This window comes from Zootoca vivipara, chromosome 2, assembly GCF_963506605.1.
Source record: "Zootoca vivipara chromosome 2, rZooViv1.1, whole genome shotgun sequence".
NCBI classification, from domain to species: Eukaryota; Metazoa; Chordata; class Lepidosauria; order Squamata; family Lacertidae; genus Zootoca; species Zootoca vivipara.
Window position 1 is genome coordinate 68372792 of NC_083277.1, and position 143560 is coordinate 68516351.

At 41.8% G+C, this 143560-nt stretch overlaps 5 protein-coding genes and 1 long non-coding RNA gene across 20 annotated transcripts in view; 3 read left to right on the top strand and 3 right to left on the bottom strand.

Moving 5' to 3' along the window:
* Positions 1-436: 436 nt before the first annotated feature.
* Positions 437-1945, bottom strand: LOC132591629 (uncharacterized). 2 transcript variants are annotated; one of them, XR_009557065.1, is made up of 2 exons: positions 1837-1945; positions 437-693 (listed from the first exon to the last, which is right to left on the bottom strand). It is a non-coding gene; the product is annotated as an uncharacterized LOC132591629 (long non-coding RNA). The 2 variants fall into 2 exon arrangements; XR_009557064.1 differs by having other exon boundaries at positions 437-696; positions 1837-1905.
* Positions 1946-18865: 16920 nt separating this feature from the next.
* On the top strand, positions 18866-22967 carry CDKN2AIPNL (CDKN2A interacting protein N-terminal like). Of its 2 annotated transcripts, XM_035105457.2 has the most exons (4): positions 18868-19133; positions 20267-20366; positions 20721-20774; positions 21735-22967. In XM_035105457.2, the coding sequence occupies exons 1-3, from the start codon at positions 18934-18936 to the stop codon at positions 20730-20732; spliced, it is 312 nt and encodes a 103-aa protein (XP_034961348.1). In that variant the 5' UTR covers positions 18868-18933; the 3' UTR covers positions 20733-20774; positions 21735-22967. The 2 variants fall into 2 exon arrangements, with proteins under 2 accessions (XP_034961349.1, XP_034961348.1); XM_035105458.2 differs by lacking the exon at positions 20721-20774 and having other exon boundaries at positions 18866-19133.
* Positions 22968-34057: 11090 nt separating this feature from the next.
* On the bottom strand, positions 34058-46032 carry UBE2B (ubiquitin conjugating enzyme E2 B). The gene is made up of 6 exons (XM_035105456.2): positions 45814-46032; positions 40544-40624; positions 39766-39791; positions 36352-36441; positions 34897-34985; positions 34058-34529 (listed from the first exon to the last, which is right to left on the bottom strand). Exons 1-6 carry the CDS (start codon positions 45855-45857, stop codon positions 34401-34403), a joined length of 459 nt encoding a protein of 152 aa, XP_034961347.1. The 5' UTR covers positions 45858-46032; the 3' UTR covers positions 34058-34400.
* A 4997-nt stretch (positions 46033-51029) lies between these two features.
* On the top strand, positions 51030-116287 carry PPP2CA (protein phosphatase 2 catalytic subunit alpha). 6 transcript variants are annotated; one of them, XM_035105442.2, is made up of 18 exons: positions 51642-51771; positions 53557-53738; positions 54517-54711; positions 55782-55960; positions 57158-57270; positions 59089-59228; positions 64179-64267; positions 68129-68270; positions 69465-69790; positions 70069-70162; positions 73499-73658; positions 75314-75411; positions 110826-111035; positions 112087-112260; positions 112437-112526; positions 113111-113272; positions 113973-114091; positions 115262-116287. In XM_035105442.2, exons 1-18 carry the CDS (start codon positions 51705-51707, stop codon positions 115332-115334), a joined length of 2613 nt encoding a protein of 870 aa, XP_034961333.1. In that variant the 5' UTR covers positions 51642-51704; the 3' UTR covers positions 115335-116287. The 6 variants fall into 6 exon arrangements, with proteins under 6 accessions (XP_034961330.1, XP_060127656.1, XP_060127657.1 ...); XM_035105439.2 differs by lacking the exons at positions 110826-111035; positions 112087-112260; positions 112437-112526; ... (1 more) ...; positions 113973-114091; positions 115262-116287 and adding an exon at positions 75869-76058 and having other exon boundaries at positions 51030-51771; XM_060271673.1 differs by lacking the exons at positions 75314-75411; positions 110826-111035; positions 112087-112260; ... (2 more) ...; positions 113973-114091; positions 115262-116287 and adding an exon at positions 75869-76058 and having other exon boundaries at positions 51030-51771.
* A 4022-nt stretch (positions 116288-120309) lies between these two features.
* SKP1 (S-phase kinase associated protein 1) lies at positions 120310-135087 on the top strand. Of its 2 annotated transcripts, none has more exons than XM_035105454.2 (6): positions 120310-120433; positions 123452-123548; positions 129540-129613; positions 130430-130573; positions 134164-134304; positions 134811-135087. In XM_035105454.2, the coding sequence occupies exons 2-6, from the start codon at positions 123452-123454 to the stop codon at positions 134844-134846; spliced, it is 492 nt and encodes a 163-aa protein (XP_034961345.1). In that variant the 5' UTR covers positions 120310-120433; the 3' UTR covers positions 134847-135087. The 2 variants fall into 2 exon arrangements, with proteins under 2 accessions (XP_034961345.1, XP_034961346.1); XM_035105455.2 differs by lacking the exon at positions 120310-120433 and adding an exon at positions 120529-120704.
* Positions 135088-140615: 5528 nt separating this feature from the next.
* The window catches only part of TCF7 (transcription factor 7), a 122726-nt gene continuing 119781 nt past the window's right edge, over positions 140616-143560 (bottom strand). For 3 of the 7 annotated variants that reach the window (XM_035105451.2, XM_035105448.2, XM_035105444.2), the window contains one exon: positions 142819-143037. In XM_035105451.2, coding sequence (XP_034961342.1) covers positions 142958-143037 — 80 coding nt within the window. In that variant the 3' untranslated portion in view covers positions 142819-142957. The other 4 variants (XM_035105449.2, XM_035105445.2, XM_060271676.1 and 1 more) reach the window with 3 other exon arrangements.

Here is a 143560-nt window from a genome sequence, read left to right on the forward strand (position 1 = left end):
ATAAACTACAACAATTGGGGATTTTTAGCTTAGAAAAAAGTGAGTAAGTGGGATATGACAGAAGTTAAATTATGTATAATGTAGAGAAAGTAGATGGAGAGCCTTCCTTACTTCCTTTCTCATTATACCAAAACTTTGAATTGTACAATGAAATTGATTAGCAGAAGGTTCAAGACAGACAAAGGGAAGGACTTTGTCACACAAAATATAGTTAACATTGAACAAATTCACAGAGGATAAAGCTATCAGTGGCTCCCAGTCAATATACCTTTAGGTCACCAAATACTCATTCATTGAGTTAGTAATGCCTAACTTGATGCCATTGATCTCAGCTGGTCTGCTCTGATCAACACATTCACCAACCCTGATGAAGCACGCATATGCCATCCCAACATTCCCGCAAAGCAAGCAAGTCTCACAAGTGAACATGCCATACCTCATCTTTAAAAGCTTGGCAGATGCAGCATGGAAACTTGTTGGGACATCTGCATTGATTCTGTCCAGTTCCAAACTTCTTGCCCTGCTCCTGAAGTCCTAAATCATGACCCCTGAGCACTCTGTCTGCTGCTGAGCCTGTACAGTTCATTGCATGAGTAAAGATCTCTTTCTTTCTTACAGGTAAGAGCCTCTGCTTGCTTGCTTTTGTAGCAGGAGGCAAGACAGTGACTCCCCAGACCCAAAATGGGCACAGCACTGCTGAAAGAAATAGAAGGATTTATTGATTAATATCACATGGCGGTTCACAATATAAAAATACAAAATGAGAATACAAAATACATAATAAAAACAAAAATAAAACCAATAACACCCCTCTCCCACAAACACATTTAAAATGACATAGAAGGTTAAAGGGAAATGTTTTTTCCCTGGTGCCAAAGGACGCAATTTGCTAGATTTTCTTGCTGCTCAGAAAGTGTACAGTGGCCCAAGGGCTTGAGGAAACTCCCCAGGAATCATGGTAGTGGTGGAAGATAGCAATGTAGAATGGTAAGGATTATCAAATATATACTGTCATTACAAGTGCTAGTTGTTGGGCTTTTTGTTCATCTATGTTTTTATGTAGTGGACCCAAGGTAAAACACAGTTTTAGTGGCTACAGTAGGTCCTATCTGATTGTTTAGAGTCAGACAATGACAATTTTACTTTCAAACACATTACAAATTTGGTACTGCCAATGCGTCTATATTAGCAATGCTTTCTAAAAACCACTTGGCACTATACCATTGGGAAACACCAAAAATATTTATAAAACACTGTTTAAATATGTGTATAGAATTTTAAAAAACCAATTTTAGTCCTACCCAAAAAAATCACCATGAGAATGTGAATAAAATTACTGGAATACAATGATAAAGATATCATCTGTCCAGAATGATGCATTTGCATCAAACTGATGTGACAGACAATTCCTAGAGACCAAACATGCACAATCCTCCTCCACCCCAACAAATCTGGCCAACAAATGTTTCAGATGGAAGAGTTTCCTTTGACCAGCTATTGTTTTAGGAGCTTACAGGGATACAAGGGGCATTGCCAGATCAGGCGCTGGAGAGACCAATGGAAAGGATGGGACAGAGTAGAGCAGGCTTCCTCAACCTCGACCCTCCAGATATTTTTGGCGTACAACTCCTATGATCCCTAGCTAGCAGGAACAGTGGTCAGGGGTGATGGGAATTGTAGTCTCAGAACATCTGGAGGGCTGAGGTTGAGGAAGCCTGGAGTAGAGCAATGAAAAGGGAGTAACAAATGCAAACAAAGCAGGCAGGTTTAAGGATACAGGTAAACTCCACTTATAAACTGCTGAGGAGCCTAAAGGTAGTAACAAATACCTCCTACCTTTTACAACGGCTCCTGAGAGACTGGGACCAGTGAAACAAATTAGCCCCCAGTGAGCTTTGTAGCCGAAAAGGCTTGGGGGCAGGACTGAGGAGGAGTGATTCCTGACTTCCTGTTTCTAGAAAACACTGTGACTCACCCTCCTCCCCAGATATCAATACTCCATTCTCCTACTTGCACTGCTGGCTGCCCACCTACAGGGATTTGGCAGCTTGATGCCTACATTCTCAGGATGTGACACATTGTTTTCTTTAGCAATCACTGATTAAACTACTGTTTTGTTGTTGCAGTGGCTTTGGTGAAATTCTGAGGAATAGAAAGTGGAGTTACAGTTCAAGGCACAACCTCAGGTTAGCACATTTGTATTTTTATCAGAAGCAGATAACTACAATTTATTCCTGGAACTGCTATTGGTGTGTTCTGCATAAATCCAGAACATCATTAGCATAGCCTCCCTGCTTTTTAGGAATCAGGGTAAACTGGATAAAAATTGGGTAACCCATTCAAGATGTATAAAAAAATAGTATATATCTGAATTAGTTACCCAAACTCAGACTTCTACTCAGTGGTAGTATGCCAACGCCTAGGGGTTGAGGTCCTTTCAGCCCCCCCCCCCCGTAAAATATTTGAGGGGCCCACACACTCCACAGTTAATGGACATTGCCATTTAAATGGGATGCATCATGTGATCAATTATGTGGGGTGGGGCTTACCTCCCCCCATATTTTATTCCAAGTTGGCACCCATGGTGCACTTTAATTTCTGGCCACTGCTTATTGGGAGAGAGTTTAATGTGTGGGTCAGGGTCCATTATGTCTTTACTGGCCACTGGAAGAAGAGAACATGCCCATCAGAACAACTGCACATCAGACTCAGATCTGACTGTGTAAAGGAGCGACGGGACACAACAGGAATGGGTGAAGCAGCCCCATCTCAGTCTCACCAATGTAGCTCTTGGAACATATGTCACAGATACATGAACACCTCTCCATACCTTTATCCTGATTATAGGAAAAATAGCATCATTACTCTTAATATTAGGTTCAGGTACAATTTTCTTCATCACAAGACCCTATTTTACCATTGAAAGATAACTTTGCACATGCACAAGGGCCTATAGCAGACTCCATATTCCTCTTTCCTCCCTGGTGGGTGGGATCCAAAATGGTGGTTTGGAATACGGAAAGGGTCCACTCGCACAACAGAACTTTTTCGTCTTCCCCCTCCTGTGGCCCTTAAATATGCTCTCAAGGGATGGGGGAACCCATGGACAGGTTCAGCGAGTGCACATGATGGGAGGGAGTCTCCTTGTGTGAACAGACCTCCTTCCCTGCATGCAAACCCCACTTAGCATTGCATTGAATTCTACCCAGTGGGGACAGCCAGGAATTCCAAGGCATACAGCCACATTGGCGGCTGCGTCTGCGGCATCAGGGCCAGCTCAAGACATATTGCTGCCTGAGGATAAAATGGCACCCCACCACCACCACTCTATGTACAAAAGCCAACTGGACTGGCAGCTGAATCATATTTCTGTACTGGCAATGAGATGGTATAGTTGTGCGCCACCCCAGTCTCTGAACAGTGCAAGATTCCAGGGGTTCCAGGCGCTTACCCAGGGTTTGTGTTTCCTTTGAAAATGAGGCACAGAAGAGATTGCGGTGTCTTTATGATATATGGTTTACATGTACAACCTGAGCCTACGATGGAGGAGTTTGCAGCATTAACACCCCAAAATGGCCTTATTTTCCCCATAGCTACGGTAGAATCTTGGATTCAAACAGAAATCAAACATGGCTCCCACACTCTCCAGCTTGCCGCTTTTCCCTCTGGCTCACATCACTGCCAAGCTCTGCTCTCAACTCTGGCTGCTCTTTCCAACTATCAAGCATCCCACCTTTGCTCATGTCAGATTGAGATTAACTCTAAAGGTGATCAGGAGTGTGTTGCCTTGAAATCATGGCAACTCTTCAAAGTGAAAAACATCCCTCCTTTTGCCATCATTCAGTTCAAAGAACTACCCAGAATTAAATATGCTCATTTCCTAATGAGAGGTAATGCATACATATTAGAAATCTGCTCCTCTCAGCGGGAGAGGGAGAGGGGAATGCCTGTGCCACATTTAAAATATGGCTAAAACATACCATCCTGCAATCTAATTTTTACTTAGTATCTTAATAATAATAATAATAATAATAATAATAATAATAATAAACTTAGTATTTCTTCTCCACATCCACACCCATCTCTAATAGAGTAAATGGGTGGGTTTTTTTTTACTGCTTGCACCCTGGATAAATTAATGTTTCAGACTAATTTGCTTACATGGAAGCTTTGCTTTTTGCCTTTTCCATGATCATAGAATCATAACATAGTAGAGTTGGAAGGGACATGAAGGATCATCTAGTCCAACCCCCTGCAATGCAGGAATCTCAACTAAAGGATGAACCCAGGAAGCAGCACCTATATGTAAGGTTCTGTTTGGTCTACTCCCTGAGGAACTGAGAGCCAGAATACAAGAGACCGCTGTAGATATTACAGCTGGATAGCCCGTTTGCCCTGTATTTCTTCTGCACAGAAATACAACTTGAACCCCAGCCCAAACATTCAGTTGGAGAGGACAGACAAAAGAAAATGTAAATAAAACCACCCTCTTTGGGTATCCCTAATTTTGAAATTATTAAAGGAAAATAAATACGTGCCTCAGGCCTAGAATTGCTGTACTGGAGAGATTAGCAAACCAAATTGCTTTAAGAAAGAGAGGGGAAACCCTCTGGGCAAAACTTAAATCTGAAATCCTTTAGATTCTCTTTGAACACCTGTGTAGTGGTAATTGGCAGCTGCTGTGCAGACGAGAGATGGGAAAGCAGAGATATTTTGGGTCTTCATTGCCTTAAAACACTGAATGAGATAAATGATGCCAATGACCTAAAGACAGCTTGTCAACCAGCCAGTGCTTTACCAATCAAACCACTAAAATCATGTCATGCTGGGTAACAGCAATAAGGCCTTAAAAGCCAGCATGTTTCTAATTAATGGCTGTGCTTCATGGTACTGAACAAACATAGCCCATGAAGAGAGGCAATATTGAGCAGGGGGCAGTCATCACCTCCCTTCAGGTCACCTAAGGTTTACTCAGAGCAGACCTATTGAAATCAATGGACCAAACTTAGCCATGTTTATTAATTGCAAGGAATCTGCTCTGGATACAACCACCCATAGAATTGTCCCTCAGGAGCATCTATGTCTCTGGCAAGCACAGTGATTGTCTGTGATGTGTGATTACTATTATAAACAATATTCGATACCTCCATACGCTAGTCCCAAGAGACAAATCCCTTGGTGCTTGATTCTTCTCAAGAAAGAGGTAAAGAATAACTATCTTATGCTGATAACATTCCCATAGGTACTGTGAGATATACGAAAAAAACAAAATCACAATAAATATTTGCAATTCAACTGGCATAAGAATATGACAGCTGTTCTCGTTAGATCAGACCAAAGGTCCATCTGGTTCAACATCAGTGGTGGACACTGAGCTCTCAAATTTCAGCGGTGCTAAAATTCGGCGCCCTCTGCCTTCCGTGCTCTGTTCTACACCATTGTTTTGGCACCCTCTGCAGCACGGTGCTCAGAGCGACTGCACTGGTTGTGCCACCCTAAAACTGCCTCTGCCCGCACCCTCCTTTCCACAGAGGCAGCCACCCAGATGCCTCTAGGAAACCCACATCCCATTGGATTTCAGTCCCTTCCTGAAATCTGGACATGGCATGGTATTGCTGGCTTTGCCTATCATATCCATGTCTAGGGTGTGCTGGTAACTATCCCAGTGTGTTTCCCTGAAGATAATAGGTTTAAAATAAAATAAAAAACCAGAGAGAGAGAGAGAGAAGCAAGGTCCCACACTGAAGAAGTTAACCAGATGTCTTTTTGGGTTCCTTCTAAATTTTTAACGGTTGGAATAACATGCAGCACTTCACATATTTTTTGGCTGAGCAGCATGCACTCTGGAGTCTGTATTAGTGGCTCTCTGATTGCCTTTGCTGCACAATGACACGGTTTTGCTCTTAACTGCTCACAAGCAGCTCAAGTAAACAGGGCCTTAATTCCCCATTGCTTTTGCTCTCGGTGGCATGGTGAGGCTTTGTTCATTAATGCTTAGGATGCTCTCGGGTCTTCAGTCAAGGCAGAAAGTAGCATCATTAGGGGTGTACAAGTCAGTGTTTACCTGCCACCTCCTGCTTCATTACAGAGCCAGCAGAACAGCCAAGAAGAAGGGGTGGGATGCCACCAGAGCTCGAAAACAGTGAGGTGCTGCCAACCTGATTTGCCACACCTGAAGGGAAGGTGTAGAAGAATGCAAAGGACTGCTCTATCAAAGCAGCACAGCAGAGAGCCCGTCCCCTGGGATAAGCAGCAAATGTAGGAGTGCTCAGAAATAATTATATTGGAGAATAAGCAACTGCGTTACCGGGCTGCTTTAGTCATTAGCTAGCACAGATGAAAAACTGACGTACCAGTGAAAGTGCTGGTAGCAGCAGTATTGCACACAACACAAAGGTTATCAACCAGGTTGGGAGCAAGGCTGCAAAACACTTCCAAATTGCCATTGCCTCAGCAGAAATTTGGGGAGAAATCCAACCAATTCTCTTTTTAAGCAATTGTTTCCAATTCTTCCCTCTACTCGCCAGCTCTAGCCAGCGCTTTCTTCCAGCTGAATAGAAGAAGCTTTTTGCTGATTCCAAACACGTCTTTCCCCGTTCATTCTCAGCACAATGCACAGAGAATGAGGTACACAATTCCCGTTAACAAGAATGGGAGATTGCTCCCGTCTCCTGCCTTCCTGCACATCATGGGATAAATGAGGGTAAAGTGTTCGGCACAGAATGCTGGACACACAACTAGGCTTGGTTAATGGGAGTTGACAACTCTGCTTTTTTGTTAAAAAAAATAGATAATAAAAATCTTCCAGCAGGGGCAGTAATCCCAAGCATGGCCACGACTCTTACCTGGCATTTCCAAGGCTAGGAAACAGCCTCGATAAGCGAGAAATGGAAAACATTTCAGTTTACTAGCTGCATGTTGGTAATACAGTATATGCAATTGTTTAAATCTACGTAACTGTTTTATGTAAGTTACATCATAAATCATTTTGGGGTGCCTTGTGGCAAATGATTTATAAATGAATTGATTAGATGAATAAATAAGAGGAAATGGTAATGACAATCTTCCTTGGTATATTTTTCAAGAGGTTTCCAATTGTGTGGCCTGCTTTGATGCTTATGGCCTCACCATTTACATTGTTACTGTCTCTACTCCAATCTATTTCTCATAGAGGCCCTGCGGCAACCACACTCTACAATATCTCTTAGTTCATATTCATTCTCATGGCCTCAGCTGCAGCCTTTACCTTGGTGACATTCAAAACTGTGTTTCTGCCCTTTAACCACCACCACCCCTTATTTCAACCCCTGTATCTTTGCCATCCTCTTTCCTTCTGGATGACACCAACATCTCAAAGTGAACTTGGAGAAGTGAACATTCTCGCCACAGAATCATAGAACTGTAGAGTTAGATGGGACCCAAGGGTCATCTAGTCCAACCAACCCCCTGCAATGCACAAATTCTGCTCACAGCCATCTCTGGGTGGGCTCAAACCACCAAGAAATCACTCACATAATTTTGAGATTATAAAACTGATTTCAGTATGGAGGATGACCTAAGCCTGTAATCTATTTTGCCATCTTATTTTCAAGTGCCAGGTATCTAAATCCACAAGGACCGTTTTAAATAGGAAGGTTGAGGTTTTCTGTTATCTGTTGAGGTCCTGGAGGCTGCACAAAACTGCTGCAAGTAGCGTATTGTTTCTCACCCCTACTACATTATTACATATTGCATGCTTGCTCTTCAGAAATTGTCATAGGAACTGTATGACCAAATTTAATTTCAACGAGATTTATGAAACAGTATGATGTCTAGCCCCCCAAACGTAGAGGATACACAACTTCTACTGAAAGCTTTCTTATCCTTTCTCTAAATGGAGTGAAGCCATCAATGGCATATTAGCATCACACCTAGCTGTAGTTTATGTGATGAGTCTGAACTCTTCAGCAATCTAGGGCAATCAATATTTCAAATACACTGTAAGCATTAAGCATATATTTGATTTCATTTGCATCAGCAGAAGGAAACACCTTCCCTACACACCATTTTATTTTCCTTACAAGGGGAGGGAAATGTTTTCCCCACTACAAAATGTAACTCAAGAATGTCTTCTGTTGGGGATGATGTTTGTTGGTACAGAGTTCGTTCCTCATGCTGTTGGTTGGTCCTTTAGTTCGCTGCCAAAGTTTCTGAAAGAACAGTGTAGATCAGGCATCCCCAAACTTCGGCCCTCCAGATGTTTTGGACTACAATTCCCATCTTCCCCGGCCACTGGTCCTGTTAGCTAGGGATCATGGGAGTTGTAGGCAAAAACATCTGGAGGGCCACAGTTTGGGGATGCCTGGTGTAGATTATAGCCAACTACTTCCCAAGAACTGCACATGACAGTTCTGCACAACACTGTAGAACGAGAGGTTTTCTTCTGTCTACTTTTCCCAGAAAACAGTAGGAGGTACTTTTTTTTTATTCCCATAAATTTAAAGTTCAAAAGCTTTTGTTTCTCCCACTAACTATAACAATGCTCACTTCCTCCAGCACCTCTTCATCAAAACACAGAAACATTGCATAACAGCTGAACACAGGAAATGAATGATCACAACCAATTCTGGCTAACAGAATGTAATCACAGAAGGCCATATTCCTAAACCACTTGGAGGGCTTCCAAGCCTGTCGCCTGGATGGTGAAAATGCAGCAGCAGCAGAAGCCACAGAACTTCTTAAAGTTGTTTCAGCTCCACCCTATCACAGAAACATGTGAACTCTGTCTTATTCCAAGTCAGATGATGGCTTGTCTAGCCTAGTACTGTCTTGCTTGAGCTGCCAGCAAATCTCAGCCAGAGGTAGTTGTACTTATAACTCTCAGGGTTCAAAATGCAGCAAACCAACTTTTATTAACTACATAATGAAGGATTAATAGAAAAATTATAGTCACTGCTGCCACCAGATCATTTCCTACTGAAGGGGAAACCCAGCCAGATGGGCGGGGTATAAATAATAAATTATTATTATTATTATTATTATTATTATTATTATTATTATTATTATTATTATCACCACACAAGCAATACATTTAAGCACAATCCTCCTAAAGTGATAGTGTCTCCCTCACAGAGGTCTCTCCCTAGTGCAGCTATGCAAGATATTTTGAGGAACGTAAGAGCCCCATTGGATCAAATGATGTAGTCCAGCATCCTGTTCTCACAGTGGCCAACCAGATGCCTATGGGAAGCGCATAAGCAGACAATGAGCACAACACCACTCTTCACTGGTATTCCCCAACAACTCACAGTCATGGGTATAGTGTCCCTAGCCATAACGATGAAGCAGACTGTAGTCTTTGGAAGCTTATGCCACAATAAATGTGTAAGTCTTTAAGGTGACACAAGATTCTATGTTGTTTAGACCATGGGTGTTTCCCTGTAGCCGTATCTTTGTCTAATACAGTATACCACTGAATCATCAAAAACCTCTAAGTGGTTTATGTAGAAGAAGATTAGAGCGTTGGACAAGGAGCATGGATCAAGTCTCCACTGAGTCACGAAGCTCAGGATGTGACCATTGGCTAGCTACAATCTCTCAGCCTACAACGTTGTTGTGAGGATACAATGGAGGCAGAGAGAACCACCTATGCTGCCCTGAGCTCCTTGGAGTAAAAGGTGTGATATAAATGTAATTAAATAAATATCACCAGGAGCTGGAACGGGTCACCTATGCAACTTGCTCATACCCAATCCTGGAAACCTGAAAAGATCCAGGAACCCAAGCTCAGCTGTCCAGCCAGGCTAAGATGCAATACTTCAATAAGATGTTATTTGTAGCAGGGGAGAAGAAGGAGATGAAGGACTGATGAAGCCATTCCTCCATCTATAGGTTGCTCACTGCAAATCATTCCCCTACCTAAGCAGCTTTTCCTCCTATAAGGTTCAAGTCCAAGGTTCTATCCCCAACCTGCCAACTCCAGGTAGTATTTGGAAAGGCTCCTGGCTGAAATCCTGGAGAGCCACTACCCTAGCTGGTATTTAGAGGATGCTGAGCTAGATGAAACAGCATCCCAGGTTACTAGAAACAGAGGCGTACCTAGGCTCCTTTGTGCCCCTGGCACGGAGATGTATCTGCGCACCTCACCCTGGTATCTTGCACCCCTGGCAAGGAGATGTATCGACACACACCCATCACCAGGTGGAGAAATGACTCTTAAACTGGGTGTTTAACAGCACGATCCTATAAATGTCTAGTCAAAAGTAAATCCCACCAAGTTCAATGGTGCTTACTCTCCGAAAACCTGGTACACAGGACTGCAGCTTATGGTAAACCTGGTAAGCCAGAGGCAGAAACCTCTGACAGTACTGTACCTTGCTTGCCTTTTATTACTTCTGACAATGCGCCAACTTGGAGGTTGTGCTCCAGTGCACACTTTTCTCAGACGTAAACCCCACTTAAGTCAATGGCTGTTGCTCTCTGGTGTAAACATGCAGCAGTGTGCATGTTGGAAATTGGTCAAGGCGGCAAAGAAACCAAGGAAAAGCGACTCGGCTGTGGTAAAAATAAGAGCCTAGCCTGATGTTTCTCAGTCACAACATCATCTGAAAGGCCATTCTTGGGGCAAGCAGGAGGAGCGGGGGGTGGGGAGCAGGACCACATGAGAATGGAGGGCCAAACAGTGGTGTCCCCACTGGGAGCCCAATTGTGCAAACTAACCACCAGTGCTGCTGGTGGACTGGGGAGGGGACTCTGCAGGGTTGCTGTGATGCCTGTAGCAGCACCTGGATTCCCCAGTCAAAGCAAAAAGAGAAGCACAATTTTTGCACTCTCTCCCCTGACCTGCACCCTTGGCAGGGGCCAACCTAACCAACCACTAGGTACGTCCCTGACTAGAAAAGCCAGAGAACTAGACCAAGAATTGCTCCACCTCCATCTAAGAGCCTTTTGTGCAGCATAACCCTAAGCATATTTACTCATAAATTCACCGTGTTGCTCTTAATCCCAGCAGAGTGTGCAGGTTTGCAGCCCAACACCACAAGCCTATGCACATTTGCTTAGTTCTAAATTCTGCTCTTTTCAAAGGGATTTACCCCCCTTTATGTGTGCATTAGGATTCCATCCTTTAATATTGTTTGCCTTCAGTAAAATTCATTTCCAAGTTTCAAATGTTTAAACTACATGAAAAAGGCATCCCATTTTTTAATTTTTTTAAAAAATGATTTATCTGGCCTACAAAAAGTATTAATCAGCTAGCAGTTTGGTTAAACTACTAGAAACCCCTGAGAGAAATATATGAAGACACATAGATAATCATCATTTTTGTCAGTCTTCTGCTGCTTATGTTACAAGTGCTTTGTATCAACCCAGAGATGCCATTTTAACAGACATATAGATAACGAGATGAAGGACCAGAATATTAATTTTCATTCAACAGCCAACAAAATATACTGCTTTAAAAATGCAATGGGGTGGGGGAGAGACAAGAATGACGGGGAATCTCTGGGGCATATGATTGTTTCTACAGTCTTATGATGTTAATTACAGCTCTTATCTTTAAAAGTTTTTTCCTTGTGTATATTCTTTGCTCATGGTTAAGTGTGATACGAGAGACGCAATACAGCAAAAGAAACTGCTGGCAAACTAACAGCCCCGAACGTACATATTATCTTGAATACATGTCAAAACTGACAGTGGTTTTCAGGACTAGACAACACCCAGTTTGAAGAGGCCAAGGTGGAAGAAGAAGAAGAAGAAGAAGGAGGAGGAGGAGGAGGAGGAGGAGGAGGAGGAGGAGGAGGAGGAGGAGGAGGAGGAGGAGGAGGAGGAAAGAATCATAGAATCATAGAATCATAGAATCATAGAGTTGGAAGAGACCACAAGGGCCATCCAGTCCAACCCCCTGCCAAGCAGGAAACACCATCAAAGCATTCCTGACAGATGGCTGTCAAGCTTCTGCTTAAAGACCTCCAAAGAAGGAGACTCCACCACACTCCTTGGCAGCAAATTCCACTGCCGAACAGCTCTTACTGTCAGGAAGTTCTTCCTAATGTTTAGGTGGAATCTTCTTTCTTGTAGTTTGAATCCGTTGCTCCGTGTCCGCTTCTCTGGAGCAGCAGAAAACAACCTTTCTCCCTCCTTTATATGACATCCTTTTATATATTTGAACATGGTTATCATATCACCCCTTAACCTTCTCTTCTCCAGGCTAAACATACCCAGCTCCCTAAGCCGTTCCTCATAAGGCATCGTTTCCAGGCCTTTGACCATTTTGGTTGCCCTCTTCTGGACACGTTCCAGCTTATCAGTATCCTTCTTGAACTGTGGTGCCCAGAACTGGACACAATACTCCAGGTGAGGTCTGACCAGAGCAGAATACAGTGGTACTATTACTTCCCTTGATCTAGATGCTATACTCCTATTGATGCAGCCCAGAATTGCATTGGCTTTTTTAGCTGCTGCATCACACTGCTGACTCATGTCAAGTTTGTGGTCAACCAAAACTCCTAGATCCTTTTCACATGTACTGCTCTCAAGCCAGGTGTCTCCCATCCTGTATTTGTGCCTTTCATTTTTTTTGCCCAAATGTAGTACTTTACATTTCTCCTTGTTAAAATTCATCTTGTTTGCTTTGGCCCAGTTGTCTAATCTGTTAAGGTCATTCTGAAGTGTGATCCTGTCCTCTGGGGTGTTAGCCACCCCTCCCAACTTGGTGTCATCTGCAAACTTGCTCAGGATTCCCTCAAGCCCATCATCCAAGTCATTGATAAAGATGTTGAACAAGACTGGGCCCAAGACAGAACCCTGTGGCACCCCACTAGTCACTACTCTCCAGGATGAGGAGGAGCCATTGATGAGCACCCTTTGGGTTCGGTCAGTAATCCAGCTACAAATCCACTGAATGGTAGCATTGTCTAGCCCACATTTTACCAGCTTCTTTACAAGAATATCATGGGGCACCTTGTCAAAGGCCTTGCTGAAATCAAGATAGGCTACATCCACAGCGTTCCCTTCATCTACCAGGCTTGTAATTCTGTCAAAAAATGAGATCAGATTAGTCTGACATGACTTATTTTTCAGGAACCCATGCTGACTTTTAGTGATCACAGAGTTTCTTTCTAGGTGCTCACAGACTGTTTGCTTAATGATCTGCTCTAGAATCTTTCCTGGTATTGATGTCAGGCTGACTGGGCGGTAATTGTTTGGGTCCTCTCTTTTCCCCTTTTTGAAAATAGGGACAACATTTGCCCTCCTCCAGTCTGCTGGAACTTCGCCTGTTCTCCAGGAATTTTCAAAGATTATTGCCAGTGGTTCTGAAATCACCTCTGCCAGTTCTTTTAATACTCTTGGATGTAGTTCATCTGGCCCTGGAGACTTGAATACATCTAAACTAGCCAAGTAATCTTGTACTACCTCCTTACTTATTCTGGGCTGTGTTTCCCCTGCTGAATCATCTGCTCCATATTCTTCAGGTCGGGCGTTGTTTTCTTTCTTGGAGAAGACAGAGGCAAAGAAGGCATTGAGGAGTTCTGCCCTTTCTCTGTCCCCTGTTTGCATTTCACCATCTTCTCCTCTGAGTGACCCCACTGTTTCCTTGTTTTTCCTTTTGCTACGGACATACCCATAAAAGCCCTTTTTGTTGCTTTTAACCTCTCTGGCGAGCCTGAGTTCATTCTGTGCTTTAGCTTTTCTGACTTTGTCTCTACACGTGCTGGCTATATGTTTGAATTCCTCTCTGGAGATTTCCCCCCTTTTCCATTTTTTGTACATATCCCTTTTAAATCTTAACTCAGTCAAAAGTTCTTTAGATAGCCAGCCTGGCTTCTTTAGGCACCTTCCATGTTTCCGTCTCATTGGTATTGCCTGAAGTTGTGCTTTTAATATCTCCCTTTTAACAAACTCCCAACCATCATGAACTCCCTTCCCTTTTAGTATTACTGTCCATGGGATTCCACCCAGCGTTTCCCTAAGTTTTCTGAAGTCGGCTTTCTTAAAGTCTAGAATTTGGACCTTAGTATGCTTGGTTGCTCCTTTCCGCTGGATAATAAACTCCAGAAGAGCATGGTCACTCCCACCTAATGATCCTGCCACTTCTACCCCACTAACCAAGTCATCACTATTGGTTAGGACCAGATCTAAAATGGCTGATCCTCTTGTTGCTTCTCCCACTTTCTGGACAATGAAGTTGTCTGCAAGGCCAGTGAGGAATCTGTTCGACCTTATGCTCTTGGCTGAGTTTGACATCCAACAAATATCAGGATAGTTGAAATCCCCCATTACTACTATCTCACTTCCTTTGGAATGCTTGGCCATCTGTTCCAGGAAGGCATCATCTGTGTCCTCAGTTTGGCTTGGGGATCTATAGTAAACTCCCACAATGAGATCACTGTTGTTTTTCTCTCCCTTAATTTTGACCCAGATACTCTCAATTTGGCTTTGAAGTTTTAAATCCTGGATCTCTTCACAGGTATACATATCCCTAACAGAAAGAACTGGAGGGATGATACAGTGCTGTGCCAGACAGCCACAGTAGAGAAAGCATTGCAGATTGCCTATATAGCTTGAAAACACACTCTTCCTTCTTTTATAGCTACAGTTATACGTTCAGCAGACATGAATTTAGGAATAAAGTCTTCTCCAATCTGTCAGATTGCTCAATACAACTGATCTCTTGGCTGTAAAGCTGTGGGATCCTACCTACACAAATTATTTAGAACACATTTTTACCCTAACACAACACATGCTTTGTCTCTCTCTCTCCCCCCACCATTATCCCTAATCAAGCTATTTGCTGTAGTAGTTTGTGCTACAAAAAAACTACAAGCCATGTCACCCGACTTTCTTGATGTTTATGGGCTTGTCACCTTTTAACCTTACAGTGCTCCTCCTTTGTATCACAAACTGCAATCCTATTCCTACTTAATTGGGGTCATGTCCCGATGAACTCAATGGGGCTTCCTTCTGAGCAGACATGCATAGGACTGTGTTGTACAAGGATTAAGATTTTTACCTTTTCGTTTCAGTTCATTTTCATTTTTTCAGGGGAAAACACCTGCTACATTTCCATGGGTCAGGCAGAAAAGCAACCCTAGGAAATGGCATTCACGGCTAATACAACATTTCTTCCCACTCCCCATTCCTCTAAAGTCCCAAGTATGCCCCCACCAAGTGTATTTTGCCACTTCCTTTTCCCCTCCTAGGTTTCATCCTGTCTCTAGTACTCTCCGGCTAATGCAATTGGCACTCAATGAAAGCAAGAGCATGGAAACTGCATCATAGGCTTCCACATCAATATAGGTCATTCTGCTGGTTATTTGCCCTGAAACAGGAAGTTCCTGTACACTTAGGCACTATCCCAAGTATGCTAGAGGGAATGGGAATATTCCTAGCACACATATTCTTCTTGGCCAAGATTGGGCCACATAAGCAAACAAGAAGAGAAAACCGGGAGCTGAGCTGGATAGTGTTTGGAAGTGAACTGCTGCAATGTAGGCTGAGGGCTTAGCCAGATTTCCTCTTACCTTTACCTCTCATTTGGAGCAAACAGCATTTTGGGGTTTCTCCGGATTGACATTTTGTTCCAATTTAGAGTTAAAGAGCGGATTTTCCCTGGGAAAGGAGTGGGACCAATGGAAAGCCACTCGGACCCATGCTTTGTAGGCATGGGACAAGTGCAAGTGTGGACTAGCCCATAATGTACTAAGGCTAGGCGGATGGCTATGAATAAGGTTAAAAATGGGAGCAGGCCAATAGAAGGCTGTCCTAGCAGAATACAATGTCTGAATGTGTGTGTTTTTGTAATTTGGGAGAAACAGAACTTGGAGTAGAAACAGGCAGGCTTAACAATAGGAATTGCAAGGTATGCACACAGGCAACCAAAATGGCAGTATCTGCAACCAAACACCATCTATTGTTAGGATGCTGTCAGCTGGTCCTGAGAAAGGTTCCAACATTTATTTGTTTTTGCAATTGTAACCCTCATTCCTATATATGTCTACTTGGAAGTAAGTCCCAGGTGAGAGCATGCATACAATTTCAGCCTTATGCCAATCTATAGTAAATAATAAAGATGCATGCAAACCCGAGAATCTGCCTTCTTAAAGGTCAGTTTTTTCATAGATAGGCTTAAAACACAGACTGGCTTAAATCACATTTTGAAAAATATGACACCCTCGCTTATGTACTGCATCTCTGACAGACAGCACAGGAATCAAAGTGCCCCACATGGAAGACAGTGGTAAAGAATTGAATCCAAAGAGGCAAAGCAGAAAGGGAATGCTGCATGAAGCTGCTCTTTTTAAACTGAAGCAGATTATAGAAATTCACCCCCTCACCCCGACTGCTTAGAAAATGAAACCCACATCCATTTCACTGTTGTTGTTTTCTAAAGACCTCTGGAAGATGCCTGTGATTATTGTGCCTGGGTTGCTCCAGTACTAAGGGAAGCCTGCTGAACATTCTGCAACCGTCAAATACTATATAAATATTCAACTCCAGACATAGCTACCGTAACTTGTATATACATGCTGTGTGAGGATTTATTTTTATTGAGCACAGGCAACAGGAAAGCAATAATTTGGCCAACTCCTATGATGCAGTAGCTCAACCTCAGCTCATCTGAAGAATGACATTCCTTGCAAGCTGCTGAAGTTTGTGCAGCCTACTTCCAAGCATTGTTATTCAGAAAGAAATCCCACTGAATTCAATAGGACTTATGCCCTAGTGTTTAGGATTGCTGTCTTATAGCACAATCCCAGACATGTCTACTCAGAAGTAAGCCCCACTGAGCTGGATGGGACATACTTTCATGTAATTGCAGCCTTAATTAGCTAAAGGGTGGAAGGTGGGACTTTTATAGGAAATAAGACACAAGTGGGAAAGCCTATCAGCATAATACAAGGCTGTATAGAGGACTACACAGCTTAAATAGGGGGGAAATGTCATCATACTAATTGGGGATGTGGAGGTTGCATCATGTTGATAGAGATTGGTGCAAAGTAGCATGTTTTCAATATAAAAGGACTAGTAAATGGGGTAGCCAGTCTAAACTGCAGCTCCTGCTGCACCTTAGGGGAGATCAACAGAGAACCAGAAAGTGCCCGTACTCCCCCTTGATTCGTCCCTTGATGTATTAGCTGGAATGTGCTATAAGGAAATCTATTGGCTTTGCAGAGCTAATTACACTATAGAACATGGCACAGCCTTGTAGTGGCCCCAAGTGTCTTCTTCTCTTCTCAGATATTTCTGTTAAATTAGGCCTTGGGGATTTAGGGGACAGTGGAATGATAGTGGAAATCAACGAGGAGTTATTTTTACCTGAACAAATAGGGTTGCTGCAATAGGAGAGATCTGGTGAGGCTCTGGAATTAGTTTAGTTTCAGGGATTTAGGATACACTTTGCAATAATGGGCTTTGTGTGCACATTAGCCTCTGTAATGTGTGTGCAATAGCCTCTCTAAGTACAGCTAAGAAGAAGGGGAAATAATTAAAGGCCATGTTCTGACTATGTCATTTTAGATTATTAAGGATAGGGAACCTGTGTCCTTCCAGATGTTGTTGAACTCTTAACTTCCATCAGCCTCAGCCAGCATGGCTAATGGTCAGGGATGATGGGAACTGCAGACCAACATCTGGAGGGCCAGAGGTTCCCCATCCTTGCCTTAAAAATTAAAGATGTGGGCAGGAAGATAAATGGCTGCCATCCAATGCACACTTACACCTGAGTAAACATGCATAGCTTTGTGCTATGAAATAAGGCTTGTCCATGCATAATCTAATCCCCAAACCACATCATATGGTTTAATTCCCATTCAGAGATGGTCATCTAATGTTGTATGAAGTACACCAGAGGAAACTAAAATGTCATTCTTGAATCTTGTGGAGCATTTTATCTTTACCTGCCTAGCTAGGCTTCCATAGGATGGCCTGACTACTCTGTCAGAACTGTGGTTTTAATTAACGTGATGATGATTTGCAGTGCTTTTTTTTTAAAAAAAAGGTGCCAGTACTCGCCATGGAAGCTGTTACAGTTACAGTATTAACATTTTGGAAAGAAAGGTGCCGGTACTGTGTATCCTTGAATACCCCCCGGGGGGGGGAAGTACTGGTCAGCTGACATTTAGGAGGGTAGACTGAGTCTGAAGCAAAGATCCACATCGGGATACTGGGTTCAGGGGAGGATTATAATCCCTGTGGGGGCAGATTCAGGAGTGTGAGCACAAGCGCGGTCATCTCCTTTGTTTTGTAGTTAGAATTTGCTCTCTGCATCAAGGTTTACGCATAACGTGTGTAGGCACGTCATGGGCTCACGTTTCCCCAGAAGCTAAGCCCCTCAGAGATCAGTGAGTGAAGTGCTTTGGCAGAATCTGAGGCTTTAGTGCCGGGGGTGTTAAAACACGTAATCTGCACATTCCTTTGCGTGGATCTGGCGCAGTCAAACGCAGCCCCTCTCCTCCTCCTGTGAGGCGACGCAGAGGGCGGGAAAGGGACGCAGCGCAGCTGGCATCCCGATGACGTCAGGCGGGGCTATGGAATCACCAGCGTAGGAAAAGGAAGCCGGGGACGTAGGAAAACACATCAAAACACAGGATGGGTGGGGGCAGTTTCATGCTGACATCAGTGGGCGTGAAGAGATGTAAACGACGTCCATTTGAGACGCCTCAACTGAACTCGCGATCCCATAGCCTCAAGCGAGCTGGGAAACGGAAGATGATCCCATACGGCCCCACAGCGCATGCGCAACCTGACTAGAGAGCGGGCGTGGTGGGGGTTGCGGGGCGCATCCAGCAGCCGGAGGTGCACCGGAGGAGTAGAGAGGGCAGGCCAGAGCGGCAATGTTATTTTTCCTGTTTCCTTCCCCGCCCTAGCTTTCGAACGGGTGCGTCATATCCGCTTCCCCGCAGTCCCCCCCTTTTTATTTTCTGGCGGGGTGTAGAGGACGGAAGAGCGAAAGGGATGGTGAGCGAGGACTGTGAGGCCGAGTTCCCCGAGCGGTTCCGTTCCTACTCGGAAAACGACAAGCACTGGGAGGCGCGGCGTGCCTTCATCGTGCGCAATTATCCGCCGGGAGATGGGGAGGCGCTCTCTCCGCTCCGCGTGGACCAGCTGCTCTCGCTCTCCATGGTTTGGGCCAATCACATCTTCATGGGATGCAGGTACCGCCCCCCCCTCTCCCTCCTTCCAGAGGACTAGCGGCATGTGGCGGCAGAATCTAACTTCCGCTCTCTTGTATACCGTCTTTAATCCAAAGACCACAGGGCGGTTTGCAACATAAATAACAAAGTACATTATATAATAATAGTGAAAAAAGGGAATACCCACCCCACGTGCTTTTGCAGGCACGCACACATGGTTCCCTTCCATATTTGCCTCCCTGCGAGCTTTTTAACAGTTGCTGATGCTGAGAGTTGCAGCTAACGTGTCTGTTTCTGTCCGTGGAAATTCCCTTGCTTCTGTGGCCATATTGTAGGTTTTCAGTATAAAAATAATTATGTGACTCAGGTTTTGAAAGGCTCTGATGCAGCAGCAGCAGCATCCTGTACTTGTTTACAGTACTTAGAAGTTACAGCAAGCCTCAGTCTTGCTGTGTTTAAAGTATGGTTACCAGATTTTCCCCCCCCACACTGAATCCGGGGACACTTCTTTTCTTTTCGAAGCTGAGCAGCAACAGGGAGTCAGTAGTGGGGATGGTGAGGCAAAAGACCCAGGGCCCAAGCACACATGCATGTTGTATAAAGGTGCAAATCCCTTCTTTCGCACCCTGTGAAACTTAAATGTGCAGAGTTTTTAAAAACTGGGCAACGGCGCGCTGCCCACTCTGACTTCTGAGCCTTCCCCAATCTCCTGCCCCCTTTCCCCTTTGTTTTGACAGATCAGGAGAGGCCCAGGAGTCATGGGCGGGCTGGCGTTGCCCAGGAGGGGCGCAAGGTGTGTGGTTTCTCTGCCAGGCAGGGTGCAAAGCCCTTCTTTCGCACCTTGTGAAACACAGAGTTTTTTAAAAATGACAACAGCCACCTGCCCACAACTCCCGAGCCTCCCCGATCAGTCAAAACAAAGGGGGAATTGCAATGCAATTGAAATCCAAGAAGAAGATTGAGTTGGTCTAGAACCCAGTTTTCCTCACTCACCCTTTCAGCCTTTTCTACCTTTAATGTATGCTGCAGTTTCAGCTGCTAAAATTACAAGGGCTAAACTTTTTTAAAATCATACATGGATTGTGAGTATTGAGAACTGAGATGGAACAGCAAAATATTGGACAAATATTCAATTTACTCTTCTTTTTATTCAGCTACAACAAAGATCTCTTGGAGAAGGTAACTGAAATGGCTGAGGGAATTGAAGTTGAAGATGCACCACATTTCACAACCCGCGATGAGTTAATGAAAAAGGTGAATATTCAGGATTTGAGAACTCTTAGGGTGGGAAACCTGAAATGCTGAAGGGACCTACTTTTGAAAATATTGAAACTGGTTAGGATCAGAATAGGATTTCTTAATACACAGAATTAATTCAATTGGAAAGAGAATGTTGTTTTTGAGTATTTTATTATAGCTCCCCAAAAGTAACCTGGTTCTCTCTTGATCTTAGTGTTTTAGTACTTTGGAAAAACTGCTTTCATGCAGCACATTACATTGCAAAGCCGCCATTGGATAGAACCCTTTGACTTTATTTCATTAAGAGCTGTTAATTTATGTAACCTGGTACCGTTATAAATTAAACATTTTCTGTCTTTATGGTTGCAGGGGAAAGTGTGAATACATGCATGCAGCTTTAGGGAAAGCTGAAAAAACCTAGAGGTAGGTTAAAGACTACCAACATCCCTAGTTCCCTTTTACCTAATAGTTCTTTGACTTCCTTTACCCAAATCCTAGTTGTCCTTATTTTCCAAAGCTCTATTCCAATAGATCAATTTTTAACTATTCACAAAATGTGCAATTTTGAGCAAATGTTGCACCTAATTGCATTTTGATAATTGCATGACACTACTGCCTACTATAATACTATGGAAAATTGTCCCTGTAGACAATACATAGTAGGAGGTGAAAGCCAGTTTGATCTGTTGTGATTTAAGTGTCAGGAAAAGAATCAAAACTATGTAATGTGACAGGTATGTGCTGATCAGACTGTCGGCTCAGTTGCATTAAAAAAGTCATTAAAAATCTGTTTTGGTAATGCTAACACATGATAACGCTGTGTCCCATGGCTCACTTACAATCATTTTAATATATAGTAGCCATAGGGGAAAGTTAATGCTGACTTCAGCAACTCAAGTCATGGCAAGGTTTATGATTTATACTAAGCATAGTTATGTGCACATGCCACTTCACACCCACAGCTGGCCTCACACAACTGTAATACAGTAGTAACTAGTGTTGATGTTGATGGCTTATCTTACCATCAGCCATGCAGGTTGGAGCTGATGTGTGTTGGAGAACCACAGCATCTGGTAGGCAGGCCAGCTGCCAAGGGCTGAAGTGGCCGTGTGAATTAGTCTGGACTTATTTACTTGTTAATGACTTTATTTTAGAATCGCTTACAAGTGAGTAAACTGGGAGTACAGCTTTCGTTCAACCTGCAGGAGGTACATAATAAATTACAAACTTCGAGAACAATCATGCCCTGCTGCAGGATTTCTTGCAGCTTATTAAATGCATGACTAAACAAAACATTTTTAATAATAATTTCATTATTTCAGATAGATACGATTGTGATTGACTTAACTGCCCTCTACTGCACACTTTTCTTTTTTCTTTTAGAATCAACACTAGTGTCCAAAAGAAGAGATGTCAGGCTTTCATTATGCCACACCTTCGGCTTAACATGGAAGACTGCAATCCTGATACTGCAAGAAGGATCACTTCCAAGATGCATTTTAAATAAGGCTATATTTACACTGGATACTGATTTTAATGGGGTTGTTTTTTTTAATTAAAAAAATGTATATCTTGATTCAGATTTTTAATTTTTAAAGGTACTGAAGACTCTTATTCTTCCCCTTATGATCACCTGGCACAGAAAAGCCCTTCCAGAAATTGGTATGGTATGGAGGCCTGGTTCAAAGGTCTTCCCCCCAGATTATAACATGTTCAGCAGATTGTCTTCTCTGTGTACTGGTTTGCTAAAGATGAGAAGGAGCAGCTGCTCAGAGCAGAGAGGCAAATATTGTATCTAGAGCAGCCAAAGTGCAAATTTGCCTGTCTGTCTCTGCCTTGTAGTGGCAAAGAGAGTAGGCACTAGGATACAAGTGGTGCCTGCTCCATGCCCAGGTTCTTGACAAGATCAATATGCCTGCTCACTTATTGGAGACCAGTAGTTATGTGGTGGAGAGATGGCTAGGTGGGGAAGTAGGTGTCACCAGAGGCTTAATTTGACAGAAGGCATCAGCAGTAGGAAGAAGGTGGTGAAGGATGGTGTCTTTGTGGTTATCTTGCCAAGGTGGCACAGGAGGATGGTCATAGGATCGGGAGAGTACTGAGCATGAAACAGTGGCTTACTATGTCCTAGGTGCTTTAGGCTTTTAAAGGGATGCCATCAAGGGATTGATGAGGAGGTCATCAACAGGATAGAATACCTTGAAGGCATAGGGGAATAGAGTGTAGAGCAGAGCTTTCCAAACTTTTCATGTTGGTGACATACTTTTTAGACATGCATCATTTCGCGACACAGTAATCCAGCTTTACAGTACTAATAAACCAGAGGTCAAACTGACTCCTTTCCAGCCCTGCGAGGAGTGTGGGGAGCATTCGTGTGACACACCTACACGCTGCAGCCGACACACAAATCTGTCGCGACATAGAGTTTGGAAAGCTCTGATGTAGAGCATTGCGACCTGCTATCTGGCTAACCTCATTAAGCAGTGCCTTTGACTTGCTGGGTACACAAGGTGCATATCTGACTAGATATAGCTATAATGCTTAAGGGTTCTGTGATTAGGATGAGAAGGAGCGGGCTGCAATCACTCTCACATCAAGGAACTACTTACTTGTCATAACCGCACACACAACCAGGAAACGAAAATTACAATAATTCATGAACAATTAAAACACCCAACTGCAAACCCTCTGCTGGTTATTTCGCAACAGTGAATCTCTTGAGTAAATGAATTGTATTGTCAGCTAACTGATTTTATTTAAGTGACAGTTTCTGCCTTTGGTCTTTCAGAGTTCACTTTTCTGTGTGTTCTCTCTCTTCTCTTCCTTTTTCTGTATCCTTTCTTCATTAGGTCCCTTTTTCTACCTTCTTCATAACTTTCCTGCTTCCCCTTGTATCTTCTCTATGGCCTCTTACTTTGCCCTGCCCCAATTGTACTTCCTTCACTGAGACTCGCTTCTACCACCACTATTCCACGCCCCTCCCAATCGCATTGCTTGTTTTTCTAAGGTCCTTCGGAGCTGGCCTTGCGTACTTTGCCCTGCTCTAATGATACCTGTCCTCATGTATCCCGCATGACTGTGTTTGTCCCTTTAAGCTATTCAGAGCCACAACTTATCACACCCCCTGTCGTGAACAAGAGGTTCCACCACTCATGAATTCCGGAGGGAATGTCTCTTTGGGGCTTCTTGGAGTGCCTAAGACTCTTGTCTCGAAGTCAAAATCAGCGGAGCTAACCCATTGCCCCCCATTTGTAGGCATCCCAAACCCTTGCTTTGTGGGAATTTCACTTAAGGTCACCTTGACAGCATTACAATTCTCATAAGAACATAATAATACCCCTGCTGAATCGGTGGCCCACCTAGTTCAGCATTCTGTTCTCACAGAGGCCACTCAGATGCCCATGGGAAATCAGGAAGCAGGACCTGAGTACAAGCGCGCTCTCTCCTCCTGTGGCTTCCAGAACCTGGTATTTAGAAGCATACTGCCTCCAACTGGGGAGGTTGTTGTTGTTGTTTAGTCGTTTAGTCGTGTCCGACTCTTCGTGACCCCATGGACCATAGCACGCCAGGCACTCCTGTCTTGCACTGCCTCCCGCAGTTTGGTCAAACTCATGTTCGTAGCTTCGAGAACACTGTCCAACCATCTTGTCCTCTGTCGTCCCCTTCTCCTAGTGCCCTCAGTCTTTCCCAACATCAGGGTCTTTTCCAAGGATTCTTCTCATGAGGTGGCCAAAGTATTGGAGCCTCAGCTTCACGATCTGTCCTTCCAGGGAGCACTCAGGGCTGATTTCCTTAAGAATGGATAGGTTTGATCTTCTTGCAGTCCATGGGACTCTCAAGAGTCTCCTCCAGCACCATAATTCAAAAGCATCAATTCTTCGGCGATCAGCCTTCTTTATGGTCCAGCTCTCTGGGGTCCAGCTCAACTGGGGAGGTGGAAGATAGCAATTGGCGTTGGTAGCCATTGATGAACTTGCCTTCCGTAAAATTCTGGTCCTCTCTTAAAAAGTCATAAAGCTGATGGCCATCACTGCCTCTCATGGCAGTGAATTCTTTAGTTCGTGCGTTGTGTAAAGAAGTAGCTTTATTTGTCCTGAATCTTTCGATATTCAGCTTCATTGGATCTCCATGAGTTCTAGCTTTATGCGAGGGGGAAAAGCTTTTACCTTCAATTTTCTCCATGTTATGCAACTGTTATGTTGCCATTTACTTGCCTCATCTCTAAACTAAAAAGCCCCAAATACTGTGATCCTTTACTCATATGGGAGTTTATCTATTCCCTCAGTCATTTTGGTTCCCGTTTTCTGAACCTTTGCCAATTCTATGACACCCTTTTAGAGGTGAAGCAACCCAAACTGAGGCAGCCACTTGCAGTGCCACACCTTTTTGCTTCTCAGTACATTGCACCTGCTTGCTGGGGACTTTATTTACCTTTGTTCTAGCATCCAGCTGTTCTTCCAGTTGTACTGTCCTTACTTCCAGAACAGTGATGGAAGACTTGTATTTAAACTTTGGAGCATTCTCCATTTCCTGCAGCTTGGCCTTAAACTCCTTGTTCTGGATGCTGAAGCTGCCGGTGAGCATTTTCATTCTTTATGGGCTTTACTATCTATGTCTAGGTCTGCATTTATCTGGTCAATCTGAAGATCTGCTTCCTTTAGATACAGCTCAGTATTGAATTGTTCTTCCTCCAGTTCTTCCTCAAGCAGAGCTATCCAAGCCTTCAGGCACTGCAATCTCATCCCTCTCTTGCTGTGCCTGACATTTAGCATGTTCAACAGCCGCAAGTTCCTCCTTCAAACCGAATAACCTCTGCTTCCATGAAAAGGAGTGTGCCAAATGTCAGACGCAGCAAGAGAGAGGGAGGTCTTCTCATCCTCAGTGGCCTGTGTTAACATTTCATATAAGTATCATTCAGCTGTGCATTTAATCTTTCATTTCGGCCTGCAATTTTCAGGGCTGTTTGATGGCTGCCTCATGATACTTGCTAGCAAAGTCCCTTTGGGCCTTCAGATCCATTATTACATCTGTTTCCAGCCTCCTGGCACCCACAGCCATGGAGTGCTGTTTCCTTTCCTCTTCCCACTCCACTTCCATGTCTTGCACCTGTCTCATCAGCTGCTCCAGAGCTCTGTTCGACTTCTCCAACTAATGAACACACTTGCCAGCATCATTTTCCTCCACTGGCAATGTGCCCTGCTTTACCACGTCTTTGGCAGATAGGCCTGCCATTTTCATCAACTTTATCCTGTAACCCACAGTCCCTTCTGCTGTGTCATGGCTCTGTTCTTCAGCCTCGTAAATGCTGTGCGTCAGATCTGCTTTCAACTTTTGCATCTCCCTCTGTATCTTTTCCAACATCCTCTTCCTGCTTTCAGTTGCTTCAGCTCCTTCCATCTTGCCTCTTCCTCCTCTCCATCTGTGCACAATCAACATCACTGGACTCAAAAGCCCTGCAAGATTCTCTACAAAAGCCTTGTTTTGTTTTCAGTAAAGCTGAGAAATAATTCTCCTAAAAAATCCCAGAAGGATGTTTCCCCATTTGCCAAAAGAGCCATTTTAGTTTAATAATGCTATGTGTAACATAAACCCCTTCCAGAAATCTCTCAACCATTTGTTGTGCCTTGGGTTTAAATTCCCCAGACACTGTCCTGTTCCCTTGCATATTTTCCCATTAAAAACTGAGGGTACCCTAAAAGAAACAAAGGAAGGTTAATGGAGTTTGTTCCCTGGATCACTGAGCTGTTTGTGCTGAGATTATTGTGCTCTCTCTTTTTTTAGACTCCTAAATCCTGTTGATGCCAAATTTAATGCCTTGAATTTCTGTGATCAGGACCAGGCTGCAATTACTCTGAAGTTACAGATCATGCACACATTTCTTTCAAAATAAAATAAAAACTCAACACAGCCTACACTTAACAGGAATTTAAAACACTCCATTCCCCCACTTACTTGATAACAGTAAATTTATTGAATAAATGAGTCAATAATGTTAGTTAACTAATGCCATTCAGGTGACAGTTCTTGCCTGTGGTCTTCCAGTTATCAATTTGCTTTGCTTTGAACTCTTTCGTCCCTCAACTTCCTTCTTTTTTTTCCCTTTTGAGAAAACTGAAGGTGAAGAAGTTAGTTTTCTCATTCTGCACCCCTCCTCAGGTGCCAGTGTAATGGTTAGTGCTGGGCTAGGACCTGGTAAACCTGGGTTCAAATCCTCACTCAGTCATCAAGCTCACTGAGTGACCTTGGGTCAGTCACAGTCTCGCAGCCTATCCTTCCTCACAGGGTTGTTGTGAGGATACATGGGGGGGGGGAGAACCATGTGTGCCACCTCGAGCTCCTTGGAGGAAAGGTGGAACAGAAGTATAATAAATACAGATGTACAGCTCATGTTCTGAATTCCTTAGGAGCAGGCATAGCCATTGTAGCATTAGAGTTAGTATCCTGCCCACCAACCAAGCAGGTCTTCTTCAGGACCAGGAGCAGTTTCCCACACATATTCAAAGTTGGCACACTCTCTTATAGTATTTTGTGAGGAATGTTTGGCTAGTTTTGCATAACAGGAAAAGGTCGATACGAGATGATATGAGGCCAATGTTGTGTTTTAGGGTCAGATTCTCTCTTGCTAACCCTGTACACAATTCAGAGTTGCACATTTGGCAATCATTTTCCAGGAGTCAAATAAACAGACCATTTCCCACTAATGTTCTATAAATATAAAATATTTACTGACTACTTTTTTCACAAAGCTAAGAGATGAAAGAAGAGAAATGCTAGTCAGCTTTTTCATTAAAGCATTTTTCATGTCAAAATTTAACTCAAGAAAAAGAGAGGGGAATTTAATACCAGTGTCACACCATCAGTTTTTAAAGTGTGTATCCAAAAATTTACAAAGCATCCCCATCTGTCTGTAAAAAGTTGCCATACATTTTCTTTACTTGCTTTCATCACTTTTGAGATGGAGACTCTATATTAGAGACGGTGAAGCATAGATCAAAATAATCACATAAACATCCTAAGAATACACACATTGTAATGGGGAATGGAGCCAGGTTCTTTTTGTAGTTTGTCCTCATGTTACAAAATTCTTTTTGCCAGCTGATCCCCACAAGAATACAGGTTCACAGGCCTTTAAGCTGTTGTGTAAAGTGTTCTTTTTGAAACAAACTTGTAAAAATATTTTGTGAGCAGCTGTCTCCATACTGAACTGAATTTTGTGTGTGTTTTATAATAAAACTCTAGCATTTTTAATTGTGGTGTTTGCAACTGTGTTTTAATATGATAGCTGTCTTCAAACCTAAAAGGTCTCTTTCTTGTGTTGCTGCCCTCTGGACCTCTCATGGAGGGGGCACCCAAAGAAGGACTCGGAGGATGATCACAGAGTCTGGGGTGGAGAGGTGGTCCTTGGGGTATTGTGGTCGTGAACCATTTAAGGCTTTATAGCACTTTGAAATGGCCCTGTAAACTACTTGGCAGCCAGTGCAGTTGAACCAAGATTGGGATTGTATGCTCAAAGCATCTTTCTCTGGTCAGCAACTTGGCTTCTGAATTCTGCACCAGCTGAAGTTTCGAAACTGTCTTCAGATGCAGCCCCATGTATAACACATTGTAGTAATTTAACCTAGAGGTTACCAGAGCATAGAGGACAGAAATTAGGTTTATCGATGCAGTGGGGCCACCAGCTGAAAATGATAGAAGGCACTCCCCACCACTGAGGCCACCTGAGCCTCAAGTGACTGTAATGGATCCAGAAGTACGCTCAAGCTGCGTACCTGCTCCTTCAGAGGGAGTGTAACCCCATCAAGAGCAGGCAGTATCCCATCCATCCAGTCTAGGGAACCACCCACTAACAGTGCCTCACTCTTATCTGGATTGAGCTTCCGTTTATTGGCTCTTATTCAGTCCATTACCAAGGCAAGACAACAGTCCAATACGTACACGGTCACACCTGCAAATGTAAAAGAGAAGTAGAGCTGTGTGTCATCAGCATATTGCTGACAACTTACTCCAAAACTCTGGATGATCCCACTCAGCAGTTTCATGTAGATGTAAAACAGCATGGGGGATAAAATCAAACCCTGGAGAACCCCACATTGAAGGGTCCAGAGGGCCGAAAAGCACTCCCCAAGCATCACCCTCTGGAAATGACCATCCAGGTAGGACCAGAACCACCACAAAGTGGTGCAACCCACCCACTCTGAAGGATACAATAGTTGATTATATTGAATGTTGCTGAGAGGTTGAGGAGAATTAACACTTTCCCCATCTCTCTCCTGACAGAGGTCACCATACAGGGTGACTAAAGCAGTTTCTGTGCCAAAACCTCGATTGAAATGGATCTAGAAAATCAGTTTCCTCCAAGAGCACCTGGATCTGGATTTAGCCATTGTGGCTAATGCCCATTGATAAATCTCTTTTTAATGAATTTGTCTTACAACTACATCTTGTGGCAGTGAATTCAATGAATTACCAGTTTTCATGCTTTGTTTCACAATGCAAGTTCGGACCCTGTCCCTTTCTGGCCTATATCAATGGCTAGCCCATATAGTTTTGATCAGACTCCTACCTATAGTAGACCACAGGCTTAACATGAGTCAACAGTGTGGTGCAGCAGCAGAAAAAGCTAATGCTATTCTAGGCACATCAACAGAAGTATAGTGTCCAGGTCAAGGGAAGTAATAGTCCTGTTCTATTCTGCCTTGGTAAGACCGCATCTAGCATACTGTGGTGTAGAGTTCTGGGGGATGCAATTTTAAAAGGATATTGACAAGCTGGATTGTGTACAGAGGAGGGCGACCAAGATGATCAAGAGTCTGGAAACCAAGCCTTATGAGGAACAGTTGAGAGAGTTGGGGATGTTTAGCCTGGAAAAGAGGAGAGTGAGAGGAGATAGGATAGCCATCTTCAAATATCTAAAGGGCTGTCATATGGAAGATGGAGTTAGCTTGTTTTCTTCTGCTCTGGAGGGTAGGGCCCAAACCAATGGCTTCAAGTTACAAGGAAGGAAATTTTGCCTAGCAGCGTCAGAAGTTTCTAATGGTAAGAGCTGTTCGTCCATGGAACGGACGTTCTTGGAAGGTGGTGGACTCTCCTTTGGACATTTTAAAGCTGTGTTTGGATGGCCACCTGTCATGGCTGCTTTAGTTGAAATTTCTACATTGCAGAGGGTTGGATTAGATGCCCCTCAGTCTCTTCCAACTCTACAATTCTGAGATTCTATGAAGCTCACTGCATTGTGTAGGAAAGAAAATGGCAGCACTGGCAGGTCTAGCTGCTCAGGCTCAACTTCTAGAACTGTTGCTGTTGGGGTTTTTTTTTGTGGCTCATTGCCAGACAGCCTATAAGGAGTATTGAAAGGAGCCCTAGGCCTGCATGGCTGGACTCTATACGTACAGCATTGCAGGAAAATAAAAATGTTAGTGCTACTGCCATACCAAAATAAAAAGAAAGGCGGGAGCACAAGGCAGGTTCTGTGTCAGTTACTCATACCTATTTTCCCATGGTAAATCATGTGCTAGCAATGAGCCTGTTATCTACAGTGGTTCCAGTTCTTAGAGTTCTTCATATATTACATCCCTGTTGTTGTTGTTGTTGTTGTTGTTGTTGTTGTTGTTGTTGTTGTTGTTGTTGTAGTAACTTGTTAATGGTCAGGCAAAAACTTATATTTGTGTGACTTGGTCATTGAAAGGGAAGAGCACACTAATTGGCCACTGACTGTTTCTACATATTGGGACTGTGAACGGAAATCATTTTTTTATATAAAGAAGATTGGCTACATAAAAATGCAAAAGCTTAGTTTCTATGTTCCACACGCACAAAACTCAGCTTGAGATGTGGACATTAACACTTGCACTGTCTGTAACAGTGCCATAACTGTTCTTTCTGTTTGAAAAAAAAAAACTTCCAGGAGGGGGATGATAATGTGACAGTCAAGGGGAAGGGGGGCAGTGAGGGGCACTTCGCTTTCCTACCTCACCTCACCTTTCTCCGTTCGGAAAGTGGCTTCCATGCAAGTGGATTTCCCTCACAGCATTCCAAATGAAACCACATGTGATCATTTAGAGTGGATAAACAAAGCAGGGAAAGGGTTAAACGCCCTCTGCTCCCAATCACCTCATCTGAAGTGGCTATTCATGTGGGGGAAAGACTGTCAGGACAGTTTGACATGCTTGCTGTCAAACTGCTTCCAAATGTACCTATGTCACTCCTACCAGACATCACTTTAGGCTAGGAGATTCCTTTCCCCTGCTGCTACTGGTAGCACAGCTCCCCTGCGTGGAGTTGTCAGGTGGAGAGTACACTCTGCCACATTTCAGAACATAGGAAACTGCTACCTGGGTCAGGTGTAAGGAGCCTTTGGCCCTCCTGGTGTTGCTATAACTCCCATGCTTGCTGGGGTTGATGGGATTCAGCAGCACATGGAGAAGAACAAAGGTTCTCCACACCTGATCTAGCAGGTATTGCCTGCCTTCACTAGAAACAGTCTCTATTACATGTTCTCACAGGTTTGATCCAGGGTGGGTGGGGGGAAATATTCTCTACCACCCCCACCTGACTCTGGAAAGATATTCTCACTTTTGTCTGTCCCACTTGCAGTTCATGCTAAGCACAATTCCGCTCCTGTGCATATTTTCTTTGGTTGTGCAGTTCTAACCTACCAATAACTTTTTTGGGTAAAGTTATGACAGGAATTTGAACTACGGAGAGAAGCAGCAGAAAATTACTGCTTCATGTTTATTTTTTTAAAAAAAACCAACCCACAAAAACCCCAATCCATTCTCACATTTTATCATTTTCTTATGCCAGCAACCATTACTGATAGCCAAAAATACCCACCCTAATACCACTAGTTAATTGTGAAGCCCCTTTTCCTACTGTTGGGTTGTAAACTTCCACTATCTTGATCTGCTTTTATGTCTATTATTGTGAGAGAATATTAAAGTCCCTCTTTAATGTAATGCAAGTGATTGTTTGAATTACCACGACATCTTTCCTGGCTTTATATAAAAATGTTAGCCCTTGAGAATTTGATAACATTTCCCAATCCTTTTTAGAGTTTCCATCCCTTCAATTCACCAAGCAAGCATATTCTGTAGCCAAGGTAGTGTTTATCTTTCATTTAGCAAAGGCAGGACTTAAATGACCTAGTATGCCTGTTAATGAGAAGGTTGTTATAGTAACATGTATTCTGATATCAGTACATGGGTACTATTTATATAGAAGTAACATGATCTTAACCAAAACAAAGATCACACATGCATAGCAGCTAAGGAAAACTGAATTAGATGCTTGTGAAATAGCTGCAATGATACAGCACAAAAGAGAAGTCTTGGACTTTCTACTTTGGTTATGAAAGAATTGTACTTCTAGTCGGTGATTTTGTACAAATCGTTTCCCACCATGTTCAACAGAGTACACATGAAGGTAAATCCAGAATGTTTCCTAGTATTTGATTTTACTATTAATGTTGTGTCTTTCATAAATCTGAGTTTTCAAAGTCATAGTAGGAAATGTATTTTTTTAACTTGTTTCAGAATTGTAAATAAACTATACAGTTGAATCTTGCGACTAAAATGATCTAGGATTGCAATTCTTTAAACCAGAAAGTACTAAATGCATCTGAACTTTCAGGATTCTTTAGAGGTTTTAAATAAATAAAATCGTATCATACTTTTCCTTGGTTTTCAATTTCTCACCATGCAACACTGGAAATATTTTCCCCCCATAAAAGTACCTTAACTCAGCAAAAATTTGCTATCACCAGTATTCTGACGGCACCCAAAACTTTTACCTTTTACATTTAAATCCATGGAAACTGTTCAAGTTCTGAATGAAAGTCTGATTCAGTAACAGACTTGATGAGGGTAAACTGAAGCTTAAACCACACAGGACAGAATGCTCCTAGATAGCTGGGTTTTCAATCAGCCTTGGATAGGGCTGCACTCCTTTTGAAGATATAGTTTTAGGTGTACCTTTGCATTCAACCCCGAGCCTGGATGGGCTTTGACAGCATCCAGGAGTACTTTTGCACAGCTAATGCTAGTGCAAAAACTGTGCCTGTTCCTTGCAGTATCAGGCCATTGTTAGCACATAACTTACTTACATTTGGACTACAGTGAGACTGCCTTTGAAGAGTATTCAGAAGCTCAAGTTGGTTTTGCATGCTGCACCCAGTGAATGGGGCCAGCTATCAGAGCCATGCAGTTCCCACGCTTTCACAACTTCATAGGCTAGCAAGTCTGTTTCTAGGTAGAATCCAAAGTGCAAAATGTGTGGCCTGTGAAGTCCTAAATGACATGGGACTGTGTCATCTGAAAGTCTGCATTTTCCACCATATGAAGCGCATTTGATGGGAACTAAAAAAGAGAGAGGACCTTTTCACCTGCTGCTTGTGGTCTCTTGAATGCCTTGCCAAGGAAAAGGAAGATGCTAACCAGGCTTGATTACCTACCACCAGCAGGCAAGTACATTTTCATTTATACAGGCCTTAGACTCAACATCTGGCTTTTAAGTTATGTTAATATTTGTTTTAACTGGTTTTAGAGGTTGGAAACTGTTTCTCCTGGCTTGACTTTATTTTGTTGCTGTTCTATTGTACTGAGGCTATTGTTAGGCATCTTAAGACCCATTTACTGGAAAGGTGGGATAATAATGTAACAAGCAAAGGGGAAGCATCTATACAAAGGATTTCTTGTATTTGCTCATACCCATCATGACCTGGTCATTAGAGCTATCCTGTTTTCCTCCATCTCAATTTGAAACAGGTTTAGATTCTCATTTTGATTCTGTGTTAAGTTGGAAGCCTGGCTGTATTGATGTAGTTCGAAAATTTGCCTACAATAAGCAAGTTAACCAATGACTGCATCTCATTGTGTCCCTCTAGTCACAGAAGGCAGGAAAGCCATTTTTACTGCTCCTCCTTTCCCCATCTTCTCCCAAATGTACTAAGGAACTGCATGAAAGGTAACCTGGGAAGATTTGGCTTTTCATTCACAGAACTTCCTCTCTCCTCTGAGCGAAGAGCTTTCTGTAAGCAGAGGGGTAAAATGAGATACAAGGCAGAATTACCGCCTGCATGTGATTAAAACAACTCGGCTGTTTGGGCATATACATAGCTATGGCAACAGTCTGCATTAGTGAATGGTAGCACTCTCTGCACCTTGTCCACTGGCTCTGCAGTGAATGGTTTTGGCCAGTTGAGAATCGCTAATGTAATGACTAGTGTTAAGTTTGGATATAGGGCAATTATTTGTGAGTTGCCCATATTTGTGAGTGGCATGTCCATCTTTTTGCCACTTTATCCTATCTTGCATGACTGGCAGAAGGCAGCTTATATACCAAGCTCCCCAAATAAAGAGCACCATATAAGAAAATGTAAATAATGTCAAAATCTGTGTTGGAAAAAAATGGAGCTCCAAGTACTTCTCTACCACACCAAAGTGCTGAGAACTGTAAGGTTCTTCCAACACTGGTGGGGGAAAAATATCTTACTTAGGCAGAATTTTAGACTGCACATGTGAGAGGGCATCTTACATCTTAATGTATTTTTGTAGTTAGATCTGCATGCAAGCGATCTGTGAGGCCATGGAAAACTTGAAAGAAGTGACAGAAAAATGTCTTGCACTGAGGTTATGTATTTCAGCTTTACATGAAATATTTTATATATAAAACTCTGTTAAGTGATTTTTGTCCAATTTATAAATCTAAAGAATTCAAAAATAAGGCATTCAATATTTTGAAAAAAGTACAGATTTACAAAATATGTATATTCTGTCATGAAAACTTCACACCAACATTATACACTTTGAAAAAAATACAAACAGGATATATTACAAATTTATGTAGCAATAACTTAGGTCATAACATGCAATAGAAAGTACATTAATCAAGGTACACAAGCTTTTAGAGTTTTGAAACTGAAGGGCTTATTTTTGCAAACACATCTGTATGCAAGTCAAACGTGGCACTTGAGAAGTTCTGATAGCATTTCCTATCGTAAGTTAAATTGTACATGATGATTATGAGGATGTCGGTTAATGAAGTAGTTATTTCTTATGAATCATTCCAACTTTGTTCAACAATAGCCGAAACTCTTTTTTCATATTCACGCTTGTTTTCCTGATAAAGTTGTGCAGCCTGACTGTTGGCAGGACTATTTGGATTAGGTTCATCAAGCAGCGACTGGAAAGAGAAAAGGAAGCCAACATTGGGGGTGGAATATAAAGCAGCAGCCATCAAAATGAAGAGCTCTAATCAGAGTAGAATGCCATGTTTGAGGGTTACAACAAGCCCCGGCCCTGTTCTTGCAACGTTTACATTTAATATTACATCTAAACTGATACAGTAAAAGAAAAATAACAATCCTTTTGACAAGCACTTCAGACAAAATGACTTACTAAGTAGCCGTAAAGTTACTAGAAATAGTTCAAAATATTCACTGTAATAAATTGCTCAAGATAGAAAGGATTCAATCTTCATCAGCAATTTTCCCCATCAGCTTCTCAGATGAGTAGACTATGAAGAGCAGTATGTTATTTACTAAAATTACCTGAATTGAGGTTAAAATAGATGAGACATCATACGTAGGACTCCAGCGATTCTGAAGGATATCTAAACATATGCTACCATCTGCATATACTAAAATGAAAAGAAGGTTTTTAAAATTATACCACTGTTTATTACAGTTGAATGCTATGTGTGAACGGGTGATATATTTCTCCAGAAGTTCAGCATTTTAATTCATATTGAAATCTTCATAAACATGCATAGATCATGCCACAGAAAATATATCTGAGAAAAGCATATTGCACAATAACTTTTCAGCAATGAGGCAACCTGCAGTTAATCTTGCGTTGGCACAGGTTAGAAGTACTGGTCACTAGGCATTTTGGGTGGTAGCATCCATTTATTTATTGTTCACTTTTGGGCAGGAAGAAAATCAAAGTGAAATTCTTGTTCCCAAGAGAGGTTTTTCTGCAGTTGAATGTGCTGATAAGAGACTCATGAATCATAACACTCCTGATGCAAAATCTGAAGATAATTATATGAAAGGTGTTTGGTTTCCTTTGATTTGTAGCAATAGAAGAGGAAACTCTCACTTTATCTCTAACCTATCTCCTAACCAAGTTAAAATATCTGCGTCACAAATCAGAGTTCCTCTATGCGTATGTTAGTTACACACACTGAGCAGGGACATAAAAGTTCTTCTCCAAAAGGAAGATCAATCCTCCTTCACATTATTGTTCTGTAGGCTCGCTGTCTCTCTTTAAAACAAGTGTATATTGTCTAGCTACATTTGACATCTCAGTAATAACAATCCCTCATTCCTCCTCACTCTTCAGCTGATGAACAGCAAGTTGCTTAGGCTATAGGAAAAATGGGAGGAAAGATTTTAAAAATATAGTACACAGGGCCTCAATGTCTTGTCGAATGATTGACTCGGCGCTTGGACAGCATCAATACTGCTCCCTGTTAACAGAGCTCTCCTTGCCTGAAAGAGAAGCAGCCATATGCTATACACAGAAGATTCAGCAACAAATGTTGAGACAGAACGCTTGCAAAAAGGAGCACAGATATTAAGGAAGATTACAGCTCCAGCTGCAACATTCATTAAGGCTTTGGATTTTGCAGATGTAGAGGGTTGGATCCAACAGAGGCGGCCACTCATGCAATGGATCTTTCCCCGTTCCCCACTGTACCCTACAAAGTGCATCTCCAAAGCAATTCCCTTAATCAGGAAGTTCTTTATTGGTCTCTAATCTAATAGAACAAACTATTTCTAAACTTAATTAGTTTCCATTTATTTTTGTGATTGCCAGTATGACATGGCTGTTCAGATATTATTTTAATGAAAGTACTGGCTGCAGGCTGTGAAGAATTTCTGTGTTAAGTAGTTGCCATGGCAATTACCTTCAGCAATTGATATGGATATTAAAACTTTGTTGGAAGTCAGAGGGCACATGCTTCCACCTAAGGTTTTTACATATTATTCATGAAAACTTACCATTGGGATGAAACATTTTTGATAAAAACCGAACAGTTGGAGGCTTATTTGGATATTCTTCTGAAAATTCTATTACTAGTTTAAAGGTACCTGTAAAAAAAGAGAGAAAGGGGCAGAAAGGGGACGACAAACAAGAACAAATTATGTAGATGAATCTGCTTTTAAAAGCCTAAACATGACATTTTATTTAATACATTTGTATCTCATCTCATAAGGCAGTTTAGAGTTATATAACAAAGCTATTACAAACATCTTAAGATCACAAATATATAGCGGTAAAACTAATTCCTTCAAAAGCACTTATTGATTAACAAAAGGGCTACTACTCTTGAAATAAAAATAAACACTTAGTCTAACATTATTTTTAGAGTTAATAAAATGCTGCAGTACACAGCTATGAATAGAAATAACACCGGCATCCTGAGAGTATCTTAGCAGCCCACTCAAGAGAATATGGAGTAGAACCTAAAACACAATGTACATTATTCAGCTATAAACTATGTAGAAAAATATACAGATGAATCAGGTGTATTCCTTTTGAATTTCCACAGGTTGAGAATGCAACATTGGTTTGGTATTAAAAACCAAACACAAATGGAGTTAGATAAATGTCTGGCAAAGCTATTTAGCTCAGAAATTCATGAGTTACATAACAGGCATTTTAAGCTGGCGCTGATTAACTGTTCTAATGAACAGGTCTTCATACATTATACATTTACTACAATGAAAGTATTTCTGTGAAGAAAGTAGTATGAAATCCATGCTCAAGATCATCGTGTGGTATTTCTCTCTCTCACCCACATACATATATGTGACATACAGATACATTTCAAGGATCTGAACTAGCTCATGCATTTCACACTGTTTCTAAAATAAGAATGTGTTCTATGTGGGGACAGAAGCTGGATGTGTAAATTGGCCTGAAATTATCCAGCACAGTCAAACAAATCCTTGGAGAAAACGAAAAGGAAAAAAGCTGGGCAGTTGAGGACGAAGTGCTATAAAATAAACATGCATACACAAATGAGGAGTTGCACACCCATACGTGTAAAAATGTCAATGTTTCAAAAGAAAACTTGCTCCCAGGACAGTAAGTACAGATGTGCTTTTATTTCAAAAGAAAACTTTCTCTAGAAAGTTTTCCCCCCCTCTGGAGCAACTGGGTGCCCTCCAAACATTTTGGACTGCAACTCCTATTGACCTCAGCCATAATTTTAATTTGAAAGAAGTAAAATTATCTTAGAAATACACAAGGCTTCTAGTACCTACATTTTCAGCAGTAATTTGAAGCATGCCTCTTTTTTGATGCTTTTGTGTGTTTTTAATATTGAGAAAGGGACACTTAAAGAGAGAGAGAGAGAACTGCCAACATTCAGTTGACAGCTTTGAAGTCTACATTACATCCAACTGGGTATCAAAAGCTAACAGAATCTATGGGCTAGTCCAGAGACAAACAACTTACCATCAAATAGATTATCAGAAACATTTGCCATCATTTTTGTGATGACAGCCTCCATTTTCCCTGCACTAACAAGTTCCCCTGGGCTATACATGAGAGCCTCAGGTGTCTGGAGCTTGCAAGTAGCCATTTACTTTACTACAGGTGCTAAGCAAAAATTGTCTCAAACCTGGGAAGCTCTACAAAAAACTGCTTTGCCCCACCTTTTCAACTACAACTGACCGAATCAAGTTTAAAACACACACACAAAATAGAACAGGTTACAAAGTTGAACCTTCCACTGATTTTTTTGTAGGACACCCAAGAGTCATCCCCTTTACTAATGTGAACCAGAATAATCAGTACGAGCACACAACAGCTCCATGGTCATTAAGACTTACAAGTTCACAGGATACCTGTGGTATCTAAAGAAGTGTGCATGCACATAAAAGCTCATACCAATGACAAACTTAGTTCGTCTCTAAGGTGCTACTGGAAGGAATTTTTTAATTTTATTTTTATTAAGTTCACAGGAAACACTTATATACTAGTTCTAAATAAGACCAATACAGATCTTAAAAGAAACAAAAGGTGGTGGTGGTGGAACACCCACACAAAATTTTGGAACTTCCAACTTTTAAAAAAACCTGTTCTTCAAGACACAACACTAGAGAGTGATAAACAGGTGGCTTTAAGTCCGCTTCAACCACTGCAAGAACAGCCATATACTCTACTGTGGTTATTTTCACCAAGACAGTTTTATATAAAGATCAGTTCAAGGGAACGTGAAGTTGTTTTTATTTTCACTATCAAAAGAGGAATCAGGATCATGTGCTATGGGCAAAGCCAGGCATTACCAAAAAAGCATGAAAAATGTTGGAATGAACTAATGTGAACTTCTCCCCAAATCTTAGCAGGCTCTACTGAATACAAGCTCAAAATCATACTGAAGGTCTGGTTTTAGGTCCTGTCCTTGAGTGGGGCTATTTCTCTCTCCCCCCCCCTGTGGGCCCCCTTTTTCCAGCTGAATATCACATTTGGAAGACACCCAAGCTGTCCATCAACAATTATGTCTGACTGCTTTATTCTATGCCTAAGTGCCTTGTTGATGGAAACTGTGGCTAAAAGCCAAATAGCTACTTTAGCAATGCCCAAAGTCTTGGGCATGCTCAGTAATATTTTTTTGGGGGGGGGGGCGGACAACAACAAAATTTCAAAATCTGTTTTCCATGTGTCATGTGGGAGTTCTATTCAAGAAATACAAGTCCAAAGCTCAATTGAACAAACAGAATTGGTCTTGGGGTTCTTTGGATCCATGTCTGTTACGTCAGTATTTCCATTCTGGCAAATATGCAATTGTCACTGGAGACAGGGATTTTGGAGCAGTCAGAGGGAGCTCCAGTAGAACCAACTGCAAATTCAAGCGTTAAAATATTTCCAAATTGTCAGTCATGGTTAATTTATAACACCTCCAGATGACCCAATTTTAGATTAGGGATGTGACAACCTACTTCATGAAACCATCAGACTGATTAGCACTTTGTGTACTCGGGCTGCAAATCTAAATGATAAAAGACCCTTTTAACTAAGTGGAATTTATTTATATTGTACAGTGCAATCCTAAACATGTCTACTGAAAAGTAAGTTTTGTTGATTTCAGTGTGACTTACTCCAAGGTGAGTGGGGTTAGGACTGTAGCCTTAGTATTGTTAGGGGCTTATGATCAAACAAGTCAATTTACATGATTTAAAGTACTAGGACTTCTTGCTGGTAGGTGCTGTAAGAATAATGGGCTTTACCTTTACCTACATGTATTAGTACTACAACTGGAATGTTATCCTCAGTATAACAATATCAGACAGTATAATATCAGACAACTGTTACAGGTAACATATGGCAACATAATGCAAGATTCCTGTGCTTAGATTCTAAATTTAGGAAAGCCACCAGAAGCAAAAAATGTTTTTAAAGCTTACCATCTTCAAAGGGAGTACCTTCTGGCCTGGAAAGAGAGATAATACGTTTTTAGAATTAATTATTCCTTAACTGTAAATGAACAAACAGAACTCAGAAGCTATTTCCTGCCATTTAGGTTCCCATAAAACTGTGGCCAGTAGCTTGGTATATAAATGTGTTACTGAAAAGATACTTGATTCCCAAACTCTAGATATTGCAGTGCCTCTGCAAAGAGTCTCACTTGCAAAGCTATAATTTGAGACAATACATTCACTGGAATTTTCAGCCAAAGTGCTCAGCTTGTTCCATTCTCAATTAAAAGTACCAAGCTTGTACAAATACATGCTACATCATAAGAAAGCTTAAAAGAGAATGATTTGAGAGGGATTCAATTTAGTGATAAACAGATTGCTCCATCAACACAAACATTTGTGCCCCTCCCCTTGCATGTTGTTCAGGGGGTTCTCCCACTCCCACTTTGACCCCACCCCCACTCCCACGTTGGGCATGTGTGTGTGTGCGCAAGGTAGGAGAGGGGGACGCCCCGCTGAGCTAGCAGAAGTCTTTGCATGGGCTTCCACTGGTGGGGCTTTTTAGTTGAATCCTACCCTTTATGTTCAATGTTGCCCTGTTAAACTGAATACTCTGGAGTGCAACACTGGACCCTTAACAATCTGTTTCTAACAATGTGCTCAATTTATTCAGTCGTCATTTAGCATTTGTGAAAGTGTCACAGAAAATAAATAACTTAGAATATATTCATTCATTCCCTTTATAATGAAGGAAAGGTTCACTTACCCAAAAATAACTGCATTCCATTGCATTATGTTGTTCTCAGATGGTGCACCACTGACCCCCACGGGTGGATCTTCCTGTAATCTTTAAACAAGAAAGCAGAATGCATGGAGACATTAAAATCCATAGTGTACACACGCTATTCCAGCCAGCCAGTCATGCCTTCCTTTATGATATTCCACCCATTCCTCCTCCCATCTGGTTTTCTGACTCCTCAATGATCAGCCAGCATTCTGTGCAACATAGGAAGCAGCCTTAAAGTGAGTCTTATCTAGTTCAGTATTGTCTGCACTAACTGATAATGGCTGTTCTGGGCTTCAGGCATGGGGCATTCCCAGCCCTATCTGGAGTTCTTGGGGGGCTGAACCTGAGAATGTTTATATGCAAAGCATATGCTCTGCCACCAAGGTTCAGTCCTTACCACAATCCTGGACTGAAGTTACTTGTTGCCAACCTAATCTTCTGCATTCCTTTTACATTTCAACACAGAAAACACTCATTTTATCTAATTTACTTTAACTGTATAGGTGTCTGTGATGATTATCCTCTATTCTACAGCTGTAAGAGGATAAGAATTGGGGATACTTGCACATCTTTTCTCAGGCTTAGCACTTCTGGTGCCTGATGTAAGCAAAGCTTGTCTGTTCACTTATGCCACCATGTAAGTAGTGTTGGTAGTCAACCTGAGATCTGCTTTGTGGTGGCTATTGCTGGGTATTGAGGCAGAGACTATCTGCACCCAAACAGATGCTCTACCAGCAAGCTGCATCCTTCTCATGAGCATTCAGACCATCACTTGGAGATAACTATACAGAAAATGAACTGTTATTTGTTTACATATTGGCAAGTATCTACTGAAGCCATAAATCATGTCTGTTTGAAACACAGAACATTACTGAAACATCATGCGAAATCAAGACCCTTGATGCAGCTGGTTTGTCAGCTGTGGGTTAGCTCCACTATGGTGGGTCATGCATTGGTGACCTTTAGGATAGACTAATGTAATGCGCTTTATGTTGGGCTACCCTTGAGGCTGGTATGAAAGCTGCAGCTGGTGCAGAATTCCACAGCCCTGTTGCTATTGGGTGTTGGCTACGAACAAACACGTAACACCTATGTTGAGGGAGCTGCACTGGCTATCACGTGCTGATTATCTTTCTTCAAGGTCTTACTATTAGTATATGAAGATCTAAACAACTTAAGGCCAGTGTACTTAAAATACTGCCCTATTCCATAGCCCCTGCTTGAACTTTGTATCCTGCCACATAAGACTTGTCAAATGGTGCCTGGCTATCCTCAACAAGAAATTGTGAATTTAGAGTGATGGCATGGGATTATGGAACTTGATACCTAATGAAAGCAAGAAGACATCATCTGTAATGAGTCTTAGGTGCCAACTTGTGTTATTATGTCATTATTTCAGCAAGCTTTCCCATGGAAATAATTTATAGTTTTCATAACCTTGCCAGGTGACCCAGACTCTACTTAAGCTTCCTAAATGTATTTTGCTTCAATTTTATTTATGTTGCTCTGGTTTTGAGATTCTGTACACTACAGAAATATATTTTATCTGGGTTTTCAGTAGAGAAATGATCATCATTAATAATATCTGTAGTGAGACAGTGCTGTTCTATTTTGGTTGGTGGAACAATTTGATTTCAGAGTGTGCTGTGCCAGCCCATTTCAACCCACCTCCATATGTTACTCCATTCCAAAAAAAAAAGTCCCAACATGGTCAAGATGCATCTTTTTTTAAAGTCATTCAGTTCCTCAAGCTGGATTATATACAGGGACATCTCTTAAAGAAAAGCTGAAGAGACAGAGTGAACTCCTTCCATGTGGCAAATATGACCTCCACACTCTTACTTTATGTAACACAAGAGCTTGCCTTGTTATACTAGTATTGTAAATGCACATTTTTACAGCAGAACTGCAATATTAGTGATAGTCTGTTAATCATGTTTAAGAGTGTGCAACATTTTGCAGAGGGAAATTAGAGATTTAAGACACTGAAATAATTCTTTCAGTAGCCATCACATCAAAACGTACATTTCCATTTATTGGGAAGGAAGGCTTGCAACGGAGTGGCATTAGGAATAACAGCAAATTAACAGCATGCTGCAATGTCAGTCTACATACAGTTCCTTGCCCTTAAAACTACCCTGCATTTATACAGCTCTCTTCTTGGAGCATGCTCAGTTCAATCAGTTTAATGTCAACAGCACAAGCTACCTAAAACCTTGGCTGGAGAGCAAAGGAACGTGACTTCTTGCTACATGATAGCCAGCTTGCATGCCAGTGTCTCAGCAAAAGCATTAAGCCCCATGTGCTTTGGTTCTTGAAGCTTCATGAACACCATGCTGTGAAAAGCCTTCAGCTATGAAGATTTTGCAGCCCTGACTGGGATTTCACATGCAAACAGAGTTACTGTAATTGAAGATTAGAGGAAGCAAGGATGCCATTTTAGTCAGCCTAAATGAAATAAGACTCAAGCAAAATATACATTCCTTAACTCAGATGGCTTGAGTGCCAAATACTCAACATTTATATAGTAAATGTTCAAAACACTTCACATACGTTATCCAAGAAGACTTAGAACAGCTGAGGTGAGCTATGAACTAAGTGTTTCCTGACATGAATCTCAGTTTCTATGTGAAACCAGCTATCTAGCATGCACTTTGAAACAAATGCATTCCATTTTGAGATTTCTAGTGCCAGATATTTTCCCATTCAGTAGTTAAAAGGTCTTCGTCAAGTGTTACACATGGAGTTGTTTAAGGAATGTCTAGGCTAGGGATCCCTTATAGTTAGTGCATTTTATGTCCTCTTTCAAAGGGACTGTCCTAGCTCACATAACACTGGATTTTATAATAAAAAAACCTAGCAAGTTAAGTGCAGTTTAAATTCTAATTATAATCTTTCTAACTTTTGTGTCAGTTTTCAAAACATTAGTGCCTTGGTGAAAATATTGCTTGGTTCTGGGGTCATAACAATTTTTTTCATGTTGTTCCAGATGCAACACAGGGTGTCTTAGGGCAGATTTTTAAATTTAAGTCAGTACTGTATAGTGAAATCAGTGAAACAATTATTAAAATAACCTGGAAGTATAAAGGCCTAGTTCCCATAGTGAAACTTAGCTTGACTGAGGAATGTATAAGTAAGTTCAGTTCCTGAAATTAATTTTGACACATTTATTTCAAAGTAAGCCTTGCTGATTTCAATGGAATGCATTCAAGGAAACTGTTCAGGATCACAGCTTTGTGCAATATACTGCATTGTTGGATACGGCCACCATGTCACAGCACCAACCCATTCTGTGGCATGGCATAACCACATTTGCCATACTGGGGAAATAAAACTATCTGCAGTCCTATGGCAATTCAGCAATAACTGAATCCCATCTTAAAATGTTCACCTGCTCATACAATTATTTTGTTTCTTTACTCCTGTATTAATTCCAAATTTAAGCCAAGTTGGAGACCATATAGCTGTCTGTACACTTAACAAGATCCATGCTGTAATAGTTCCTGTGTAATGTTATCTAAAGTACTGAATGTACATATTGTAATTTTATAGAATATGCACAGGTTTCCTTGTGGAATCCATTTGCAGTGCCAGGAAAAGCATATTTGGATAGGATGTCTTTCTTGGCAACCTGCTTGAGAAAATAAAATGGCCATTATTTTGCCAACTTCAGCATAACCTTCACAGATGCCTCCAGATGTCAGTAAAAGCTAAGAGGCAAAGAGCAATTATAGGAAGCAGCCCTAAACAAACACGGAAACACAAGCCTCCATTGTAATAGGCACAAACAACTTCAGTGTGAGAAAGTTAGCATTTTCTATATGCCATGACTAAAATCATTGCATTCACAGCTAGCATTCTCCCTACTTTTGAAGAACACTGCTGGTTACATAGCAAAATTTAAAAAATTCAATGTTTCTCTCCACTATTTCCCCTATCCCCCCCACCCAGAAAGCTATGGAATTCACAGGCCAGCCTTTTGAAGAGTTTACATTTCTGTGACAGAATTCATATACCAATTCTCTTTGCATAAGCCCAAGTCATAAGGGAACAGAGTAGAGTGAATACCAAATGCACTGAAACTCTACTCTGGAGCAGATCCTTGGGGATTAAAAGATTCAACATGGCTAAATAAAAGAGGGGGACACTGGACTGGAAGGAGTTTTATTTACAGCTCCACTGTTGGCTCACTGGGTAACCTGAGGCTGTGACAATGGCTTCTTTTATTTTTGAAGCATCACATTGGCAAGATGCTTTGGGATCAGTGGATGGAGAGCATAGAAAAACTCTATTAAACGGAAATAACAAAGCTTGCATTTAACACAGCTCTGTGGCCTACCAGTTTCCTTCCTTAAAAAGAAAAGAAAAGAAAACCGTTGGAAATCATTTCTTGGGCATACCATTTACTGTGGCTTTTATGTAACAAACCCATTTTCACACTTGCAAAGGCAAAGGCAGCTTGCATGCTGAGTACTTGGAGAGGTGGGGGTGGGTGCAGGATAGGAAAAAAATAGGTAAGAGGCGACTTCTTAAAACCAGTGACCTAATCACTATTTTGCATAAGGTCCCATGCTATAAACAAACTGGCCCCCTAGGTCATTCCCCTGAGCTAGAGGGGGGCCCCTTTATCTGTACTTGTGACGTGGTCAATCCAGTCTATTTCAAGGCAACTCCCTTATATCAACAAGACAAGTATTCTATAAAGGGGCGTCAAAGCCAAAGAAAAATGGGAATGGTCTCTCGAATCAGTTTGGCCTCTCTTTTCCTTTTTTTGGGGGGGGGGTGTTGAAGAAAGAAGAGGAAAAAACCCCAGCAAGCTTCTTAAGTCTTTTTGTCTAGCACAACCCTTGACTTTCTTCTTCTTAACAGAGGAGGAAGGGGAAGGAGAAGGAGGGTGGGGGGGGCAGTCTGGGTGCGGGGCAAGAGCAGATCTTCGAGGGGAGTAAGTGGAAACTCTTGAACTCTTTGTCCTCCCAGCAGGTTTTTTATTTTTGGGTAGAGAAGGGCAGGCGAAATCTAGAGGAGTTATTCTTCCCCTCCGCCCTAAACACAGAAAGCCGCCCCCCGCTCCTCTGGAAGGGCAAAAGGCAAAGGTGAGCAGTTAGGCTCTCACAAGGGGGTCTCCAAGAGCGGGGGGGGGACCTCCTTCCTCCTCCTCCTCCAGAGAAGGCGGGAGGGAGGAGGCGCATTCCGGCCCTGGGAAGCAGCCAGACCTCTTGGAGGAGGAAGGAAAGGGGAAGAGCGCTTACCTCTTGAAATCTCGCATTAGCCTCCGCCTAGCTGGGGTGGACATGATTTTCCCCGCTCCCCTCGGCTGCCAAATGAATCCTCGGGCCTCCCCCACCTCCAAAAAAAGGCTTCAGCACCGCTGGCAACGCCGACGTCTCCCTCCCCGGCGGCCGCCTGCTCTCGCTCTGCTGCTTCACAAACAACTCCGCAATGGCGTCTCCCTCCGCCGGTGGGGGAGGGAACCAGCCGCCCTTCGCGGCTGTACCACTGCGCCTGCTTGGGGAGGGGACCGAGAACGCCTTAGGGATGTACCACTGCGCCGGCTTGAAGGGGGGTGAGAAGGCTTTTTTCTCTCTCGCTCTCTGAGCGCGAGGGTGTCGTCCTCCGCTTGTGATTGGCTCTCCTGTCCTCCAGCAGGGCACGGGTTGCTGCGCGGATATATTTTGCAGATTTCGGCTACAGGAGCCTTCGAAGGCGGAGCAGCGGCTGCCGTGCGTGTGCTTCGGTGCGGGCAGGAGGCGTTGAGTTGTCAGAGAGTGTAGTGACGGTGGTTTTTTGGAATCATTGTTCCCTTTATTTCTTAGCTGTCACAGTATCGTTGTTTATTACTTAGCTAAGGCTCCCGCCCTGGCGCTACGTACCTTTTTGAATTTCTCCGAAGTAGAAATGGTTTGGGTTGCACTGTTAACCGACTACATCCTTATATAAAAGTCAAAGTGCAAAGGTAGCCTTGTTTATCTAAAATCCAAAGTTGAGGAAATGCCTTTATCGGAGCCAGCCAGCCAAATTGTAAAACAAAAATAAACCCATCTTGAGCTTGGTTCTTAAACTGACCGTATGCTGCAACATTTTAGCTTCCCATTTGTACTTTTTTGGTATTTTTATTTTTCGCCTCTCTGTCACAAATCTTACCTTGATGAAGTATTGTGAATAACTCGAAACACCTACCATAATTTTGTGGACTCATCCAACAAGATTTTTTTACACTGCTGTTTAGCAGAAATTCTCATTGCAAAATACAAAACCACAACATTAAAATACAGTATAGAGCAATAAAACTACTGCTAGTTTAAAAACAATCAAACTCTAAAACATATTCTAAACCCATTTAAAAAGTCAAGAGAAAACACGTTTAAAAAACCTGAGTAAATAGTATGGGATAGGTGCTCCTTATTACAGAAACCACCATATGATGGTCTACACTAGTCTAGATTCCATGCGTCTCCGAAAATAAGCCATGCCCCGAAAATAAGCCATAGTGATAGGCAGTTTAACCTTGTAGGTTAAACTTTTAAAAAAGACATCCCCTGAAAATAAGCCATTGTGGTTTTTTTTTATTTGAGGAAAAATAAATATAAGACGGTGTCTTATTTTTGGAGAAACACAGTAGTACTTGTTCCTGATTTCAAACACCATAACTTTACAGTATTCTTTATGGAGGAAAGGAATCTCTTCCATTCCTGGTTTAAGAACCTTGATCTACACATGACCTATAAATGTTTTCTGAATATAAGGTCCATTGAGTTCAGTGGATTGTGTTTCTCCTAAATAATGAGTGCAGAAGGTTGTAGATAATGGACTCCAGTCATCAGCACATTTTCTTAGAAATGGCCAATCAGTTCAGCAGGATTTACATCCTGGTAAGTATCCATAATATTGCAGCCTCAAAACCTTGACTTTATATAAATGGGCTCCTTCAGGATCACAGCCTAAAAATGCAAACCTATGCACATTTGAGAGTAGATGAAGGCTACGATCCCAGCTCCACTTATCTGGAAGTAATGCTGATTGAATTAATAGGACTTAGTATACATGGTTAGTATACATGGTTAGGCTTGTGCAATAGGATTGCAGCCTTAATATATTATTGCAGTTATTCACCCTTTTCACTTTAGTGAAACTATTTTCTATTTGTGATGTAATTCTCTATTCATCAATGTATAGTATGATTCATTTGGTAAGGTTTCAGATTGGATTACTGTATTGTTTTTTTACCAAGAATAAGAAGTCAAAACATAATTGACCTTGTTGATGCCAAAAAGCAACAACACCATGATCATACTAATTTAATTTTCTGGTTATGTAGGTTCTTTTACATAGTTGCCTCATAAGCTATTGCTTCCTCACTGAAGAAGTGATAGCATCTGATTTTGGTCCAGATTAATTCCAAAGTCTCAGATGTTGCCCAGTGAAATAAAAAAATCCCATTTGACTGGCTATTATCTTTTTCTAGTTTGTCCTGTAGCTACAAATCATCTTACATTGGAGTAGGGGTGAGAAGAATACTCGATATGGCATTTTATCTGTCCTGATTATTTTGATCCAGTACTTTTTGTATTTCTAAAGTCCCAGTATTTAATTAAAAATTAACTGATGTATAGTGCAATGCAATCCTTTGCATGTGTAAGGTAAAGGTAAAGGGACCCCTGACCATTAGGTCCAGTCGTGACCGACTCTGGGGTTGCAGCGCTCATCTTGCGTTATTGGCCGAGGGAGTCGCCGTACAGCTTCCAGGTCATGTGGCGGTACCTATTTATCTACTTGCACTTTGATGTGTAAATCCCAATTGGTATCCAATGCTTTAGACTGCAATCCTGTATCCATTTACATGGGAGCAAGCCCCTTTGTACTCAATTAGTCTTACTTCTGAGTAAGATTGAGCATAAGATTGCAAGCACTGATGTGAATGAAAGAGGCTGTGAATATTAGTTTATTTCAGTATTGGAATCTGGCATCTCTGTCTGAAGTGCATTTGAAAGTAATTCACGTAGGCTATGCTGCAGATCTATTTAACTCAGGATGGAGCTAACCTGTTGCTAGAAGAAGGCCAAGTGCTGTGTTTAGGAGCTCAAAGCAGGTGGGGGAGTGCTGGAAGTATAGCAGCTAGGTAGATTGTAAGGAAGTGGCGCCATTTAAAATGTAGTTCTCACAGTGATGGAAACCAATCCTAAATGCAATTACACCTCCATAAGTGGATTTGGGAGCATACTGTAAAAGTTTTATGATTGTTGTTGTCAGAAGCAATACCCATGAAATTGTAGAGGCAATTCAAAGGCAAGAATAACTGAGTTGTGAAGTCCCAATGGGTATGAAATAAATTGATATGCGGGAGCTGGCGGCTAGTGTAGAATAATCTCATACCAAGCCAGAGGGGCAGTGCATTGACAAAGTACCACTATGCAAGTCAAAAACTGTTTCCATGTAATGTTGCATTAAACCATAGTTCAAAATAAACTAAGCAGTGGTAGCTAACGGGGTATCCCCCAAGTGTTGGTGGACTACAATTCTCATCATCATTGACCATTGGCTTTTCTATGCTGTAATCACTTTTTGCAATTTTTATGTCTATCTAGCTGTATGGCAGAGCAACAGGGTTCCTGTTGAAGCAGCAGCAAGTATTGCTGCATACTGGACAAGTGCTGCTATTGAATATCTGTGACGGCAGGCCTCCTCCCAACCCTCGTGCCTTAGCTGTGCCCTTTGATGGCAGTGGCAGCAATGTTACAACTTATACAGGATTCTTGTCAGCTGTGAAAATGGCATTGTGTGGTGTGGAAGTGTGGGGGAAGGCGTTGAAATGTCCAGCTGCCACCATGAAATGAGGGAGGCATCTGCTTCTGGTGTCACTGGCAGCATCAGGGCCATTGGTGACGGGAACCCTGGGGATGGGTGGAGCAATATAATTGTTGGTGGTCAAAGACACGTTTTCCCTACATCTGTTATCATTAGTCACATTGGTCCTTCTGGTGAATACACACCCTCTAGAGAAGATTGGAGTGCACCACAAGTTAGAAATGAAGAGAGACCAGGCAAACAGGCTTTAGATACACAACTGGCAAACGGGAGAGGATTTTGAAGCCCAAAAAGAAAAAAAAAGGTATTTCTGAGGACTCAGATTGATCCATGGCTCAGCAATGAAATTCTTAAAGTAATGTTATAAGAAAAAACTGTTCCTTTTCCCTTATGGGGTACCCAAGAGCCCGTATAGTCCTTAAAGTGGGTTCCCTATCCGTAGGAGAAAATAACAGGCCAACCAGAGTATATTAAGAAGCAAAGTGCACACTAAGCCTGATACACATTTTAGTTCCCACTGTCTTGCCTGGCACACAGGAGGTGGATAGCTGATTTCTATTACAGTATATATAACTTTCCATTGCTTTTTCAAACAAGTTCACATGCTGTCTGTTATCATTAATGAGCGCACCTATGAAAGTTGGAATGTTTTGGATGAGGTAAAAATATCCAGCCGTGGGAAATAAAATACTATGACTGGTGCTGTCTGGCTGTTCCTTTGCAAGCAGTGTGTTAGATGGAAATATTAGAAAACGGTCTCCTGATAGATGGTTCCTAACTATCAGGCTTGGAGGAGGTGACACCCCCATCATTTGAAGCCAGTTAGGCCACAGAGCCTAGGGCTTGCTGATCAGAAGGTCGGCGGTTAGAATCCCTGTGATGGGGGGAGCTCCCGTTGCTCGGTCCCAGCTCCTGCCAAACTAGCAGTTCAAAAGCACGTCAAAAAGTGCAAGTAAATAGGTACTGCTCCGGTGGGAAGGTAAACGGTTTCTGTGTGCTGCTCTGGTTCGCCAGAAGCGGCTTAGTCATACTGGCCACATGACCTGGAAGCTGTACACCGGCTCCCTTGGCCAGTAAAGGTTGGGACCCTCATACCTATGGGACCGCCTCTCCTGGTATGCCCCGCGGAGGACCTTAAGGTCCACAAACAACAATATTATGGAGATCCCGAGCCATAAGGTGGCTAGATTGGCCTCTACTAGGGCCAGGACCTTTTCAGTATTGGCCCCAACTTGGTGGAATGCTCTTTCACAGGAGACCAGGGCCCTGCGCATAGCTGCCAAGTTATCCCTTTTTTAAAGGGATTTTCCCTTATGCTGAATAGGCTTCCTCGCGAGAAAAGGGAAAACTTGGCAGGCTATGGCCCTGCGGGATTTGTCATCTTTCCGCAGGGCCTGCAAGACAGAGCTGTTCCGCCTGGCCTTTGGGTTGGACTTAGTCTGACCCCTGTGTTTTCCTCCCTCACGGCTTGGATTTATGGACTACTTAAAATCAGGCTGCATTTTAAATTTTAATACTGTATTTTAATCAATTGCTTTTTATGTTTTATTGTAATTTTATTGGTGTGAGCCGCCCTGAGCCCGGTTTTGACTGGGGAGGGCGGGGTATAAATAAAAATTTATTATTATATTATTATTATAAAGCAAGATGAGCACCGCAACCCCAGAGTTGTCTGCGAGTGGACCTAATGGTCAGGGGTCTCTTTACAATTTACCTTTAGGCTTGCTTGTGTGGTTGGCAGTTTGGAGGATAACAGTGGGCACCTGAGTTTGTGCCTGAAACCTAGGGTACAGGGTGTTTTCTGTGGGATCTGCTCCCTTGCTGGCATACCTGTTTACCCACATAAAGCGAATTATCAAACGGCACTTCTGAACCCTTCCATCATCCGAAACCAACACAGTGCAATCTGTTCCCATGCTGACTCTGAGAAAAAGGCCCACTACATTCAGTGGTGCTTAAACGCCGTTCCGAATGGCAGTGAAACATAACAGGCAGCCTTTCGGATTGCGCTGCCCCGCGTCATCGGAACGCGTTACAATCTTGGGCAGATGGATTTGGGGCAGTCGACATTTCATGGTGCTTGCAAGGAAAACCCTAACGGCGGCCCGGCAACCTTGCGAAATGGTCGTTTTTCAGAAACCCCCGTTAGGTAAGAGGAGCGATTCCAGCCCCATCCTCAGGCATGTTGCGGGACAGGCTGACGTCACCCATCGGCCAAGGGCTCAGCCCTCGCCCCGCCTTTCGAACGTGTCGAACGCGATGAGGTCAGAGAGAAGCACCCCCCTCTCGCTCCCGGGTGACGTAGGCCGGCCGGCTGTTGATATAGCCGGCGGTTGCTATGGTAACAGGGCCGGTTTGCTTGGCTGGGCCTAGGAGGAGTCAACATGGGGAGCTCCCGAGAGCAGGTCAGAGGCAAGAGCACCTTTAATAGGAGCTGCTCCGTGGGTGGGTGCACTGGCGCTTCCCGGAACCAGGGTGGCTCCGGTAGGGGGCGGGACACGGGAGAGGCGGGGGAAAGAAGGGAAGCCGCAGGAGGGAGGGAAAAGCTTGCTCGGGGCGGGGACTGGGGAGCAGCAGGGAAAGTCGAAGGGCCGGTGGAGCGGGGTGGCACCGCCAAACAAGGTGGGAAGATGAGCAAGCTTCAGGAAGCTGGGACTCGCCCCCCCACCATCCTGCAAGGGCCGACGGAAGTTAAAAAAAGCAAAAAGCAAAATGTTTTCTTTTTAAAACATCTGTTGTCTGTACTGCCCTTTGGCCAAAAAGCCTCCCGGGGTGTCCTACCTTAAAAAAAGAAAAGAAAAGAAAAATCGAACAGACTCCTCATCCTTGGAGGTTTTTATGCAGAGGCTGGAAAGCCATCTGTCATGGATGCTTTAGCTGACATTCCTGCATTGCAGGGGGTTAGACTAGATGACCCTCAGGGTCCCTTCCAACTCTTCAATACTATGATTCTAACAAATGCATATCGGCCAGTGACTCCAAAGCAAATATTTAAACCCGAGAAAGCATCCAAACCCACAGAAGGGCTCGTGCGACCTGGCAGGGGTTGAACCCAAATGGTTCTGTACCAGTGCCCCAAATGTGGGTTGAAGTGTTTCTTGAGAGGCTGGCAAGGTTTCCTGTCAAAAAAACCAACAAGGCAGGGTGATTCTCAAGGGCTGGATCTGTGTAGGGAGGGGTAGGAAAGAGAGGCAGCTGAACTGTCATTAGGCAGTGTGAGGCAGTGATAAGTGGACCGCAATAAACCACAGACAGAGGGTGCAGATGCCAACACTCAAGGTGGGGGTGGAAGAGGTGAGATCACCCCTCCCTCCTCACTTGCAGGCAGCTATTTTGTGCAACTGCACTTCCCATGTACTGTACTTCGCAGTCAAGCTTTTTACAAGTGAATTGTTGCAGCAGTGGGTCGTGGGGTGTCTCCAATCAATGAATGAAGAGTGTTACTCCCCCCCCCCAATGAAAGCTGGAACTATTCCACATTGCCTCTTTAGTTATATTGTACTGCTATGATCAAAACTGTTTACAAGGTAATAATAATAATTTATTATTTATACCCTGCCCATCTGGCTGGGTTTCCCCAGGTTGTGGAGTGGGAACACCAGCAATAGCTACAGTGTAAGAAAAGTCTTGGGGATTGATTTGTTTATTTAAGACCATCCATGGCATGACACCTTACAAATAACAGGTGAGGCAGGTCCCTAGCACAATCTAAAAGAAACAGGTGCATGAGTAGGTGGGGAAGAATGTATGATTATTCAACTTATACACACTTTGCCCTACCGTAGTTACAATAATCTGGAGATAATTCAAAGTGGGGTGTCGGATGTCCCTTGCTCACTCAGGTACAGGCCACTCCTAGTTACCTAACTAGAGGTTTCAGTACACCAAGCCCCAAGTCATGTGCAAGCCCTGTTGAAGTAAAACAGATTTTGCCACAGCAGTGGTAGATTGCACAAAAAGAAATGACAGCTGGTCTTGATACTTACAGCTCTTCCTCCTTTCAGTGGGGAGAAATTTATGGTATTTTGTGTTACTGTCTTTAACAGCTACAGCGCTTATTAGGTGTGAAACTGGTTGAAAAAGTCTCTCTGTAGGAATAGCTCCTTTTAAATTTATTTGTGCAATTCATTTAAGAAGCAACAAAAAAGTTTAAGTACTTCAAAATAACATTTTTTTCCCCTTCTTTGAAGAGATTTCAGACTTGAGTATGGAGATGTATGAGATCCTCGGAAAAGTGGGAGAGGGAAGTTATGGAACAGTAATGAAATGTAAACACAAGGAAACAGGACATATAGTTGCCATTAAGATATTTTATGAGAAGCCTGAAAAGTCTGTCAACAAAATTGCAATGAGAGAGATAAAGTTCCTGAAGGTTTGCTTCTTTTGTTGCTGTTTTGAAAATCAATGCCTTGATATCCCCAGAGATCAAATATGCATAATTGTTACATATATCTTCTAATTATTGCCTACTGAACACATATCAGAAAAAGAGAAGGAATAGTGTTTGTGTCAGATTTATTTTGTTGCTATGCTTTAAAATTAGAATCAGGATGTCAGTTGATTTCTAAGTACACAGATATGCTCCGGTGAATTCAGTGGTATTTTAGTGCGAAGTGTTCCAATATGAGTTTCTTCCAAGATTTTCTTCACAACCATGAGGGCTGAAAAGTTGCTTTTTCATAAGTGATAACAGATTTTCTGATATTCAGATTAGAAACCTTAGATGTTAATGTTGAAAATATATAGAGTCTTGTGTAGGCAAACATTAGTGCTATTCCTTTTTTTTTTGTTAATAGTAAGACACATTGTGAAATTATTTTGTGTTACTACCAGTTAAAATAATTATGCCTCACATAAAGGAATAAAAACACAGTGGTAGAATGTTTAATAGACCTTAAATAAAGTAAACTATATGTTAATTATTTATAGAATTATTTTATAGCTATAGTTAAAGCTATTTTTCTTAATCTCTCCATAAATGATAAAACCAAGTTTATAAATATTCTATTTTCCCAATACAAGTACTGGGAATATGTTTGTTAAATCACTTCAAATTGTGTACTCTTAAATTAATTGCGAGAAAGTAGATGAATTGCAAAACTCTTACAAAGGGAAGAAGAACAGAAGTTTGTTTCCTCTTTTGTCAACAGCAATTTCGTCATGAAAATTTGGTCAATCTGATTGACGTCATTAAACAGAAAAAGAAAATCAACTTAGTCTTTGAATTTATTGACCATACAATTTTAGATGAGCTACAGCATTACTCTCATGGACTAGATAATAGAAGACTTAAAAGGTATCTCTACCAGATTCTTCGAGCAATTGACTATCTTCACAGCAACAATGTAAGTACCCTAACATGGAGAAAAATCAAAGGTTGAAGTGCAGGAGAAAAAAAATCCTCTTATTTGCCTGATGTATATGGTCATGAATGAAATGCTACATTATATGTTTTGTTTATGGACCAATCCGTTCATATTCTTCTTACTGCCTTACTCCCATTATGCTCTGTATAATTGCAAAATACCGTAGATACAATAGATAAAGTTTGATATTCTTCATTACTGAGAATACATGGTGAAACAAGGCTTTTCTAAAAACTAATGCAATTGTGAAAATACAAAACTATTGCACGATTTTTAAAGAAGAAAGATCATTAAGGTATAGGAGGCTGCAAAATTAGAAATCAAATAATGTCCATACTTTGGCAACTGCTATGGCACTGATTTACAGCATGTGCTGTCACAGGGTAGCACACTTATGAGTTCTGTTCAGTGCAAATGCCCTTATCCAACTGCATTGCAAACTTCAGAAACTAACACTGCATCAGAAAAATCCTGTGATAATAGTATAGCACATACCTATCTGATAGAAGTGTTGGGTATAGCTCTATACTTGCCTTTTAAGTAGGCCCAGTTTAATTCAGTGGGACCTACTTCTGAGTATATATGTATAGGCTTGAGCTGTCAAAACAATTTCATTTTTCTCACCAATAAATCTTTGGAATTACAGTTTTGTGAGGGAGGCAGGGATTTCTCATAGAGAATTCTCAGTACCCTCACCAAATGTCTGTTCCAAGAATTTGGGGGCAAAGGGACATGAGAAAAGCTTGATTTTAAATGTAGATATGACCATAGTCTTTAGTTTTGTTTTGTTCTAGACACACTTTTCCTCAAATCCAGATTTTTTATAACACCAGAATAATTATTTTCTTACTATTCTCTGAGTTCCATTTCTTCTTATAGCTTCTCTCCATATCTCAAGTTTGATGGGCAAAACTTGTCTGTTTATTTCATAACTTTGGGTAATCAATTAATTTTCCTCCTTCAAAATAAACTTCTTTGTTCCTCAACTGATTCTTAAACTTTTTTTGTTCAATTGATTTCGTTCTTAAGCTTTATTCTTATTTTGCCAGGTCATTCATCGTGATATCAAACCTGAGAATATTTTAGTTTCACAGACTGGAATTACTAAACTTTGTGATTTTGGATTTGCTCGGACATTAGCAGCCCCTGGTGACATTTATACTGATTATGTGGCCACACGGTGGTACAGAGCTCCAGAGTTGGTATTAAAAGATACTACATATGGGAAGTATGTATTTTTAAAATCCTGTTAATGAGCCTGCATTGGATAGCACTTTATCTTATATTTAGATATTCAAGAAGGTAACTGTTAAAGGATATTCACATGAAAGCACTGAAAAAACAAATTTATATAAACTTGGATGCTATGGGGCATAGCAGAGGGACATGAGATGGCACCCTTACACACATTTAAACAGCAACTCCTCTTTTGATGAAGGGTGAGATTGATAAAATATCCAATCTTAATAATTCACATAACATTGTTCATAAGCCTACACAACTGTACATACACCATTGGCTTCAGTGACATTAAAAAACATTTACCTTTAAATAAAACATGTCTACTAGTAAAGGTTTCTGCTATTTGCTATATTTTGAAGTTGAAGTAGTTGTGTTACATTGGGATTTCACCCTAGTCTTATTTTATGTTTACAAGTCTCATTGATTTCAGTGGAACATAGTTGCACATAATAGGCATGATACAATTAGGCTAACAATTTCCCCAGTGCCAACTGCAGTGTCAGTCCCAGATTTTGGAGAGCACAAGGGCAAAATGCCCTCTTTGCCACTGTCACCACAGACCATTTACTTGCCCCACCCTCCAAATAGCCAGTCTACCACTATCCAGAAGGAGAGGGCAGGTTGAATAGAGGCTGCTTCTCCTTCTCCTTCCTCTTGTCACTGCTATTAAGCCTGGAGAGGCAGGTAGCTGTAGCAGGAAGGAGAATGAGAAAGAACAGAGTCGGGGGGCTCTGGGTGTCAGCAATAGTCTATTTTTGTGGTGTAGGCATTGGCAGATGTCTTACAATATCACACATTGACCAACTGTGAAAGTCCCCTGTGGTGGATAGGTAAATTGAGTGAAGTCTGGAAGAGATTCTGATATCAGCCTTATATAAGATTTATCCCATTGAAATCACTGTGATGCATGCCAACACAGTGCATTAAGGGTTGGGGTGCTGCCATGCTGCAGGCCTCAAAGCACTTACTGGAAGTCAGCAGACTTCCATGGACAATAAAATTTGACTGTTATGCCCTTGGCTTTTGCTAATTGTCCATGTTTGTAGTTTCATTTTTTGGTACTCTTATAATCTTATAAACGTTTCAATTTTTTCTTTAAATTTCTTATTTAAAAGATTTAGCTGACTTTATTATAGCTCCAGTCTCTGTATTGTTGAGCACTTTGTTCATTTCCTGATCTTAGACCTGTGGACATCTGGGCTTTAGGTTGTATGATCATCGAGATGGCCACTGGCAACCCCTATCTACCCAGCAGCTCTGACCTAGACCTACTTCATAAAATTGTGACCAAAGTAGGTAGGTACTGCTGCAGATGATCTCTGCAGAAATCATTGTAGTAAAATATTGTTCAATGCTACTCTAACCACAATAATCAGCCATTGTACATCTCTACACAAGATTTGGGCTTTAAATCACCATTTGTTAATTAAGGGAAGTGGAGGAAATATATTATTCACCTTAAAAAAGAAATCATTTGTCACCAAAAGCTAAAGGCAGCATTCTAGAAGGAATATGCTCAACATAACCTTCTCTACAGTTCAGTAGAGTTCTGTGTTCTCATTTGATGCAAAGAGCAGCTTTGGGTGAGGGAGGGAACTTTTGGATCAGGAAACTGGCGTAGGAGAAAATGTTAACTCCCCTCTCACTCCCAGTGGTGTAGCTGTGATAAATTTTGCCCTCCTCTTCACCAGCCAAATTGCTTTTGCATTTTGAGAAAAGAAAATAGCTGAGGAGATGCAGGAGATTTTCAGCAGTCTTTTCTAGTTTGGTCCTCTTGAGCAGATTATCCCTCCATTTCTTCATAAGTAGATTTACTTTACTTTACTTTACTTTACTTTACTTTACTTTACTTTACTTGTCTATACCTCCATAATCCAAGGATCACAGGGTAGTTTAGAATATAAAAACACTAAAATATATAACATAGTAAGAAACAAAAACAATATTTTATTAAAGTTTTATTAAATTGGAACACTTAGACCATGCACTTTTAAACATGTTTGTCTGAATTACTTATTTCAGTGGATCTTACTTGTACATTGCTTAGAGACCCATGCAGTTAAGTGCTACATACATTACATCTTAAATAAATAATAATATAGTTTATATACTAGTGTTATGTTTAAGTGTTGAGTTATAACATATCCTGAGTTCTCTAGTGGCAGTGTAGGTGGGATGGCCATGGATACAGGGAGTGGCTTTTAACATATTGTCCCCTTTCTATTGGAATAATTTCGAGTGAAATTATTATGTGAGGTCTAGAGGCTGGTGTAAAGTTATACTGTTGACGCAGGAGTCTCCATAGATCAGAGGCATATGATACATTATAAGTGTGGTTCTCCCTCCTGCTGCCTTGTCCTACACATGACTGCGCTCCATTTTAGCCACCCCACCAGTTCATTGTTGTGACAGAACAGCCTTGAGGTGTTCCATGTAGCTGGTGTATCCTGTGTTCCATTGATACAGCAGAGCGCCTACTAAATCTTATACTTTCAGCTGGCATTACAGAAGTGTGCCCTTAGTATTCCAACTACTTTTTCCCTTTTGGAGCAAATATCTTGTTTTTGATGTTTGGGAATGCAGAAGGATTGAAGTTTGTATGTAGATTTGAGCTAAATCTGCTTTTTCCCTTTGTGTTCTCCTTTGCTTTCCATTTTCCTAATAAACATGAAATAATTTGACAAGATTAGGTCTGCATGCATAGTTGCTAACCTATTCTGGGTTTGTAGGAACTGGTTGGAGTATGTGCTTGCCTCACTTGAGCAAAGTGGAGGGACAAGAGGGCCGGGCTTTTCTACACAAGTGTTGTGTTGAATGAGTCTTAAGTACAATTACATTAAGATCTTCAATATTATTTTAGGTTACAATCCTAGATACATTTACCTTGAAGTAAGTCCTACTGAACTCTGTGGACCTTACTTCTGTATAGGATCGCACTGTTAGCATAATTAAATGTGTGTGAACGTTTTGTCAATTTCAGTCGTAAGAAGCATGCTCTGTTTTTCAAAGTGCCAGGAGTGCACCTGAATTTAAATTGATTTTTGTCAACAAAATGTACCTTTCATCAGACACATTAATGCTTATTGGGTTTCTTTCTTTCTTTCTTTCTTTCAGGTAACTTGACACCTCACCTTCAGAATATTTTTATAAGGAGTCCAGTTTTTTCAGGGATGGTCCTTCCTGAAGTTCAGCACCCTAAAAGTGCCAGGAAAAAGTATCCCAAGCTCAGTGCACTGCTTGCAGATATGGTTCATGTATGTCAGAAGAGGTCTGAGTATCAAGCTTACTGATGATCATTATTTGTAGCCTGGTATAGTTTGTGTTCTTTAATTGGCATATCGGTGTTTCTGTTACTTTGTGTATTTAGGATTGACCCACAGACATGCACTATGGTATACCGACTCCCCAGCCCCACACCCCTACTTTCTCACTGATTCCCCCACTACAGAGGATAAGTAGGCTGTGTGGATTACTTGAAATCTCTGTCCAGGCCTCCTTAATTATCGCTTTTATACATTTCAGAATCTCTTAGTAGGACCATGAGGTTTAATTTTTCTAATTTCTCTCCTGCTGCTGTTAAAGAAAAGTTTGTCCTAAAAGCTCCATTGCCAGAAGGTTAAGAAAGCCACACTTATTTACTGTATTTCACAGACAAAAATCTGTTTCATTTTAAACGATTGTTTTACCACACTGAACAACTATTTTGTGCCTTTGAGTTCATTTGGTATGGGCAGTGTGTGTGATGCTCTGCTTTTTAATGACTGAACCTACCATTCATTCTCTTATATTAGGAAATGAATACCATGTATAAGATGGCCCCATGTATAAGATGCCCCCTATTTTTGGGGACTACAAATTAAGAAAGCACCCCTCAGCACTACTCATATTTAAGACAAGTCCCAATTTTAAACCTAATTCTTGGGTAAAAAAACCCTAGTCATACACTTGAAAATATGGTAACTGGTGCAGTTTTTTTTTTAAAAAAACACACCTTCAAATCCATTTTAAATTATTTGGCAGAAGTTTAAGAACAAAATTTTAAGGCAACTTTTTGATAAGGTCTTTATCAAAGAGAATGTTAAATTTCCTAAAGTATAAGCTGCTTTTCCTTATGACAACAACTAATTCCATGACGCATGTTATTCTCTGGGTGTTATCCTAAATACATTATTTTCAAGTAGAATCTGTCCATTAGAATCTAAATTCAGGGAGATGGAATCTTTATGAGAGTTTTTATGGTTGAAATAGGAGACCTAAGAACTTCATTCAGCAGATTAATCCTCTGAAGGATTCTGTTGAATTTTAAATGGCTTATTACATGTATCTACATTGCTAATGTAGGCAACGCTACAATGGAATCAATTGGAGCTATGAGTATGCTTACAAATGTAACTTCAGTAACTAAGGGCTTGCCTACACTTCTGTTAGTGGCACAATTTCTAGGCACAGTCTGTGATTTGTAGGCACGGGTATGAGAGCATGGTTTCCCCGCCGCCGCCACCACCACCACTGACCCCGGGAAAACCCACTGTTTATTGCTGAATTAGAACAAACATCAATTGGGTTGATACACAACAGTACAGTACTGCACTGTACTTGATGAGCCTTCTAGACCCCAGGGTTATTTTGTCTGGCAGTGGCTATGAAACAACTGCCAAGGCTGCTGTGACTGGCCTGAAATGTTGCATCAGTTGTCCTATCCGAGCCTGGTCCTTGTCACCTGAAACATTGCTCAGAGCAATCATAGCAACTCTGGCTTTTGTTGCATGGTTACTGGGCCATACGGTATCCTGGCCATAGCTGCCAAGTTTTCCCTTTTCTCGCGAGGAAGCCTATTCAGCATAAGGGAAAATCCCTTTAAAAAAGGGATAACTTGGCAGCTATGATCCTGGCTCCAAAATAGGGTTTGCAATGGCTCAGCTGTGGTAAATTGTACTGGAAGATCTAGTTGAAATTTTGAAGCATACTATAATAGTCAAGCCCAATTCAATCAAAATGAAAACAACATCAGTGTAAATAAATCAGTCATCCTGTATTTTCTGGTGTCATCTTGAAAGATGTTCCATTAGGGTTCCTTGTAATATTTTAATTGCAAAATGCATTTTCCTATTCTTTTTCTCTGATGTGTTTCTGCAAACATGCTTCTAGGCAGTGTTTGTTTGTCAGATCTTAGCTTGAAGTCATTTTTAATAGAGAATTATGTAAATGTTGAAGAAGGTGCCATTACAAATGTAACAAATCATTCATGATAACAGCAATGCCAGGCACACTTGCAATAATGTGCATTGCACTGCTATTATTCATGCATGAACAAAAGTCTAAAGTATTCGATTCACAAACATAACAAGACCTGCCATAATAAAGTGCCCTTACCAGCAGTAACTTCTTTAGTACTGATAGGATTGGTTTCTAGGAAATGAAGGCTCTTATTTATTCTGTGAAAGGTTAATGAAGTCAAGGTTCTGTAAGTCACAGAATGATAGTATTCATGAACCAATAATGGCCCTGGCCAAACATGGAGATGCTATGGCATCTTCAGTTTGTTTGTTACACAGTTCTGTTGCATATTAAACAATGCTGGCGATACAAACAAAGTATTTTGTGCTAAGAAAGTGATAGTTATTTTGTTCATTGGATGCCTTTGTGTTAAACTTACAAAAGTATTGGACTGAGTCCATTAAGTTATATTTCTGCTCAAAAGCACAATAAAGATTAAAGAATAAAACTTTGATTTACCATAACATCATCCCAAAACAGCTACCCCCTGCCTGAACAGTGTGCTATGTGGGCCAATTATATAATGTTAGGCAACCTTTGCTCCTTGATAAATATGGAGCAGCTGGCTGATGGGCAGCATTGCTCCAGAAAAATAGGCTTGCATGTTCCTCACTTCTTTGAGGAATCAGAAGTTCCAAGGACAGTTTAATTTTCTTTGGAAGATTGCCCTGGAAACTTGCACTGTCCTTGTAATAGCTGTTGTATTTACAAAGGTGCAAGCTGAGCACATGGAAGAGGTATGTCACTCTCAATGATAGGCAGGAAGCCTGGTGTTCTTGCCTCACATCCCCAAAACAACATTATGCAAACTTGCTGTCTCCCAGGCTGCTTCCTTCCAGTCTAGCTAACTACAGAGTGCTCATCCTTCTCCCCCAACTCAAAACTGCAGATCCCTTTCCCACCAGGCTACCCCCCTGTTGAGCACTGACCATAGACCCCCTTCCTTGCAGGTAATTTGTCCACCGGGAGAGGGAACCCTCCTAATCATTACTTTTCATTGGGGATCTGCCCTCACCACTTGCAAGCAAACAGCTTAGCAAAGAATAAATACCCAGCAGGTATAAATATGAATTAGCTGCTCTGAGAGCTGCATACTTTTAGATATTAATTCATTCAGAGCAACGCCTTTGTAAACAGAGAGCTGGCACTTTTTTTTCGTTTTAATTTCTAGGGTCTTGGAACCAGATTGATTTTCCATTTTCCCTTAATTGTATTCTCTCTTCTTTTAAAAAGCTCAAAGTAGCTTTTGTGTGCATGAAGTATTATTCTGTCTTGGAAGAAGATGAGAAGCTTCTGCTAGTTTTTTTTTTTTTTAAAGCATGAGTCTTATTCAGTTCAAAGCATACCTCTATTTCAGGCATCCCCAAACTGCGGCCCTCCAGATGTTTTGGCCTACAACTCCCATGATCCTTAGCTAACAGGACCAGTGGTCGGGGAAGATGGGAATTGTAGTCCAAAACATCTGGAGGGCCGAAGTTTGGGGATGCCTGCTCTATTTCATTTTAATCGTGGTGGTACAGTTTTGCCTATACAAAGGCAATGGCATGATAGCCACTCCATCCTTCATAAATGGGAGAGCAGTTTTGCTCTGGAATTTGGAATGGCTGTGTCACTCCCATCCATTTGTCAGTGCTGGGTGATGTCAGGTGTACAGTGACTCATATACAGTAGAAGACTCAAGGAAAAGAGGGAGAAGCCTTAAGAGAACTCTCCACACTTTTTCTTGACATATTATGAGAAATAAATCACTAGGGAAGTTTGTCAGGTTTTTTTTAATGGTATTGGGGATTTTTTCATTGGGACGTCAGCACGTAAGGATGGGAGGTTTAATCCTTCCATCCCTAGCTATGATAGCGATAAAAATTAACTATTCCATACAGCTATTAGTCCTGAAAAAGCTCTAATTGGCACCAATCGGAGCTCCCGTTCCCCTGCACAATAGCATTGTGAGGGAGACGTTTTGGTAGCTCACCTTTCATACATATGGATACCATAGCATGATACATCATAAAATAAATCACACAACAAATTTATACACAAAAATAGCACTCAAAATCCCAGTGAAAGTACTATTGCATTTTTCTAGAAAGAACATATTGTGCATTGGGTCCTAGGGAAGTATCTCGCTTCCGTATACTCTGCGATCCTGATGAAATCTTCCTGCATTGCATCAACTATTAATTTGATATAAAGGCCAACATGCTTCCTTTTGCTGCAGTTGTCATAATAACTAATTCTTTGGCCTTTTGTTTTAACTTTCATGTAAGCCACATTCTTTACATGGTTATTATTCTGTTATATTGCCTTCACGGGCACTATCCAATAAATGCTCACAGCCCTTCCAAATAAAGTTCAGACAGCATTCCAAAACTCAGTGGTTCTGCTAGCTGGGGAAAACATTGCATTTCCCCAAAAATAACATGTTGTGTTGGGAAAATTCAAGTTATGTTTCCTGTAGGCAGAATGGTTGGATCTCATGTAATATAGTAAATGATCAGCAGTTATATAGTTCTTTTGCTATAAAAGGGGTCTGGGTACCTGAAGTACCACATTATTGGAAGAGGGGAGATTTCAAAGATCAGAAAAAATATATTTATCTTTTATTTTAAGTGCCATGAAACAAAATTTCTCAACTGGAATTTCAGCTCAATTTTCACAGTATTTAAGATAGATTTATTTGTTACAGTAATAAAATGGCAAAATGACTGCATGCAGAAAATATGCTAATACTCCTTAAAATTGTTAAATAACAATATCAATATGCTTTCATTTTTTGTTTATTTCACTTATTAATAAATAAATAATAAACAAACAAATAATAAATGTTATATAGTACATATTTTAATATATACATTTCTCCCCTGGATAATATTATATAAGCTTTTAGAAATGCTGCCTTCTAAAATAATTGTTCTATTATTTTTTAGGCTTGCTTACAAATGGATCCTGCAGATAGGATATCATCTGCTGATTTGTTACAGCATGACTATTTTACCAGAGATGGGTTTGTTGAAAAGTAAGTGACATGACCTCAGGCTTTGGATTTTTCTTTGATAGCCTTTCAAGATGATTGACATTCTTCATGACAAATACATGCTAATAATTTGTTAGGAGTGAGGGAAGAATCAAAACATCTCCACCTATAGTAATGCTTCTGTTGGTGAGATACTGTATATTCCCTATGCTCAAATTCTTAATTTTTGGGAACACCGATTTTCTTACTAGGTTTAAAATGCAAAATACTACTGTTTCAAATGTAACTACTGTGTGATTGTAACTGTTCAGATGTCTTAACACCATGTTGGCCAATGCTTGAGATGTGACTGATGGTTCCTGCATTAACCAGGAAAATTTGTGAATACAGTGGTACCTCATGTTACGTACCACCCCCCTTACAAATGCTGCGGATTACGCACTCTGCTAACCCGGAAGTAGATGCCCCTAGTTGCAGAAGTCGCACTCTGATGGCACGGCAGCAGCGGGAGGCGCCATTAGAGAAAGCTTGCCTCATGTTGCGAGCGGACCTTCGGAAAGGATTAAGTACATAACATGAGGTACCACTGTATACATAAAAAAACTCTTAACAACACTGTGACAATGTCCAGGAGTGCAAATAATTTTGCAAAACATAGGAGCTGATCTGATCCAATCTTCTAGGAGCCAGCTTGGAAGGAGGATGAGATTGATGTGTGAACGCACCAAGGAGAAGTCTTGCTCTGGTCTGTCCCTACCATCCTTTTTCCAGGCTATGCTTAATTGAGAGAGGTATCAGGGCTCAAACTCACCTGAAAATCACAGCCTCAGAATTGGAGGCCCTTCATTCAAAGAGTGACTCCTACTTCCATTTAGGAACCACGGCTGCAATCTTAATCCCATTTACCTGGGAATCCGTTGAATTCATTGGGATTTCTGCCTAGACATGGGTAGGATTGTGATGTAACAAAGTAGGAGAAGAAAGCCAACTCTCATACACATCAGCATACATGGGAGAAACTTGCTTCCTAAGCTCTTCAGTCAGCTGGGTGCCAGGAGCAATATTTAGGCACAGCAGCAGCTTGGGGGGGGGGGGCTGTGTTTTTGCACATCGGATGCTGTGTAAATTAAACTTAAGTTTCTGAAAATTAACTACTGCTACAAAAAAAGCCCCCACTATATACTGCAGCTGTGTCTCTGAACAATCAAAGCTCATTAGAATCTCCATCATTAAAAGATAAATGGTCACAAGCATGGGCGTAGGCAGGGGGGGCAGGAGGGGGCAATTGCCCTACCTAGAAGCAGGGCCGCTGGTCAGCCTGCCCCGCTGCCCGCCCGGTGCCGTCTCCCTTCTCCCTGGCTGGCTGTGGGGCGGGCAGAGGGAAAGCCAGGCAACCGCTTTGCGTGGCTCTGGGGCTTTCCCTCCACCTGCCCCAGCGATTGCAGAGGGGAAGGAGGGGATCGGAGCAGCCCGATTTCGGGCTGATCCTGGCTCCCCCTCGCCCCTGCCGATCGCGGAGGGGGGGAAGGGTGTCGGAGCAGTCCGATTTCGGGCTGATCCTGGCTCCCCCTCGCCCCTGCCGATCGCGGAGGGGGAGGAGGGAGTCGGAGCAGCCCGATTTCGGGCTGATCCTGGCTCCCCCTCGCCCCTGCCGATTGCGGAGGGGGAGTCGGAGCAGCCCGATTTCGGGCTGATCCTGGCGCCCCCTCGCCCTTGCCGATCGTGGAGGGGAAGAAGGGAGTCGGAGCAGCCCGATTTCGGGCTGATCCTGGCTCCCCCTCGCCCCTGCCGATCGCTGAGGGGGAGGAGGGAGTCGGAGCAGCCCGATTTCAGGCTGATCCTGGCTCCCTCTCGCCCCTGCCGATCACGGAGGGGGCGGAGGGAGTCGGAGCAGCCCAATTTCGGGCTGATCCTGGCGCCCCCTCGCCCCTGCCGATCGCGGAGGGGGAGGAGGGAAAGCTGGCAAGGGAGAAGGGAGCTTTCCTTGCCCCGGTGTGGCCCCTCCCCCGCCCCTTGCCCCCGCCCTTCTCCCCCTGATTTTCATCCTGGCTACGCCCCTGGTCACAAGTGGGGTAGTGTAAATCACCTTTTGAGAAGGGCAACAGGATGCACAGATTTACTGTCACCCACCTCAACAAGTGGCTGACACTTAAAAGCCTGACATGGTGAGAATCTGTTCAGAGGTAGGGATGTTGTGCAGAACACATACATCCTGAGTGGTTGTATATTCTTGGCTCCAGGTGGCAATTTGTTTTGTTTTCAGGGTGGGGTGGGGTGGGGTGGAGCCAGAAGGACAATCTATGTGTAGAAGGCTGTTTCCAATTCATACATCTGACTCATGGATTGGACCTTAAGGTTGCAATTCTAAGGACACGTATTTTGAAATAAATTCCTTTCATATCAATAGGACTTTAGTAAATGTATTTTTAGATCATTCTGTGTTATGATTTTCAGCTAAATGGACAATCAGTCACTATGATACTGTTTTTGTTGACTTAATCGTCTTGTCAAGCGCTAGGCAAAAATGAACAAATTTGTTGCAAATCTTTCTAGGAATTTGTTCTGTTTTCTCAAACCTCAAAGGGGCTTTGTTAAAGTTTCATGTCAAGAAAGAATGCTTGATCTTTAGAATACAATAAATAGACCGGTGCATAATTTATGAAGGCTGAAATAGAACTTGAAAGTTGGAATATGGTTTGCAATGAGAAATAAACATTTGACATGGAACACAATGCACTTATAAGCAAGTGGTCTTTAAAGTATTTGCCTTTAGGGCCACAACTAAGATGTAGAACAGATGTGTTGTGGTTGGCATGTTTTCTAGTTCTGCTAAATATATTCCAGAAGGGCAGTTGTGTTAATCCGTTGCAGCAAAAGCAATGGAGTCTTTTGGGACCCTAAAGGCTAGCAAATGGATTACAAACCGGCATAAGCTTTTGTGGACCATAGCGAGCATGGTTGGCATTCTGTGTAGGATAAACAGGTTGGTTTCTTTGGAAGATAGTAAATAGGCAAACCAGATAACTAAAATGGGAATACTGTATAGAAAAGCCAGTGGAGGGATATTTCAGATGGTTCTTAAGGTAGCCATCATTGAACAAAGGAACTTCAAAGGAAGGCTGCAACATGAAACAACTGAATCATGATACGTCAAGCAATTCAGTGGTATCAGTTGTAGACTGAATCAGCATAACGGATTTTTATCACGTGTTAATTGGCTTCCCAATGCCTGGATGCCTGTGTTAGCAACTACTTTTTTGTGAATGGCTACTCAGAATATAAAGGTAAAGGTAAAGGGACCCCTGACCATTAAGTCCAGTCGTGACCGACTCTGGGGTTGCGCGCTCATCTCGCATTATTGGCCGAGGGAGCCGGCGTATAGCTTCCAGGTCATGTGGCCAGCATGACAAAGCCGCTTCTGGTGAACCAGAGCAGCACACGGAAACGCCGTTTACCTTCCCGCTGTAGCGGTTCCTATTTATCTACTTGCATTTTGACATGCTTTCGAACTGCTAGGTTGGCAGGAGCAGGGACTGAGCAACGGGAGCTCACCCCGTCACAGGGATTCGAACCGCCGACCTTCTGATCAGCAAGCCCTAGGCTCAGTGATTTAACCACAGCGCCTTACCATATAATCTGTACTTTTAAGTATTTCATTTCCTTCTCACCTGTTTACACTCCCTCCCCATTTGAATCAGACATATACCTGCTACCTGGGGTACAACTTCAGGCACCTGATGAAGTAGACTGTAGTCCAAAAAACCTTATGCCATAATAAATGTGTTGTTGTGAAGATGCCATAAGACTCTTTGTTGCTGTTCTTGCTACAGGAGACTAGCATGGCTACTCCTCTAGAAATTGTTTGTATATGCTTGTTGATGTAAATGCACTTTCCATTATCAGATTCTTACCAGAATTGAAATCCAAATTACTACAAGAAGCAAAGTTGAATTTTCTTTCAAAATTCAGAGACAATAATAAAGAGATGGATGAAAAAAGAACAGTTCACATTAACGTGTCTCAGAGTGGCCCAGTTATTGTGAAAGTAAGAATGATTACTTTTTTTAGCATGTTTATTATTATTTTACATGTAGCATGTTTATTATTATTTTACATGTATTTTGTTTACATGTGTAAACAAAATAAACTAGTGTAAACAGAATAAACCTGCCTAATGTACACAGCAGAATTTGATTTGACTTGAAAATTTTAGCTTACTCTGGGAATTCAATCATATTATCAAATGGAAGGTCAATGTGATACTGATTCATCAGAGCTTATTCACAACAGTTTCAGCCCATGCCAGTTGCATGGCAGTGGTGGACTTTGAGCTTCTCAAAGTAGTGCCCTGTGCAACACCAACATTTGGTGCCCTCATGCCTTCTGTTGTTCATTATTTTTGTGGTGCCCCTTGCAACACCCTCTCAGCTCAGCACCAAGTGTGGGCAAACTGGTTACACTCCCCTGAATCTGCCTCTGTTGCATTGTTTGTCAGCCACACCTGACTTTTAGCAGAGCGGCCATATGCTGAATGAGTTATATATTGGTCATGTGATGATTGTTGCCTTCATGATCGAGATGTTTTGAATTAAGATAGTGTCCCAAAGGGGGAAAAAGAAGACATGAGTCTTGTTATGGTAGCAAAGTCTGAGAAGCACTTATTGGTCTGTTTTATAATATTTGTATTTTCAGGGCTATGAACAGTGAGAGAAATTAAGGAAGAATGGTTTGCAATTTTAAGTAGGCCACAGAATTAATGACTGTTCTATTTTGTTGAAACTGTGGGGAATGGAGAAAATTCCACAATAGTGCAGCATTACTTTTAATACTAATTACTAATAATCAAATTCAAGATCATTTTTAGACTGTGTTCTAGTATTTCATAAGCATTTTACTGTTGGCTCACTCAGGATTTTTCTCTGTGTCCATGATCCACATGTCACTTCCAGGATTTGACCCAGAAAGTGAAACTGCTGTTCACTTTTGATTGCCTGACCATTTGCCTACCAAAGCTATTAATCCATAGTTGGTGGATTGGGAAATTATGTAGGGATCATACATCTTTTTCCTGTTGAATGTATCAAAGAAGAAATTCAAAGTGATTCAGACTCTGAAATGAATTGGACACTACTGTTTTTCTTTCAACTCCATGGATCTCAGCTCCCAACTTTTTCTGTCCGATCAGAATGTAGGTTAATAGAAGGAATGGTTTAATGTTTGTGTGTATTACCTGTTTTAGGAAATTGAAAAGGACAAAAAACCAAAGGAGATGAAGGTCAAAGGGATCAAAATGAAAGGGGTGAAATCTGAAATCTCAGAGCTGAAAAGGAATGAACAAGAAGATGCAGTTTTGCAGTGGGCTGCTCTGTCTCAGAATGCTCTAAACCTTCCTCATGAAAACAAACTGACAGGCAATGATGGCACTGGTCTGGCAGCTGGCACTGATGCTGGTGGGACAAAGGAGGATTCTCCACAGACGCCCACAATGACAATGCCACGCATCAACCCAAACTGCGGAAATCTTACTTCAAATTTCAATTCACACTTCCTGTGCCCTAATTCAAGGTATGTAATGCAAAAGTGAATGCAGGTGGGGAATTGGAATGCTTGTAAAAGATCAAATTTTGCTCAAAGTTTTAAAAAAGAAACAGTTTAACTGCTGAATTTAGATAAGCTACCGGTATGTGTGATTTCTTATTGAGGAGCTATCCCTGCCACACAGTATATGGGGTGGGTGGGGAGATATTAAATATGGAACATGCTTAATAAAAAATAAAAATCTAATGACATGAGTTCTTAGTTGAGAATGAATTTGTTACTTCATTTATCTTCTTGTTTATCAGATTACCTGAAAAAGCAAAGAAAAGACGAAGTCCTTGGCCACAAGTGTCACAAATAGGTCCAAATAACCGTCAAGAAGAAGGGACTATATCTCAAGTAAGTGTACAGTTTTAAAGATCAATTTGGTTAATCTGGTTATGTCTTTGAAGTATCTTTTTAAGCCAATGGGTGCAATCTAGAGAATGATTGACATGCCCAAGGGCCAAATTTGATGCAAGAACAGCAGACTCTTTCTTTAAATCCACTTGAGTCTGCCAGGTTGTATATAAAGCAGGGAGTGTTTCTTTTCTTTTTTCTTTTAATCAACAAGGGTTCAGACATGAAGTTGCTAAACAGGACCCCTGCATTAACACTTACCTCTCTGAAGTCTCTACTTATATGCCAGGGGTCCCCAGACTTTCTGCGCGGCGGGCTGGTGCCCGCCGCGCCGACCGCGCAGTGGGCCGGAGGGCAGGGGAGTGCGCGCGCAGCGGGCCGGAGGGCGGGGGAGTGCGCGCCCGTGCGCATGCGCACAGGCACACGGGCGGGAAAAAAATCGCCAAAAATCGCTTGTGCGCATGCGTATGGGCCTCCCCCGACCCGGAAGTGCACCAGAAATGACCTCTTCCGGGTCGGGAGAGGCCCATACGCATGCGCACAAAGGATTTTCGGCGATTTTTTGCCGATTTTTTAGATCGTCGCTGCGCCGCGCGCCGTGAGAGCGGGCGGCGGCAGCGGGCGGCGGGAGTCGTCGCGGGCCGGATTGGAAGGCCGATTGGGCCGCATCCGGCCCGGGGGCCGTAGTTTGGGGACCCCTGTTATATGCTTTTCTACTTGGCCCAGCTTTGGTATGAGAAATGAGTTTCCATTTCACCCATGAGTCCCTTTTGCACTCAGAATCAGTCTTCCACCTCTGCACACTTGCTGGTATTACTAGAAAAGCATTGGGCACTTGTTGAATAGGCAAAAAATAGCAACAACTAAACCACTATATGTGCAGGCTGACATTCATACCTTCCTAGCTTCTGGACCACTTAACCTTCAAGTGAATTGACTTTTCTCCCTTTACTCCCCCCCCCCCCAATCCCAAGAGCTATGCATAGGTGAAAAGTGAAGGAAGAAGGAAGCTTTAGGCTGAGGCACACAAGTAGCAAGATTTTCTGAGAAGCGTGTCTGCATTTGACCAAAGATCACCCTCAGGGCAAAGGATCTCCTTGTCCAGTTAAAACAATTCACTCATGCTCATGTGTTTTTGGAACCTTCTTCTAAGCCAGGCATCCCCAAACTCTGGCCCTCCAGATGTTTTGGTCTACAATTCCCATCTTCCCCAACCACTGGTCCTGTTAGCTACGGATCATGGGAGTTGTAGGTCAAAACATCTGGAGGGCCGCAGTTTGGGGATGCCTGTTCTAAGCACTAGCTTTGCACAACTGTTCCTTCACTCTCCTTTTGTTTTGCTTTTTTTAGTGCTGCTTTTCTCTTCTGCTTTTGCTGTATTATTATTTTATTTATATGGCCACTTACACCTGAAGGTCTCAAGGTGACTTACATAGCAAAAAATACACCTTAAAAACATACAACGCTAACTGTTCACGCTAAACATCTCCTACCCCACAAGTTCACCATAAATTTATCACAAGTGAGCATTATAAAACAGAAAGCAGTGAAAAACCATCTATTGAGGAAGCAGAAGACAAATATCAACATTCAAACGCTTGAGTGTACAAAAAAAAAGCCTTAACCTGGCACTGAAAATGTGTTAGACCTCCCTGTAGAAAAAAGTGTTTTCTCATGTAACCCTTAGAAGGAATACTTGGAGGAGGATGTCCAAGGACAACCTGAGACTCCATGCAGGTTTAAAAAGAAAAAGGTGCTCTATAATGCAATCTGGTCTGGGGCTGTATAAACCTTTACAAGCTAAAATGAGCACTTTGAATTGGGCAAGCAACCTAGAAGTCAGTGCAGACAGACAAGCATGGGTATTATATACAGTGGTGCCTTGCTTAACAAATGCCCTGCTTAACGAAATTTCTGCTTAACGAAAGGATTTTTCGAGCGGAGGTTGCCTCACTAGACAAATTCGTTTTGTGAAAAATTCGTCTAGCGAATCGCGGTTTGCCATAGGAATGCATTGAAATTCAATTAATGCGTTCCTATGGGCAAAAAAAATCCAAAAAAATCAATGCATTCCTATGGGATTCGCTAGACGAATTTTTCGTTATAAGAAAAGACCCGTGGAATGAATTAAATTCGTCTAGCGAGGCACCACTGTACTTGAACCTCCTTGTCCCAATTGTAAGTCTAATTGTAAGTAACTGAATTCTGCATCAGCTGAAATTTCCAAGTTCTCAAAGGCAGATGTCAGTTCCTGATCACAAGCAGCTATGGCACTAATTGAACAGGGAGCAAAAAGATGCTCAGCTCCTAGTTCATTACAGCACCGACCGGTAAGCTGGCTTGGAAGTGTGCAAGGATGAGGCTAGTGACTACAGTCACTGATCTGCCTGGTCGGAAGTGGCAATGGATGCTGGAGGGGTGGGCATGCAAGGCATTAGCCCCAGAGATCTCTGCTGGGCTTCATGGGCCATAGCAAATGTCCCAGTATTCTGGGTACTGGGTCTGTTGTATAATGTCTCAGTGTTTACAAGGTGGTGTAGAATACAGTCCAGATAACTCTACTACTGTTGCTCAAAGGAGTCTTTAGCAGATAAGAGAGCTGTCATTCCTCCTCTGGTAGATGTTGTAAACTGAACAGGTGATTTAACTGTCCATGGAAATACAGTCATACCTCGTTTACAACCGCCTCGGTTTACAAACACCGCGGACCCACCTGGAACGGATTAATTCACTTTCCATTACTTTCAATGGGAAAGTTCGCTTCAGGTTAAGTACGCTTCAGTTTAAGTACAGACTTCCAGAACCAATTACACTCATACTTCGGGTTAAGTATGCTTCAGGTTGAGTACTCCACGGACCCGTCTGGAATGGATTAATCCACTTTCCATTACTTTCAATGGGAAAGTTCACATCAGGTTAAGTACGCTTCAGTTTAAGTACTCCGTGGACCGTCTGGAACGGATTAATCCACTTTCCATTACTTTCAATGGGAACGTTCGCTTCAGGTTAAGTACGCTTCAGGTTAAGTACAGACTTCCGGAACCAATTGTGGTTGTAAACCGAGGTACCACTGTAGACAAATATGTTTGTTGCTGGATGCTACCAGCTGCTAAGGAAAAAGACCTATTGATTTTGTCTGAAAGATGAAATTTCTAATAGTTCTTCTAGCCCATAATAGTGATTTATTCATGCCTGGTGATATAAGCTTCCTCGAAAGAGAGACTTTAAAGATTATTAGTACTTTGTGTCAAGGTCAGAATTAACTACATAAAGGCATAGTGAAGTTGAAACTGTAGCACAGATGTTATCTTGGATACATACTGATTCCATTTTTAGAACCAAATAGAGAAGGTCTCTCTGTATGAAAGAGCTGCTCAGATTGATCAAATGGTCACAATAAACAGAAAGAAACGCAATATTTCAAGATGTGAGAAGAAGGACATTCACTTCCCAGAGCTAACCACGGGGCAACAGAAAGAACTGAAAGGAATGGAAAGTATGCTTGCTATCTTCTATAGATTTTTTTTTCAGATAAATTGTAAGGCTCTGATGACTTAATCTGAAATGAAACTTAAATATCTATTAAGATTTGTGGAATATGATGCAAAATAGTCTGCTCGGTTTTTTTAAGGCTTTCTTTTGATGAGTCAGTTGGCACAGATTCCTTCCTTTTCAAATCAAAAGCTGCTTGCAAATAAAACTAAAAAACAGAAATCAGCTCAGGGCTAGAATGTATGTATGCATGCATGCATATCTGTATGGAAGTAATCTTCATGCTATATATTTGTTTGCTTATTTAGCCCTCAATGTTGTTTCAGGCAGGTTGACTCTTTCAAACATTGTTTAAATGCTGCTTGTACTTCTTCTGCAGCAAAAAGTACTGATTTTATTTATTTATTGGTATTAGAAAGGGCAGTGAATTAAAACATCCCCTCCCTAGTACTGCTGTTTCATAAAAAGAGACCCTTACTTGGAGCTGCTTTTAAGTAAATATTTTAAAAGTTGAAAAATACTGTCATGGATCTTCTGTATAGATTTTTCTTTGAATAACAGAACCCCTACCCCACATATCACAAACTGCTTTTGAACACAACACAACACACACAGACACACACAATTTCAAAATTTTGCTATGTAGCTTGAGGTGAGAGGGGGAATGACTTCCATTTCATAAAACTAAGGCTAAGGTTTCCTTGGGCCCACAGAACTAATTTCAGAGTTCCTTGAATTATGGCTGCTGTATTATGGTTCTGTATTTGAAGTGATTCAAAAGGTTGAGTGGTGGTGGCAAGTGTGCAGTTGAAGTGGTGGGTGGGCATGGCTGAATCTGGCCTCCAAGAATTGTGCTTGCAGCTACAGAAATTTATAAAAATGAAGCAAAAGTAACCTCTTTCCAACACCACTTCTTAAACTGAGGGGTGGGTACTCCATTGCCCTACAAACCTACCAGGTGTCACCATTAAGAGTTTTTTTCCCAATGTGGGATCCAGAGAAAGGCTGGGAAAATGAAACTGCAGCCGGTTTAGCTGTCTGGGGCTCAAAACATACAATCACAACAAAAACAGCACAGCACCAACACCCTCATTAAAAGCAGTCAGTTCCCCAAAGCCTGTTGCTAGCAGAAGGACAAGGAGGGAGCCCGTCTAACTTCTTTAGGGAGGGAGTTCTAGAGCCTGGGAGCAGCATGAGTGCCTGCCTGCCACTGTGAAACTGTGTTTTTGTAAAAAGCTGGGGTGCTTATGCCTGTCTCTGGTGGTCATTTGTGGGGCTCTTGGACTACAGGGCCCCAGAGGGTGTCCCAAAGTCAAGAACTAAAAGCACCACTGAATGAATGATCAGTGGCAGGGGGATTAGTGCTCAAATATTTTCCTATTAGCCAATGTTCAGCAGAAAAATGCCCCCTTCGGTTGCTTTTCCCCATGTGGGAGGTCACAGAATTGTGTTCACAAGAATCTGAATTAAAAAAATGAAGGCTTCCATGATATAATAAGCTCTAAAGCAAAAAATAACTAGTTGTCTTTCATTTCAAAAAAAAATCTTCAATTAAATCATGGTTTTCTTTGTTTCCTTAGCTTTGGATTGTACATTTTGGATAATTCAAACTAGAAAAGCATCCAAATCTAGAAATAATTAGGTATTTGTTTGTAAAAGTTAAACAGGTAAGAGTGCTGAAGAGGGAGTCAAAGAAATCTGAAGTATCTAAAATACCATCTTTACTAAATGTGGATCAGAATCGTGAAAAACTTGAGGTAAATTCTAATTTCTTAGCCAGCATAAAAACATGGATTCTGTAACTGAACAGTGAGTTAAGTGTGCCTATGCCAGTTTAAAATAATGGATTTAAAGATAGCTAACTCTCTGTTGAATTGTGGTAAAAGAGTTTGTCAATGTTTGGACAAGGTACAAATATTCTTGGACTTGGCTAAAATATCTAATTACTGAGTTGTTGAAAATTAGAGAATACATGTAATATTTGCATCCTTTCGTCAGTCATTTACAAGTAAATATAATGCATAATTGCATTCAGTGGGAACATTTCCTGGACGTTTGTTTAAAAGCTGCTGAACTCTTTTAGAAATATTGATTATATTTTTAAAAAATGCTTTGCTTTTTTATTTGGAGGGAGATATTTTTAATTTGACGAAAAAGTGAGTTTTCACTAATTGGCTTCTGTCAACTAACCATATTTTTTAATTTAATATTTAGAACACAGGAAATGCAGGAAATACACAAAATGAAAACTAGCCAAGTTTGCCCGTGAAACAGCATGCATCTTGGGAAGATGTACAATGTCTGGAGGAGTAAGACACTTGCTTTTCAAAAAAGCTTTTCATTAAAAAAGTTTCATGAATAACTCTGCATACCATGTGTAGATCCTCTAATAAAGTATTTTGAAATGTGATGGTCACAAAAACATTCATTTTTACAATATACTGTATAGTAAGTTTAAGGCAAGTGGGGGGGGTCACCAGTGTGGTGCCTATAGATGCAATGGGACCTTTGAGGTCTTCCACTGGTGCCCACGAGGCCTCTGCCCCTTGGTCATGAGACAATTGGGGTGGTTACCTTTTTATCCCTTGTACAGTGGTACCTCGTGTTATGTCCCGTCCCCCTTACGAATGCTACGGGTTACGCGCTCCGCTAACCCGGAAGTAGATGCCCCTTGTTGCGACCTTTGCCCCAGGATGCGAGCAGAAGTCATGCTCCGGCGGTGCAGCAGCAGGAGGAGGTGCCATTAGAGAAATGTCCATAAGCTTTAATTAGCTTGTGTTTAAGTAAACAAAGTTACCGGTCCAGTCACGCTTCCGGACGTAAATCTTCCCTTTCAGCAGAGCATTTTTAGCACAACGGCAAAGAGTAAGGTGAGTCAGCAAGAGTTAATTCAGGAACTCTGGAGCAGGTTGCAAACTCAAAAGGCTTTATTTACAAAAACGTAGCCAGGAGATAAGGCAGACATTCTTCATCTCTGGCCAAGTAAAAACTTAAACAAAACTGTGCCTCAGTGCACAAACTTGAGGCATCACTCCTACACACAGCAACCAAAACTAAGAGATAACACTACTGAGAGAAAAAACGCTCCTAAGAGAAAGAACACATCAAGGAACTGACTATTTATACAGGCTGTCTTACATTCCCGGATGCTTAATTAGGTTCAGCTGCTCAGTGTTTAGAGCGACTAGTGTAACTTAACCCTTTAATACCAACACCCCCTCTCGCTCGTGACACTGAGCTGTAACAAACTTAATTCAAATTCAGACCTGAACAGAAATCTTGATGTGATTGCAAACTCAACGCTTTTGTAAAACCATCTGCGAGATTATCTTTACTCGGGCAGTACTGTAGCTTAACCAAACCTTGTTTTACACTTTGATAAACGTTTTGATAACGGATGTCAAGATGTTTCGTATGTGCCTTGAATTGTCCTGATTCAGCTGATCTAATGCAAGGTTGATTATCTTCCCATATTCTGATGGGTAGAGGACATTCCCCAAACAATTCCTGAACCAGTTGTTTATAGAACTCAAGTTCTCTGCAAACATCAGATACTGCATTGAATTCCGATTCAGTCGAACTTAAAGCTAAGAGTGATTGCTTTCGCGATCTCCAACCAATTAATGCATCTCCAAATTTTATAGCCATTCCTGAAACTGATTTTCTATCTTGTCCAGCATCTGCCCAACTGCTATCAGCCCAGCATTCAAGTTCTGTGCTGCCCTCTGCTGACAGTTTTAGGCAAAGACTTTTGGTAGTTTGGAGATATCGCAACACTCTTTTTACTCCTTGCCAAGCATGAGTGGATGGTTTTTCAGCTTGTCTACATAACATATTCACAGCATACGTAATGTCAGGCCGAGTCCACTGTGCAATGTGGAGTAGACTGCCTATTGCTGACTGGTAAACCTCAGGATTATTGAACTCTGCTTGTTGCTCGGCTTGAGCATCTTTTACATAACTTAATTCCATTGGGGTTTTTACACCAGCACATTTATCCATTTTTAAATCTTTCTAGTAATTGTTGGATTTTAGCCTCTTGGCTGAGCCAATAACTTCCTTTTTCATCTTGCTGTATTTTAACTCCTAGATACACGGATACAGTGCCTAGAGATTTTAGCTTAAACCTTTTCCCAAGTGTTGTGGCAAACTTTTGTGCACATTTATCATCCTTTCCACAGTACAATAGATCATCAACAAATATCAGAACCGCTTCTTGCTTACAACCAGCACTTTTTAAGTACAGACATGCGTCTGCCATGCTCTTCTTGAACCCCATGCTCTCTAGAGCATCAGATAAACAGACATTCCAGTTGCGGGCAGATTGTTTCAGCCCATAGATGGATTTGTGTAGACGCCAGACCTGGTTTGGCTTGTCTCCCTCAAAACCTGGCGGTGGCATCATATACACTTCCTCCTGTAAATCTGCATTCAAATAAGCCACATTGACATCAAAATGAAATAGCTTGTTTCCCTTCTTAGCTGAAGAAGTTAAAAGCATTCTTAATGTCTCTGACCTCGCAGTAGGGGCATAGATTTGGGAATAGTGTATGCCTTTGCGCTGCGAAAACCCTTTGGCAACTAGTCGGGCTTTGTATTGCAGCTCACCAGTGGTTGTAGGCTTTATACGATATACCCATCGACATCCCACTGCTTGTTGGCCTTTAGGAAGTTCAGTGGATGTAAACACACCGAGAGACTTCATAGAAGCCATCTCTTTCTCCATCGCTTCCTGCCACTTTGCAGCTTCTGAGCTTGAAAGCTGTTGTACCTCTGTGTAGCTTTCTGGCTCACATTGGGCTAAATTCACATATACACTTGTCACTTTAAACCTCTCTGGTGGTTTGCCCTTTGTGGTGCGTTTGGACCTACGCAATTCCACCTCTTGTTCCCCCTCTGACTGTTGGCTGTCAGAACCTTTCTCAGACTTTAAATCTGGATGCGCCTCTAGGGATAAAGACCTTCGTTTAGATAATTCCCTTGGGCTTGGCGTTGTTGGCGACCTGCTGCGCTTTTTCTGCCTGCTAGGTCTACCTGTGGGCGATGTCGGAGCACTCCTAGACTCAGGCTTCTCTGCCTTAGGAGATGTTCCTTGTGCATGGTCAGAGTCTACATCTGAACCCTGTGCACCATCATCCTGTTCTGGTTCACCACCCTCTGGATTTTCCTCTCCAGTGTGAATTCCTAAATCATCCCTCAAAATATCGGGGTTACCATGCAAGCGAGTCCAACCGGACTGCTCACAAAATTCAGCGCTCCTGCTGATGACCACTTTGGTAGTATCCCCATCTGGATTCACGAACCTCCAAGCTTTAGTGCACGGTTCGTACCCACAGAAAATGAGTTTCTTTGCTCTTGGACCTCCCTTTCTCCTTAACGCTTTTGGAATGAGAACATAGGCTGGAGATCCAAACACCCTAAAGTAATTCACTTTGGGTTTCTTGCCATATAAAGCAAAATATGGCGTGGTGTCTATAACAGAATTATAAACGCGGTTCAAAACATGAGTGGCCGTCGTCCAAGCTTCCGCCCAATAACTCTGAGGTAGCTGCGCATCGTACAGCATAGAGTTTGCCAACTCTTGCAAAACTCTATTTTTGCGTTCGGCTACGCCCCCTTCTTGGGGTGAGTAAGGGGTGGACAGACGATGCTTAATTCCCTTTTTCTTAAAGAAATTTTGCAGCACAGACCCGGTGAATTCCGTACCGCGGTCCGACTGAAACGCAAGGACTCTAGTACCAAATTCAAGTTCTACTGCTTGAACCCAATTTTTAACTGTTTCAGCAGCATCCCCTTTTGTCTTAATTGGAAAACACCATGTGACCTTTGTCTTGTCATCTGAGAGACAAAGCGCAAACCTCGAACCTCCGAAGCTAGCGGTAGGCATCGGACCACATAAGTCCATATGCACAAGCTGAAACGCTTTGTCAGATTTCCTATCTGACCTGGGATAGCTGCACCTGTGAATTTTTGAACTTTTACAAGCAGTGCAATCCAAAAACTTTGTACATTTGTTTAGCTTACACCCTTCAGATAATTCAGGCTGTCTCTTAACGTATTGGAAGTTAATGTGTCCGAGACGCCTGTGCCAAAAATGAACGCAATAATCATGAGTGGGAGAGTTTATACAGCCAGCTTGGACCTGTTCAACTGCATCAGAATTAGTCTCAAAGCTGTATAGTCCATTCTTGCACTCCACCTGTAAAAGAGACACCCCATCCTTGGAAATAGTGCAAAACCCACTTTCAAACACAGTTTTAAACCCATCTCTGTCAAGTGTTGATACAGACAAAATACACCCTTTCATCCCCTCTAGCACATAGGCATCAATTTCTGTGTTCAAACAGGTCAGGAACACTGTGCCTACGGATCCTAGAGAACGTGTGGATGAATCAGCCATCTTGACAATTTTTGGAGTTTGAAGTTGCCTGCAATTTTTCAAACGAACACTAGATGGCGCCACCAGGTGATGGGATGCACCACTGTCAATAATCCACCGTTGATCACTCTTGCAGTCACGAGCTCCCCTTAAAGCCATAGCTGAAGCTATGTGCTGTGAGCTGTGGGCTTGGCCACGCCCTCCTCCTCGTCTCCGCCGTCCTCTGGAACTCCTTATCTGGTAACTAGGGGCAACGGCTTTGAAGTTGTCCTGGCCTGCATCACGTGGACAATTCCTAATTAAGTGGGAGGGAGAACCACAGCGGTAGCAGCGTCTAACTGCAAAGGCATTCACTGTGTTCTCAGGCTCTGCACCCCCACTCCTGGGCACAGCACAGCCTCCCCTTTCAGACAAGCCTTTTTCTCTTTGTCTCTTATCCTGTTCATCTGCAAGTCTAGATGAAATATATTCCAGCGTTAAGTCACTGGCTTTCATGCATTCCAGAGTCAGAGCAAGAGTCTGGTAACTTTTATCAAGAGAGGACAACAAAATATATGACTGCTGCTCCTGTGTAAAAGGAATGTTCAGTTGTCTTAATTGGTTAAAGACAGAGACCATCTTGGCAATGTGCTCTTTCACACATGCTCCCAGCTGCAGACGTAACTCAAACAGAGTCCTCGTGGCATGGATCCTGGCCCCAGCAGTGTTTCTGGAATTTAACCGCTCCAGGGTCGTCCAGACCTCATGCGTGGACTGTAACTCAGCTACATAAGGCATTTGTTCCTCGCCCACCGCTAACGTTAAAAGACCTTGAGCTTTACGATCACGTCTCTTTGCAGCTGCAGCTATCGCCCTGTCTGCTGCTGAAGCGTCTTCTGCAGCCTCCACAGGAGATGCCTGTGTACAGTCCCATAACTCTTTAGCTTGCAGCCAGACCCTCACCCTGGCCTTCCAGTCCTGCCAATTTTTCCCATTCAGCCTTGAAAAGGGGACTATAAAACTTTCCTGGGGCTGTGCCATCCTCCCTGGGGTTTAGGAAAAAATACTCACACACTTGTAGACTGCTTGCTTGCTTCCCAGCTAATGAGGTGGCTCCTGCAGGCGTCTTCCAGCGAGTTCAAAACTGCACAGTGCCTCTTTAAAACTTTCAGCACATTGCAGGACTCAAGCTGCTTTCTTTTGCTTTCCCCTTTGCTGGCAACCTCTTCTTGGCTTCGCTCCAGTCCTTTCATAAATCACTCTGGACTTCAAACCTTATCTCTTTTCACGCACTGACCATAACCTGTCCATAAGCTTTAATTAGCTTGTGTTTAAGTAAACAAAGTTACCGGTCCAGTCACGCTTCCGGACGTAAATCTTCCCTTTCAGCAGAGCATTTTTAGCACAACGGCAAAGAGTAAGGTGAGTCAGCAAGAGTTAATTCAGGAACTCTGGAGCAGGTTGCAAACTCAAAAGGCTTTATTTACAAAAACGTAGCCAGGAGATAAGGCAGACATTCTTCATCTCTGGCCAAGTAAAAACTTAAACAAAACTGTGCCTCAGTGCACAAACTTGAGGCATCACTCCTACACACAGCAACCAAAACTAAGAGATAACACTACTGAGAGAAAAAACGCTCCTAAGAGAAAGAACACATCAAGGAACTGACTATTTATACAGGCTGTCTTACATTCCCGGATGCTTAATTAGGTTCAGCTGCTCAGTGTTTAGAGCGACTAGTGTAACTTAACCCTTTAATACCAACAAGAAAGCTTGCCCTCATGTTACGAGCGGTTGCCTGTTACAAACGGACCTCCGGAACGGATTAAGTACGTAACACAAGGAATCACTGTAAAGCATATAGAACAGAAGGAGGAAGTTGGAAGGGTGACACTCTTTCCCATTTCCTCTTTCTACTGTATGCACTTCTGAAGGCTCAGAATAATTATACTGAATTGGACTTTTACCCAGTTCCCTTGGGAAAAATGTGTGTGCACTTTCTCTTTTATGAGTTGTTGGCAGAAGCAGATTTAGGGTAGTGTGACTGGGATCAGTGCCCAGTGCGGGGAAACAAGGGGGACGATGCAGCTACGACATAGTGTACATGCAGAATGGAAGGTCAGAGGTGGGGGTGTTGAATTTTGGCCTTGCAGAGGGCACTGCTGGAATTTGAAAGACCAAAGTCCGCCCCTGTGATGGGGCAGGTGCAGGGGAGAAAAGTAACGGGAAGCTTACTTGTGCCTATGGCACTTGCTCAAAAATCCAAAATATGCCCAAAGGCCTAAAAAAAAGGTTTCAGCCACTGCAGATAGGAGCTTCACTAATGAAAGATGGCTACCTATATACAGTACCAGCAAATTAGGCCTCCTGGGCATCTGACATAGAATGGAAGAAGTGAAAGGGAAGAAAGACCCATGCACTGTTAAGTGAGAAGAACCATTGTTCCACTTGCACAAAGCTAACCTTGCTATTATATTGGGATAAGGATATTGTTAGATCTGGCAAGCACTACTAAGGCCCAAAGAAAACTGTAAGAACAAGAATATGGCTTGTGGAATAGCTCTAGCTAGCTTTTGAGTCTACCTGGTTTGCTTTGAGTCCACCTGCTGGAAAAAAGCAGGATATCATCTTTTAAAAAATTAAGTATTAGCTGCTGCTAGCAGCAAGAGATGACTGTCAGGAGAAAACAAGTGGATAATTTCCTCAAACGATAGCTTACAGTTTTTTTGAGATAAATCATTGGGTGCTGGAGAAAGACAGCTTTCATTATAGGCTCCAAATTCTAGCTAGGCTCTTTCTTGTCCCTGATTGTGCCAAACTGAAGCAGAGCTCGCTCATTTGCTTGTAGCTTGCTGAAGTCTGATTTGGCTGGTATCACACAGGTATTTCTCTGCCAAAATGCTGATGTTTGTGCCCCTTTTCGGAAGTGCTACTCAGGAGAACTTCCTGCTTTCTGGAAACAACTTTGGGCCCTTGCTAACGTGTGTGAGTGTGGGTGTGTGCTGATGGTGGGGTAAATCCTTGAAACAACTTGATACAGCATTGTATTTTACAACTCATCAAGCAGCTCCAAATTACTGGGCGTCTCAGTGAAGCACTTAATAAGCTTTCTCCTGCAAATCAACGCACATACAAAACATAGATTTTAATAACATTTTCCCCTTCAGCACTGGCCCCATAGCCAAAACTCATAGTATTTTATGAGAAGCACAAACCTTGGTTAAGGCCTTGATGATCTGTTAACCTGTCTGATAATCTGGCCATGGTCAAAACAGTTGCAATTAAAATAAACAATGCAGCGCCAAGTAAAGTTAATGTTGACCATTTTGGTGGACCACCTGAATGGAGCTTGTGAATCACTAGTGGTCCACAAGTCACAATTGTGAAGGGTCTGATCTATGAGGACAGACACTATCTTGTCCTTTGCCTGTAGCGGCAAAGTGTTGGGATGGCTCTGGTCTTTTTTATATTGGGGGGGGGGGCAATATCCAGAAATTCCATCCTCTTCTGGCAATCTGAAATGGTATCGTAGTACACCATGTCACTTCAGGATTCTACATGGGTAGATCAGGCTTAACTGGGTGTTGAAAAGTGGAAAAGGTAGCCTAATTGAAACCAATTCTGCCAGAAAAGGGTAGCTGAAAGCAAATCGCAAAATTTGTTACTCATGTGGAAGGAAGCTGGAACAGGAGAAGGGACCAACAGAAGGCTGGGGAGCTGTCTGCCTGTCCCCATATTCTTTAATGGAAGTCTGGCAGTTTTACCTCCCCCTAGATGACATTATCAGGACCACTTTGGAACTCTATTCAGTACAGTGTCAGTGGGATTTCAATTGATTTGAACTACCCTGTTATTTTGAAAGGACGCACTTGCTATATTGCTAGATGTCTGGAAGCCATTGTGCCAAAGCAAGTGGGAGGAATAGTGTGAGCTGGAATTGTTTTTTTGAACAGCATGGTTATTAAAGACCAGCTGGCACACCAGGAATTATGAGGCACATTCGAAAAGCCCTAGTTTATTTTTTTCATATCAGTTAGTACATACTCTGCTAAACTGCTTGTATTTTCCAGGTCAGAAGCTTTCGGAAACATGTTAATCCAGCAAATAGTGAATTACTGTAATGCAGTCCCCCCCCTCCCTTTATGGTTTCTCACTGCTTATGTTTTGCATTCCCTCCCTCCTCAAACTATTGATAGAGAACAGTAAACACGAAGCAGTGAATTGTTCTATCCTTATATGTTGCAGTCTTTTAAAAGTCTGAGTGTATAAAGTAATTTTAGCTTAGCTCATTTAGATGTTTCAGAGCCTATCTTGACTGCACATATCATGGACATTAAACTGAATTTCTCTGGGTGTTCAATCAGGAACCTTTTTATAGGAGTAAGAGAGTATAGTCCCATTGTTGCTGTTCCGTAATGCATGGTGGATCAGCAACATAAAATCTAAAAAGAACACCCAAACCACACCACACTAATTATAGAAAGGCCATAAGCAGAGCATGAATGTATCAGCCCTCTCTGTCTTGTGCTCCTCAGCAACTGGTATTCAGAGGTATATTTTACACAAGTGATCTCCATTCCCTTGGTTTTACAATACTGTACTTCCTTACTGGTTACCTAGGCAGAGTTCTTTTTTTTTAAAAGAAAGCAGACATTGAAGTCTTACGAAATCTCCTGCACGTGAAGCACACAGGAATGGAAGAGCTTCAAAATTATGATAAAGAAAAAGCTGCAAAGTGGAACGGGCTCAATAATTCATGAAAACTTAACAAAGCAAGATGATACTTTGAATTACGTTCCACAGGAAGCCCAGAGCAACATCTTCCAGTGGTGAGGAAGTCTTGATGCCAAAGTCAAGTACTCTTTGAATGTAGTGAATTCAGAAAAGTGGTGTACAATTACTGTAGCTATCTACTGCAGCTAATTGAACACAATGACAATATGCATGGTAGAGTTATCAACAACAATAATAATAATAATAATAATTAATAATAATAAATTATTATTTATACCCTGTTCATCTGGCTGGGTTTCCCCAGCCACTCTGGGTGGCTTCCAACAAAATACTGTATTAAAATACAATGGTCTGCTAAACATTAAAAGCTTCCCGAAACAGGGCTGCCTTCAGATGTCTTCTAAAAGTCTGGTAGATGTTTTTCCACTTTGACATCTGGTGGGAGGGTGTTCCACAGGGTGGGTGCCACTACCGAGAAGGCCCTCTGCCTGGTTCCCTGTAACTTGGCTTCTCACAGTGAGGGAACCGCCAGAAGGCCCTTGGCAGAACGATGGGGGTGGAGACGCTCCTTCAGGTACACTGGACTGAGGCCGTTTAGGGCTTTAAAGGTCAGCACCAACACTTTGAATTGTGTTTGGAAACGTACTGGGAGCCAATGTAGATCTTTCAAGACCGGTGTTATGTGGTCTCGGCGGCCGCTCTCAGTCACCTGTCTAGCTGCCGCATTCTGGATTAGTTGTAGTTTCCGGGTCACCTTCAAAGGTAGCCCCACATAGAGCGCATTGCAGTAGTCCAAGCGAGAGATAACTAGAGCATGCACCACTCTGGAGAGACAGTCCGTGGGCAGGTAGGGTCTCAGCCTGCGTACCAGATGGAGCTGATAAACAGCTGCCCTGGACACAGATTTGACCTGTGCCTCCATGGACAGTTGTGAATCCAAAATGACTCCTAGGCTGTGCACCTGGTCCTTCAGGGGCACAGTTACCCCATTCAAGAACAGGGAGTCCTCCACACTTGCCCGCCTCCTGTCTCCCAAAAACAGTACTTCTGTCTTGTCAGGATTCAACCTCAATCTGTTAGCCGCCATCCATCCTCCAACCGTCATGTTTTTATTGAATCAGAAAGATAGCTACAGCAAAGCCCATTCGTTTTTATTGTCTTGTCCTGTGCTTTTGTGGCATGCAAGCATTTCTACTCCTTTGTTCAAATGTGCAGCAGGCATCAGCAAGACATACTGAGCTGGTGGACAAGTAGCAAGACTTTCTAAACTCTTAACAACATGTGAAAATAATATACACTATATATAACATACATGTACACTATCTAGAAAGTACATTTCTATTGTAGGTAACAATTGCTGAAGGGAAACCATCATGTTATGAATCACTCATACGCAACGGAATACAGAGGTAGAGATATTCTCTTTTCACAAATATGAGCCAGCCCTCCGGTAGGGATGCATGAATCTTAAATTTGGTTTACCACATTTCTGCAGCACTTTGTGAATTTTGCTTTTTAAAATCCCCATAAAAATTATTCGGCATTTTAGTATGACTTTCTCCCAATAAACATATTTTTGTACGCAGTTTTGACTAATGTACATGCTTTTGCAAGCAATTTCTCCTAATATAATGCATGCCTGTAATTTTTCACTGTCTTCTGTTTTACGCACATTTCCCCCTACCGGTAATACACACATTTTTGAAAACATTATTGGGTTGGAGAACTGCACAGCAAATTTCAAAGGATGGCTGGGTTTCGATTCCCAGATTGTTTCGGAAAGTCCAAATTCGATAAATTCATCATCTTAAACGCAAACTGATTCCAACCCCCAATGTCTAATTGAGGGAGAGTGAATTTACTGCGGCCTGCAGAAACAAATGGTCATCTCTTCCTTTCTCATTGATGACACAAATGTTTAACCCCAGCCAGTTATGTGGCAGCAGTGATGGAGGGAGCAGTGAGTCACTGAAAATAGTTGTTGACCAGCTTCTCAGAAGCAATCCAGATTCTGAGGCTACAATTGCAAGTCTTGTTCTGCTAGCGAGTCTTGTTTTTCAGACCTGAATTAGGAAATTAGGAGTAATTGGGGGGGAGTAATTTGGCTTTTTAAAGCCAAACCTTTGTTTCCTATGCATGGAAACTATACAAACTTATATAAGGCAAAATTACATCAGACATACAGCTATCCAGTTATATTTAACAGAATGTGGGGGACTCTTGAGTCACCAGTGTCCACCTGCTAATTAACACTGAGAATTCCTTCTTGTTGCAGTTTTAAAAGCTTTTGGGGTCACATGAGAAACTCCAGTTCAGAACAATGTGGTCATTCTTTACTGTATATGAATTTCTATGGGAATTTATCTGAAAACTATAGCAGACGAATCCTTCTACCCCAGTAGTTAAACCATAGTATTTGGAGCCTGGCAGACTGCTAAATCATACAAGCAGTGATTCAATTTGAAGCAACTTTTAGCATTTCTTAACCTTTCTGACTTGGCTGAAAATAATAATAACAATAACAATATGTTATTATTTATACCCCACCCATCTGACTCGATTGTCCCAGCCATTCTGAGCAGCTTCCCACATAAAAAAGAAACACAACTATACGCCAGGCATTAAAAACTTGACAGGGCTGCCTTCAGATGTCTTCGGAAAGACTTACAGTAGAACTTCCCTTGGTATCCAATGGATAATAATCATGAGTTACTTTAGCATGTTCTTTTGTGTTCCCCACATGAAGTCACAGGACAGAATCTGACATGAATGATTTATAGCCGTTTTGTGAAGTCACAAGAACTGCACCCATTTCTGCCCAAGGCCAGTCTGACTCATGAGAGTCTGTTGCCACATCTCTTGTTTCTATAGTAATAATTGCATTGACTAAATAAAAGCAAAATGCAGTTGCTTATTAACATCGAATTTATGACTTCCTAAATGTGCAGGTCTCTGGCATATCTCTGTGGCTTCCCACGATGGGAGCATTTTAAAAGCTCCACACAGCTGGGAATGTGGCTCAATGTGCTCTCTGAAGTAACAACAACCATTATGATTTGGCTTAGAGGGAATTTTAAAAGAACCCAATGCATAGAGGTACCATGAGGCTCTCAATATCATGGCAGAAGCTCCGATCACTTCTCCTACCTAGGCAGTTACCTTTCCACAAGAGCCAACATTGATGTCGAAATCCAGCATCGCCTGAGCTCTGTGAGTGCGGCTTTCTCCCGATTGAAATGCAGAGTGTTTGAGGACTGGGACATTTGCAGGGAAACCAAAATGCTTGTTTACAAAGCTATTGTACTACCAACCTTACTATATGCTTGTGAAACATGGACCACTTATAAACGCCATCTCCAACTGCTTGAAAGATGGTGTCTCCAGAATTTTTTACACATCACTTGGGAAGACAGGCGAACTAATATCAGTGAAGCAATGATTCTTCAACATCAACTTCGTTGGACTGGTCATGTTGTGTGGATGCCTGATGATTGTCTTCCAAAGCAACTACTCTATTCCGAACTTAAAAATGGAAAGCGTAATGCTGGTGGTCAACAAAAGAGGTTTAAAGACTGTCTCAAGGCAAATCTAAAAAAATGTACTATAAACATTGACAACTGGGAAACACTGGCCTGCGAGCGCTCCAGTTGGAGAACAGCCTTTACCAAAGGTGTCATGGGCTTTGAAGACACTCAAACTCAGGACACAAGGGAGAAACGTGCTAAGAGGAAATTAATCACGGTGTGGCAAATCCACACCATGATTAACTCCTGCCCGGAAACCAATGTCCCCACTGTGGAAGGATGTGTGGATCCAGAATTGGCCTCCACAGTCACTTATGGGCCTATTGTTAAAACCGTGTTTATGGAAATCAATCTTACTCGGATACGAGTGATCGCCAAAGAAAGAAAGAAAAAGATAGATCGGAATTTGAGTGACGCTGAGAATGGCATGGGCGCACACGTGAATTATGCACAGGGAAACACCCTAATTTTTCTCCTCTTAAGTACGTCACGTGATTGGAATTTGGCTGTGATTCAAAGCATGATGTAGTGAAACGCAGCAGGGTTTGTTTAACAGCAGTTTCCCTGTAGTAAATTATTTCCCAAGGTCTATATTCCTTTTAGATGCACTTCAGTGGAGTTAAAGGCCTGCCAGAGTAAATAAAAATAGATGTTGTTTTTGAGGAAGCCTTCACCATATATTCCAGCTTTTAATGACATATTTAAATAATAATAATAATAATAATAATAATAATAATAATAAATTTGCAATGGCATCATAAAATATAAATTAGGGAGCAATCTAGATGCACATGTACATATTCCATCCCTATCAAGTATTTTACTCTACCAAAGTCCCTTTTTCAATGCTATCAACCCACCTTTTCTTTGGTTGGTTAAAATTTCACTGTTGAATGTTCAGCCAGTCATAACGTTAGTTCTTGCATTGTGCATCTGGGATGGGCTATACTACGTGTTCTTGTCACTGCGACACTGCACAAAGCAGAAGTTGGACACTAAAGAGACACTTTATCTCGGGGAGCAGAAATGAGCATTCGATGGGAGGATCCTGCTGCCCATCATGCTTTTTGCTTTGTTGATATTGCTGATGACAGGCACTCTGAGTCTTACATGCCTGCACAATGACAAAGCAAACATTCCACAGGTGCAGCTTTTCTGTGGTGAGAAAAAAAGTGTTGCCTGTTGAATTTCTGCAGCTCATAAGAATCCGGGTAAGGATATGAAACCTCTCTGGTGAAGAGGTGGCAATCATACTTTGAGCACACCAGCCCCATGCCTCCACCTTCACCCCAGAACACACATGGCCCTAACCTTAGCTCTCATGAGAGAGCCAGTGTGGTGTAGTGGTTAAGAGTGGTGGACTTGTAATCTGGTGAACCAGGTTTGCGTCTCCGCTCCTCCACATGCAACTGCTGGGTGACCTTGGGCTAGTCACACTTCTCTGAAGTCTCTCAGCCTCACTCACCTCACAGAGTGTTTGTTGTGGGGGAGGAAGGGAAAGGAGATTGTTAGCCACTTTGAGACTCCTTAGGGTAGTGATAAAGCGGGATATCAAATCCAAACTCCTTCTCTTCTCTTCTTCATGAGCCCTGCCAATCCTCACTTTAATGGTGTCGCGACACCAATAAATTAGATGTGACATTTGCTTTTATCTCATTGTTATTGTTTTGAACGAAGATACTGTACTGTGATGGTGGTGGTGGAATTGTGGGTGAGGGATAGGCATCAATGGCAGCTTTCCACCTGTTGTGAATAGCTGGCTGGGGCACTGGTTTGGATCAGGACCGTGGCAGGAACAAGACGTTAAAGCCCTCCCCCCCCCCAGGCTGTGGTGCTGATCTGAAACATGGCTTCCTGACCAATATTGGCTATTTGTTTAATTAAAAAGAAAAAATTATACAAGGGGAAGCTTACTCTCACCTACTTGTTCTCCTTGCCCAAACTGCTCCTTTTTTCCTAGTTACTTCCACATATGGAACGGAGCACAGTGCATAGCTGTACTTCCTTAAGAGTCGAGCCTTAAGCACAGTTTTCTCTTTCTTCAGGATCCAAGTGGGTTTGAAGGTAACACCACAAATGGCCTTGCTTTTAAGCTTGTTGTTTTTAAGACCTCCAGGTATAGGATGGTATATAAATTCAATCAATCAATCAATCAATCAATCAATCAACCTCTGGGTATAGGGTAGTATATAAATTCAATAAATAAATAAAATAAAGTTTGTGTTTTCTCATTTTTATCTTGTTGAGGGCTTTGATGGCCTCAGGCTGTGAAGCGGTTTATACATCTGTAAAATAAATTAAACTGGTTTAAATTGTAGTCTAACAGCAATGTATGAAGGGCTACAGGTTCCCCACCCCTGAAATACAACATTCCGAAGAACATCAAGTCCTTGAGTGAACTGTCAAGTTAACACAAACGAAGCACTTGATACCCAACAAAACCTGTTTCGGGGTAAGTCAATCCAGCCTCTGGGTTACAGAAACTTACACGCCTTTTCTTTTGAAACACTTGCACATTTCCCTTTGCTCAATGCCACTTCTGTGTATTTAACCTTCCCTCATTCCATCTCCTTGTTCCTTATTTTGTTTTACAGGAGCTGTCATTCTTCAGAGTCCCAGGCCATTTGAAATCCCTGCCTCAAGCCTCTTTTTTAACATTGGCAGAGCATTTGCTTTTCTCTTCTCCCTGCCTGATCTGGCTGTCAATTTCTCATGCCACACTTCATAAAATTTGTCCTACAAGGGGTTGGTGTATGTGAGGGGGAGGCATGCTTCAACTTTCAGAATTATCCAGATGCAAACAGACATCATATGAGAATTCTGTGTTTTGCTTTATTCTTGAGGACCTTGAGAACATCTGTGGGAGGCCACACATTGGTTTGGGACAGCAGTGCCAAAGGGAAGGTTGCTTAACCCTTTATCTCATGTCATTTTTAATATTGAAATTGACCCCTGCTGCTAGCCTGAATAAGAGTGTGCATGTGGTGGCTGGAGGGGGGGAGAGATAAGTGTATACGTATTGTCTCCCCACCAAAAAGCAATATCAGGGGAGTGATTTCCATCTGAGATATGTGGGTAGAAAGAGTTATATAACCCTCTTTTAAGGCTACTATCCTGATCTAATTTAGGAGTTCATATGCCAGGTGGCGCTGTGGGTTAAACCACAGAGTCTAGGGATTGCTGATCAGAAGGTCGGCGGTTTGAATCCCTGCAATGGGGTGAGCTCCCGTTGCTCGGTCCCAGCTCCTGCCCACCTAGCAGTTCGAAAGCACATCAAAGTGCAAGTAGATAAATAGGGACTACTCCGGTGGGAAGGTAAACGGCATTTCCGTGTGCTGCTCTGGTTCACCAGAAGCAGCTTTGTCATGCTGGCCAAATGACCCGGAAGCTGTCTGCGGACAAATGCCGGCTCCCTCGGCCTATAGAGCAAGATGAGTGCCACAACCCCAGAGTCGGACACAACTGGACCTGATGGTCAGGGGCCCCTTTACCCTTTACCTATGCCTGCTACTAAAACACACACACACACACACACACACACACAAAATGATAGTGATGATGATGCTGTCAGGAGTGCTGCACATCAGTTTATTCCATGTTTTTGCAATACTGTATATTTTGTGGGCAGGCCTAACAAAATGGAATGTAATCACTGCTGAATTGAATGACACCGTGTAAACCAGGTATAGGCAAACTCGGCCCTCCTGATGTTTTGGGACTACAACTCCCATCATCCCTGACCACTGGTCCTCTTAGCTAGGGATGATGGGAGTTGTAGTCCCCAAACAGCTGGTGGGCTGAGTTTGCCTATGCCTGGTGTAAACAATGGATCCAGTTTGCTTTCTCCTTTGCTAGCTCTGCCATTTCTTGGGTTCAATAAAATATAGTGACTGATATATATGACCCTCATCAACTGGGGTTACTGCAGATCGGCACAACCTGTGATCTATCAAGCTGTAAGCAGCCTTCCTGTGATACATTGTTGCTTACTCAGCAAAACACCTGTATTTGCAACCTGCCCGGGTCAAAGAGCTATCAAGCAAATGCCAGATCATAGTACTGTACTGGGCAGTTGGTTTGGAAAGTCATGTAGTGCACACCTGGCAAAAGACACAAGTTTCAGTTATTCCCACTTTTTTGGGTCAAATTATGTCCAATAGTAGCAGATATAACTATCAACCAAGTAAGCAATTGCTCTTTAGGCTGCTTCTGAATTTCCTTCTTCATATTGGCTCCATTTTCAGAGGTATCTGATGTAGAACTTGATTGTTTTTGCTCCTGAGAGCTGACAGAATGTCTTTGGCTGCTAAATCTTGGTTCTTGCTTTCCTTGATCCCTTTAGGTCTTATGCAGAATCCCTCACCACTAGAACATGCTCAGTAATAACTGAACACTTGGCAAAAACTCCAGGACTGTACAACATCCAGAGATCTGCACACATATGTATTCCAGTGCAGTAGGCACAACTCCCTATGCACAACCTACAGCAGGAAAGACCTGTTGCTGCTTTTCGATACAATCTAGTGGAGTGCAGCCTGTATTCTCAATACAGTATTGCCTTGCTTACCTTGCAACTGAGATATATAAGATTGCAATAATTGAACTAGATAGAAAAACAGGTCCAGAAATATCTGCCATTGTGGTGCAAGATTCTAACAACCAACCAAGTTTAGCTGAAATCTGCCATGTTTCTGGGCCTGCAGTTATTTGTTATTTGACTTGTTTCACACTTGAATTAATATGTTCCTGGTTCATAGCTTGTTCTGTTAGCCACTACATTTCATTGTAGTGGCTGAGAGTCCTCAGGAAGTTGCAGTCTCTTAGAAGCAACTCCCATCCTGCAACAGGGGAGTAATAATACTGACCTACCTTGCAGGATTGTTGTACAAGTTGCTGTAATATTTCCTGAGCACCTTGAACACTTAAAAGCTGTAAATACTAAATATTATCATTCAGGAATGCTGAGATGTCTTTTAAGTGGACAGGCATGACTGCTTTTATTTGATTACATAGGTACACACAATATTCCCCAGGTCATTCTAGGGCCCTGGATCTGTTCAGCTCTGGACTCAGGGACCAAGTTTCATGAAACTTGTCTGCAAATTGCTCCTACTAAACAGAGAAGGTAGATTCATGATCTAATCTATGGTAACAGTGATACATATATAATTTCAGGTTGCCACACCATTCTATTCCTCCCTCTTAATAGAGGCTCTGAGTTAGAACATTTTGTTATGTAAAGATGCAAACTATTTTCAGTACCACAATAATTATCCTAATTGCATCACCACCTATTTATAACACACCAAAGGCACCAGGCAATGAGGTTTGGCATCACTTGTCCAAAGGACAAAGAGGAATAAAGGGAAAATGTTTATCCAAATTGAAATATGATTCAACAATGGCTTTGAAAAGTGTGTCTTCATTATAATTATGCAGATGAAGAATGTGGTGTTACTTTACTGTATAAGCGCACAGAGTTCAAACAGTGTTACATTTATTAAAATCCTGAAAGGTCAGAAGCAGACACAGATTCCTTAGTGTGAATCTCAGTGTCAACGGGACAGCTTTCTGTCCCAAAGAGCCTAATCCATGGGTACGCAAACTAAGGCCCGGGGGCCGGATCCGGCCCAATCGCCTTCTAAATCTGGCCTGCAGACGGTCTGGGAATCAGTGTTTTTTTACATGAGTAGAATGTGTCCTTTTATTTAAAATGCATCTCTGGGTTATTTGTGGAGCATAGGAATTCACCTATGCCCCACCAAATATAGTCCGGCCCCCCACAAGGTCTGAGGGACAGTGGACCAGCCCCCTGCTGAAAAAGTTTGCTGACCCCTGGCCTAACCTAAGATTTCACATGGAGTACTTTGTGGGATAACCAACTTGGTAAAGTCTAATTAAAGCATTAAGGGGTTAGGACCATAGCGTAAGCTGTCCTGCTAGGTTTAGCTCACCTTGGGTGTGGTGGCATAATCAAGCCTCCCCCCCCCTCAATATCCCATTCCCTACCAGAGAAGCTCAACACGTGAAGAGGTTTTGAGCTGGGCTCAGACCACATGGATCTTACAAGCCATTATTGTGTTTCTATACCAATAATTTAGGAACTTTCATCACTGAAACCAAGCCATTTTTTCCTGCCAGTGCAACTTTTTCTGAATGCTGTATGAAAAAGCACATGAACTTGACCTTGGTCTTTTTTCTATGCTGGGAGGAGGGAAACTTTGGAAGGAAGTTAGAAGAGCAAATTCTAAAGGTCTAACGGCCTATATTTCCACACTTTACTTTGCTGCATTTAAAAAAACATTTTAAGTCTCTGTTGAGGTTCTCTCCCCAAGGAGTACTTGCCCCAAACCTGAATCTTGGCATCCAGGAATTCCATAAAGCAGTGTGCTCAAGAATAAAAGCCTGGTAGACCTTCATCTTGGTAATAGCTGTTAGCATCACATTCTCCCATACCCTTTGCCTTTGGGAGAGGTGAGGCATTGCTGTAGCTGCCTTGCCAATATCCTTGTCCCAGCTCAGTATTGCCAGTGGTCAGGGATGATGGCAGCTGTAGTCCAACAGCCATCTAGAGATCACTATGTTGGCTGCCTCTGTATTAGTCTATCACAGGCATCCCCAAACTTCGGCCCTCCAGATGTTTTAGACTACATTTCCCATCATCCTCGACCACTGGTCCTCTTAGCTAGGGATCATGGGAGTTGTAGGCCAGAACATCTGGAGGGCCGCAGTTTGGGGATGCCTGGTCTATCACTTACTGTGGGCCAAGTCACTTAGGTTCCATTTTGAACCTCATAGCCAAGCCCAGGGGGAAAAAATCTGTCTATGAAAGGTACAAGAAAGTTTCTCTCACTCTATCAGATGGCTTTATCTTATCGCCTTGGGTTCATTCATATGGGTAAGAACCCATGAGAGTTGTTTTTCCTGGGGTTTCAACTTCCTTCCCAGGTACTCATATCTCTAAGCCAGAATGTGCCAATCCCTTCTGTATGGGCATGAAGAGAAGAGACAGATTCTTTGTTTTTGTTTTAAGGGGATGGATTTTAAATCTCTTCAAGCCAATTGCCAAATGCATGCAATTGTAATGCAAAGCTGTAGCATCACATTATCTCCATGGCAACTGCCTCTTTATCCCTATGATCTATGCCATATTTACAGAGCTTCTGTAAGTGAGCAGGGAATAAGAAAATATTCATTCGTTATGTGGCATATCACTCTCGGAATGGTTGGAGCCAACAGACTTTTGATACAGATGATCAGTACTTCGTAGCATATTAATTTAAGCACTGTAAACTTTTGTTTTCCCAAGGCTCGCCACCCTGGCATCTCTTCACAATAGCAGCAATTAACCTGGGAATGTATGTCTATATTTAAAAACATGTTTATAATTACCCTCATCCTTTTTGTATTTCAGGGCAGCATAAAACCAATAAACAGAAGAACAATACAATAACAGATCAATAAATATAATCTGTAAAATTAACTTCCAACTGGTTCAAATACTTGAGTAAACAAAAGTACTTTTGCTTGGAACTGAAAATATTGCAATGTTGGCATCAGGTGAGCCTCTGCTGAAAAAGTCCTCTCCTGGAATACCATACCTCTGGATATATGAATTGAGAAAGGTTTTTAAATGAAGAAAAAAAAGAAAAAAAACTACACTCCACAGCAAGTTTACAGTGCATTTCCTTCACACTACTGATCAGGGATGAAAGGAAAGGCTTCTAAATCAGGTAGTGTCATTTCCCAGACTTGAGTTGTTTCCCCACTCCCCTGGAAATTAAGCACTGGTAATTGGCAAGCACATAACACCTGCTTGAAGACCTGCTTGATCTTAGAAGTCCAAGGACACATAGTCAGGACAACCAATTTCTGAGAGGGGAAGTATATTCAGGGTCTGAGTAGCAGTGTAAGTTTAGTGGGCGTCCACCCAGCCCAGCCCATTAAGCTACAAATGCTGATGGCTATTTGTTAGGGGGTTAGTGGCCCTATACATTTTTATCTGGATCACCTCTAGACTAACCATATTTTGCAGGAGAGATTCAAGTACAGAATGTAAATTTAAGTTTGCACAATCACAGTGGATTAAATACTCCATCCACATCCCCCTAGCTTAACAAATCATTTCTTAATAGCAAATCCAGACTTTTTCCAGTTAAGAAAATGACAGAGAAATGCACCAAAAGGTGTGGGATAAACAAATTATTAATGAGAAGGTTTATAAACACTGCACAAGCAAATTTGGATGAATGATCATTGCCATGTCAATATAATGTTGCATGCCACCCCAATCTGTGAGTGTTGCAAGATTGCAGGGGTTCCAGGCTCGATTTTCATGGTTTGGTTTCCTAGGAATGAGGGACAGTGAATACTGAAATGCCTTTATGATATATGGTTTATTTACACATATATACAACCTGAGCCTACAATGGAGACATTCCCAGTATTACACTCCAAGAGGGTCCCTTGCTTCTCCCACAGCCACAACTTTAGACTCAGCAGAAATGAGGCATGGCTGTGGCCACTGGTGGAGGAAGAGGAGTGCGGGGGGGGGCACCGCCCCTGGCAGCGCGATCCTGGTGGGGTGCCATTCCGGCTGCCCCTGCCCACGCTGGGTGCCATGCCCCTGCGGATGCGCACCACACGCCTGCGGACGGCGCATCACGCCCCCAGGATATGCACCGTGGCGCACTAGCCCTACCCCTGCCTGCTTTCTGCCCCCTAGTGCCGGAGCATGAAGCTCCGCCACTGCCTGTGGCTCTCAGCCGCCCATCTTGCAGCATAGCTGCCAAGTTTTCCCTTTTCTCGCGAGGAAGCCTATTCAGCATAATGGAAAATCCCTTTAAAAAAGGGATAACTTGGCAGCTATGTCTTGCAGCCTGCATCCAGCTTCTACCTCACACAACTCACCCTTGGCTTTTTTCTTTCTAGCTGGCAGTTGAGAGAGGGGGCCTCACCCACTTGTTGTCTGGCCCAGAACTACTTCTTTTGTTACCCATACTTAGGGGCCATCACCAAGAAACTTGTCTGGCTACTCCAGCAATTGGATCCTTCTTGGATCCAGGAATTAGGAGGGACTCAGGCATATACCGGTAGCCTACCCTCGCATCTGATGATGATGATGATATAATAAGAATAATATACAACCTGCCTGTGTACAAATCAGAATGAATGCTCAATAAAGACTGACCATGTAAGCTTTCTGCAAGAAAATCAGGACAAACGGGCTAGTTGGAGGAGACCCTGGTGCTCAGAGGCAGAATAAAAATGGGAAAAAGCTTTCACAGCCAATCTGGATGCTCTTTCCCAACCCAACCAACAGAGGCCCTCCTACAATGAAGTGACGTACAGCAGTTCCATAATAATTGGTTATATTTTTGAAGTTTTCTTGCTAATGTTTCGTTGGTGTTCTCAATACATTGTCGAGGTGGCGGCAGTGTTTCCTTTTACAAGAGAGAGGTGCCAGGAGGACTCAGGCCTGCGTGGGAGCTTTGCCATCTGCCCTGGAAGGAAGCATACGCTTCTTAACTCTAAAGCAAAGATCATGCATTTCCAAGTGCTTGGGAATCTTCTCTACCGGTAACTACAGTCAATGTGCATCTCCACCATTCACAGGTTATGCTTTTCCCACTTTCAATGTTACCCTGCCACACCATCCACTTTCCTAAACTGGAGGCTGCCCCCAAATGTGAACAGCTCTGTGCAACAACGGTCAATTAAGGATGTAAATATGTGCTTTAGAGGCGAAACTCCTGTTCACATATGACAGAGGGATACAGGGACATGCAGGAGGGCTTGAGTCCAGCTGCATAGCCTGGCCTAAAAGAATTGGGGAAGTGAAAACCAAGGAACTTAAAAGCACTTCTGCCCATAAAACAGTAAGTAAGCCCCATAGAGTTTGGCAGACCTTAATCCCAGGAATGTATGCATAGTGTGCAGAAGGGAACCTTTTTTCAGCTCAAGAGCTGCATTCTTTTGCCTTTGATGGTGGGTCAAAAGCAAAAGTGGGCAGGGCAACACACATATGACTCTGACCTTTTTACCGTTGTTTACATTCCAACCAGGCAAAAACCAGATGTTTCTACACCTCCATCCAAGCAAGCAAGATACATTATCACAATATCACAGTTCAAGGGCACATTCAAACTAGCAAAAGCACTTGAGGACCTGGAGCAGGGCTAGTTAAAAGAGGCTTGAGGAGAGGGGCATGGTCTGTGTAGAACAATCTCAAGGGCTGTGTTTGGCCTCTGGTCCCCTCACACTGCGTGTTTTAAGATCGGCGCCTGAAATTCCTGGATATAAGGATCCAAAAGGGCAAGTTAATTGCATGTCTTTCCCACACAGATTTAATTATATTGATTTGGAAAGGTGTGGTGCAGAGTTTAATAGGTTTTAAATTGTTGCTTTGGCAATCTCATGCCATTTCACAGCTATCTATCATGTCTGATTAGTATATAGAGAGAAAATAACTTCCACAGCTAAACTATCACATCAAACAAGACTTTCTCCTACAGAAGAATCTGTTCGAGAATTTACTAGACTCTGTGTCAATAGCTCATCCATTCTGCTTTGATCCTCCTCTTCAGCAGTGATTCATGTTGTGTAAGTTCATTCTTCACTGTATGAATCTGAATTAATTTGAATTAACTGTAATTAAATTTACTACCACCTGCCACTTGTAAGATAAAGATGTGGGAAAAGACTGATCAATTGAAGTCAATGGCAAGCATCCATCGGCTTCCATAAAGGCAATATTTTACTAGATTGCTTCGTAAAGGAGGATTCCATTAGATGCTCTATTGGCACAACAAATAATACTTTATTATTTATAGAGAATTCCTGCATTGCAGGGGGTTGGACTAGATGACCCTCTAGGTCCCTCCCAACACTAAAATTCTATGACAACTGGAATTTTGGGTTTGAGTGTGATCTGCACAAAGCTGTGAACAAGAATTTTCTAAACACTTCACCTACATGTTAAAAAGATTATGGGGGAGAATATATCAGAATCCCATTAGTTTAGGAGTAATATAGCCATTTTAATTGTCTAGAGACTTTTCACGGTAACAATACACATAATATACTACCTTTTATGTACACACGTGCATGGATTGTACACTTGTTGAATGTAATATGTGAACACCCCTCAAATATTGTGCCATAAAGTAAAACCAATGGTGTGGTGAGCAATAGCCATTGGTGATTATGCAACAAGTTGGATTCCTGTAGGAAGCATTTTTGCTATAGCAAATTCTGCAAGAATGTTACAGCAGGTAAAACAGGTATTTCAAGCACGTAGGGAAGGGACTAGTATTGATAGGTAATAATGCTTCTCAACAACTGCAATTATATAAAGAAAAGTTCTCTTTTGGCCTGATCAGTATATATATATTTTACAAACACCACCTGATATTCATAGAGCAGCCAGTACTTTTGCGGATTCTCATATCTAGGGCCTTAGACACATCATTTACATCAACATTGTTCAGACAAACAGATTTTACAGTCTGATGTTTCCAATGGAATCTTGCTTGACTTTTGAAGAACAAAACTATTGTGTTAAAAAAAGCTGGAAAACCAACAGGATAAGAGTCGTCTTCTACCCAAGAACTTTCCAACAGCAAGAGCTGTTTGACAGCGCAACGGACTCCCTCGGATGGTGGTGGACTCTCCTTTGTTGGAGGTTTGTAACCAGAGCTTGGATGGTCATCTGTCATGGATGCTTTAGTTGAGATGCCTGCATTGCAGGGGGCTGGACCAGAGGACCCTCGGAGTCTCTTTCAACTCTGCAATTCTATGAATGCAAAGAACAGAACTGAGTCCCTGACTGCCCTTCGTGAGGACGATGCGTGTCTGCTCCTAGACACCACCACCAATCCCTGGCCGCCCTGCCCACAATATGAGAAGAGGACGTCACTAGGCAGGAGTAGTACATAGGGGGTGCGCCAAACTTGCTAAGAAGTTGTCTTCTTAGCAATCCCCCATGGAGAATAAGAAGAAGAGTTTGGATTTGATATCCCGAAGGAGTCTCAGCCAGCGCTCAGCAAAAATAAAAAACAAACAAACCCTGCGTTTCTATGGTGACCCTATGGATTTAAATTTTTAGCTATTCCTCTCCTCCCCAAATCACCCTTCTTGTCAAATAAACTTCCCCCGCCCCGAGGAACGTGCAATCGGCGAAGATTAAAAGAACCCCAAAACACCGGCGCCTGGCGCTTCTGCGCCTGCTCCCAGCGGCGCGCGCAGGTTTCTCAAGGCGGCCCCACCCTCACTCGCTATTCTAGCCACCCGTAGAGAGGCCCCCTGACGCATGCGCAGCTCCTCTTCGGGCAGGCGCGAGGCTCTTTGCCTATTCCGAGGAGCAGGGGGAGGGTGGGAACCGTGGCTGGGTGACGTCAAGGCGCGGCAGCCATTACACGGAGGGGAGAGAATCAGCGAGCTTCCGAGTAGCCTCCGCCGCCTCCGCCACATTGCTGCTGCTATTGCTCCTCTCGCCGCGTCTGAGGGACGGATCCGGCCCTTCCTGCCTCTCTCTCTCCTTCCCTGCCCCTCCGCCTTTCGTTTCTTTCCCAGCGAGAGGCAGTGCAGTCTCCGTGCGGAGGGGGAGGAGGACGGCGGCGGGGGCTGGGCTGGGGCGGCGGGTGCCGGCGAGAGGCAGAAGAAGGGAGGAAGGGAGGAAGAGGAAGCGGGGCAAAGAGCGGCGGCGGCGGCGGCTGGGCGAGCAGCGAGGATGGAGGAGAAAGTCTTCACCAAGGAGCTCGACCAGTGGGTGGAGCAGCTGAACGAGTGCAAGCAGCTCTCCGAGGGCCAGGTGAAGAGCCTCTGCGAGAAGGTGAGTAGCCAGGGGCGCCTCCGAGGGGGACGGGGGGAGGGCGAAGGGGACCCTGCCGGGGGCGGCGGCAGAAGGGACGAGCGGAGGCGGGAAACCGAGGCCGCTGCCTGGAAAGGGAGGGAGGCCCTTGGGGTGCCGGGGGACCTTCACCCGGGAAGGGTGCTCAGGTGGCGGGAGGGAGGAGAGCGGGGGAGGCGGGTCCTACCGCGGAGGGAGAGTGGAGAGGCGAGGGAGGAAGGTCTGCTTAGGCGACCTCTGGGGGGGAGAAGCGAGGGAGGGGCAGGAGCCCCCCCCATCCCAGCGCAGGGGTTCCGCAATTGGCGCAAGAGGCACCGTCGCGGTGGAGGGGCCGAAGACGGATGGGGATGAGGATTGTGGGGAGGGGGGAGCCCCACGGTGGAAGAGTAGCCTAGAGCTGCTGCTAGTCGTGGGGACTCCGCTGAAGGGGGCAGGGAGGGCGGGTAGCGAGCGGGGTGTGTCCCTCGGGCAGGTGCAGTCTTTGGAGGGAAAGGCCGCCGCCAGCGCTACCTCCCCTCTCCAGCCTCCCACCCCCCTCCCGACCTGGAAGAGGGGGTATTTTACCCCATGGAGGAGCCGGTCTTGGCCGAGAGCATCGGTCCCCCCCCCCCGGCAGCCCTGCGCCCCCTGTCGCATCGACCGCTTCTCTATCTAGTTCCTCCTCCTCCTCCTTTTTTCCGCTGACTCTTAAAATGGCGCCTTTCGCTGAAAATACAGTGCATTACAGTACTGTGCTGATTAAAAAACCCCTTGTGCTTAGCGGGCAAAGCTTTCTCTTTCTGTGGGGGGCGGCAGTAAGATCCTGGCGAAAAGAAAATCTTGACAAGACGTCAATGTAGTTTGCACAGGCATACTTTTTTTGTTTGGTTCTCTCTTACCACCAAGCCTTGTTCTGTTGCTTTGCGTTAGGGAAGGGGAGATATGGTCACTTGAACACTATCTGGGTAGTTAAGCATGAATGGGTAGCAGTTGGGAATAGTTAATAAAGAGAGAGGGGGAGAATAAGGGGGATAAAAGTGGCAAAGTATCCAATCTACGTGTAGGGTTGTTTTGTATTGTTGCATGCAGTTTTTGAATAATTATTGTCAAATTATTTCATCTAAGTACTTTTTTTTTTAAAAAAACCCACAATGCTATATTTATCTTAACTCTATTAATATAAAGAATTTTTTGTGGGGAAGGGATTGACAAACTTGTTTCAATGCAAGTATGCCAAATACTAAATGACATCACATTAATCTTGCATGTTAAGTTATGAAGGTTTGAATTTCCTGAATATTTCAGGTAAATTTTATTATTGGAAGTTTACATAGTCAGGGTAGTTATTAGTACATAGGACTGACAAGTTTTCATTAGAATTCTTAGAATTTATTTCTGCTTACTGTATTTTCTTGCGTGGCAGGTAGCCTGAGCACACTTAGTTGCAGGTTTCATTGGAATCTGTGTAAGGCACTTTTAAATGCCTCTGCTTGGGGTTGAGGTATAAAATTGCTTGTAAAAGTATTGCTAATTAGCAACATGTTGAGCATGTGCGGTGTTGGCCGAGTTAACTATTGGGGTGTTCTTGATTCTGTACAACTTAGCTGCTGTGGTAGCATATTACAGTTCCATATGAAGTCGGAATCAAGTTTAAAGTATTCCAGTGCTATCTATACAGAAAACAGAATTGTGGGAATTCACTGCTGTTCAGACTGTAATGATATGGGAAGCGGAATGTATCATACAGTTTGGCCTCATACTAATGTACAAAGACAAAAGTCCTGTGCTACTCTTCCTCTCCCCAGCTTCTGCCTGTTGAATTCAACCTTGTGCTGTCAGTTGCTGTTTACAGTGTGTGTCCATTTGTCCTGTGCCAAGTGCCCAGAAGAATCAGATGTCCATAGCTTCTGGTGTGCGTATTGTGAAATGCTAGTTTGTGGAGTCACTTATTTCTTTGTGATCTTAACTGGTTTGGTTTCTAAAATGGCAAGCAAACTCTTCCTCTACATTCCTGGAGCTACCCAGTTTCCTACTGTATGTATAGAACCTGGGGCAGTCTGAGGAGAGCAAGCTGTACTAGAAGTGGTAACTTGTGCTCGCAACATGCATTTAATTTGTAGATTGTATATCCCTTCACTTTTTGCAGCATTTTTCTGCTGCTGAGGTGGATGTGACTAGAGTTTGAGATAAAGACGTTCTTTCAACTATACAGTAGTGTATAAGCATGTCTTTACTATGCTGAAATACAAGAAAATTGATATGCATGGAAGTCTCATAGATCCTTCAAAGGACTGGTGCCAATGTGAAAAATATAAGTAATTGTTGAAAGAGTTGTCTTGGCATTTTTAGCTTTTCTTTTTATTATCCCTTGTTATCTGGAGTGTTTAAAGTTAGTATCAAGGGAAGTTTGTTAAATGTGGCACTAGAAACATACTTGAGTTTTTTGTTAACCATATTTCATGGTTGACAAGGCTTCTGGGGCAAAACTAGCTGTCAGCTTGTGAAAAGTACAGAAATAAAATCTTTTCCCTCTGGTTTACCCTAGTCCCCCCTTAAAAATAAGTCACTTTAATTTATCCCAAACAAATAAAGAATATGCATTCGTGAACCCATGTGAGAGCACTAATAAAATTTGAGTGTGTCCTCCAGCCACCAATTTCCTCCCTCCAAGCAGAGCATTGCATTCTGTCTTACGCATCTTTTCCTTTTCCAATTAGCATTTAATATTATGTGATGGCAGGTAGAGCATGCCCAGTGCTCATGGGGCTTTTTTTTTAGGTTGCCCCCTTAATTTTGGGGGGTATTTCTGAAAACCTCTGTGCCTGACTTTTCTGATACCTCCCTCTTGTGGTCCCATTTCTGTTATCCTGTTTGTGTAAGCCACCTGAGTTTGTTAATAGCGGGGAATGATTTCTCTGTTTAAGTGAAATGTGTATGGCCACACAGCTTCTAAGGAACATATTTTGGCACTTATAAATTGTCAAAAATTCAGTTGGTCTGGAAGGTAGGTGTCTCAATAAACAGGTTTGTTTGGTGGAAAACAAACATTTAGAGAGAAGTGCTTTATTATGATCATTTAGAAATACATTTCTTATTGATAGGTAAGAGTGTGCTTGAAACATTTTTTATTCTGCAGAGAGAAGAAAAGGGATCACTTTCAGTATAATCAGCATATATTGCAGTCAAGGCAAAGAATAACAGATGGGTGTAGGAGGAATCACCTTTAGTGTAAAGAACAGTCAGAAATCTAAGGCAAAGTGCTTAAGAGGTGAGTTTAGATAAGTAACTGGGGTGTTTTGAGGTTAGATTAAATTTTCCTTGTAATCTGGTTTTGCCTGTTGGACTCTTACAGAAATGACAGCAGGAAATATCACCCAGTGACACAGATACTGGAAATGTACAAAAATACTTCTTCTACATGCTGCTCCTTCCTTTTTGATGGGTTGATAGCAAAAGAAACCAACCCACCTTCCCCAAGCTTCTTGCTTTTCACCTATTTCCAAAGCTGTAGTTGGTCCTAATAGCCTTTTTAGTTCAAGTACTTCAGTAATACAAAAGCAATCAAGAACTGAACCTGAAACTCAGAATTAAATTGAATGCTAATAGGAACCTGCTGGAAAGGAGTTTATATTACAGTATTCTCATAAGAATTAATGAAGCTTTTTGATCATTGTTTTAAGCTAACAAGTTCCACTTCATTTGGTCTGCACAGACTATAAACATAAAATACAGCATAGGGTATCAATGCAACAGTGGCAGAGCAAAAAACAAAAAACAGCATGCATGCACACAAACTATTTTTTAAGAGAATATAACAAAATTTATTAACAATTGGAAATAGTTAAAAATGCGGACCTTTTGAATGCCTCTAATAATTTTGGGCTGGTTTTGATGGTTACAGCAGAGAACTTGGCTATGTTTTCTGTGATGTTGGGTTGGAGGCTGCCATTAAAATTGAAAGATTGACTTTATCTGAAAGAGAAAGTATTGGGGAGGTAAAGTTGGATCTTATTAGCCTGCATATTTTTTTAGGAACACAATCTGATTTGCTTTTGCAGGCACAAGCTCTCATCCAGCCTGGCAGAAGATAGGGTAGTGAATAGCCAGTGGTAAAAACTTCTTTATCTAACCAGTTTTAAGCAACAATCAAAACCTTTTCCTTGTGACCTCATTGTGAGAAGTGCAATAGGCTGCATCCTAAGAACTGTACTTATACGCTGAAATCCATGTTGACTCAGTTATATTACCCCAAGTCCATCCTACCGTAGTTAACAACCCAGTGGCTAAAATAGTTTTTGTTAGCGTTCGAAGGTAGCCCCATGCATAGCACTTTAACAATCTGAGCCCTTCCACCCAAGCATGGATAACTGTCTAGGGCAGTGGTTTTCAACCAGTGTGCTGTGGCATCCTGGGGTGCCTTGAATGATGGTCAGGGCCTCTGTCCCTCTTTCCTTCCCTTCCTCCTCTGATGCCCTCTTGCATCTCTGCTTCTCAAAGGCTTGTGGTGGCTACTTGTTGCAGCAGCCCTGGCTACAAGCTCCCTAGGTGAATGGTGCCCCTGGGGCTGGCCAAGGGGTGCTTCCAAGGTCCCTGTGGGGCAGTGTGAGGAGGCACATCTCTTTGAGGCAGGGTGGGCAGTACACAAGACCAGGAGTGGCAGCAGCGGCTGGCCAGAGGACTCCCAAGAAGAGGGGAGGGGAGGGGAGGCTGAGAGAACACTCTACAAGGGAGGGTGTTTGGAAAGGGGTGAGGGGCTGCCGGCTCTGGGCTACTGAGCTCCTCGGGTACGAGGAAAGAATGTAGTTGGTCAAGGGAGCTGTGGACCCAAAAAAGTTGAAAACCTCTGGTCTAGGCCAATCTAGGATTGGTCACAGCAGGCACATCAGCCTTGGCTTGCTGAAAAATGCTGTGTATCACAGAAGCTACTTGGGCCTCCAATGACAAAGCTGGACCTAAGAGTACTCCAGACAGAAAGCCTGATCCATAATGAGAGTGTAATGATGTCTAGAACTGATTAGACTCTGCTGAGCAGACAAGCTATGTACCCACAGCACCTCTATTTTGTTAGGATTAAGTTTCTATTAATGTGCACTCATCTAGCTATCACCATCTTACTGGTTCAACACTTCACCTAACAATGATAAAAATGAGAAGTAGAGTTGGATGTCATTGACATACTGGTGAACCCTTGGATGATTTCTCTCAGCATTTCATGTAAATGTTGAAAAGCATTGGAGATGTGATGGAATCTTGTATAAATTATATGATGGTAAGCAGCTGTCAAAGAGTAGATCAATTACAGCTTAAAAAGTATGGTCTGAAGATTCATGAGGCCACCATATTGCTGAAGCTAAGCAGGCCTGAGTCTTCTAGGGTGTACCCAGTACTAGAAACTGAGATATAAAAGCTAAGAGCTGAATGGCACCTTAAACCTAGGTTATGGACGCAGCAACAGAATGTCTAGGCATGCTTTTTTATAACAAGAATACAAAGCTGATGGATGTGGTTTAGAAAATGTATGTAGGGCCTCTCTTCCCTCTTCCCTCTCCTTTGGTTTTTAGACAAGTTAACATTAGAGATGAGACTACAGGAAGTGGCCGAAACAACATTTCTGATCTGATTGTGGAGCTCCAAGGCTTTTAATAAACATTACAAAAGGATAATTCATCAATCTTGGGAGTTCCATAGTTGTATGATAGCATAGAGATAGCTTTTGCTGGGCAACCAGTGTGAAATACTGATTTCTATACTCAACCAGGACAGATCCCCAAGTAATGTTTCATGTTGGGAAACACCAAAATGCAAGCTAAAGTTCCTAAAAGCACTCTGAATTATCAAGCATTGTCCCTCTGAGAACGAATGTGCTAAACTTCTGTTTAGCAGGAAAGTATGTCTGACTTTGAAGGAGTGTCTGCCTTCAAGAAGTTAAGTTCTTTTTCACTCTTCTTTTCAAGGTGACCAATATTAATATTTCCACTAATGCTAAAAGACACACACACTTGGTAGGCGATATGATTGGAGAACAGGGCCATACAGATTGTTGTTCAACCCCCAGCACAATCTCAGAAAATATTAATGTATTGACAGGGTTTTCCTCATTGTTCACCTTTCTTGAACCCATAAACCGTAAATGGTTCATGAGAGGTGTGTATGAGAAAATGGACAGAAGGGTGTAAGTGAAGTGTCCTCAGGGAGTAGAGAGACAGATTTGGTGGCTGCAGGACTGGTTTGCATCACAGGTGCAGTATTTAATTCAGTGAATATAGAGATCCTGATCAATAAGCACTTCAGAATATCCACCCAAGTTAAGGTCATGCAGGAGTCTACAGTTGAGTCACTAAGTGAATTGGCTCAAGGCCTTTGGACTGTAGCTAGGCTTTTCTTTTAAATGGAAGAAAATTATTCATGATTTCAGATCTTGTAATGGCCATGGCAGCTTTGGAAAAGAGTGTGTCCTGGGCTATTGCATGTAAAGGATTATTTAGAAATAGATTGATGCAGGTGGCTCAGTACCATATCTTCTGGGTCATTCCATATCAAGTGATCCAACTTTTTTACCTCATGTCATCCAATTTTCTTAATATTTTGTAAACTTGTTGAATGATCAAAACTAAGTTTAAATCTAAAATTTTAATTATTTATCTCATCCCGTTTGTGAGTTATAAGGGTTTGAAATTTCAAAAAAATTGACAATTTTGGCCTTGCCAGACTACACATAAACCTTAAACGCTCAGTCCAGAATTGAGATCCATCAAAACAGAAAACACCAATCTTTTCAGAACTTCATGGGTTTTAATACAATATATCACGATGGACTTACTTTACAATTTAAATTACAAAATTGAAAATTTTAAAAAATGAAAAAATGATTTGAAATTTCAAAAAAAAATATGTATTGGTTAATATTTCTAAGAGCTACCTGCAAAATTTCATCTTCGGATCTCAGTGGGATCACATAAAGCAATATACTGTACATTCACCTCTGCCTCTCTTAGCTGTTGGAAAAGATTTGAGACCTTCATGCAGCATTTAAAATTAATCTATTGTATATTAAATGTAAATCCCCTTGTAGCATGTTAAATTGGATCTCAGTTGATTCAGGGCAGAACAAGATTTTCTGGAAAAAATTCAATTCAGAATATTCTAGAAAACTCATCACTGAGTGGATTCGTCTAATGAGGTAGAGCCATTTTTACTGCATGAAACCTGGAATTTGAAAAATCAGGACTGGAGGAATTCCAGTCCATTACGGCAAATGAATCCTTTGCTTGAACACTTCTTCCTTTGTCCCAGCATTGTTCTTTTGGCCCAGGTGTAGCAGAAGATTGTAAAAATAATTGCGGTTTCATCTTTTTGTGACCCCGTCACCAGTAGTGGCACAGAAGTCGTAGACTATTCCCTTCAAAAAAATTGAGCCTGATTTGTGCCATGATGGTTATGGTGGTATAGGGAGATTTGGTGGTGGCACTTGTACAACTGGAAGAAAATAAATAGCGATTCTCTGGTGGATGAGCCTCAGTGTGGCTTGGAGCTTAGTGTGTCATCTAGTACCTTTGAGTACTGCTGCTCATGCTGCCTTTTGATCCAAAGCAATACAATGTTTAGAGAGAGAAGCCAAGCAAAACGAGCTCTGAATGTCTATTTCATTGATGGAGTTTCTTTTAACAAGGTGCTAGAAAGCATTTCTGTCAGCCTGAACAACTCTTACATTACAATTTTCTGGATAGCTTCTGGGCAGATAAATCATTGGACATTTACTGCATGCCCATTTTCACATGGTAAAAATGCTACAAGAAGGCAATACTTTCAGTGCCACTTCTTTTTTCGAAGTGGGAATATAGCACTAGGAACATAGGGAGCTTCCTTTTATACTGAATCAGACTGTTGGTTCATCTAGCACAGCATTGTCTTGAGTAATTATACACATGGGATTGAGCTCATCAGAAAAAGAAATTAGAAAACTGGATAATCTTAAGAAAACTAGGTAATATGAATTAAGTAATTAGATAGAACACTGGTGTTTATCTGCTGGTGCATGAAAGAACAAGTAGTTTGTCAACAAGTATTTTCAGTACAGTATAGGATTGTGGTAAGGTGTTTAACCACATTGTACTATTGGGCAGTCTGTTAGGGTCCTGGTTTCTATCAAAGTATGACTAATTATGAGGATCATTGAGGATGTTGTAACCTTATGTAACCTTTTGTGGTCGAATTGAGGCTTTTCTGTTACTTGAGGCCCAGAAAGTTAGGGTTCCCGGGTTCCCAGAAGATTGCTGCTTCGCCCTAACCCAGCAATCTATTCTGGGTACAGTGCATGCTTGGAGCTCCCCCATCTGGAATTGTTTCCTCATTTATTTCATTGGAGATTGCTGTCCTAAAAACAATTCCCTTATACATGGAACATGAGATCTGGTTGCAAGTTTATTCCTAGGTACACTGGGTGCATATGGTTTTTTAAGAATTGGATGAACCATTGTTACTGGAGTTCCCTTCTTGAACTCTTGTATCTTCTCAAAAGAAAAAAAAATCTATGTCAGCTATGACTTCATGATTTTAAAGTACAGTGGTACCTCGGGTTACAAACACTTCGGGTTACAAGCTCCGCTAACCTGGAAGTAGTACCTCAGGTTGAGAACGGAAATCGCGCGGCATGGCAGCAGTGGGAGGCCCCATTAGCAAAAGTACGCCTCTAGTAAAGAATGGTTTCGGGTTAAGAACGGACTTCCGGAATGAATTAAGTTCATAACCCGAGGTACCACTGTATTGCTTATATTCATTGTGCTGCAGTAGTGTGGTTGAGCAGGGTTTCCATTGTGGTGATCTAAGCACGAGATAGAAACAACTATACAAATGATCCAGCTGCAAGTGGAACTCTTCTTTGCATGCAGAAGAGTTTTCTTTCTGGATTTGGTTAAGAGAAACGCATTGCATTGCATTTTAGCACACTGATGAATATCTAAGACGGGGACTGCTACCCATAAAATTAACACATACTGTTTTAGAATACACATCAAATATCACTGATCTGGTGCTTGCAAACACCACCCACCCACATACACACCACACACACATGTCCTAGGCATGGATCCTTGTGGATCCATCTTTGATATGTACGTAGTATGACAGCAAAACCACTTACAAATCATATAATACTTCACTGTACACAGAGGCGTTGTAGTTTTTTTGGGGGGGTCCTTCTTTAAAATGAAGAATTCACAAGGGTCTGTATTGTGCCATGGAATGTCTGGAAAGCACCAGCTCCATTAAAAAAATGGTTTAGCCAATGGAAACAGGATTTGTGGTTTGGTGGTGAACATTTGATAAAAAAGGCAATTTCAAGAGGATCTGTTGCTAGATCCTACTTGTCTGTGTATTCTGTCCGGCACTCATTTTCTCTTCCCCCCCCTGTCTGCTCCATTTTCTCCTTTCTTGCAATCTCTCTGTTATGTCCCCCCCCCTTCTACTCCACTGCTCCACTTTCTATTAAACTGCCAGTCTGAGCCATGTGTGCCTGACACCTGTGGACCCAGATCTAAGAATTTCATTCCTGAAGTTGGGTGACTTAATTCAGGAGAAATTGCTTCCAGGAATGTGTGCCTCAAAACGTATTACCTGGCACTTATATTTGTAACTAAAGAAAGGTGAGCAGGTGAAATGCTTTAAAATAAATGAACAAGTATTATCTCTTCAAATTCATGTAAAGCTGGTTTTTTTTTCCTGCTGCAGGCTAAAGAAATCTTGACAAAAGAATCAAATGTGCAAGAAGTACGGTGTCCAGTCACAGTTTGTGGAGATGTCCATGGACAATTTCATGATCTCATGGAACTTTTCAGAATTGGAGGAAAATCACCAGACACAAATTACTTATTTATGGGGGATTACGTTGACAGGGGATATTACTCTGTTGAAACTGTAACACTTCTGGTAGCTCTCAAGGTAATATTTTAAAATGAATGTTGGTATTGAAATATATAATGCCTGTATAATCTGAATTACTGTAAGACTTATAGGACTAATGAACATTATAATGACTGAGTCATTGGGGTTGGAGGTTCTACACTAATGCAAAAATGATGTTGGAGGCAACACAATTGTATTGCCCAAAGAGACTACAGTGGTGCCTCGACTTACGAATTTAATCTGTTCCAAAGGCACCTTGGTAAGTCGAAAAATGCCATTGGAAACGCGATTTCCCATAGGAATGCATTGGAAACGGAAAAATTCGTAAGTCGAAGCAACCCTATCTAAAAATTCGTAAGTCGAAGCAACCCTATCTAAAAATTCGTAAGTCGAAAAATCCCTATCTAAAACCGCCGCGGTTTCCTTTTGGATGTCGAGACATTCGTAAGCGCGCGGCCATTAGCCCCATTCGTAAGTCAAAAAATTTGGTTGTTGAGTCGTTCGTAAGTCGAGGTACCACTGTACATATTAAATGGGTTGCTTTAGAGATCTGTTCGAACTTCCACTGTCCTTGGGTCTAGTTACAGGTAGGTAGCCGTGTTGGTCTGAGTCGAAGCAAAATAAAAAAATTTCCTTCCAGCGGCACCTTAAAGACCAACTAAGTTTATATTTTGGTATGAGCTTTCGTGTGCATGCACACTTCTTCAGATACACACTTACGAATTTTGTCCTTGGGTCTGTATTTCCATCAGACGTGGATAGAGAAATTCATTCCAGACGTGCAGAATCTTATCTCCAAGTTTAACTTTGGGATTTATCCTGCAAAAATATACTATACCACAGAAAATATACCACAAAATTAAATACCTTTTATTAAAATGTGATGTCTGTATTAAGATGTTTTTGAGTGGCTGGGGCAACCTATTTGGATGGGCAGGGTACAAATATAAGAATGATATTAATAATGATGATGATGATGATGATGATGATAATAATATATCTCCATAAGTTAAGGCTTACTTTTGCTCATAGAAATGCTGGAGAAGTACATATTTGGTTTAGTCACAGTAGCTATCTTGTTTTGTAGGTCCGTTATCGTGAACGCATCACTATTCTTCGAGGGAACCATGAAAGCAGACAGATCACACAAGTATATGGGTTCTATGATGAATGTTTAAGGAAATATGGAAATGCAAATGTCTGGAAATACTTCACAGACCTTTTTGACTATCTTCCTCTAACTGCCTTGGTGGACGGACAGGTATGTTGAAAATACTGATGTGTTCCTTATATTAGCAGAGAAGGAAGGCAGGGTGGAAGATCTGTTACCTTTTTACCAGATTTTCGTCTTAGAGACGAAACTGTAACTTTGAAAAACACTTGTAGCTATAGTATTTGGATCTAATTCATGTCCCAACAAATGAATTTATCTTTCAGATTTTCTGTCTACATGGAGGTCTTTCCCCATCTATAGATACACTTGATCACATCAGAGCACTTGATCGTCTGCAAGAAGTTCCACATGAGGTAACTATGTAATTTGTGTTAAAATTTCTGTGCTGTGTTAGTGTGCGAAATCATACTAATGCCCAATTCCTCTTTTGCGTTATAAGGAAGTCTGTGGTTAAAGTAAACCTTATTTTTTCCACATGACCTCTAACTCCAAAAGGTTTGCACTGCTTGTCCTGTTCCCTTATCCAAACAATAAAACTACAAACAGCACATAAATCTTAGTTAAAAGATGGAAATTTGTTTGCTAATTACAAATGACACATCTCCAAGTAGCTCATTCTTCAACTTAAGAGTAGGCAAACTAGGGGCCCACATAACTCTTAAAAGCTGGGAGGACCATGTTTTGCACCAAATAACATCTGCATCACCAATTCAGATGTTCAGATGCTGCAGAGTATAATCTTGTTTTTGCCTAGCACTGATTCTTTCTCCCACAGAGCTCAGTGCAGGTAGTTTGGGGAACAAATAAATTGGTACAAAGTGCCATGTTAATGTAGTCATTCAGCTACTGTTCAAACATTTTTTCTTAAAAATTTGGTACTTTATTAGCCCTCTTCAGTTTTTCTTTGGCTATGTAATGATGCTGAAATGTTTCCTAGGGTCCAATGTGTGATTTGCTGTGGTCAGACCCAGATGATCGTGGCGGTTGGGGCATTTCTCCCCGAGGTGCTGGTTATACTTTTGGACAAGATATTTCAGAAACCTTCAACCATGCTAATGGCCTTACACTGGTCTCAAGAGCTCATCAGTTGGTAATGGAGGTAAGCCCCAGACTTTTTATGTTGTTTCCTTTCTTGAGGTGAAAATCTCGCTGCATAACCAGATAGCTTTGGCATACAAATAAAGGCATGTTAAGCCTGTGGTGGCAAAGAAACTTGTATATCTTTTCATTTTGTTAAAAATTGAGCTTGCAAGATAGACTTGAAGGCATAATTATTGATATGAGAATGGCTTGTGTTTCTGATATTCCACTGTAAGTGACTCCTGTCACCTAGACCTGTATTTTACTGTGTCATTCCATGACAAATGACCGCAGTACAATTATTTAAACTCTGACACTAGGATTTTATATACTAAATATTTTTCAGGGGGTGGTGTGGGGTAAGAAGTTCTGCCATCTACTGACTGACATCTTTTATTCATATTCAACCCTAAGGGCTTTCTATTTCTACAAATGGACAGCTAAGGCTTACATTGATCAATTTTATTAGGAAGAAGTCATTGTTGATTGGTATTGCTGATTTATTGTATGTAGAAGCTTCCAGGTTTAATTCCTGTTAACTCTAGTTAAAAAGATATTTGATAGAATGATTGGGAATGCACTGCCTGAGATCCTGGTAATTTAGAGTAATAAATTGTTTATCTTACTCTGGTGCTCTGTCCACTATAGGTTACTACCCTCCCCATAGAGAGATATGTTACAATGATGTGCATCTGTGTGCTTTTTTTTTTCTTCCTCAGGGTTACAATTGGTGTCATGATCGGAATGTAGTAACCATTTTCAGTGCTCCAAATTATTGCTACCGGTGTGGTAACCAAGCTGCAATCATGGAACTTGATGATACTTTAAAATATTCATTGTAAGTGCTTAAAGATTTTTCCTATGAGAACTAACAAAACATGTCATTTATAATTCTAGTTAGAATGCTGTACATAAATTGCCTTATGGGTGGTTGTGGAATACTGTGTGTGGGCTTTTTTGGTTATAATTTGCTTTACTATATAACGGAAACTGCTAATTTGTAGTAATAATTTATAATAATTATTATTATTTATACCCCACCCATCCAGCTGGGTTTCTCCAGCCACTCTGGGTGACTCCCAGCAGATTAAAAACAGAATAAAACATCAAATATTAAAAATTTCCCTTCTGATAGAGTATAAAACTAACCTTATGGGTAGCAAATTGTAATACTGGGCATCTGATGCTGCTTCTATTATTATTATTATTATTGAATTATTACCACTTGCTCTTCACTGTAAAGTCCCAATGATTCGGAAAGTTGCTTTGGGAGTTTAGTAATAGCCTCTCTTGGTTGTCAGTTTTGGGGGAAGTAAAGCTGAATTCCTCTATTTAAAATGGTATTTGAAGAGATGTTTGCTTCTGTTCTTTGCAACAGTATGCATTCTCTAACTTATCCTTAAGATGTAGCAAGACTTTCTTTTGAGCAAAGGATCTATATTCTTATCACTTGTCACCTTCCTTTGCCCATAAGACAGTAGGGTGGCCTGCATACATTTTTAATTGAACTCCTAGCTGAATGGCAGGCTCTTCCTCTATAGTTTCATCTTTCTGCAGTCTCTATCAAGGTTTAGCTCTGGAAATTGCAGTCCTTCTGAAGTTTGTCTATTAAATTTATATCTTGCTGTTCCTCCCAAAGGAGCACAGTTAAATATTCAAGTGCTATTTCAGTTTTACACTGATCCTCCATTCATTTGTATTGATCTAAAGGAAGAGCTTGGTAGAATATAACTGTAAGTTAATACTGATGGATATTACATGCATTCTAGAGATGGCTGATGTCTTCTACATCTAGGAGTGTAAAGAAAAAACAGCCACAATCTTGATCGCAGGGTGAATCGGAACAATGTAGAGAATTTAAAAGCTATGGCTGATATCTAATGTTATCCCTGAGTAGTCAAACAGAATTCTGTGGATGTAAGTCTACTGATTTCAGTGGGTCTGCTGTGTTTTAGTTGGATATCACAAACCACATAAATACTGATTAAAAGTGTTGGGTTTTTTTCAGTTTGCAGTTTGATCCAGCACCACGCAGAGGTGAACCACATGTTACTCGTCGCACCCCAGACTACTTCCTGTAACAAGATTTTACACTTGTACAGCATTGCCATGAACCATGTGTTGACCTAAAGGATATGGGAAGAGCAACAGTAACTCCAAAATGTCAGAAAACATTTAACATTGAAACCTGTTTTCACATGGACCAAAAGATGTGCCATATTGAAATACAAAGCCTCTTGTCTGTCAGCGACTGTGACCACTTTAGAATGAACCAGTTCATTGCATGCTGAAGCAACACTGTTGGTCAAGAAACCAGTTTCTGGCATAGCTCTACTTGTAGTTACTTTTGCTTTCTCTGGGAGACTGCAAATATTAAGATGTAGACATTTAACACCTTGTGAAAACAATTAACTTTCCATTTAGCTATAGCTTTCCAGCATGACTGTAGATAAGGATAGCAAACTATCATTGAAGCTTAATGAACATTTTAAATAAGTACCAAGACCGATTTTCTTATTTGTGTTCTGATTTTTTTCCAGGGAAAACTGTTTAATTTAATTGTATGGTTGTTTTGTCTGCACTTGGTTCCCCCACATTCTTCCCTCACACTTCCCTCTATATAATGTCCCGTGTATTTGTCCATCATAGTGAGTTATTTTGAACAGAACAGGTTTTTTTTCTGTAAGATGTTGCTGCAGAAGAGTGTTGCAGCATTTTTTTCATAATAAACTTGTGAACTAATAATGGAAGATAGTTGACTTTTAAATATATTGCAGGTTCATACCATGTTGTGTTTAATAAAAAGTAGCTTTTATGTCTCTTTGAACCTATGCAGAATCCAGATTATGCTGAATGAAGTCAGTGGCAATGTACTGGGAGTCGATGTTCAGATAATTTTCTCGGAGAGCAAATGCATGTGAAAAGAGGTCCTACATTTTGATAGCAATATGGCTTTGAGTTGTTATTCACCTATTAGCATTTTCCCCACTTTATTTATTAAATTACGTTTATAAAATTGTCATTTTAACAGAGAGACTGTCTAATATTTCATTCTAGCCCTTTCAGTTGGAAGAAACGTCTAGGATTACTAACTTGCATTTAAGCCTTGTTTTGAACAGGCTGTAGATGATGTCCAACAAAGTCATATTTGGAGTGTAACCATTGAAATAAGTAGACTTAAGTTCATTGATTTCAATGAGTCTGCTCTATGACTAGTATTGGATATCGCACTACAGTCTTAAATGACCATAATATATTCTCAGTACTGATCTTGTTGAAATCTACTTTGTAAGCAAAAGAATAGCAGTAGCCTTGACTATGCCTACTGTTCAGCCAGTAAGAGGAAAAAGAGAAATTGAAACTTGTAGAATGAAGGCCAGGGTGTCATTCAGTATAGCCCTCAGTCACTTTTGTGTCTATGTAGCTGCACTTCATGCACTGTAGCAATTCTCCTTTCTTTGAGGGTGGAGGTGAGGAACAAGTTCATAATACTAAGGACTGAATACTGCACAATGTCAGTGGATTAAATTTACTTGCTGCTGATCTTACCATAGTCCAAGCACTTGGGTTTCAAAGGGGAAAATGTTTCCATTCTTTACTAAGATGGAAGTTTAATTCTTGCTAAAATGTTACTATTGCACATTAGTTGTGAGTAATGGTGGAACTTCCTGAGGCTATCCTAGTATAACATGGGGAGAGCAGCAACTCCAGTATAGTGGTACCTTGGTTCTTGAATGGCTTGGCTCCCGAACAAATTGGATCCTGAATGCCACAAACCCAGAAGTAAGTGTTCCGTTTTTTTGGAACCAGGACATCTGACGTGGTTTCCACTTGACTGCAGGATTTTCTAACGGACTCCCAGAACGGATTAAGTTTGATAACCAATATACCATTGTATTGCATTTGAAACACATCTAACTGGCTTATCCCACTGAAACTGCCCACAGTGATTTTGCAATCCTGTGACCTGAACAAAATGGTTGGGCAAGCTGTCAGCTGAAGGTCCTGTGTGTGGCGATTATGGGGTCAGGGCCTCATGTGAATCACAAACAAGAGTCTATTTGTTACTTTGTTCCTGTGCTGTATTTATCACGTCTTGAGTTTCCAGGTGGTTGTGGTTGTTGTTATTTATTAAGTTTCTATACCTTATTCTGAGGATCACAGTGCAGGTTACAATATACCGGTAAAAACACACACACATTTTTTAAATCACAAAAATAGATAATATACTAACAAATGCAATACCCCAGTATTAGAAATGCAGCTCAGATTCTCACGATTATATCAAGCAACAGCAAAAAACAAAACTACTGTAACTGCATGGTTAAGGAACAGAAGTCCACAAAAACAGTTGCAAAATATCAGTCCTGCAGGTTTATTATAAAAACATTTGGCTTGGTATTTAATAGCAACATACTTGGTTTATAATAATAAATCTCAGCATACTTGGATTGCTATAAAAGAGTATGAATTGTAACTTCAGCACACAAGAAAATATCTTGTATATATAAAAAGGTAACCAATTTGATAATTTTGCTGTAAAGCACTGAGCTGAGTTAACCAAAAGCAGATTGCTCCATTTTCTTAATTCCAAGCAGTGGAATTTCCTTGAAAAACAGCCCTTACTATTGTTAATTGCTTGCTTCAGCTAAAGCTGCTATATGGTTTGAACACAAAAGGGACTTGACAAGTTTTCAGGTATAGTTTATTACAATCATCTTTTTGTGTGTGTACATACAATAGACATGTTTTAAGGAGGACTGTGTGTATGGAATGTACTGCTGGTCACAAAAACAAGTTAGAAACAAGCAAAACTGTCTATGTGATACAGTACTCGGTTATGTGTGTATAAACTCCATGAGTATCCTGTATACGAACAGCAAATTCATTATCTTGTGGATCCTTATATAGACAAAATGATATAATGCAAGAGAGGAATTGGCAGCCTTGAGGGAACACCAAGGTTTTCAGAAGTGCAAACCCCACCCCCCAAATCCTGGAACAGCACACTGAAGACCATTTGCCCTGTGGCCATGGAATGCTGACTGATGGTAGTGGGGAATAGAATGGAATCCCTTGGAAGAGGCCATAGCTGGCTGGCTAGAAGCCTGAACAGGAGCATACCACATTGAAGTGTTTTGTTGCATTTTCCACTTGTATGCCTTGAAAATGAGACTTGGGGTAAGGTTGGGGCAGAGGCTTATTAATTTTAAATGTCCATACATAGATCTGTGTTTTTAATTCACCCTTAGCAGAGTTAAAATGTCCTTGTAGAAAACCCTATTTTAAAATACTCCGAAGACAAGCTTCAGGAGGCAATACTGCTTGTTCAGGACGTAATATTGACAGAAGGGAGTGGCATGTTTTTTCCTGGAAGTCAAATTAATAGAGCTTGTTCTCTCTTATGTGATTTTACTTTGGATTGCACAGCTGTATGTTTCCTGCTGGAAACTGGCCCTTCCCTGGCAACTATTTGCTCCATAGATGCTGTACTATATTGTAAACAGCATTTAGGGACCAAATAGCAGTAGAAGGAATTTTGGCAATAAACTGGCAGGAGTCCAAACTGGGGAATGTTAAGAACATTAGTACAGCCTGCTGGATCAGGCCAGTGTCTGATATAGTCCAGCATCCTGTCTGCACAGTGGTGGCGATACCTATAGAATGCCAGCAAACCGGACCTGAGCAAGAAACCTTACAGTGGTTTCCAGCAGCTGGTATCCAGAAGCATACAGACTTTAACTGTGGAGGCAGAACATAGCCTGATCCAGACCATAATGACAAGCCATGATAGCTGTTATGCTTTTTCTTTCAAACAAAAGTGAGCAGTTAACTTATTCACACATTTTAAAAGTATATGGTTAACACAGAGCTTGGCCTCGTGCTGCTGCTGCTGTTTTGGGATTCTAGAGCTATTACATTTTGAGATCCAGGACTGATGGTAAATGCATTTTATCCCAACCAGTGGAGTAGTTTTGTAACTTTTATTACTGTCCACACTGCTGGCCCAAAAGGAAATGGGATCACTCTTACGCACAAATGTGCCTTCGTTGTATACTATGCACCTAAATTTAGGGAGACTTGGCTTTTAAGTAAAACACAGCGCTGCGAGCCGGGTAATAGACTTCTTTACTTAGAAGCCCTGTTGAGTGTTCTTTATTGGGATTGCAGATTTTCAGTACAACCCTGTCTACTCAGAAGTATATCTTTTGGAGACATTGTTGCTGGGTTAAAACTCCCCATCAACCCGACCCTAACTATTGGCCATGCCGGCTAGGACTGACGAGGGTTTGAGTTCAAAAGACAGCTGGCCGGCCGGGCCGCAGGTTCGACTCATACTTGCTGAACGAGCACTTTGTATGCTCGAGGCGTTTTTCTACTTCTTTCTTACGAGTTCTCGGGACAATGTACGCGAGCGTGTGGCTACGGCATAGCGTCTGAACTTAAAAACAAACACCCAAGGTTGGGTCGAGGAGTTTTGCTGCCGGAGCATCCAGGGCAAGATGTCCGACGGTTCGGAGAACGCAATGCAGGGGAATAAGAATGATGAAATGGAAAACGCTCGAGGAGGGGAGTTGGCGGAGCTCATGCACCTCAAAATGCACCAGCCGACGGGAAAGCGGGAAGCGCGCGCAAGACGCAGCAATAGCTCGATGTACGTCCTAGCCGTCCTTCCGCTGACTACGCGCGCCGCCGCCGCCATTGTGAGGCGGCCGTTGCCATGAGATTGTTCCCTACGAAGGCAGCCTTAGCTTTTGCCTGAAGGACCCCCAGAGGCAGTAAACGTGTAACCATCTCCTTCCCCTCTTACATAGGAGTGGTAGTTTGTGCTCTTCTCTCTCTGCCTCTCTCGCTCTCCCAGTTGGAAGAGGAGACAGGCAGGCCTTGAGGGGGAAGGGCGACGTAATATATATATATATATATAGAGAGAGAGAGAGAGAGAGAGATCTCCCTTTCTGTTTGCCGGTCTCCTTTAGTTCAGGCGCTGCAATACACAGCCCGTACTCTGCGAGGGTGGGGGCGGAGGCAGCTTCGAGGGGCCCTCGCGTCGAGTCGGCCCCGCCCCGCCTTATCCTTATAAGACGCGACGGCCGCGAGCCGCCTTTAGTAGTCTCGCTGGTTTCAATCGGGTGGCGTTGCAGAGGGAGGGGCCGAGAGCCGCTGCTGTTGCTGCCTCACGGTGAGTAAGGGTTAGGCCTGGCCTGCGTCTAGGCCTCGCTCCTTAGTTTGGGAGCGCTGGGGAGTTGAGGCAGGAAGCTGCGGAAGGAAAAAAAAGAGAGGGAGAGAAGTTAGGCAGGATTGGAAGGCCGCAGCGGAGGGAAGGGCTGAGGGACTTTATTTGCAGGTGGTTGCTAAGGGAGCGATCTCTTCCTTCTCCTCCTCGCTAAGGGGTGTCTCCGCCACCTGCTCCTCCAGCAGCGGGATTGGAGAGTGCTGTGGAGGAAGAAAAGGTAATCCGTAAATTGCCTGGGGACAAGCACCTCCCACGACACTTATTTATGCGTCCCACATCTCGGAAGCCAATAAAACAGGCTCTTTTTACCTCTTTTTTTCGCCTCTTCTCTCCTCCCCCCATTTTAATGTTCTTGAACAATAAAGCATTAACAAAATAAGTTAATAAGTGTGTTGTATTTCCGGAATAGTTCATGTTGGGGTATGAAATAATCTCTCCCCCCCTCCCCCCAATGTAGACTTGTAAGGGGCAGATTCCCCTCCGCTGTATGTGAGTATTCGAGAGAAGGGTGGAAATGGGATTTTTTTTATTGTGCCTGTTGTTGTATATGTAGAACTCGCTTCACCGTTTTGCTTGGTTACCTTACCAACGCGAAACGGCGTTATAAACAATATTCTCTCATACTCTGTTTTAAAATAAAAAGCCTTGAGATTGGGAGTTTAAAAATGATCAGTAACATAAATTGTGTTTCGGTAGACTGATCTGCTAGCTAGGATTAATCACTGTTTAGAACCGTTTAGATATAAAGCTCTCCACCCCCCCCCCATTGCATTGAATATTCTGTTAAATGCAGGGCCAAACTGCTAGTCTGTAAAGAGAAGCTTGTAGAATTTTTGTTTGACAAAGTTAGCCTGTGGAAAAGGCCAGAGAGAGCACTTAGTGTGATAGTCTGAGCTCTGAGGCATTGCTCTCCACTTCTTCTGACCGTACTTTGTAGCAGACGCATACTAAAATATCCATATAAATTAGTTGTTTTCCAGCCCGTTGTATACACAAAGCCACACAAACCAGTTTTTGCATGGTTTCTCTATTGTAACTAGAATTATAGTTAAATAGCTGAAATGGAGAACTGGGAAGAATAACAAAGTTGAGAGTGGAGAGAATAATATGCAGTGTCTTTGGTAATCTTGCATTTTGGTAGAAATAAAGGAAAACAACTATTCAAAAATAATTATATATAATGTCTTCTGGCATAAAACCAAACACTTAATGACAAAATGCTTGTTTGCCCCAACAATTCTCTGCTCTCCGTACATTTTTTTTACTGTGCAGTATACAGTAGTCAGTTGCCAGTCAAGAGCCATACAAAATACTGTCATTCTTTATAAAAATGTTTCTGACAAACTAGAGCAGCTAAAAGGGCACATTAGAAAATAGACTTGGTAGTAGTAGTCAAACCAAATTGATGATGCAACTTCCTGTAATATGGTTCACTGTGTATATATGCATGGTCTTAAAATGTTTTCTGAAGGGTTATCTTTTAAATATATATTTTCTTTAGACATACGTCTTGTTTTGCTGTCATTAATTTGCATAGTGTGTTTGTATGTGACACATTTACTTTTAAAAGAAGCACAAGACCCTAATGTTCATATTTTGGAACTCAAAATCTGATGAAGGTATCTTAATATTCTGGTAATAAACTATGGAAGATAAGCAGCTGGAAAAGATTTCAGTTTGTGATGCACTTGGCATGTACTCAATGTTATACAGTGGCTAAGTTGATTGCTGCCAAAATCAGCAGTACTGAGAAGGTACAGTAAACCTATAGAATGGGAGGTTATTGCTGTATGGAGCAGATCTTGGATCTGTGGACTATTAGCCTCCCTCAAGGAAAAAACACATTGTGCACCAACGCAGTTGTATGAGAAGGAAATCTTGTCTGCAGTTCTTTCCCTAGAGTCCAATTCTAAAACTGGATTTAATATCTATGAGTCAGCTTTCTGTGAGAGATTTTATAAGAATTGGTTACTAAAGGGTGGTGAGGTTCTTTAAAAATGTGCTTACCTAGCTGGTAAGCGCACAACTTACTGTACTTTTCTGCAGTGCTTTGGGGATAGAGCTTATTTCCAGTAATTTGTCAACAAACTTCTGTCAATGATATTTCTGATGTTACATAGTAAAAATAATAGCCTGTGATTCTTGCAATTGGATTTTTTTCAGAAGTCAGTTTGAAAGTCAGAAGGGTTAAAACATGCTGAATTTTTTGAACGCTGTTACTTGCTATCTAGCACCTTTGCAGTTGTTTTCACTTTGTTATAAAAATGAAACCTTTCTCTTTCTACTGGGTGCTAAAAGCAAAAATGCATTAAGGAGTTTTTTGAAAGTGCAGCATCATATGTTGGAAACTTGCCTAGAACATAGTCTAGAGATAACAGAAGTCAGGACACTGGCTGAGATTCAAGTTTTGGTGAGGTATGCAAGCAGTTCTCCAAATTTCTGACTGAGCATGTACAGTATTTTAAAAAATAAAAGTGGTGCACAAATAGGTCAGGTTCAGTAAAAGCAATTTCATACTGCACTTTCTGTCCAAATGTAAATTGAGATCTCGATTAAACAATACTTTGAGTATTTGAGTAAATCACTTACTTAGTATTGCATATTCTGGCAACTGAGAAGACATTTTTTAAAAAACCAAATGTTGAGCTACTGCAAGGACAAAAGGTGAGCTGCAACCAGTTCAAATTTCTTTCTACCCGTTAATGTGTGTGGTGATCTTAGCAATCCATTATTTCTGGTCAGCTCCCTTCTGCAATACAGAGACAAAATTTATTTCCCTTTCTGTGTAATCTTATTTTTCAGTAGAAGATGCACTGTTTAACAAAACTGCTATAAACAAATTATTTTATTTTAAAATTTGTATACCACTTCATTCAAAGATCTGCCCTTTGCAACATAAAAATAATTTTGTAGCTTTTTATTATTTAAAATGTAGCTAACATTAACTATATTTTCTCACCATAGATGCCTTCAATTAAACTGCAAAGTTCTGATGGAGAAATATTTGAGGTCGACGTTGAAATTGCAAAGCAGTCTGTAACCATCAAGACAATGTTGGAAGGTAAGGGAAGCATGAAGATATATAACTTGGAATGAGTGGGTCTGAAGACTGTTGCTGCATACCAGGAATAGATTAATTCTTAGCTTAACATGAAGTAACTATGGGAATCTTTCCTGGAAATCTTGAGATACATAAAGGTAAATCTATTTAGGCCATACAATATTTCAGCCACAGTGCATTGTGCACATGAGTGCAACTAACTCTTTTCCCCCCTTTCCCACAAGTGCTACATAGAAAGTCCCTCAGGGGGTCTCATGCTGGAGGTGGGTGTGACCAATGTGAATAGATACAGCACCTCCCTATGCACACACTTTCACTGCATATAACTGCCCCCACACAGAGCACAATCACTTGCCACATATGCAGGTGCACAGCTCCCTTCTCTCTCACACCCTTCACTCTCACTCCCTTTGTCTTTCTGATGAGCATAGACAGTTTCCTCATTTCCCTGCTACTATACAGATGATAGGAAAGTCCTCTTGATTTCCATGGTGGGTCACTGAAGAGCAAGAGACTGCATTTCCTCTCCTCCCCATTGCAGTGCTGGACTAGGAAGAGAGGAACTTCTCCACCTAACCCAATGCTGGGGATGATAGCCTCCAAAAATTGGCTCATCTCTCTCAGCATTGCTAGATGGTCTTAGTGTGTAGGAAGGCTTGTACCCTGCATGCTAAGACTTTCTAGCAGTGGTGCTGCTCCAGAGGAAGAAGGGGCTGCTTGCAAATAAGTTAATGCAAGAGGAAGAGGCACTGGGGGGAGAGCTGGTAGGCCAGAAGGGAGGTTTTTAATGTTTGATTGTGTTTTTAATATTTGGTGGGGAACTGCCCAGAATGGCTGGGGCAACCCAGTCAGATGGGTAGCATATAAATAATAAAATTACTGTTTTTATAAGCCAGATGTGGCTTATAGGCCATGACTTCACTACCTTTACAGGACATATTTAACCACTGTAGAAATGTCAGACTGGAACTACTTTATATTCGTGGCATATTTTTTTTGTCCAGTGAACCATTTTGTGTGTGTTCATAACCCAGAACCTACACACATACCTGCCAACCATCACTGATTGGATGATGTGGACTCTAGTCCATGATAAAATAGGTTCCAAAGCCTCCTTTTTGTTTTTGGTGTAAGCATTTAGCTCCCTAGTAAATTTGTAGTTAACTGTTCCAGTTTTTCCAATTACTTCTTTTCATTTGATATTGCTAAAGGTTTCCTTCACCAGCAGTCATAAGGGAGCAGAAAACTGAACTTTAGAAACGGGGTATATTCTTAACTACTATTTATTTCCTGGTGCCTCAGCCTTCCTCCCAAACCTTGGAGCTGCAGAGATGGTTGGGGATCCTCTGAGCAATTACATGCCACCTAGCTCCATGGCTGGGGGAAGGGCTGGGCCTGCAAGCTGTGTAGCTGAGGTAACCAAACTGCTTTGGTCATACAGAGACTAATCGGGAAGCCTTTGCCATGCACCCTTGTTCCAGAGCAGGAAAGGGAGGTGAGAAACTTCCTTGGCAGCTGCAAGGTGCCTAACTCTTGCCCAAGAGGCTCAGTGGTTTAGACCACAGTGCCACCCACACCCCTGAATTCTTGGTAGTTTTAAAATTACACTGAAAAACTCTATAAACATATTCATTTTGTCTTTGGCTTCGAGTGGGTGCGATAGAAGTTTGTAAAATTAAGAATAATTTGAGAGAAAGGGGGCAATTGTCTTCTCAGTTGTGGATCGTTTGGGGAGGGTCATCCCAAAATTGATTGGCAGTAGCTTCAGGACTGGCAGAAGTACTAATTCACATAACATAATTAACAGGACTACAGGATGTGATGAGGGCCGCTAGTGTAATGGCTTTAAAGTCTGAGCAGTTTCTTGTACGATTTTGAAGTAAAACAGCTGTTTGCAGGGACTACCACATTAGTCATGGCTACCATGGCATGGCTAGTCACTTACTTCCCACCTTCAGGGTAGTGGAAGCAAATGTGGCCATTTGGTTGGATTCTTCAACTTCTAATCAGTTTTTGAATGCAGACTTCTGTTTATGCATTGGTTCAAAAGCTGTTATGAAGATGGGTGATGTATGTTTCAGCTAAATTCTTAAAGGGCTTCCCATGTGCAGTAGAATATGAAATTAAACCTTACTAATCATTCAGAGGCAATCTTCTATGTCAAATTAGATTGATTGAACTAGGGAGCGGATCTTCAAAGGAATGGAAAAACAGTCATAGGAATACGAGACATTAAAACTGGATGCCACATATCTGATAGAGCTTGAGGAGGATCATGTTTTTAGCTGGGACTGGAACTGTATATGTACTCAGGAGTGTATCCTGGAGGTATTTCAAAGCTCAGCATGGCAGATTTTTCAACACTTAATAACAAAGCTTTTGTTTAGGACATAGTGGATGTTCACCATGCCTGTTCCAGTTGTGGTTGAGCCTTTGTAAAGTGATAGTATATATTTGAGTGGATAGCTGGAATTGTGAGCTGGAAGCAATTAAATTTTGCAGGATGAAAGCTTAATTCTGACTGCCAGCAAATTAAAAGGGAGCCATGAAACTTAACCATATGGCCTTTATGTAAAGCTAGCTGTTTATAATCCTTAGAAACAGGGATTCAACAGTCTTATGGACTGTTTCCCAATATTTTCTTGTAGCTCTGTTTCTATTTCTGAGTTTGTGGTATTTTTCATATAGAATTTGTATTTTTATATTTCCCCATTGCTGCTAGGTATGTTAGCCCATACAAAGGTACATATCAGAAGATGCTGGTAAGACCTTATGAGCGTCTTGCTATTTCAACATAGTCTTCAAGAGATGCATTCCACTTAGCTGGTGTTTTTTTTTGTGTGACTCTTAAGGGGGAAAGAGCTGGTGTTGCCCAGATAATCTTGGTAATAGGGTAACTAAAAACTAAAAACATAGGAAATGCCAGTATTCTTGAAAGCCCCCGAACCCCTATTAATGCCTTGTTCTTTTTGCTGCTATTTTAGGGCAGTACACAGTTGCTGTAAAACAAATAAATCCATCAAGTAATGGCACAGCTTAATGTCTGTCTTTTAATAATCAGTGGTTCACATTGATCTATTACTTCTTAAGCTCTTAATCTAACCAAATGCTTATGACCTGCTAGATTTTAGATTGCATTAATCATGTTTGGGACATTGTGCTTAAAAATGTTTGGTTTAACTTAATAAAAAAATTCCTTCAGTAGCACCTTAAAGACCAACTAAGTTTTTATTTTGGTATAAGCTTTCGTGTGCATGCACACTTCTTCAGATACGCTGAAATAGGAGTCCCCAGGCGCTTATGTAGAGAAGGGGTGGGGAGGGGAGGGGTTATCACTCAGAAGGGTGGTGGAAGTGGGTGATTGACTGACTGATAGCTGTTGATGACCGAAAACGACTGCAAATGGTTTTGCATGAAAAAGCAAGGGTTGAGACAATGAGATGGCTGAAGATCACTTTATCATGTACAGTATAATGAGATAAGAATCCAGTGTCTCTGTTCAAACCAGGTCCCTCCATGGTTTTGAGCTTGGTGATAAGTTGTAATTCAGCAACTTCTCTTTCCAGTCTATTTCTGAAATTCTTTTGTAGTAAGACAGCTACTTTGAGATCTTGTATAGAATGTCCTGGGAGATTGAAGTGTTCTCCTACTGGTTTTTCTGTCTTCTGGTTCCTGATGTCAGATTTATGTCCATTTATCCTTTGGCGTAGGGTTTGGCCTGTTTGTCCAATATAGAGAGCTGAAGGGCACTGTTGGCATTTGATGGCATACACAATGTTAGAAGATGAGCAATTAAATAGTCCTGAGATGGTATGTTGGATGTTGTTGGGGCCAGTAATGGTGTTGTCCGGGTGTATGTGGCAGCAAAGTTATCTCATTATACATGATAAAGCGATCTTCAGCCATCTCATTGTCTCAACCCTTGCTTTTTCATGCAAAACCATTTGCAGTCATTTTCGGTCATCAACAGCTATCAGTCAGTCAATCACCCACTTCCACCACCCTTCTGAGTGATACCCCCTCCCCTCCCCACCCCCTCCCCACCCCTTCTCTACATAAGCGCCTGGGGACTCCTATTTCAGCGTATCTGAAGAAGTGTGCATGCACACGAAAGCTTATACTGTACCAAAATAAAAACTTAGTCGGTCTTTAAGGTGCTACTGAAGGAATTTTTTTATTTTACTTCGGCCCAGACCAACACGGCTACCTACCTGTAACCAGGACTATGGTTTAACTTAATAAAACTTAAAGATGCTGCATGTGTATCCATGTTGATGTGAGTTCTGAGATGTGTTTAGATCAGGCATCCCCAAACTGCAGCCCTCCAGATGTTTTGGCCTACAACTCCCATGATCGCTAACAAGACCAGTGGTCGGGGAAGATGGGAATTGTAGTCCAAAACATCTGGAGGGCCGAAGTTTGGGTTGCCTGGTTTAGATAATTACAAGCAGCTTGGCAAGCTTTTAAAAATGATTTTATTTACTTCATAGCAGTCTGTTCTCTGTTAAGTTCTAATATGGCAATTATGCATTGATAAAAGTACTTCACAAGCTAAACAGCAGCTCTGATTTTACCGAAGGGCATGCCATATTTCCTGAAGTTGAAACTGTTAACAGGGGGGGGGGGAGGTCATACTCTGAATGAAGTGCAGTATAGGGTTCATTGGTGTAGATAAGAGCTTTAATAAGTACTTCTGTATTAGCTACTAAGCACAAATGGAAAGAGCAACAGAAGGCTGAGGTTCTTTTGTGCACAGCTCATTTTATGCTATGAAAGGGGAGTGAACATTGAGGAGGGGCTTAAAGGGCTATTTGCACGTGTGCTGATTTGCCTAGGGAAAATCAGTTTTTGTGGTTGGAGTGCTTAGGATCAGGGACTTAGGTTGTAAATCAGAAACTAGAGCAAATCCTTGGGGCTCCTCACAGTTTATGCAATATGTTATCCTTGTGGTGATGGTGAATCTTCACACAGTCCATGTGTGCTAGTAGCTGGGGAAGGAGAGGCAGATCAGGACAGAGGAACATACTTTTTTTTTTACAGTCTGATTATGTACATTCTTGCAAGTAAGTTCCATGGAGTTCTTCCATGTGGATTTACTTCTGTGTGGTGGGTAAAGGTTGATGCATTCATTGGTATTATACACACACATTGACTCTCTTTCTGCCTGGGAGTCGAAGAAGCAGAAGTTCATGTTCACCAGTTGGTCTTTTAGCGTCAACTGCTAAGGACACTGTTACTTGCTAAGGTAGCAATTTCTGTCAAGGTGGCTGCTGCAGCAGCAATAAACAAAATGGCTTATTGGCTGAGGACTGTGAATTCAATGAGTCAGGAAGTGGAGTAGAAGACCAGTTTCTTCCTTTCCCTACCAGACAAAACACAAGATAGTGGCAAAGGCAAACAACTTAAGACTCCAGTTCTGTGCACATTGAACAAGAATGCTTGATTCATATATGCATATGATCAGACTATGGGGAATTTACCAGTCAAAATATCAGCTGCAGGCCTCTCAAATTACTAGTCAAGTAAGACAGCACTTCTATCAGTTGCCTGGAGAGAGTGTGAATATTAATTTATTGGAAATATTCAAGAAAAGATTAGATGGCCTGACCATCTGTTTTAATATTTCAGCTCAGGAATATGTCCTCGCTTGAGCAGGAGTTAGGCAATATGGCTAGCATTACTTCTAACAAAATCAGTCTTGACTACAAATAGAATCAATTTATTAATAATTTGCAGTGTGTAGCCTGTGCATTTTGCATAAGTTTCATGTTGGAAAAGAGTATATTTTAGTCAAGAACAGGATCTGAATGTACCTATATTGCAGTAGTATGACCCCATGGACGTGCTATGGTCCATGGGGTCATGAAGAGTCGGACACGACTAAACGACTAAACGACAACAACAACAAATATTGCAGTAGAAGGTGCCTTTTAACAAATGTAGGGGTTCTGGCTATGTAAATTACTTGTTTTTCCCCTTTTCTATTTTCAGATTTGGGAATGGATGATGAAGGGGATGATGATCCTGTCCCTCTTCCAAACGTTAATGCAGCTATATTAAAAAAGGTAATGTTGAACATGATTTTTGTTTTGGTAACATGAGCTTCAGACTCAACCTTGTTGTATGCAGTATAGTCATCTTTTCTGAAAATGGTTCTTCTATTGTGAGAAGTATATCCAGTGCTGGGAAAATTAGGTTATATTTTTATTTGGGATAATACAATACTACATTCAGATAGTGCATCCATTTTTATTGCAGTAGTTTTATGGAACATACACACAAACCTTTTAGTTGCTATATGTGGCTTAACTGTTCATCTTACATTTCTGTGCCATTCTAAGCAGCCTTACTTGTTGCCATCTTCCCTATATACAATAGAGTCTATATTTGCATTATTTATAAGTTCTGTGTGAGCAACCTCATACAATTCCAGTTGCATGGAGGGAGGAAGAACAGGGCCATTCTTGCTGACCCCACCCCCTCTGTTACTTGTCTTTTACTCGATTCTACCACATACCACATTTTGGAGGGCAAAGCCTAAAGCAGGAAGCCTCTGCTTCTTCTGGGTAGAGTTTCTTGTGCAGTTTTGAATATTAGAGCTCAACATCTGGTTCTCAACAGTAGCCAGCCAGGTGCCCATGGGAGGTCTACAGACAGGACCCGAGCACAACAGTGCTCATTTGTGATTCCATGCAAATTTTATTCAGAGGCAAACTACCTCTGACAGTTCTGTGTTATTGTATTAAGTAGTGGCTGTGCAAAAAGATCTCTGAACACTGATAAAACAAATTTGCTTGCAGTTTTAAGAACAAATGTTTATTTTAGACTAAATAAACAAATATGAAGATCTTTCATAAGCTACTTTACTCTAATTCCTTAAGGTAATCCAGTGGTGCACCCACCATAAAGATGACCCACCTCCCCCTGAGGATGATGAAAACAAAGAGAAACGAACAGATGACATCCCTGTGTGGGACCAAGAATTTCTTAAAGTAGACCAAGGAACTCTCTTTGAACTTATCCTGGTAGGTTGGTTTTGTATATTCAGGTGGTGCCAGGTGTTGTAATGAACTTTGTAGATCAGTGGAATATTGCAAGGTATTATAGAAATTTCTAATATGTTTTGTTTTGGAGAAGTGAGAGCCACCATGTGTTTCCTGGGTGCTTGTCCTTCCTGGCTTATAAGAGTAGCCAGGTGGGAGGAATTGCTGAGTGGGTAAGGGAAAGGTGAACAACTCTTCACCAAGGTGAGGTTTCAACCTGCCTAGTGGTAAGATCTTTGCTGAAAAAGCCCTCCTGGAGTCCCACTATTCTGGATAATTATTAGCCGGTCTCCAATATTCCATTCTTGGACAAGGATGCTGGAGCATTTGGTGGTTTCTCAGCCTCAAGAGTTCTTGGATGAGATGGATAGTCTAGATCCATTTCAATCCAGTCGGGATTCAGGCCTCATCATGGGACTGAAACTGCCTTGGTCGCACTGGTTAATGATCTCCGGCGGGCTAGGGACAAAGGTGAGAGTTGTTTCCTAGTTCTGCTGGTTCTCTCAGCGGCTTTTGACACCATCGACCATAACATCCTTCTGGACCGCCTAGAGGGGTTGGGAGCTGGGGACACTGTCATACAGTGGTCCCGCTCCTTCCTCCTGGGCCGTGTTCAGAAAGTGGTGGTGGGGGATGAGTGTTCGGACCCCTGGGCTCTCACTTGTGGGGTGCCTCAGGGCTCTGTCCTCTCCCCCATGCTTTTTAACATCTACATGCAGCCGCTGGGGGAGATCATCAGGGGGTTTGGGCTGGGTGTTCATCAGTATGCGGATGATACCCAGCTCTACCTCTCTTTCAAATCAGAACCAGTGAAGGCGGTGAAGGTCCTGTATGAGTGCCTGGAGGCGGTTGGAGGATGGATGGTGGCTAACAGATTGAGGTTGAATCCTGACAAGACAGAAGTACTGTTTGTGGGCGACAGGAGGCGAGCGGGTGGGGAGGACTAACTGTGCCCCTGAAGGACCATGTGCGCAGCCTGGGAGTCATTCTGGACTCACAGCTGTCCATGGAGGCACAGGTCAATTCTGTGCCCAGGGCAGCTGTCTCAGCTCCATCTGGAACGCAGGCTGAGACCCTACCTGCCTGCAGACTGTCTCACCAGAGTGGTGCATGCTCTAGTTATCTCCCGCTTGGACTACTGCAATGCGCTCTACGTGGGGCTACCTTTGAAGGTGACCCAGAAACTACAACTAATCCAGAATGCGGCAGCTAGTCTGGTGACTGGGAGCGGCCGCTGAGACCACATAACACCGGTCTTGAAAGATCTACATTGGCTCCCAGTACATTTCCGAGCACAGTTCAAAGTGTTGGTGCTGACCTTTAAAGCCGTAAATGGCCTCGGTCCAGTATACTTGAAGGAGCGTCTCCACCCCCATTGTTCTGCCCAGACACAGGTCCAGTACCAGATTTTTAGAAGACATCTGAAGGCAGCCCTGTTTAGGGAGGCTTTTAATGTTTAATAGATTATTTTATTTCATTTTTCTGTTGGAAGCCGCCCAGAGTGGCTGGGGAAACCCAGCCAGATGGGCGGGGTATAAATAATAAATTATTATAATATTATTATTAATCTGGATTCAGGCCTGGTTATGGGAAAGAAATGGCTTTGGGTCCCTTGGTGGATGACCTATGCTGGAAGCTGGACAGGGAGAGTGTGCTGGACCTCTCGGTGGCTTTTGATACCATTGGCCATGGCATCCTACTAGTGTGAGACTTGGAGGAACTGTTTTAGGGTGGCTGTGGTCTATCTTGGAGGCCAAGCCCAGATGGTGGTGCTGGGTAACTCCTGACCAATATTTTGATTGTTGGCTTGTTGCTTGCATTCTGTAAATATCTGATCTGGCCACTGTGATCCATAGCTTAGTTACATCCCATTTATATCAAGCTTTCTGTGGGTGTGCTGTTGCAGAATTTTTGGAAACTTCTGCAGTTCAGAATGCTGACCAGAGCTGGTTACAGGAAGAACAGAAATTCCTTATGTCAACAGCTCCACTGGCTACTGGTTTGTTTCTGGGCACATTTCAAAGTGCTCATTATGACCTGTAAAGCCCAATAAAGCTTGTGTCCAGGCTATCCTGAAGTACCATATCTCCCTATATGAGCCTGCCTGAGTTTGATCTTCAGGGGAAACCTTTCTGTTGGCCCTGCATGCATAATAAAGTCGCACTTCAGTAAGTGAACATTACTTCAAGCATACATGTAAACTAGAAGCCTGCAGCTAAAGGACACTGCCAAGTTTTGCTGCTGAAGCCATAAATGAAATGAAGTGGCATCTATGAAAACAATACTTGTATGAGTACGACTCTTGGTTTTCTTGCCCCTAGGGCCCTTTCAAAGCAAAACTAGCTGACTACTATGGCATATTAGTGTATTATAGATGCATGCTCCATAACTGAATGACCAAGTGTTCTGAGATTGCTTAATTCAGAGGCGGGGAACTTGAGACCCTTCAGATGTTGTTGGACTATGCCTCCCACATTTCCAGGCCAATGTGGTCAGTAGTCTAGACTAGAGTGTTTGAAGTTATGATTGGGACATCTTGATGGGAAAATGATGCACTGACTGCCAGTGAGCTTCCAAGCCCAATTCATGGTGACGGTAATTTAGAAGGCCCTAATCTGATTGAGACTCAAGTAGCTAAAAATACACATCCCCAGTATCAACCATCTTGAGCCTTATGATCGACGTGTTGATGCTGCTAGATGAGCACTGACTTGCGGCGGCCTTCTTGGTAACTGTTCTCCAATGCCCTCCTTGGTGAGTTGTTTCTTCCTCATTATTAATATTCAAGAGGAATTTAAAAACATTTATGTTCACCTGGGCATTTGATAGCTGAAAGACAATTTGTGATAACCTTGAAATTAATAGCTGTGATATGTAACTGTTCTTAAGATGTTTGATATACTTTTAATTTCTTAAAATTGTATCATTTTGCTGTTTTATTATTTGCCACCCTAGGCTCATTGAGTGGAAGGCCAAGATAGAGATTGAATTAATAACAGTTCAGCAGCAGGGGTCCCCCAGCCTGGCCTAATTAATGGTCCTTGTAAATGCTAAACAAAAAAGTATCAATAAAGTTATCTCGATTAAAATCAAAACCAAAAAACTATAATATCATGCAAATAAGTAAATCACAATGGAATAGGATATGTCTTGATAATTGGCTGTTACTTTATATCTATCAGGCATGTCCAACAGGTAGATCGTGATCTACCGGTAGATCACTGGATGTCTGTGGTAGATCTCTGGTAGATCATTGGCTCCGCTCAAAGAAGCTGAACAACTGTGGCTCCCCTAAAAAAAAAGCTCAACATTTTACCTTCTCTTGAAAAAACAACTTTGACCTGAACCTCCCCAAAATGGACCTTCCTCCTTCCTAAAAAAAGCTCAACATCTTTGACCTGAACCCCCAAAAAGGGGGTAGATCACTGCCAGTTTTTAACTCTGTGAGTAGATCGCAGTCTCTTGGGAGTTGGCCACCCCTGCTTTATATAAATAAAACCTCTGACAGTATAGTATATTTTGGTGGTATTGCATTGAGCACAAGACTTTAAATTGGTCTTTTTTCCCTAAAGGCTGCAAACTACTTAGACATCAAAGGCTTACTTGATGTGACGTGCAAGACAGTTGCAAATATGATTAAGGGGAAAACACCAGAAGAAATCCGCAAGACCTTCAATATCAAGAATGACTTCACTGAAGAAGAAGAAGCCCAGGTATGCCATAGTTTCTACCTTGAATTTAGCTGCTCTGCATAAAACAGGATCTGTACTACTCATTTTTTCTTAGTCCTTTGAAGGTACATGATCTCATCTTTTGAGCAACCAATCACTGGTGCTGGTCTTTGTGTGACATTCTATCCCAATTATTATAGTCTCACTTAGGATTCTGGATCTTTGTCATAATGATCCTCACAAAGATAAAGTACTTGCTCAAAGCTTGTTATGTGAAGCTAAGATGTGCCATATGAGAGACATGCCATGCCATGCCATGCCATGCATGTGACTAAATTTTCCTTCACACTTTTGTATGGTGCTCCTCCTGCCCACATGCTTGATAAGCCTGTATGGAAATAGCCTCAATAAGAAATAAATTTCCTTGGTTTCAGGCATGAGTACCATTTCAATTTAATTTAATTTAATTGAGTACCATTTCCTTTGCTTTGCACACTTTCAGAATCCTTAAGTACTATGAATGTATTAAAGGCTGTCTTGATTTTTAGGTACGCAAAGAAAACCAGTGGTGTGAAGAAAAGTGAAGTCTTGTGCCTGACAACTGACACTGTAAGGATCGTTCCAAATACCAGTTGCACTGCTCTGTTTATAACTGTTAATATTAGACAAATGCAGCAGCAAATGAAGTTGTTCTTGTAGGGTGGTGTTCTCTTTGCATGTGTAATATTTGAATATAGATTTAAATCCTTTTGGCTGAGTTTCTACCAGTGTAATCCAATGTCCCCTTACTTTTCCTCTGATACCAATAAAACTATACTAAGTGTGGACTCCGTATGGGAATTCGAACCGCAAGCTAGCCTTTCCATGCTTTTAAATGTGTCACTGTATGATTTTAAATATATAGGATGTCAGAAATTCAGCAACCTCTGGCACTGTAAATAAAATCAATTGCAAAAGTTTTCTGAAACAGAATTAATGAAGCCTGTTTTCATTCACATCCTAATGGCTTCTTAGAACAATGGGAAGTCTTGAAAAACCAGTTGCTATAATTGTTTCTTCAATTCTACACCTTTTTTTGTTGAGGACAGGTGACAACTGCCACAAACCATGTTGGTTTTGTTAGTGGCGTAATGTAGAATTGACTCAGGCAGTTAGAGGTAGACAGTTAAACCAATTTTTGGCCAGATAACAGAGATCATGCTTCTTTCTGGAAATCGCAGTCAGTTGCTTAGTCCCCCGAACTAGCAGATTAAATCCCACTGTGTGATCAAAAGAGATTACCAAAGCTAAAATTCCTTGGATAGTACATGTTGGTGCTTGCTATGTTAGACAAGCTGCAGTATTTTCCTGTAGTTTTTTAAAATATCTTATTCTGTGAAAGTCTTAGTCTGCAGTGTTGTACATGAAATCAGATTGCAGTGACTTGTCACTGTGCATACACAGTATGATACTGATGTTGTGCCATTTGATGGTTGTTTAGGAAAAAACCACTTGCAAGAAAGACTGTTTCTTTTTTCAGTTTCTACAGTTCCCCTGTAGGAATTAGGATGTTCATATGTACTAAGCATTGAGGCATCCCCATGGCTTGTATTGCATTCCATTTTCTGTATACACACTAGCATAGAACAAAACCCTAATAAATATACTTCACTTCAAAGATCAGTGGTGACCTTTGAGTTCTACACAGAATAAGATACCTCGGGTTAAATGAGGCAGTTAAAATTGAAACATGCATAGCAACCAATGTGCATATTGCTCCACAACTTCACAAGCTGTTAACATGAAATGATTGTATACTTGATAATGCCATCTGTAGAAGAAACAGCCAGGAGAAAAACAGGTGCAAAAGATGGGCTTCAGTTACCAGTACATGAATGCTGAAATATTCTTCAAGTAGTCTTCTTGCTTAAACCCAACCCCAGCGGTTTATCAAAACATCTCTGTTTCTAGTCTATGCCTATAACCCTGTGTCTTTTAAAGTAATCAAACTGCCTATGCTTACTTCTCATTTTCCAGGATCAAGTCTCCAATTGCACTTGCTCAACCACTGAGTCCAGCACTGGATTGCATGAAAAAGTCCAATACTGTATTCTACCAGTTCTAATTACTGGGATCTACCTCAGGGTGGGGATGGTTGTCTTTTGTGGAAGTCTATGGGAAGGAACGAACGAACTCAAATGTTCCCATGACTCATGATGATGATGCTCAATATGCATGGGTTTTGGAAATAACTAGCAGTTCCAGGTTAAGGTTAACCCTGGGTCTTGTGAGCATGGCAAGGGGAAAATATGTCAGACAGGGACTGATGCCAGGGAAATACTTGACACTTCTCATTTGCCTAGAGTTTCTAACAAGGTCACTGCTCTTGTCATCCAGATAGTTTTGGTGGAAGGGAGATCTTGAACCCAGAAGCACAAGAACTGGGCAACTCTCATCAGAATTCCCAGTGAGGGTTTCAAACACACTTGTTGTCTTCTAGCAGGGGATAATGTCGAAAGTTCCAACACTTATACTCTCCCTTCAGAATTTGAGAGCAGAGGCCACAACTAATCCCCTATCCAGGTTGTGTCTTTTTGAAATCATCCTTATAATACGCAATGAAGTGAGTACCTTCTATCCCTTCACTGTTGTCTCATTAAAGAAGTGAGCCATTTCTCTGCATTGTTATCTGTAAACATTGGAAGGGGAGGGGTAAAGAATTGACTATCCAGAAAGTCAAGAAGGTAAGATAATAGAAAATCTGCCTTTGACATGTTGGCAGCATCTCCCTTTAACCTCTAAAGTTGTGCAGAGAGTGGGATTAAGTGAGACATTTTCAGTGTTTCTAGTCCAGTTAGTGTTGCCTTCTTCTCTTTGGTTGTGAAGAATTTTGATGCCAGTGTGGGTTAGAGAGCATCTAAAAGCCTGGCCATGTGAAGTACTTTCTGATGGTTATAGAGCAAACAATAAATTTGCTCCAGCAGGCGAAATAATATCCATTGTACTCTTGTGGTATTTCAAGTAGAAAAAAGTCTACTTACTGTTGGCTGAAGGAGATCTATTTGGTATACTGCCTGCTGAAAACATTCTGCAACGCTAGAAGGGCACAGTTCTGAATATGCTGGGTAGCCTGCACTTTGAGAGCGAGAAGTGTGTGGTGTTTGTTTTCTAGCTTAACCTGAGAAGGTGAGTACTGTGAAATAGTCACATTAAAATAGTTGCAACTTTGGTCATAAGAGGTGTGCTTAACATTATTTTGTGGACGTTGGATTGTGGCTGTTAACACATATTGCTCATAAAGATAATGCCTTAGCATACTGTGTTTTAAATTAAGTTCCAGGAGTTTAATTCAGCTAACTTCATTGCATGGGTAGAATAATTTCCACTTGTGCAAAAGAATGTCTCTGCGCTCCCCCAGAGACAGTTTGAAGGGCATGTGTGGAGGCAGGGAGAAGAGGTTCCACTCACTCACTTAGTTGGATGCAATCCTTAATTCCTACTGCTGAAAAAGGTCTACATCACCATTCCTAAGCAATTGTGGGTTTGCCCCCTTCACGAGACCCCACATTGTCTGGCTTTCTTTACTCAGTCTGCATCCCATATTTAGAGAGCAGTGATACATCTGGAAAAGATAGAGAAGGTATACCAAGCAAGGGAGCACATAACAGTCCATTTTGTAGAATTATAGTCTCCAGTTGCCTGTTTTTGAATGGGCAATCTGGTAGATTACTTTATTTATAAAGCCATAAACAAATCTTGAACATAAGCCAAAAAATACAAGCTCAAAGTAAAAAAAAAAATTACAACAGATGATAGCTGAGAGAGCTGTTGGCAGAATTTTTCTCCTGCTACATACATACAGTGGTTTTAAATGATTTGTTGAAGTGGTATTTCCATGACTTGTACATTGAAACAGGCTTCAGGAAATCAGATATGTGATTAAAGAACTGAAATTGTCATATATGAATTATAGACTCGAGAGTAAAACATGAAGGGTAAAGCTTTAATTAAAAAAACACATATAAATTGTATTGACACACAATACTTCATATAGCATTTCTAAAGATATACTTTTTGGCATTTAAGTGACTTTTGGGAATCTGTTACTTGCTGTATGGGATATGGATAGTTTGCGCCTTTTGGTAATCCATCATTGTAAACAGTTGCTAAAAAAATGCAGTTGTTCCTAGTTTCATAAATGTTAATCTGCATGCTTATCAACACATTCAGCTCCATTTTTATTTAAGTAGCTATGTACACCTAATGGCCCTGAATCTGTACATATACTGAGATGCAAATCTGCTTGGGCTGTTGTTGCATAGGCAAGGGGACTACACAGAATTTCAGAGTAGATGGGACAGTTTTTTTCTGGAAGGAGAGAGAAATGTGGCACTAGTTCTTTTGCACAGTCATTAAATTGACTTGTGAGATAGGACTCCCTATCTTTCCCACTGCTACCTTTCGTTCAGTTTTCAGGTTGCTCGAATGAAAGCAATGCAAGAAATATGAAATCAAATCTACCCTTCCTTCTTCTGATATATTTCTTTAGACCTTTTCCCGACAGGGCTCAAGGCAGCTTACATATAAAAATGAGAACCGTTAAAAACATAGAAAATGCCATTGTTGAACCACTCCCCAAACTGGGACACAATAACTTACATTAAATGTATTTATTTGTATTTGTTTTATGAAAAAAGGACTAGCATATGCTGAGGGCTTGAAATATGTATGCTGTTTGCAGCTGAATGAAAAATGGAATTGTCAATGTGTTTCAGCAGGGGTGCACTCCTTAATCCACACCAAATTTAAGTCTAAATCTGAGGTATGTATTGTTGAATATATTTCTAATATCAAATTGCTAGCTGGCCTTTCACATATATCTTCTTTACCACTTCCCTGCCATGTTGTGGGAAAAATTCAGGACAAGCGTAGAGTATTACGTGTACAAAAGAAATGGGTGTTGTCTTACAAGAAAATTGCACTGACTGCAGTTGCAAACTGGTAAATCCTTTTTGCATTGGTAGAATATCTCCTATCTTAAATTTGTTTCCAAAGCAAAATGTTGGATATATTTTCCCCAAAGTTGGAGAAGCAAACACTGCTTTGAATTGGAGGGACCATTGAAAATGATCCCAGCATGGTTATCTGCTGCAGCCACTGTCTTAATAAAAACAGATATTGGAGGAAAAGGTTGTCCAGCTCTTTCACTGATTAAAAAGCGCATAACAGACACCTCATGAGGTTCACAGATCTTTTTACTAGATAAGGATGACATACTTTTTCTCAGGGATAAGAGGAAAAGGTGAAATACCTGGGTGATTGACTCCTCCATACTGCAAACTGCTTGAGATTTTGTGCTTTTGCTGCAAAATCATACTTTCAAGTAACTTTTTTTCTTCAAGTAATACACTGAGTGTAATGCAGCTGCTACCTAGATTTGGGCCTTAGATTTCACAGTTTCTCCTTTAGTAGTTTGGAAGGAACATACGCTACCTGCTTTTAACTGATGATGACTTTAGCCCAGGCATCCCCAAACTTTGGCCCTCCAGATGCTTTGGACTACAATTCCCATCTTCCCTGATCACTGGTCCTGTTAGCTAGGGATCATGGGAGTTGTAGGCCAAAACATCTGGAGGGCTGAAGTTTGGGGATGCCTGCTTTAGCCTATGTTTTGTGTATATTTGCATGCATGTATGTACAAGAGGAAAGGCTTTGATAGTACATTAAGGGCAGTGGTGTGTGCATATTTTGTATATTAAAAAATAATAGGAAAACCTTAACATTATTTTTTTAAATAAATCATGATAGTGTGTGGTATATAAATATTTAACCAGAAAATATACTCTCATATACATGCTATACTGTATTGATCTCAGAAAAATTGAGAGTGAAATTAATTCAGGGTACAGAGAGGGGAGGAAATCACGAATATTTCAGTGATATAAATGGAACATGTCCAGGTTACCACATAACACACAAGGGCTTTTTATATGTGTGCCTCTTTGTGCCAGTGTACTTGTGCTTGCAAAGTTCCACTACAATTAAGCAACATTTTTAAAGATTGTCTAGGAATAGGTTTTAGAATACTGCCCCCCCCAAAAAAAACTGTTAAAAAGGGAGGGGGGATACTAGTGCAAACAAGCTTTATATACTGTAGAGCTTATTCCAATATGTAGAAAAATAGTTTAGGCCTTTACGTATTTGCTTTAAATACAAAAATAGATTGGATATTAAAACGGTGCAATCTGATTATACCGCTGCAATAATTGCAATACTGTGTTTTATGTGTGCTTTGTGTTCAAAATGCTGCAGGTGAGCAGGTGAAAAGAAGAGACTTCCTGGTTGTGTTGGTGTGTACTTTTTTTCAAACAGGAAAGACAGGTTTGCTTTAAAAAATGGGAACAACAGTGTTTTAGTGAGGTTAATGTGAATATGACTCGTGACCGCTAGGTTTTTAAGGCTGTAATCCTAGTACTACTCCCATATATCGCCATTACACTAGTGGAAGTCTTAGTGTAGACTTCTGCTGGTGGGACTAGTTAGTTGAATCTGGCTAATATGTTCAGTATATGGAAGTTGTTTATTTTGGCAAGAAATCTTTTATGTTTGGATTCAGTTTTAAATTGTTTTGGCAATTTTCTGCCCATGTTTTCAGTAATGGTGTCAATTTGGTCAGGCTAGAGAAGAAGTGTTACAGGAGGAATAGTGAACTTGAATTTAAGATTTGCCTGCATTATATTTGTCTCTCCAGCCTGAGGTTACATACCTTTTCAGCTTCATTTGATGCTTTTGAGTTGAATGGAGCATCTTTTGTGTGGTTCAACTTAGTGTCCACACACTGGAGTAGGTGCTTGTATGTCCCTTGTATGCAAGTGGGTTTATATTAGAACTTGCTGAAGTATAACTGTGAAGGACATAGGACTGTGCCTTTCTGCAGTATTTTAATATACATGGCATTCTGTGTGTGTTTGGGTCCTCCAAGCAAAGTAACACACAGGATGTTGCTTGACTGGTATTAGGACTAATAAGCAGCCATCTTTGCCTGCACTGGGATGCAATGGTCGCAGGGAGCACATAGCCCCCAAATATCATTTTAAAAATAAAGATTGCACAATAGGGTGAGATGTTTGAGCAACTAATGGAATGGGACTAGGCTTAGGTTTTACGGCTCTCCAACAGAAATTGTATCGCATACTATTTCTAACAAGCAGGGCTTACATTGCTAAATTTGTAATAAATTCCATGATCTGTGTAACAGTGTTTAGTACAGAGTGAGAAAATTCAGCAACATCAGGATCCCTGCATACTTTTCTAGTCCTTAATGGCTGTCAGCAAATGCTTAACAATGTGTGGTGGCTTAGTCTGGGTAAGCTTTTGGAAGACCCAAAATGTGCTTAGTAAAATTTATAGTGATGCTTTTCAGTGCCTTTTATCACTCCTTGGCCTCTCCCAATGACTAGCAGATACAGAATAAATCATGCAAAATAAGCATTTATAAATTTTATGTAATTAATGCACATTGCAGAGCTCAGTGTCATAGCAGAAAATATTTTTGTTTTTTGTTTGGAATGCAGTAGAATGCCTTTTTTGCAGCTGCAATCCATTGCTGTAATTTACAAAAGCTACAATATGCTGTTAGGGAGATGTTCAAAAATACAACATTATTGTTTAGAAAGTTAAAGATGCTTCTGATAAAAGCAAAGCATGGCCATAATAAATGCACACAAAGTTTGTACAGAAACAAAACTAAAATCCCTGCAGAAAGATCCCTGTTTTCCAGAGTGTATATATAGTGAATGGAAATGGGGTAATAAGAATTGTAACTTGACAGTTAAAACTTTAAAGGAGCCAGTGCATGCTTCCTTTATCATTTGATAAGTATTTCTGTTTTCAAGCAGTGGGTATCTCCTCCAAAATGTATTAAGAATACTTTCACCTGGAATCAACATTTCCCCTCAAAAGAGGAGGCATAATAATTTATTCTGTATATTCTCATGCCATACAGGCCAGCTCCTTTTCATTGCCCCCATCAAGCAAACTAGGCTTGTGTAAAACAAAACCATACTGTTCTTTCAGCTGCTTTGGCATACCTGTGTCATATCTATAAGAGGACTATGATTGAAATGCAAATCTTTGAACGGTAAGAAAGAAAAGAATGCCTAACATTTAGCACCTCTTAGCTACTTTTAAAAATATGGGTGTCCTATTTCAGTTTTAGTTGGTTTGGTAGACAAATTCTCAAGTTACTGACCAGTACTAAGTTTTATGTCCTTGTTCCTACTTCTGAAGAGTGACACTGTGTGTCGTTACTTACATTATAAAAAGCACTTTCAGTGCTCCGATGGTTTCCAATTATTGACAGTTTTCTCCTGACTTTGAGACTGCCATTTGATGGCACGGGCTTGTCGCTGGCAGCTTCCACAGGTAGTGAAAGCCTGATGAGTTTGCCGGCCTTGCTGGTCACTGCTGCATGACTACTACGTTCCTATTGATACGACACTGTACCCTGAGGATTCGCTGGGTGCTACAGATGTGTGAGACACTGCTGTGCATTTAGAAGTGAGTCCTGATGTGCTTGTAGCAGTTTTGATATACGTAGATGCAGGGAAAGGACTGGCTTGGTTTTGGTGTCTGAAATCGGCAGGGGCAGCAAGCTTGTCTGAAGTAAAAGCAGTGGATATGCACTGCAGCACATCCAAGGGGGAGGGAGGGGAATCTATAGCACTTCCATCGGAAGAAACTGGGCTGGCACAGCGTCCTTCTCCTTGTAGGTACCGAATGCACTTCTTTTTCCTCCTAAGAACAGTGAAGAGAGTTATCTGTAAATAAAGGGTGAATTTACAGGGTCATATTCTTAAAATGATAGAGGGATAGCAGTCATTACAGTCATTTCTCTGCAGCACAAAAGCAAAAGCTGGGTGAGTGGTGGGAAATATTTTCCTAAAGTACACTGACAATTTGCAGTGTTTACCACTGGGTGGCAGTGTAACCATGGAGCTGCAGCCTGTTTCAGAGTGGACAAAAGTGGAAGCAGATTAGCTTTCTGTGGCATCAGAATACTTGTAAAGGGAGATCAGCAGGTTCTAGGGGTTCTGCTTATAAGTAGCAGCAAAGAAATGGAAAAATTGCAGATGTGAAAAGTTTGGTGTGATCAACTGTATATGCCATCACTTGCAAAATGCCATGTGAATGCAGTGAATTTTCCATGACTGAAGAAGTTGGAATGCTATTGAGCACACCAGCTTCTTAGCTTGCTTGCACGAAATATTGTGCTGCATTGAGAAAGATGGGTCAAATGGTCATTCCAGTATGACCGTCC

What these genes read in the sequence shown, in the direction of transcription:
- CDKN2AIPNL (XM_035105458.2), top strand. Translation starts at nt 18,934, where the DNA reads ATGGTGAGCGAGGACTGTGAGGCCGAGTTCCCCGAGCGGTTCCGTTCC. An exon ending in CACATCTTCATGGGATGCAG is followed by an intron (nt 19,134 to 20,266) that starts GTACCGCCCCCC and finishes CTTTTTATTCAG; the next exon opens with CTACAACAAAGATCTCTTGG.
- UBE2B (XM_035105456.2), bottom strand. Translation starts at nt 45,857, where the DNA reads ATGTCCACCCCAGCTAGGCGGAGGCTAATGCGAGATTTCAAGAG. An exon ending in CTAATGCGAGATTTCAAGAG is followed by an intron (nt 40,625 to 45,813) that starts GTAAGCGCTCTT and finishes TCTTGTTTAAAG; the next exon opens with ATTACAGGAAGATCCACCCG. An exon ending in AAAAATGTTTCATCCCAATG is followed by an intron (nt 34,986 to 36,351) that starts GTAAGTTTTCAT and finishes TTTTCATTTTAG; the next exon opens with TATATGCAGATGGTAGCATA.
- PPP2CA (XM_035105442.2), top strand. Translation starts at nt 51,705, where the DNA reads ATGGTAACAGGGCCGGTTTGCTTGGCTGGGCCTAGGAGGAGTCAACAT. An exon ending in ACTATCTTCACAGCAACAAT is followed by an intron (nt 54,712 to 55,781) that starts GTAAGTACCCTA and finishes TTATTTTGCCAG; the next exon opens with GTCATTCATCGTGATATCAA. An exon ending in AAGAAGGGACTATATCTCAA is followed by an intron (nt 70,163 to 73,498) that starts GTAAGTGTACAG and finishes TTCCATTTTTAG; the next exon opens with AACCAAATAGAGAAGGTCTC.
- SKP1 (XM_035105454.2), top strand. Translation starts at nt 123,452, where the DNA reads ATGCCTTCAATTAAACTGCAAAGTTCTGATGGAGAAATATTTGAGGTC. An exon ending in CTCTCTTTGAACTTATCCTG is followed by an intron (nt 130,574 to 134,163) that starts GTAGGTTGGTTT and finishes TTTTCCCTAAAG; the next exon opens with GCTGCAAACTACTTAGACAT. An exon ending in CTGAAGAAGAAGAAGCCCAG is followed by an intron (nt 134,305 to 134,810) that starts GTATGCCATAGT and finishes CTTGATTTTTAG; the next exon opens with GTACGCAAAGAAAACCAGTG.